General features: G+C 36.5%; 3 protein-coding genes across 3 annotated transcripts; 1 reads left to right on the top strand and 2 right to left on the bottom strand.

Annotated features, from left to right (window-relative positions):
* Positions 1 to 97,122: 97,122 nt before the first annotated feature.
* Positions 97,123 to 98,062, top strand: OR13F1 (olfactory receptor family 13 subfamily F member 1; the record flags this gene model as incomplete). The annotated part of the gene is given in 4 exon segments (XM_082842327.1): positions 97,123 to 97,326; positions 97,328 to 97,402; positions 97,404 to 97,641; positions 97,644 to 98,062. Coding segments are annotated over 4 exon segments (936 nt in total).
* A 19,893-nt stretch (positions 98,063 to 117,955) lies between these two features.
* Positions 117,956 to 118,910, bottom strand: LOC309964438 (olfactory receptor 13C4-like; the record flags this gene model as incomplete). Its single annotated transcript, XM_082843441.1, is given in 4 exon segments — positions 117,956 to 118,007; positions 118,009 to 118,265; positions 118,267 to 118,511; positions 118,514 to 118,910. Coding segments are annotated over 4 exon segments (951 nt in total).
* Positions 118,911 to 130,195: 11,285 nt separating this feature from the next.
* Positions 130,196 to 131,109, bottom strand: LOC309964439 (olfactory receptor 13C3-like; the record flags this gene model as incomplete). The annotated part of the gene is given in 3 exon segments (XM_082843442.1): positions 130,196 to 130,654; positions 130,658 to 130,812; positions 130,815 to 131,109. Coding segments are annotated over 3 exon segments (909 nt in total).
* Between the last annotated feature and the right edge of the window lie 13,070 nt (positions 131,110 to 144,179).

The raw sequence follows: 144,179 nt of genomic DNA, 5'->3' as shown, positions 1-144,179 counted from the left end.
TCAATTGACCCAGGAAATTCGGCCAGCTCCACGTAGGAAATATGGAAGAGCCAACTAATCATTTCACATTTGGGTTACTCGTAGATCTTAAGACTAGCAAGTTCAGAATGACCTCTTGATATTTCTTTGATACTTCCCACTCTTCAAACCTGTTTGCTCATTTCCCAATATTTCTCATTTGAGTAAATAGTATCACACTTACCCTGTTGCTCAAAATGAGATTCTGGGAGTCATCTATATTGGTTTCCCAGGGCTGCTCTAACACATTACCACAAACATGGTGGCTTTAAAAAAACACAGATTAATTTTCTTATCATTCTAGAAGTCAGAAGTCCAAAATGGATTTCGCTGGGCCACAGTCAAGGTGTCAGCAGGGCTGCATTTCCTCCAGAGGCTTTAGGGAGAATTTGTTGCCTTGCCTTTTCCAGCTTCTAAACGCTGCCTTTATTCTCTGGCTTGTGACCCATCCTCCATCTTTAACGCCAGTGTATAGCATCTTCTCCCTGACTCTTCCTCCCCGTGCTTTGGTCACATGGTTTCCTTCTCTGCCCTATCAAATCTCCTTCTGATAAGGACACATATGATTCCATTTAGGACCCATCCAGGTAATTCAGGCTAATCCTCTCCATCTCAAGATGCTAAACTTAATCACACCTGCACTCTCTTTTGTCAAATGAAGTTATATTCACAGGTTCCAAGGATTAGAACCTGAGTATGTTTGGGGTCTGTTATTCAGCCTACCACATCATCTCTTATTGCTCTTCTCTTACCCCAATTTTTAATTTTTTCATGAACAATTCTTTTTCATTTTATTTGAAAATACATCTTGAATCCACCCACTTCACCTCCAATGCCACCCCTCTAATCCAAACTACCACTAATTATCATCCAAAGAAGGTCCCCTCTGGCTGAAACACACTTCCTTCAGATCTCCTTACTATTATCTCCTTCTCATACTTTAGACTGTAACTCATATATTCACTTTTAAGAAGGCTTTGATAACAATATCTAAAGAATACCTAATTCTACCCTTTAACTCCTTTTAAGACCTTGATGCATTTCAAAATCAACATATTGATTTGTTTCCTCTATCAATTAGGTTCAATCAGGAAAACAGAAACCTTTTGGGAGCTTTGAACGAAGGAATTGGTTACCCTAGCACTGGAAAGTTGGAAGAGCAAAAATGAGTAGGAGTCCTGGAAGAGTAAAGTAGGAGAAGGAATGTTGTCCAGAAATTAATACCTGCGAAACCAGATACCTCCCCAAAGGTTAGAGGACAAAAGGGAAGAAGTGTTACCAGAATCGAAGAGCATCTGGGGATGCTGTACCACTGATAGAGGTAACAGAGAGGAAGAAAAGAGCATCTTGCCTCCTCATTTTCTATTTCTCTATAGAACACTAATGCAAGTTTCCTCCATTGCCAAGAAAGTACATTTTGTGGGCCATATATCCTGAATGAATTGGGAACTGTTTAAATGTAGTCTGGCAATAATAGTGGGTAAACACTGATTGTTCAAAAGCTCTTAATCCCCAACAGTAAGTATTTTGGGAAAATCTCCTTTTAAAAGCATCAGATGTTCTCTGTTTTTTACTAAATGAATCTATCTACAACAATTGACCCTGCTGTCCAAAAAGCTGTTTTAGAGTTACATTTCCTGAGAACTTTAAAAACAAGTGTGGAGGTTTAAACAGCATGAGCACATACTTGGGGGAAATTATCTTGTTTCCCAAGAAACAAAAATTACAAATGGCAAAATAACTTTGTAATACTGTAGGAAGAGATCAAAATGTATTCTTTCCCACCACCGGAAGCCATGCTCATTATAGCAGGAGCCCTGTGTATGATCTCCACTGGGATCTTGGCCTTTAGAACAAGATGTTAAATAATTAGCATTACCATAGCAATGGGAGCTGAAAATAAGCTGCCTTAACAGATCTACTTCCTGCACAAAGAAAGCAGCTAGCACAAGTAGAGGGCAGGGACTTGTAAAGTCAACATTTATGGAACACCTACTATTCCATAAATAGTAGTGCCAGGAATTTTAAAAAATGTATTTATTTATTTGAAAGAACATAGGATTAAGAATTAGAACACCTGTGCCTAGATCCCAACTCTGCCTTATTAAAATGATGTGATACTGAGAAATATATTTAGCCTCTCAACTTCAGTTTTCTTAGGCATAAAATAAGTGTAAAAATAACAATGTCATAAAGAAATTGTGAAGATGGCCTAAGGAAACATGTGAAGTTGTTTGTAAAGTTGTTATATAAATATTTCTGTTGAAGACTATAAATTGCTACATAAATATTTCTGTATTTATGATTGTAAGTATATAAGACGTACTTAAGAAATGCCAACCACTTTAGACATTTGTTTGCAAAAACAAGATGGCAGTTGTTAGAAATTAAGATGGAATTTTGAAGGTGTTTATGAAAATGTAGGAATGCCTGAATCCTGTTCTGCAAATCATAACTCATCCCTGAAAATTCTACAGGGAGATAGACACAGGGAACAAAGCCAATGGGAAACAAATATTAGTTCATTATTATTGGGTAAGTACCTAATTACTCCTAATGCAAAATGTTGGCAAAGCTGAGTTAGAGGTCTGCAGCTTTTTGCCTGCAACCAGCCTAAATTCAAATTTTGGAGTATTACCACCTAATGACCAACCACATGGTACAAGGGACCCGACACACTGACCAGGACTCTCAGGAGGTTCTGTGGAAAAAATTAGAGGTAACAGAGTTCCTCCCAAGAGCACCATGAAAGAGAAAAAGTGAAAGAGAAAAAATATAATGTGGGTTCCTGATATTTTTGGCACAGTATTCTTGCCCATTAGCAAATATGGATGAATCTATGGCCTAGAATTTGATGAATAAGATTAGCAGTTTCTTCTTCAGGGGAAGGTGAAGGAGCTAGGATTGATGTGGAGAGAAAGAAACTCAAGTCTCCTCCCCTGCCTGTTGCAGTCAGTATCCCTAGATGGCCCTTCCCTAGCCAGCCTGTCTCTGGCCATTCACACTCACTGAGTCCTCTGAATAAATTCAGGGAATGATTCCACACTGATGCACCCCGAAGAGGAAACTAGGTTAGCCAGTGTGCCTTCATCATTTTATTGCCTCTCAACTACAAATCTACTCTTTATTGCCTGATCTGTGGAATGAAGTTGGGCTCTTTATTTCTTCTTTGATATAAGGGACAATGCTAAGGTTTGTCAATAGAGAGTCCTGGGGAGATAATCAATGGTGGAGGAAGGGGGTCTTTTTTCTGGTTTCAGAGAACTCCACTAATAGGCTCCTGCAGTGTGTGTAGCTTCTTCAGTGCCTGATTCCTTCACTGCACACAACTCCAGTCCCGGCTCCTGCAGCATTGTGGTTTCTCCGGCAACAGGAATCTTCAGCCCAGATGTCTCCTCCAACACCAGCTCCCACAGTGCACGGTGGTGAGCAGCACCTATGACCAACAGCTTCCTCCAGCACCCTCTCTGGTGGTTTGGCAGTGGAATGCCTCTGGCAAGATAATTCCCTGTGCATAATTTTCTCAGCACTGTAGAGTACGGACTTCCAGTGGCTTCCACAGGTGCATCGCCACAGTTACTTTTCTGCCATCCAGTGGGTCATGGCCATGCGCTCTTCAACAAGATCTGGATCTCAGCCATGGGGGGAGGGGTGGAAGGGGGGCTCTAATATATTGGATGCTCTGTCATACCCCTGCGTGGTAGTAACTACTCCTTATATCTACCTTTCCTATGTTCTTTAGAGTTCTCTTTACTTCTTTATTAGCTCCTCCCTTGTTACTCAAATCTCCTGTTATTGTTAATATTCTTTTTATTAAACTTGTACAAATCGCTGTGTAGTTTCTGTCTCCTGATTGGAACCTGACTGATGCAGCCAGGTTGGTGTAGGCTAGGCACTGCTCTAGAGAAAGGAGGGAACTTCTATTTACTGAGCACTTGCTCTACACTAGAACCTGTGCTGGGTGTTTCATCATTATCTCATCTGATCGTCACAGCAGTTCTTTGTTGCAGGATACTGTTATCAGCACCATTTTACAAGTAAGAACACTGAGGCTCATTAAAATAAGTGACTTAAGGTACCCCAGCTATTAAATGGCAGAGTTTTGGAATTAAACTCATTTATCTGGGTTAAAGCCTATGGAACTCAAAGCTAGGAATTTTCCAAAATTCACTTGATATATTCTTTAGCTTTACTTCCCTAGTTAGCACTACATAATATCCTAGATACTTATTTATGGAATAATGCCCTTTCTACTTCTCTCTGAAATGGAAGTTAGATTCCTTCGTGATGAGATGAAACTTGTCTTTCTTAGAGTTTAAGCACTCTTTGCCACCAACATTTACCACCTCTCTTGGTGTGTCTGTAAGGACCCATTAAGAACAGCACGGATTGTGCTATCAATACCTAACCTTCAGAGCTACCGCTACTGTTTCCTTTCTTGACTGATCTTTTTTTTTTTTTTTTTTTTGCGGTACGCGGGCCTCTCACTGTTGTGGCCTCTCCCGTTGCGGAACACAGGCTTCGGACACGCAGGCCATGGCTCACGGGCCCAGCCGCTCTGCGGCATGTGGGATCTTCCCAGACCGGGGCACGAACCCGTGTCCCCTACATCGGCAGGCGGACTCTCAACCACTGCGCCACCAGGGAAGCCCTCTTGACTGATCTTTTAACTCCAATTGATTTTTTCAAGATTTTCAGTTTCCACTTGATTCCCTGTTTTCTTGCACTCCTATCTTCCTTTACAACATCACAAACTTTATTTTATTTGCTTTGGCTCAGTGGGTGATTTCTCAGATGAAATAACTTGTTTTCTTTCTCTGATTCTAAAATCATCAGAGGAACCTAGTAGCATGAAAGGGAACTGTGCAATGTATTTTGAGGATCACAAATTACTCACTGGAAAGAAAATGATGGATATGTTTTTCTATTCTCTGCATGTATTATACCAAGACGATAGTTTTTCTCAAGACCAAGTTCAAATGTTTTCTCCTATAAACCCCATGCACTTTTCCCAGGGATGAGGCCCAATTCTGGCCAAAGAGATGTGAGGAAAGTGAGCTATGAGATACCTGGAAAGATTATCCTCCCTGGGGGAAAAAAAAAAAAAAAGGCACACTAGAAGAAGACCCCTTTGCCGTTTTCTTCCTTCTAGCTCTAGACAGTTATGTGAGAACACAATATTTGGAAACTCTGTGTGAGCCTGTTGAATGAATGAATGAATGTTGTTTTGAGACACCACATTGGTCAATTGGTTGTAGGCAGTCAAAAGAAGATTCAGCCCCAGAACAATCCTTTGGTATTCTCTCTGGAAGAAATCCATGAGAACTAGATTGAGATGGAATTTAAGTTAAATAAATGCAAAAAGACTGAGAGAGATTAGTCACTTGTGTTATATTCCATATAAACAGCCAAATGTGGTCTTAGATAAATTACAGAAAACTGTGGCTTTTTGTTTCTTTCTCACCAATACTTACTTAATTAAAAAAATTAATATTCAGGGTGTCTGCATTTTAGTGCTCTCTCACTCTCTTTTTATTGCCATCAGAAAGCTTTAAAAATTGGAAGAGGACAGGAGGCAGTTTTCAGGGCAGAGAAAGATGCTAAAACAAAATCGCATTTCTGAAACTGTCAGAGCTAAAAGTATTTGAGAAATAAAAAGATACAAATTCAAAGGTCAAGAGGTGTTTTAAAAATTTAATTCCACCTGTTTCTTTTCCCAATTTTTGAGTCATTTAGAACTAATAGTTGATAAAGTCATAGAAAACAAAAAAATCTTAAAAGATCTCATATGTCTCATCTGTGGGGGCTTTAGTTCAAACTAGTTAGTGATTACACCAACTCCAGGACTCTGAGTATGGTTTCTTTCCACCACCCCACTATGGCTACATGAGTAAACTCAAACAAAACAGCCCCACGAAATGTTAATTTACATTTTGTTCCTATTTCAATATAAAATTACACAGTATCAGTTTCCTCAAGGTATTGAGCCAAAGAGCGTTCCATGCTGCCCAGTCATTACTCTGTCTCCAATTCTGTCATTTTTTCTGTCCAAAACCTCATGCATTTTGCAGGTGCTCCTTGTAGATCCATATTCCATGGAAGAGGAACTGGACAGCTCTCAGTCACAGTTAGGTGGCTTATTTGTGAATACACAGCAATAGCCAGGAAGAGAAGCAAGAGCGAACTCTCACCTTTGCCACCTTTATCTGTATTTGTAGCTGTGCATGAGCATGAGTCTTATTCAGTAATTCCAAAGCCATGAGGTTAGGTTAGCATACATAAAAGCACTGCAATTATCTTAAACTTTCCATATGCAGACCTTTATGGACTCCTATGTCTTAAAATAAATTCTTTATTGATTTTGCTATAATAATTTACAGCTCCAGGATAATCAAATTGGTGGATAACTTGCAGTAGCCATAGATATATGCAACAAGATACAAGCACAGAAATGCACTTGCGTTAATAATATCAATCTCAGAGTTCCTAAAGCAGATATGCCTTTTCTTGGCAAATATCTGCAGAGACAATATTTATTCCAAATGCCAATTCCAAGACCACTAGGAGCCCTAGGAAGTGAGGTTGAGAGTAATGTAGAACTATTGCCATCTAGTGGTTCACAATAGAAACATCAGGCTCCTTTCCTCAGGTCTAACAGAAATAGAAAATTTTTTATAAAGGCAAATATTTTGCAATTTTATTTCACTGCTCTGTGTATACGTGGTTGGATTAAAACATTTTTGAAAGAACTCATGGATGCTTATTATTATCTGAGGACAATTCAAACCTCTAGCCATACTGGAATTTTCATTCATCAAACACATTGTTAGAAGCCGAGCTTTGAGTTTAAAACTAGGGTTATAGAAATGTGCCATCCTCAGAGTCCCTATTTCAAGCTGTCGTTCAAAAGCTACAGCCAGATATTCTGGATTTCATGTGTGTGACCCAGGGGCATTCTTGCATATTTTTTGGCTCTCTCTCCCTCTTTCTTTATACATGTGTGTACGTATGTGTGTGTGTATACATATATGTAATATAGTACTAGGTATTATGCACACTACAAACCATTTAACAAAACAGACATTATACAAAGAATACAATCAAGTGAATATGCATATTTAAATATTTAAATTATATGTATTAATTAAACAAGAATCTGTATTCACGGGCTAACTAAATTATTAATAACACTGAGCATTGTGATATGATGGGAGTATACTTCATTAATTAAATAAAATTTGGGTTTAATGCCTTATGTTGCAGAAATTAAAGGTCTAGTTGTGTTTATTTTATTTTGATACTTGGTTTTGATGACCATCAAAACATTGCTGCAAAGTATTTCTCAAAAGATCTGTGGATCCAACAGGAGGTGCATCATTGGCTACACTTTCTAAATCACGGTATTAATTTCTGAGTTTCATTCAAAAAATTTCTTGTTCACTTGCACTGTAAATATTTAATAAGTTCTCCCTTTTCCTGATGTCAAAATCAGATTCTTTTTGGAATGAATCAGAAGGGATTTTATTTTAATATTTTCATCAAATGGTTTTTAAAAAACCACTGAAACTCTTATTTGGAAGATCTTAAAATAGGTTAGAGAGTTCTGATTCAATTTTTATTAAGTGGAAGATATGAGTTTATGTCTGAGACATATCATGTTTGACAACAATAATATAAACACTTCCAAACATCCATTTTTCAACATTCTTTTCCCATACCAGAATTAAAAATAAAAGAAAACAAAGCAAAAACAATCACTTTCTCACTCGTTTTTAGAATGTCACCTCTACCTTGAAAGAAGACAGTAAGTGTCTTTATCTTTTTTGAGGATCTCTGTTAGGTGGCATTCTATCGACAGCTACTTGTCATCACAAAAAAGGTCAGCAAATTTGGAACACTGGTAATTTAGTGAAAGAAAACTGTTACTCATTTAGGTTCTTTGCCAAAAGATAATAAGGGAACTATGTTGCACAAAAACCAAAAATAAAAACAACACATAAAACAGATTTATACGGTCGCACCTTATGTCATTATAATTTAAGCATTATACAAAGTCTACTCTTCATGATATCAAATTCATAAACACACATAGCCAAGCATATGTGAGCCACACTAGGGTGCAATGTGCTTGAATGGATGTGTGAGGGTGCAGCTGTCAACCCCTTTGAGGTGTGTAATTTATATTCTCCCCTCAGGATACAGCTTATACCTTAAGCAACAGACACATGGACCAAGTGGGGATGTCACTGTCAAACTTTCTTTTTAGCCCATTAGTGAATATAAATAAAAGTTGTAATATTTTCTTCCTGCACATCATTTTTTAGACCCTTGGGGAAGTCTTTGAAACCTTTTCAGGTTTTGATACTCCACCTTCAGCCCTGAGAAACAAGGAACTCTCAGGGGCCTGAATGTGGGTGAGCAGTTCCAAAGCAGTGGTTTCTCTGGGGAAGTAGCTGTGTTTGGGCCAGTCCTAAGTGTGGTTGGACATTCCCCAGAGACCTAGACGTGGACAGCTGGTTAGTAGTACATGCTCCTCAGGAGCTGATGTCAAATCTTGAGCTATTGGAAGCTTTCACTCATGATAGGTTCACAGGAACATAGCTCCTCCCTGGAGCGGCCTGGGCTTAAAGAGCAGGCAGTCCTTGGAGGTCTGTTCCAGGCCTCTCGGGTGGTGCTCTGACTTCCCTCTGCTAGGCTCGTCTCATCTTGTGTATCCTGGTGTTAATAATACAGTCTGGAAGAAGGAGCTCTTCTGGCTCAGGCTCATGGGGCTGAGCTGCAGGTCCTACGGCAGAATTTGAGAGAGGCTGGCGACTCGGGGGCCTCACTGAGCCTGACAGCTCTAGGGCTCTAGGAAGAGCAAGAATCTGAGCCCTGGTGCCCTAGATGGTTGATTGTGTCATCCCAGAGCACCCACGGAGCTGGGAGAGAAGGTTTGGGGCATCACAGCTGGTAGTGGGGGAGGAGCTGGGTACCAGAACTTTTTTCTGAGTTTGGAAATGAAATCCAGCCCCCGAACTCTGGTGAGGATACAGGCTGGGTTTTATTTCATCATCTTCTAGTCTGGTGGACCAAAACCAGCAAGGGTATCTGGATCTAGCAGCTTAAGTGGATCAGGGACTCTAGTTAAATCCCATCTCTGTTCCTAGTAGAGCTTCCCTTGTAACTAAAGCAAGCAGAAACATTTCATTCAGGTTTTGGTTTAAAAGGCTATCAAATCAGTACAGCCACTATGGAGAACAGTATGGAGGTTCCTTAAAAAACTAAAAATAGAACTACCATATGACCCAGAAATCCCACTCCTGGGCAAATACCCAGAGAAAACCATAATTCAAAAAGATACACGCACTCCAATGTTCATTGCAGCACTATTTACAATAGCCAGGACATGGAAGCAACCTAAATGTCCATCAACAGAGGAATGGTTAAAGAAGATGTGGTACATATATACAATGGAATATTACTCAGCCATAAAAAGGAACAAAATTGTGTCATTTGCAGAGACATGGATGGACCTAGAGACTGTCATACAGAGTGAAATAAGTCAGAAAGAGAAAAACAAATATTGTATATTAACGCATATACGTGGAATCTAGAAAAATGGTATCAATGATCTTATTTGCAAAGCAGAAATAGAGACACAGACATAGAGAACAAATGTGTGGATATCAAGGGGGAAAGGGGGGTGGTGTGGGATGAACTGGGAGATTAGGATTGACATATATACACTACAATGCATAAAACAGATAACTAGTGAGAATCTACTGTATAGCTCAGGGGACTCTATTCGGTGCTCTGTGGTGACGTAAATGGGAAGGAAATCCAAAAAAGAGGGGATATGTGTATACATATGGCTGATTCACTTTGCTGTACAGCAGGAACTGACACAGCAGTGTAAAGCAACTATACTTCAATTTAAAAAAAGGCTACAGAATCAAATATTGGGCAATAACCTTATTTATAATAAAAGACATGGCTATTGATTCAAATTATTAAGCTATCTCCACTAAAGCATGACATATTTGTTCTATTTCTGTGTGAAGATGACTAAAATAGAATATTTTGATTTCTGATGACTCTGTATAAAACATAGAAGTTGGAGAATCTTAATCAAGGATGGAAAATACAGGTCATGTATATTGCCACTTCTCCATTCTAAACGCATGGCAGGCATTGCTACTGAGCTACTCACTCCCTTTATTTTGTACTTCATAGGTTCTTTCCAGCATGGCCAGGATGAATCTTTTTCTACAAAATAGGAGTGCAAGAATTGTTACATGATTGACTTCTTAAAAATGTTTTATTATAAAAATTTTTTTAACATATACAAAAAGAGGATGGTATCATGAGACCCCCATATACCCATCACTCAATGTCAAAAATGATGCACGTTTGCCAAGCTCACTTCAACTATCCATCTCCACCTCACACATATGCATGTATATACTTTATTGTTTTTAAATAAAATTAAATCTGTCTTCCAGTTTCTAGCTAGTAGGTGTCTAGAAAAGCAATCTTTTGGTGAATCCTTTCTTTCCCTGCCTTCATACAAAGATGATAATGGAGGCTTCCGTAAAACTGTATGTCCACAGAGGCCTCACCTGCCTTTGAGACATTCTGGAAGAGCTGATACACCTAACATTCATCCTATACTGAACTTCGAAGTCCTGTAGCTCTGGAGCTTCTGTAGCAGTCAGGCACCTGAACGTTTGCCTATGTTCCAGCCATAGTGTCTAGGGTCCAGCCTTCTGAGCTTTATCAAGCAGTCATTCCTTTGAAATAGCCCGTTTCCGTGGATATTTTAATGGATCAGACTTCACATTCCAAATACACCACAAATTAGCAGATTTCCATCCCTTTTAAATGTTGTAGTATACCTCAGTTCTTTCATTGCTTTTATCTACTTCTCATCCTGGAAGAGACTGGTTTCTCTTTCCTCTTTTTCATGGTACCTGCCAGGAATTTAAGCTTTCAAAAAGTCCATAAAAAGTGATTTTTCTACCAGAAATTTTGTCGTCTTAGAAATTATACCCAAGGGAAGGGAATACAAAGTCCTGGTTGCCTTCTTGGAATAAGGGGAGAAAAATACAAAGTATAAAACATAAATACTGGGCTTCCCTGGTGGCACGGTGGTTGAGAGTCCGCCTGCCAATGCAGGGGACACGGGTTTGTGCCCAGGTCCGGGAGGATCCCACGTGCCGCGGAGCGGCTGGGCCCGTGAGCCATGGCCGCTGAGCCTGCACGCCCGGAGCCTGTGCTCCACGATGGGAGAGGCCACAGGGGTGAGAGGCCCGCGTACCGCAAAAAAAAAAAAACAAAAAAAACCCATAAATACTGCTCATTCTTTTTTTAAATTTTTTTATAGGTAGAAAAGCAAAACACAATTTAATATTTCAAAATTACCTGTCATACCAGCTTTTCATGATTAAAAACAATGCGTCTATAAATGTGTTTGTGCTTTACCACAGTGTCTGATATATGTTTTATTTCTAGCCAGCCAATCATCAGCTCTTGCAGTCACACTGGCAACTTTCTGAAGATATCCATCATTCTGGAGGAGCTAGCCGAGGAAAAGCTAGAGTGACTGCTGGCAGTATCTGAGGCACTGAGGTCGAGCCGAAAGGTTTCAATCAGAAGAGAACCCAGACAGCTGCTAACTGTTACTTGGCAAGCCACTTTACAACTCTTGAGACTTAGGTTCCTTATGATATAATAATAATTATAGTGTTGATAATAATAACAATGATAACATATTCCATAACATCAGTATAAGTATCAAATGAGTGGATGTATAAAAATCACTTAAATGAAATCAGAATATGAATGTTATTTTTGTGAAATTGAATATTATATTTCTTTAAATATGTAACAAAGTACAGTAAAAATAAATCGTTTGAAATCTCAGAAATTGTGAGATTTTCTGATTCTGAATAGTTTTCTAATGTTTCAGAATATGTTAAAAATGCATTGGGTTTTGGTGAGCATACACACATGATCAGTATACACAAGTGGAGAGTGACTAAACCAGTTGGGTACTAGAGATGAACTTCAAGATTCATGCAGATACGTGCACTTATACCCAGGACATTATTACAGACTAAATTTTTGTGCTCCCCCCAAATTCATATGTTGAAATCTAATCCTAAATGTGATGGTATTTGGGGGTGGGGCCTTGGTGAGGTAATTAGGTCACGAGGGTAGAGGCCTCATGAATGAGACTAGTGCCCTTATAAGAAGAGGCCAGACAACTAGCTCACTCTCTTTCCTCCATGTGAGAATACAAGAAGTAATCAGTCATTTGCAACCTGGACCAAGATTCTGCACCAGAACCTGACCATGCTGGCATCCTGATCTCAGACCTCCAGCCTCCAAAACTGTGAGAAATCAATGTCTGCTGTTAATAAGTCACCCAGTGTATGGTACTTAGTTACAGCAGCCTGAACTGACCAAGACAGTCACTCTGTCATTGCCAAGTAATGACACTGGCATCTGAAGAAAGACCTTCTATCATAATATTTACTACATCAAAACACTTGATAGAAGTAAGGTTTTTCTTACTATGCTATCCTGAAATGAAGACTGCATGTCTTTCTCTGTTAAACTCCAAGCTTCTAAAAGCCAGAGTAAGGCCTTAAGAAGGATTAAGAAGTTGAAATCAGACCTGGGTTCAGATTCAAGCTCTGACTCTTCCTAACCTGGGGCAAGTTATCTGAACTGTACATTTTGTTTACTTACCTATTTCCCTAATTAAACTAAAAATCTGAAGGCAGAGGCCATGTCCTAGGCCTTCTCCATTTCATTCTATATTTTCCCCAATAGATTAGTATTTCTCAGTATGGTGGTCTGTAGATCTCTGAGATTTTCCTTCCGTCTAATAAAAAACACTTTTCCTACCTAGATTCTGAAAAATGTGAGAAATAAAACAATAAAATCAGAGGCCAAAATATCACCTATATTATTGATGAAGCTAAGTTGAAAAATGCACTTTATGGAAGAGCCACACACACCTACCAAGACAAATCAAAAATGAGAAAAATTTATCTAGTCAAGGCAGCACCAGGGCAGCAGGAAAGCCTGACAAGATAAGTTCAGGGTAAAAGGATAACTCATGCTGCCTATAGTCAGGCTCATTCCCAAGCCCAGCAAAAAGAGCTGCAACAGAAGTGTCCTGGACTTCCAGAGTCTGGGGGCAAGATGTGAGGCATGGAAGAACCAGATATGGACCCTGTGGAAGACGGTTGGACTTGCATGTTTTAAAGGATTCCCAATCAAGAGCACCACCTGAAGTGGTGAGTAGACTCTCCAGAGCGACTCTTAGAATGCCTTTCAGAACCTAGAAACTGAAGTAAGTTAGCCAGGAGAGACTTCTGTGAGCATCAGGGAACTGCCAGTAAGAGGTTCCCAGCAAGTCCCCAAGAAACCCACAAAGGGGCTAAATTAGAGGAAGAGTAAGCCTTTGGACATCTGCCACCCTCGGAGGCACCAGCGCCAGATTATGACTGCATATGAGTAAACCTTTTCTGTCCTTTCTTCCCCTTATTCCCCTATTCCAAGACTAGAGGATGCAAAAGAGGCATAGTGAGTGGGAGAGGAGTAGAGGAATGAGAACAGAAAAAGGTGAGGAAACCAACACCACCTGTGTGTTCCCACTGCAGAATTTCCAGTCTGAAGAAGGGCTAAGCTGGGGAATGAAAGAAGCTTTAAAGTGGATTAAACACTGAAGCTTTAATATCAGCCTGGGTTTTTTAACATTGAGAAAGAAAACTATTTGTCATTAACTAAAAGATATGGAACAAGCCTGAGATTTTATCCAGGGATAAGGAGAAATGCTTCTAGAGAGAAGGTGCAAGGGGCAATTAAATAGAGACTGATTTTCCCATAAGCCATTTTTATATATTTATTTTACATGGGGATTCACAAGGATGTTGTGAGAAAGTCTTTTTTGAGATTGTGATAGTTAAGAACTATAAGCACAGGGTGGCTGAAAGCCACTTCTTTCTTGAGAGTAAAGCAAAATTGCAGAAAGCAGAACCAAGCGATCGAAGAGAGAGAGAAAAAGATTGATTTATTATTGATAACACTGTCTGATGTAATTCAGCCAAGCTTAATGAGAAATCTCCTCTAGATTTCCCAGTTTATGTAAGCCAATGTATTCCTTTTTTCCATTCAAGCCAGGTTCAACATTTTCTTCTTTCAACTCATGACAGAAAGAGTTCTGACTAACAAAGCATAATCACTTAGAAAAGTAACGAAAACCACATGTACTGCATATACTACAAGGAGATAAAATCTATGATATTTGCATAAATTCTTATTTTTTCTGCTATTCATATATAATAACAAATAACATGTACTCAGTACTTATTATATATCAATCACTGCTCTAAAACCTCTAGATGAATTAGCTCATTTAATGACCACTATGACCTATGAGGTTGTCACTACCTAGTATGATCCTCAGTTTATCAATGAAGAAACTGAGAGGTTAAGTAAGTTGTTCATGGTCACACAACTAGTAAGTAGTGGAGCTGGGATTCCAACCCAGGCATTCCAGCTCTAGAGCCCACTCCTGATCTCAATTCAGGGTCAAAAAGAAAAGAGGATAATTGTGAATATGATCAAATCGAGCAGTATTCTTAACATGCTATGCAACAAAATGCCTTTACACACATAAGAATGCAGATTGTTATAAAGGTATGCAAATGAGTGAAATGAGACATTAGATGAAACATTTCTGATAATGTCAGATCATTTACAAGATTTTAAGTATTTCCTTAAATTGTGTTTCGCATTGAAATGGGCAGAATCTTGAACAGTTTGAATCTATGACACCATGCTAAAATACTACAATTTTTCAAGTTAAGGATAAAATATTGAGGTTTCAAAAGAAAACTAAACCATGTTGCAGATTGCTTGATTGCTGAGTTTCACTCTTTCACAACACCTGGTAACTTTTTCACCTGCTGGAGAATGAAACTGTAGGTATATAATGTGGGCATATGTAATAAAAACCTGAAGGAATGCTCTACAGAGATGAATGAAACAAAGCGTGGATAAAGACCCATTCACCATTATCTTTCATGTTGAGACATTTAACTTTTCAGCTTTTGAACTGATATTACAGTGTATGTAGTCACTGAAAAAATCTGTCTATAAATTTTAAGTCCATTTTGAATCTGAATCTCCAGAACCATTAAACAGATACACTGAACACTGTTGTGCATTCCTGGTGACTAAAATAGAAGTTAGAACTGTCTAATAGAAAAAGGGATTAAAAAGAATGTATCAACTGAACATGGCCCCAGTTGTCAACTACAGCCATTCGTTATTAAACCAGATATAGAAAGCTTGTTGAAAGATTTCAGATAATTTCATCTCTCTCACTGATCTGAAATCATCATCATAATTGTCAATTTTAAAATATTCTGTTTTATTTGTACTATTGTTTTAAACTTTGATAAGTCTTTTTAAAATATACTTTCTAATGGAGACCTAAAATTGCCAAAATTTTTAGAAACACTGTTCCACGTAATTGTAGAAATTCCCGTGACTTTAAAGGATGTACATGATGGTGTCTCCCTGTTGTTTTAGTGGAAGTTGTGGCCAAAAATCAGTAGAGACACTTTCTCCCTCTCAAGGGTCTAATTATATAGTAGGTTCTTTTTATAATCAGAGAGTGAAATGTTCAGAACTTAGAGACAGACATCAGTCTGAGAAGTTTTCCAACAAAACCCCATTTCCCGCTAGACAGTAAGTAGCAATCAGCTATCACCCACTCTAATTTCTCTGCATTATGATGATGAAGGTTTTCTGCCTCAAGTTTCAAAAGTCTGAGCAGCACTGGAGAACACACTTCCTGATCAATCATCCAGCCCCCAGATATATCTTGCAAGGGGGTGGATAAACAAGGTTCATTGGCAATTAAGCTACATAGACACAGCCTTTCATTCCTTTCTTCTATGTGTGACCTTCCTTCATTTACACCCACTGATGACAGTGACATCATTTGGGATGTAGAGGTGGCTGATTCTTTCTCTATTGGAGCTATTATAAAGTAGCAATCATGCAAAAATATTCATGACATAATGAAAAATATATAAGGAAACTGACATGCTTTCATTTTATTTCTTGTTATGACTTAAATAAATTATCTCCGTGGAATGAAATAAACTAAGCCTGGCTATGCAATGTACTCCGCATAATAGTTTAATCAGATGTATCTGTTCTCAGGTGAAAGATGCACTGTCACATGGCAAATGACCAAAACCTGCCGAGGCAGGTTTCAACAAGAGTCCTGTGCCCCAAGGCACCTAAATCCTTGTGCCTACTTTATGGCTTGGAAGTTTCATGGTACATGTCAAACTAAATATGTCCCAAACAGAACACCTGATATACATTATGGCAAGTTGGTAGTGATATACCATGTTTCATTCTTCATATTGGTGATTTGAGTCTTCTCTCTCTTTTTTTTTTTTCCTTTGTCAGTCTTAGTGGAGGTTTGCCAATAATATTGAACTCTTCAAAGAACCAGCTCTTTGTTTGTTAAATATCTCTATTTTTTTCTTTTTTCAATTTCATTGATTCCTGCTTTTATCTTTATTACTTCCCTTCCTCTGCTTGCTCTGGGTTTATTTTGCTCTTCTTTTTCTAGATTACTGACTGAGGCAGAATCTTACATTAATGATTTGAGACATTTCCTCCTTTCTAATGTGTGCAATTAGTGCTATAAATTTTCCTCTCAGCACTGCTTTAGCTATGCCCCACATTTTTTAGTTTTGATGAAATATACATATCATAAAATTTATCACTTTAACCATTTTTAGGAGTGCAATTCCATGGCATTATTCACATTGTTCTGCAACCATCACCACCATCTATCTCCAGAAATTTTTTTTTCCCCAAACTGAAACTTTGTACCCATTAAACAATAACTCCATTCCTCATTCCCTGCAGTCCCTAAAAATCACCATTCTACTTTCTGTCTCCATGAATTTGACTATTCTGGATTCCTCGTATAAGTGGAATCGTACAATATTTGTCCTTTTCTGACTGACTTATTTCACTTAGCATAATGTCTTCAAGGTTCATCCATGTTGTAGCAAGTGTCAGAATTTTCTTCCCTTTTAAGGCTGAATAACATTCCGTTGTATGTATATACCACAATTTATCCATTCATCTGTCAATGGACACCTGGATTGCTTCCACCTTTTGGCTATGGGGAATAATGCAGCTATGAACATGGGTATACAAATATCTGTTGGAGTCCCTACTTTTACTTCTTTTGGGTATGTACCCAAAAGTAGAATTGCTGGATTATACAGTAATTCTACGTTTAATTACTTGAGGAACAACCATACCGCTTTATACAGCAGCTGCACCATTTTACATTCCCGCCAGCAATGCACAGGCATTCCAATTTCTTTACAAGCTTGCCAGGAATTGTTATTTTCTATTTGTTTGATAATAGCCATCTTAATGAGTGTGAAGCAGTATCTTATGGTGCTTTTTGATTTGCATTTCCCTAATGGTTGGTGATACTGAGCATCTTTTCATGTGCTTGTTGGCTATTTATATACCTTCTTTGAGAAATGGCTATCCAAGTCATTTGCTGATTTTTAAATTGGGTTGTTTAGGGTTTTTTGCTGTCATTGAGTTTGTTCCACAAATTTTAAGCTATTATATTTTCATTTTAAGTCCATTTAATGTAATTTTTAAATTTACCTTCAGATTTCCTCTTCGGCCCATGGATTATTTAGAAATATATTGTTTGGTTTCCAACTGTTTGGAGATTTTCCTGTTATCCTCTATAATGGATTTCAGTTTGCTTCCATGTAGTCCGTGAATATACTCTGTATTTTTAATTTTTTAAAAATTTGGTGAAAAAGAATGCATATTCAGCTTTGTTGAATGGAGTATCCTATCAGTGTCAATTACATACTGTTGGTTAATTTTGTTATTTGGTTCTTCTATATCCTTCTTGATTTCCTCTTTATATGTTCTATCAATTGTTGATAGAGGGATGTTGAAATCTCCAACTATAATTGTGGGTTTGCTGATTTTTCCTTTCTGTTCTATCAATTATTTCTTGACATATTTTGCACCTCTGTTGTTTGATGCATTTAGGGTTGCTAAATCTTCTTAGTGGATTAATCTTTTTATTATACAATATCCCTCTCTGTCTCTGGTAATTTTCTTTGCTCTGAAGTTAGTTAACACAGACATTCCTGCTTTCCTTTGTTTGATGTTTGCATGATACATCTTTTTCCATCCTTTTATTTTCAACCTACCTATGATGTTATATTTGAAGTGAATGCCTTGTAGAGAGCATATTGTTGGGACATGTTACTTAATTCACTCTGCCAATCTCAGTCTTTTAATTGGTGTATTTAGACCATTTGCATTTAATGTACTTACTGATATGTTGAGGCTTAAGTTGGCCATTTTACTTTTGTTTGTTTTAAATTTCTGTTTCTTTTATCCTGCCTTTCTGTAGGATAATTGAATGATTTTTTGAATTTAAATTGAACAATTTTCCATTTTTATTTATCTGTAGTGTTGTATAGTGTGTCTCTTTGTATAGCTATTTTGGTTATTGCTCTAGATATTATATTACATATACAATTTATCACAGTCTACTAGTATCATCATTTCACCTCTCAAGTAATATATAAAAATCTTACCTCCTTTTACATCTCTTTATCTTCTTCTGCTTATGATATAATTGTCTTAAATATTTCCTCTACATACATTTAGAATCACATAAGACATGATACTGTCTACTTCTCTGGTCAAACATAACTTAGAAAACTCAAGAGAAGGAAAGTCTAGAGCATTTACCCGTATTTTTGCTTACTCTGTTCTTTTTCCTTTTCCTGATGCTCCAAGGGTCCCTTTTATCATTTCTTTCTGTTCATAGAACAGAATTTTTTTTAGTCATTCTTTAAGATGGGTCTGCTGGTGATAAGTTCTCTTAGTTTTCCTTTATCTGAGAATGTCTTGATTTCCTCTTCATTTCTGTAAGATTTTTCATTGGATATAATATAATGGGTTGACAATTCTTTTCTTTCAGAACTTGGTGTCTTTCCTTTCTCACTGCTTTTAAGCTTTTTCTTTTTCTTTAGTTTTCAGATGACTGACTATGATGCATTTAGTGCAAATTGTTTGAGTTTATTCTATTTGGAGTTCATTCAGCTCTTGAATCTATAGGTTATGTCTTTTGCCAAATTGGAAAGTTTAAAGCCATTATTCCTCTGAGTACTTTTCCTACCCTGCCCTCTTTCTCATCTCCTTTTTGGACTCTGATGATACACCTGTTAGAGTTTTGATTAAAGAGCCACAGGTCCCTCAGCCTCTGTTCTTTTTATACCCCCAGTCTATTTTCTCTCTGTTAGTCAGACTGGGTAATTTCTATTGTTATATCACTCAGTTCATTGATTTTTTTCCCCCTCGTTCCCCTCCACAGTGCTGTTAAACTCATCCACTGAGTTTTTATATTGCAATGTTAAAATTTTCAGTTTTAAAATCTCCATTTGGTCTTCTTTATATCTCTTATCACTTTGCAGAGATTTTCTATTTCTTTTCTGGTACTTTCTATTATTTTGTTTCAATCATGCTCATAATTGCTTTTTTTTTTTGCCTTGTTTCTATCTTTAGTATTTTTAGATTTAGGGTGGGTTTAAGTTTTCTAGTGATAGCTCCAACTCACTCTCAGTATCTAACACTTTTCTTGGTCTATCTTTGCTTTCCTTAAAGCCCTATCATAGGCAGGGGTGAGGCAGACACCAGTGAGACCAAGGTGCTAGTATATGTTGATTTTTTTCATTTCCTCACAGTTATCTAGAAATTTCAGCTTCCACTGTCTTTAAATACTGATTAGGGAATAACCTTGTGTAATGTGAAGCTACTTTAAATATTTGGGGGAAGAGATCTTGGAAGGTTGTTTAATACACTGACTTCATTGTCTATGGCTACCTGGAAGACTAGTTTATTTCTTAACTAATTTGATTTCCTCAAACTATTATATTCTTCTAGATTCCATGGATGATCACATATTTACTCACTTAGGAATACTTGTGTCATTCAAATTTTGAAATGAAGTTTGCAAGTAATTTTGGGTTTGCCTTTTTGGATTTTGCTGAGGTCTCCTAATGAATAGGAATATTGGCTGTGACATGACCATTCTTGTCTGTGACAATAATGGGGTATACTTAATTCAAACTAAAATTAGCAATAGGAATCTTGTAACTTATAGAAGGAAGTGGTCACAAAGCCTTTGTCTTTAGATTTGAGTCATATCATTACCTAATTTTCAAGCCATTAGAATTTTAGCTCCTACTCAGGTAAAGGCACTATTTGATTGAATCATCTCGTTTATTAATCAATTCTCTATTCTATTCCAAATTCTCACCATGGTTTTCTAATTTAAATGCTAATACATTTCCTCCATAGTAACAATACCAGCTTGATAATTACAAAGAAATAAAATATTTTATATACAATTAAAAATAAATAAGCACGAAATGTATAGTAATTCTGTGTAAGGAATGTCAAAATTCTCATTAAAGTTATAAAGTATTTCAGGGAGTCCCTATACATGAAGAATGAATTTCATAAAGGTCACAATTCTTCCGTAAGTAATTTCTGTTTTATCACAGTATCAATATCCAAAATTGCATACAGATATATTTGAGAATAGCTAAAATAATTCTGAGAGGAAAAGCAGACTTGAATAGGCAAGTCAACATTTCTGAGAGACTAATAAGTGAGACTTGCACTACCAAATACTTTAAAACGTTATAAATATGTAATCCTAAAAAATTAGCTGCCAAAACAAAAACCAACAGTCAGAAAAATAGAAGTGAATTGAAAAAGGATAAATAAAATAAATTAAAAATTATATAGAGAAAATAATGGAAATAAAAATAAATATTATAAATATCAGGTAGTGTGAAGAATTAAAGAGTTAAAAGCCCATTAAATTGACAAAAACTGAATTGATCTTGATATAAATGAAGACTGTCTCAATTTCGGTACATCAACAAATAAATATGAGATAAAAATGTGTCTGTGGGGACTTCCCTGGTGGCGCAGTGGTTGAGCATCCTCCTGCCGATGCAGGGGACACGGGTTCGTGCCCCGGTCCGGGAAGACCCCACATGCTGTGGAGCGGCTGGGCCCGTGAACCATGGCCGCTGAGCCTGCGCGTCCGGAGCCTGTGCTCCACAACGGGAGAGGCCACAACAGTGAGAGGCCCGCATACCGCAAAAAAAAAAAAAAAAAAAAAAAAAAAATGTGTCTGTGGCTCTTTTCCCATTTGAGTACATAAAAGCCTACAATCTTCCGCATTATTTACCTCAATATTATGCTTGTCTCTGTGCATACATCACTGAATATAAGTGAAAAAACACATGAAGAAATATTGATACAATACACTATTAGTCTTTTCCTTTTTCTACCTGCTATATTATACCCTGAGAGTTTGTTTCTTTGAATGGATGCAAAAGGAGAGATATTGATGAGGGATAGAGGAGGGTGGCATGTGGCCCTGGTCCTAGCTGTAAAGAAAGCATACCCATGGGTAAATCTGTAGTTGTTCAGGTTGTTTTAATCCAAAGTCTCCAACTTAAGTTGGAAGGAATAAAACTGTATTTTATACTGATTTCCTCTTCTCCTCAATCCCCGCTTCCTCCCACCAGGAATCAATACATAGGTTATACCTGTATTTCTCAATCCAGTTTTATCAACTTCTGGTGGTTCATGCAAACTCCTCTGGGTGGGTCCCTTTCCAATTGTTGATACATATCCTTAGTTCTCAGAATGATTTGTATGTGTTATCTTTGTCTCCGTGAACATTTTAATGAAAAAGGTACTGACATCTTTAAGATACAAACTACAATTTAACTTCTGTTTTGTTTTTTTTTTTTTTGGCTGTGTTGGGTCTTAGTTGCAGCACGTGGGATCTTCATTGTGTCACACAGGATTCTCTCCAGTTGTGGAGTGGAGTGCAGTTTTCTCTCTCTAGTTGTGGTGCACGGGCTCCAGGGCACGTGGGCTCTGTAGTTAGCGGCACGCAGGTTCTCTTGTTGAGGTGCACGAGCTCAGTAGTTGTGGCGCGTGGGCCTAGCTGCATTGGAAGGTGGATTCTTTACCACTGGACCACCAGAGAAGTCCCTAATTTCTGTTTAAAACTCTTATTAGAGCTCTTAAATAAAAGAAAAATTCTCACATGACCTAACCTTGCTTATTCATTATTCCTATCCAAGTCATCCAAGTCAAACCAATACTGCCTCTTAATTTGCATTGCTACATTGTTCATTTTTGATCTGTATTATCGTGTCAGTCATTATGCAATGGTTCTCATGCTATTAAGTTCACAGAACAGAACAAAAGAATGACCTCATGGCCACTTCTTATTTTTCTCACACTATTAGTCTCCTCTGATAGCCTTCACAACTATATGTCCTTGACACACTTTAATACCAAGGTAAATTTTAATGATAAATTAATCATTTTTGCTCAGCTACTCGTTTGCCCTGCACATTAATTTTATGTCAAGAATTTGTCCATAGTATATACACTTAAAACCTCATTTTTCTTCTTTCATTGTTTTTCAGACTTGATCAAAATCTAAAGTTACACAATAGTCAAATACTTGAGATAAGCAGTTGTAGAAAAATTTTAAAACACACAAGCTAAAAACCTTAATTCAGCAGCTTGGCTTGTCTGACATCATGCAGCTAGCAATAAACTTTTCCTTCTACATGATTTGTTTTTACATCCTAAACTAAATTCAACAAACCAGAGAGATTGACTAGCATTGTAGCATAGTAGCAAAAAAAAACCAAAATGCATTGGAGCCAGATAGATATAAGTTGAAATCTTGCCTCTGTCACTTCATTTAAACCTCTATTATCAGAGAGAGGGGGAAGATGGCGGAAGAGTACGACGCGGCGATCACCTTCCTCCCCACAGATACATCAGAAATACATCTACACGTGGAACACCTCCTACAGAACACCTACTGAACGCTGGCAGAAGACCTCAGACCTCCCAAAAGGCAAGAAACTCCCCACGTACCTGGGTAGGGCAAAAGAAAAAAGAATAAACAGAGACAAAAGAATAGGGACGGGACCTGCACCAGTGGGAGGGAGCTGTGAAGGAAGAAAGGTTTCCACACACTAGGAAGCCCCTTCGCGGGCAGAGACTGCGGGTGGCGGAGGGGGGAAGCTTCAGAGTCGCGGAGGAGAGTGCAGCAACAGGGGTGCGGAAGGCAAAGCGGAGAGATTCCCGCATGGAGGATCAGTGCTGACTGGCACTCACCAGCCCGAGAGGCTTGTCCGCTCACCCGCCGGGGCGGGTGGGACTGGGAGCTGAGGTTCGGGCTTCAGTCAGAGCGCAGGGAGAGGACTGGGGTTGGAGGTGTGAACACAGCCTGCAGGGGGTTAGTGCACCACGGCTAGCCGGGAGGGAGTCCGGGGAAAAGTCTGGAGCTGTCGAAAAGGCATGAGACTTTTTCTTCCCTCTTTGCTTCCTGGTGCGCGAGGAGAGGGGATTAAGAGCGCTGCTTAAAGGAGCTCCAGAGACGGGCGCGAGCCGCGGCTAACACCGTGGACCCCAGAGACGGGCATGAGACGCTAAGGCTGCTGCTGCCGCCACCAAGAAGCCTGTGTGCGAGCACAGGTCACTCTCCACACCTCCCTTCCGGGGAGCCTGTGCAGCCCGCCACGGCCAGGGTCCCGGGATCCAGGGACAACTTCCCCGGGAGAACGCACGGCACGCCTCAGGCTGGTGCAATGCCACGACGGCCTCTGCCGCCGCAGGCTCGCCCCGCACTCCGTACCCCTCCCTCTCTCCGGCCTGAGGGAGCCAGAACCCCCGAATCAGCGGCTCCTTTAACCCCATCCTGTCTGAGCAAAGAACAGACGCCCTTCTGCAACCTACAGGCAGAGGCAGGGCCAAATCCAAAGCTGAGCCCCGGGAGCTGTGCAAAGAAGAGAAAGGGAAATCTCTCCCAGCAGCCTCAGGAGCAGCGGAATAAATCTCCACAATCAACTTGATGCACCCTGCATCTGTGGAATACCTGAATAGACAATGAATCATCCCAAATTGAGGAGGTGGATTTGGGAGCAACAATATCTATATTTTTTCCACTTTTTCTCTTTTTGTGAGTGTGTATGTGTATGCTTCTGTGTGAGATTCTGTCTGTATAGCTTTGCTTTCACCATTTGTCCTAGAGTTCTATCCGTCCGTTTTTGGTTTTTTTTTTTACTTTTTAAAAAAAGTTTTTCTTAATAATTATTTTTTACTTTAATAACTTTATTTTATTTTATCTTACTTTATTTTACTTTATCTTCTTTTTTCCTTCCTTCCCTCCTTCCTTCCTCCCTCCCTCCTCCCTCTCTTTCTTCCTTCGTTCCTTCCTTCCTTCCTTTCTCTCTCTCTCTTTCCTTCTTTCTTTCCTTCTTTCTTTCTTTCCTTCTTTCTTTCTTTCTTTCTTTCCTTTCTTTCTACTTTTTCTCCCTTTTATGCTGAGCCGTGTGGATGAAAGTCTCTTGGTTCTGCAGCCAGGAGTCAGTGCTGTGCCTCTGAGGTGGGAGAGCCAACTTCAGGACTCTGGTCCACAAGAGACCTCCCAGCTCCACGTAATATCAAATGGCGAAAACACCACAGAGATCTCCATCTCAACACTAACATCCAGCTTCACTCAACGAACAGCAAGCTACAGTGCTGGACACCCTATGCCAAATAACTAGCAAGACAGGAACACAAACCCACCCATTAGCAGAGAGGCTGCCTAAAATCATAATAAGTCCACAGACACCACAAAACACACCACCAGACGTGGACCTCCCCACCAGAAAGACAAGATCCAGCTTCATCCACCAGAACACAGGCACTAGTCCCCTCCACCAGGAAGCCTACACAACCCACTGAAACAACTTAAGCCACTAGGGACAGACACCAAAAACAACGGGAACTACGAACCTGCAGCCTGCAAAAAGGAGACCCCAAACACAGTAAGATAAGCAAAATGAGAAGACACAGAAAAACACACAGCAGATGAAGGAGCAAGTTAAAAACCCACCAGACCTAACAAATGAAGAGGAAATAGGCAGTCTACCTGAAAAAGAATTCAGAATAATGATAGTAAAGATGATCCAAAATCTTGGAAATAGAATAGAGAAAATGCAAGAAACGTTTAACAAGGACCTAGAAGAACTAAAGCTGAAACAAGCAATGATGAACAACACGATAAATGAAATTAAAAATACTCTAGAAGGGATCAAGAGCAGAATAACTGAGGCAGAAGAACGGATAAGTGACCTGGAAGATAAAATAGTGGAAATAACTACCACAGAGCAGAATAAAGAAAAAAAAATGAAAAGAACTGCGACAGTCTCAGAGACCTCTGGGACAACATTAAACGCACCACCATTCGAATTATAGGGGTTCCAGAGAAGAAGAGAAAAAGAAAGGGACTGAGAAAATATTTGAAGAGATTATAGTTGAAAACTCCCCTAATATGGGAAAGGAAATAGTAAATCAAGTCCAGGAAGCACAGAGAGTCCCATACAGGATAAATCCAAAGAGAAACATGCCAAAACACATATTAATCAAACTGTCAAAAATTAAATACAAAGAAAACATATTAAAAGCAGCAAGAGAAAAACAACAAATAACACATAAGGGAATCCCCATAAGGTTAACAGCTGATCTTTCAGCAGAAACTCTGCAAGCCAGAAGGGACTGGCAGGACATATTTAAAGTGATGAAGGAGAAAAACCTACAACCAAGATTACTCTACCCAGCAAGGATCTCATTCAGATTTGATGGAGAAATTAAAACCTTTACAGACAAGCAAAAGCTAAGAGAGTTCAGCACCACCAAACCAGCTTTATAACAAATGCTAAAGGATCTTCTCTAGGCAAGAAACACAAGGCAAGGAAAAGACCTACAATAACAAACCCCAAAAAATTAAGAAAATGGGAATAGGAACATACATATCGATAATTACCTTAAATGTATGGATTAAATGCTTCCACCAAAAGACACAGAATGCCTGAATGGATATAAAACCAAGACCCATATATATGCTGTCTACAAGAGACCCACTTCAGACCTAGAGACACATACAGACTGAAAGTGAGGGGATGGAAAAAGATATTCCATGCAAATGGAAACCAAAAGAAAGCTGGAGCAGCAATTCTCATATCAGACAGAATAGACTTTAAAACACAGACTATTACAAGAGACAAAGAAGGACACTACATAATGATCAAGAGATTGATCCAAGAAGAAGATATAACAATTGTAAATATTTATGAACCCAACAGAGGAGTACCTCAATACATAAGGTAAATACTAACAGCCATAAAAGGGGAAATTGACAGTAACACATTCATAGTAGGGGACTTTAACACCCCACTCTCACCAATGGATAGATAATCCAAAATGAAAATAAATAAGGAAACACAAGCTTTAAATGATACATTAAACAAGATGGACTTAATTTATATTTATAGGACATTCCATCCAAAAACAACAGAATACACATTTTTCTCAAGTGCTCATGGAACATTCTCCAGGATAGATCATATCTTGGGTCACAAATCAAGCCTTGGTAAATTTAAGAAAATTGAAATTGTATCAAGTATCTCTTCCGACCACAATGCTATGAGACTAGATACCAATTACAAGAAAAGATCTGTAAAGAATACAAACACATGGAGGTTAAACAATAAACTACTAAATAGCTAAGAGATCACTGAAGAAATCAAAGAGGAAATAAAAAAATACATAGAAACAAATGACAATGGAGACACGACAACCCAAAACATATGGGATGCAGCAAAAGCAGTTCTAAGAGGGAAGTTTATAGCAATACAATCCTCCCTTAAGAAATAGGAAACATCTCAAATAAACAACTTAACCTTGCACCTAAAGCAATTAGAGAAAGAAGAACAAAAAAACCCCAAAGTTAGTAGAAGAAAAGAAATCATAAAGATCAGATCAGAAATACACGAAAAAGAAATGAAGGAAATGATAGCTAAGATCAATAAAACTAAAAGCTGGTTCTTTGAGAAGATAAACAAAATTGATAAACCATTAGCCAGACTCATCAAGAAAAAAAGGGAGAAGACTCAAGTCAATAGAATTAGAAATGAAAATGGAGAAGTAACAACTGACACTGCAGAAATACAAAAGACCATGAGAGATTACTACAAGAAACTCTATGCCAATAAAATGGGCAACCTGGAAGAAATGGACAACTTCTCAGAAATGCACAACCTGCCAAGACTGAATCAGGAAGAAATAGAAAATATGAACAGACCAATCACAAGCACTGAAATTGAAACTGTGATTTAAAATCGTCCACAAACAAAAGCCCAGGACCAGATGGCTTCACAGGCGAATTCTATCAAACATTTAGAGAAGAGCTTAACACCTATCCTTCTCACACTTCCAAACTATAGCAGAGGCAGGAACACTCCCAAACTCATTCTACGAGGCCACCATCACCCTGATATGAAAACCAGACAAGGATGTCACAAAGAAAGAAAACTACAGGCCAATATCACTGATGAATATAGATGCAAAATTCCTCAACAAAATACTAGCAAACAGAACCCAACAGCACATTAAAAGGATCATACTCCATGATCAAGTGGGGTTTATTCCAGGAATGCAAGGATTCTTCAATATACGCAAATCAATCAATATGATACACCATATTAACAAATTGAAGAAGAAAATCCATATGGTCTTCTCAATAGATGCAGAGAAAGCTTTCGACAAAATTCAACACCAATTTATGATAAAAACCCTGCAGAAAGTAGGCATAGAGGGAAGTTTCCTCAACATAATGAAGGCCATATATGACAAACCCACAGCCAACATCATCCTCGATGATGAAAAACTGAAAGCATTTCCACTAAGATCAGGAAGAAGCCAAGGCTCCCCACTCTCACCAGTCTTATTCAACATAGTTTTGGAAGTTTTAGCCACAGCATTCAGAGAAGAAAAGGAAATAAAAGGAATCCAAATCAGAAAAGAAGAAGTAAAGCTGTGACTGTTTGCAGATGACATGATACTATACATAGAGAATCCTAAAGATGCTCCAGAAAACTACTAGAGGTAATCAATGAATTTGGTAAAGTAGCAGGATACAAAATTAATGCACAGAAATCTCTGACATTCCTATACACTAATGATGAAAAATCTGAAAGTGAAATCAAGAAAACACTCCCATTTATCACTGCAACAAAAAGAATAAAATATCTAGGAATAAACTTACCTAAGGAGACAAAAGACCTGTATGCAGAAAATTATGACACTGATGAAAGAAATTAAAGATGATACAAGTAGATGGAGAGATATACCATGTTCTTGGATTGGAAGAATCAACATTGTGAAAATGACTCTACTACCCAAAGCAAACTACAGATTCAATGCAATCTCTATCAAACTACCACTGTCATTTTTCACAGAACTAGAACAAAAAAGTTCACAATTTGTATGGAAACACAAAAGACCCTGAATAGCCAAAGCAACCTTGAGAACGAAAAACGGAGCTGGAGGAATCAGGCTCCCTGACTTCAGACTATACTACAAAGCTACTATACTACAAAGTATGGTACTGGCACAAAACCAGAAAGATAGATCAATGGAACAGGATAGAAAGCCCAGAGATAAACCCACGCACATATGGTCACCTTATCTTTGATAAAGGAGGCAGGAATGTACCTTGGAGAACGGACAGCTTCTTCAATAAGTAGTGCTGGGAAAACTGGACAGGTACATGTAAAAGAATGAGATTAGAACACTCCCTAACACCATACACAGAAATAAGCTCAAAATGGATTATAGACCTAAATGTAAGGCCAGAAATTATCAAACTCTTAGAGGAAAACATAGGCAGAACACTCTATGACATAAATCACAGCAAGATCCTTTTTGACCCACCTCCTAGAGAAATGGAAATAAAAACAAAAATAAACAAATGGGACCTAATGAAACTTTAAAGCTTTTGCACAGCAAAGGAAACCACAAACAAGACCGAAAGACAACCCTCAGAATGGGAGAAAATATTTGTAAATGAAGCAACTGACAAAGGATTAATCTCCAAAATTTACAAGCAGCTCATGCAGCTCAATAAAAAAAAAAAACCAACCCAATCCAAAAATGGGCAGAAGACCTAAATAGACATTTCTCCAAAGAAGATATACAGACTGCCAACAAACACATGAAAGAATGCTCAACACCATTAATCAGTAGAGGAATGCAAATCAAAACTACAATGAGATATCATCTCACACCGGTCAGAAAGGCCATCATCAAAAAATCTAGAAACAATAAATGCTGGAGAGGGTGTGGAGAAAAGGGAACACACTTGCACTGCTGGTGGGAATGTGAATTGGTACAGCCATTATGGAGAACAGTATGGAGGTTCCTCAAAAAACTAAAAATAGAACTACCATATGACCCATCAATCCCACTACTGGGCATATACCCTGAGAAAACCATAATTCAAAAAGAGTCATGTACCAAAATGTTCATTGCAGCTTTATTTACAATAGCCAGGAGATGGAAACAACCTAAGTGTCCATCATCGGATGAATGGATAAAGAAGATGTGGCACATATATACAATGGAATATTACTCAGCCATAAAAAGAAACGAAATTGAGTTATTTGTAGTGAGGTGGATGGACCTAGAGTCTGTCATACAGAGTGAAGTAAGTCAGAAAGAGAAAGACAAATACAGTATGCTAACACATATATATGGAATCTAAGAAAAAAAAATGTCATGAAGAACCTAGGGGTAAGACAGGAATAAAGACACAAATCTACTAGAGAATGGACTTGAGGATATGGGGAGGGGGAAGGGTAAGCTGGGACAAAGTGACAGAGTGGCATGGATATATATACACTACCAAATGTAAAATAGATAGCTAGTGGGAAGCAGCCACATAGCACATGAAGTTCAGCTCGGTGCTTTGTGACCACCTAGAGGGGTGGGATAGGGAGGGTGGGAGGGAGGGAGACGCAAGAGGGAAGAGATATGGCAACATATGTATAACTCATTCACTTTGTTATAAAGCAGAAACTAACACACCATTGTAAAGCAATTATACTCCAATAAAGATGTAGAAAAAAAAAAAGAAACCTCTATTATCTCCAAACTTCAGTTTCCTCATGTAATATGGAACTATTGTGAAGTAAACTTAATTATGTGTGCCAAGTACTTGACATAGTATTGCATCCTTTTCCTTCTTCTCAATACAGAGTTAGTTTGTATATTATACTTTGGGAAGATAACTATTAATGTGACTGTCTATGTCTACATTAGAAATTACATATATTTTCTAATGTAATCATTACAAATATGATAAGATTGGATATCACTCTTGCTGAAACTTCATCCCCATGGAATGAAAGACGAAACTGGTACCGGAAAGAAGTTGGAGGTGTGGGATATTCGTGAAGCCATAGTGGTTAACTTCTTTAAACTCCAATTCAAGTATCCAACATAGACACGGAGATGGTTAGGGTTAGTGTCAATGTTGATATCTAAAGGTATGCAGACCAACAGATGGAGTGGATAATCCCTAACTTTTGTTGTATACTTTCTAACTATACGCCAGTCACAGTTCTAAGTACAGTAGCCATTTAGGTAGCAAACATTAATTAAATCATAGCAGGCTACAGCCTTATGCTTCCTACTGATAAGTACCTTCAAAGCAGGAAGCAAATGAGTAACTGCCAAGAGAGGCAATTCAGCACACTAGGGAGAGTGCTAGCAAGAATACAGTGGAGGGCTTCCCTGGTGGCGCAGTGGTTGGGAGTCCGCCTGCCGGTGCAGGGGACGCGGGTTCGTGCCCTGGTCCGGGAGGATCCCACGTGCCGTGGAGCGGCTGGGCCCGTGAGCCATGGCTACTGAGCCTGCTCGTCCGGAGCCTGTGCTCCGCAACGGGAGAGGCCGCAGCAGTGAGAGGCCCGCGTACCGCCAAAAAAAAAAAAAAAAAAAAGAATACAGTGGGGCATGATGTGCATTGGGTCATAGATGGGATCTGCTTCAATAGGGTAAAGGAAACCAGGATTGAGGAGGCAGGAGGATAGTCAAGATATAGCAAATGTAGGTTCACCCAAAAATATGGATACTGAATCCATGATAGCAGGCTAAACTCCAATCCTCCACCATTAGAGAACTATCATTTAAGGTCTTCATCAACCAATGAACTTATGAAAACCTATTGTTTGCCCTATTCAATACTGAGAACTGAACAGCAGAAAGTTAGCAAATGGAGCCAGTCTCTTCCCAGGGAGTAGATAGGGAAAATAGAGTCCCACAGACACAGGCAATAAAAAAATGATTAATGTGGGTCGGAACTATGCATATATCATAATATTATACACCGACAGTGTAAAATTTAGTCTATCACATTTTGACTAGGGGTGATACACTCAAGTGCAGTATATTTCATACTGATGGGGCAAACAGCATACCCACATTAGTGGATTTTAATACTGTGGTTATAATCCTTTAAATCACCCCTGATCCTGTCACAGTGCCCCCAACAGCAAACTACTTATGACCTGCCTCAGAATTACTTTGGAATGCTTTTTCTGAAGTCTCTCTTCAGACAAATTAAGTACAAATCTCTTAGGGTGGGCCTGGTAATGTGAATTTTTAAGAAGTATTTTAGATGATTCATTTGCACACTATAGCTTGAGAACCACTATCTGATCACCTCTGTGAATCAAATTGTTTTCATTTTTATTGCTCCTTTCCAGACCTGGCCCCCGAATACATATCATTTTTACAATGTTTTAACCATAGTGTAGATACGCATTTATACTCTGCTTAAAATGATTCATCAGGGCTTCCCTGGTGGCGCAGTGGTTGAGAGTCCACCTGCCGATGCAGGGGACACAGGTTCGTGCCCCGGTGTGGGAAGATCCCACATGCCGCGGAGCGGCTGGCCCCGTGAGCCATGGCCGCCGAGCCTGCGCGTCCGGAGCCTGTGCTCCGCAACGGGAGAGGCCACAGCAGGGAGAGGACCGCGAACCGAAAAAAAAAAGATTCTTCAGAATATTCTTGTTGCTATAGTCTTTATAATAGTCATTTTAATGGCTACATATTATTTTATTGTGATATAGAGCACATTACTCATTAATCATTTATAATTCTCTTGTTGCAGGTATTCTTCTTTATCTGCTTTTGGATTATTTAAGTATGATAAAGTCCCACAAAAGAGCTTTCTAGTCAAAGGATTGACCCAAATTTTTTAACAACTAGAATCAAATATAGGCACCATATCTATAAAAGCCAGCAGTTTTAATTTCACAATCGTAAAATGAAGCATAAAACCTAAAGCACTTTAGCTAGAAAGACATTTGGCTAGATATAGAGAGGGTGGGAGCAGGGGGAGAACATGACACAGATAACTTGAAAACTGTATCATAAAAGAGAAGGTTTTTGTAGATGTCTATATATGTAGAGAACAGAACTACTTTCTAGATATAAATGAAGTACAAATTAAATCTCAGGGATGGCACAATTTCCTAGAAGTCATTTGTAATAGCACCCCTTATTCCACCAAGTGATTATATTCCATTATTTTTATAACCTTTTAAAATAATCTGGTTCCTGCATGATTCTAACCAATATTCTTATTTATGGTCAATGCAGTCTTCCAATATTCATTTGGAGCTATTATTTAAAAGGCTTTATGTTAGTTCTTCCCTCCTGTATACTTAGTCTTTAGCATTATTTAAATTATCTGATTTACCCTTCCAACTTACCCTTGATAAATATGGAATAGCAATCCTTTTTCAAGAATTATATTGCTAATTTTTCCCTCTTCTCATTTGTATTTTTAAGCTAATTATATTATTATCATATATTATTCATCATTTATTTTGGTGTTGAAAAGTTTTTAAATATTCATAGTCAAATCTTTCCATTTTCCCAATTTATTTGTTCCTTTACGTCTTCTGAGATTAGAAAGACATTCCTCAAATAAAAATAAGATAATTTTATCTATATTTTAGTCTATTAAATTTGGTTCTCAGGTTTTCCTCAGTCATTCCTATAATGTGCCAGCACATTTCTTATAGAATCTACTTCTTCTTCTCCATTTAATGGTTTTAAAATGCCATTTCTGTATCCTCCCAGTTGCTAATGGCAAAATTTGAATTTCATTCTAAATTGTTTCCTTTTACCCAGCATCTTTCCCAAAACTCCCACCCAATCCATAACTAAGTACTCTGTTTAAACGTCACTTTGTCTCCTCCAATCCCAGTTGGCCCAAGTAATCATCACTTCTCATCTGACAGTTGCAAAAGCCTCACTAATTGAATTGTTTCCTGTCACTTTCTTGCTATTCTCCAAAGCGTTTCCCATAGATCCATCAAGGTTATCTTTTAAAAACGTAGGTCAAATCATCTTACCCCTCTTCCCCACTTGAAACTCTTCAATAGCTTCAAATTTATCTTGGAATCAAAATTCAAGATTCAGTACCAGGATATAACAGGGACCATGTGTACCATGTCTTAATCCTAACTTCCACAGATATTTTTAAAAATTTACTGATAGAACTGATTTGTTCAACACATTTCAAATACTTACTTTATCCCCAGAAATTCAATAAACATTTTTAGATACATGTCTTTAATCCTTACAAATTCCTATGAGAAGGATATTGGCCTCACTTTACAGATGTAAAAAACAGGTTGGGAGACAAAATTCAGGTTTTATTTTTCTATAAAGTCCAGCCAACTCCCTAGGGTAGGCAAGTAAGGAGAGATTAAGAAGTAATCTCTTCTAGAAGTCATGCATGTGCATCTATCCAGAGCATCTTATTTTACTTCTTTTAGAAGAGGTATATGAGGGCAAGTTCTTCCATTTACTTCCTGTTTACCAAAGCACAGAGCCAAAGAAGCAGAAGTGGTTATAGGGATGGAATGATTTGAGGGTCTCTGGAGACCTTTTTCTTTTCTTCAACTACTGGTTTCTTGCATGTTCTTAAGGTGACTAGAGTTTGGAAATTTTCTGCTGGCTTCTAATGTTCTGATTTTACTCAGTAAGAGGTTTCATGTGTGTCACCATGTCTCAAGAAGCTTATTTCTGTTTCTGCTCATTTGTAATTAGAAAACCTTTTGGTCTGCAAAACATTTAAATCCATGAAAAAAATGGCAGTATTGCCTACAGATGCTATTACAAAGGACTTAGATTACTCTGTGTTTGTGTGTTTAAAATGATCTTCCATAATTAAGTGTTTTGACCTCAGAGCACTATTTAGCCAAGAAGAGGTCAGTTCTAGTCCTGAACTCATCCTTAAAGAGCAAAGCTTAATTGTCTCATAATTGTTTGGGAAACCCAAGCAGAGTTTACAGTTTACTCATGAAGAAACAGCAGGATGATGCTAAGTCTCTGCAGGGTGCACTGCAGATCACAGATTTTCTTCAAACTGCTCAGCAAACTGTGGTGAAGGAAGAGAGACAGACAACTATACTGTGCATTGGAGTTACAAATGTTTATCTTTTTTACTTGTTTTTATAAGTATAAATAAGCACTGTCTTATTTTTCTAATTTTTCATGGGCATTTTAATAGAAGAACATCATTAAAGCAATGCAGCAAAGGAACTTGGGGGTTTTAGAGGAATTTGTCTCTGGGCAAAATCCCAAGGAGGCATGGGAAATGGCCTTTTCTTTAAATTTAGATTTAAAAACATGGTGGAACGCATTATTTTCCCTTTCACTTATTTTTATTTATACCATCCACCAAAACCTCTTGTTGCCTGCCATTAGGTGTCACTATCCTCCAAGTTCCACTTCTCAACCATCTACTATTCAAGCAATATTTACTGAGTGCATAATAAATACTAATGTTCCAAGACATTCCTTTTCTCACTTAATAATTATCAACAATCAGTAGATAATATCCCCATTTTTAAAATGATAAAATTGAGACTCAAAAGCTTAAGACTGTGGGGTCTTACATTTTTTTTTAACTCCAAAGATTCTACCAAAGTTCCATGTCCTTTAACATCTATTTTCAAAAAAAATGGTCGTGCAAATTGTGGTCATAATAAGGCATTTGCCTCATTGGATAGAGAATATTATTACTGGAGGTCCTGAATTGTGAAATCCTTGAGGAAAGGAACTATAACATTTCACACATACACATTCCCTACGACAAATAGTATATGTTTTCATAACACTGATTTTTCTCTATATCACCTATTACATTGCATTATACTTATTTTATTGTAGCTCTCTGTTATCTATCCTATGAATTCCTCAAAAGTAGAAAACGTATTATCTAGCTTTATATCTCCATATTCAAAAGTAGCTCATTTTTCTGTGTAAATTAGCATTTGGATTAGAAATTTAATAAAGAAATTCATAAAGGCACTTTGATCAAGTGAAACTAGATATTCAGAAGTCATCAGAAAAAATAATGTTTAAATTAATTATTCATTAAAATCTCAGAGCAATAAGCTTGGTTGTAACACTTAGCTTTAGAAACTGTCCTCAAATGCAAGTCTGAAACTAACCAAAATGATACCACCGACAATTTTAACCTTTCTAGGCAAAGACTAATCCTAAAAATAAAATAGAGAATGAGTTTGGTGAAAAATCATTCTTTTATAGAATGCAGTAATATGTTTTCCCAGTAGAATAACCCCAATTATTACCAAAAGATTCCAATAGCCAACGGAATAGAAGCCTCTTGGAATACTGTAATACCATTTTAGAAACTAGTTCAAAGAGCTCTGAATTTAGGATGAAAGGGCCTGGACTGGAGTCTTCCTCTTGCAATAGTAAGCTCTTAGTCTTAGAAGACCAATTCTTTTTTCTGAGACTGTTTTACTGTCTATAAAATGAGGCAATTTTCGTATGTTAACTTCTTGACTTATATTTCTATTATTTTAAGCATGGATGTCATAGTCTCTAATCTAGGATTGTATATTAACTTAAAAGAGGAAAGCTACAACATGGTGATTCTTCGAGCCAACCGACTTATTCATGAAATGCCTCCTTAGGATTAATCATTTATTCTGTTTCCTTTCATTGCTTGACTAATTTTATTTTCCACTCTCAATTTTGTTGGGTTTTGTTTGCTTATTTGTTAGGAAGAGATATAAATGTGTGTAAATAATACAGTGTAAAAATGCCTTCTGCATTTTGAGGCCCTAATATTTTTTGCATCTGAAACTATGAAAGACATATAGAAAGAAGGGTTGGTTTTGTTGCCAACATGAGCTACTGAATTTCCTATTTAGTGATAGCAGCCAGTAAGTTTTACTGTAAGGATGTTTTGATCTTTGAGTTCAGTGGCTAATGAGTTCACTGTGACACTGTACTCTGAAATGTTGTTTCTTTGAGTGAAGTGAGAGCCACAAGCACCACTCAAAGCACAGGCATTTTTCTTTCCGGGCTGATTTTTGGCTGTTTATATGATGTAACTCTACCGCTGATTGCGGGGAGGATTCCTAACAAATTTGAGCCAATCAGTAGCTCTCAACCAAGAATTTGGAATGGGTGTAGTGAATGGGAGTCAATAAAGCTGGAGATTTCCTACCCTGAAAGAGGGTTCATGAATACTGACTGCTGGGGCTCCTAGAGCTTCCCTGATTTCTGCCATTTCCTTGTGGACTATTTAACCTTTCTTTAGATTTACTAACACCCCAAAATCTTATTTGAAAATTCTACTTCTTTCAGTAAGCAAATCAGGATTAAATTCTGTTCCTTACAGTCAAAAAACAGAACCACTTTAATTAGTACAAATATAAAAAATTAGTGTAAAGGAACAATGATTGTGAAAGTGAGTTTGCTTTGTCATCAGCTGAATAAAAACCTTGATACTTTTCTTTGATACTTTATATCAAATCAGATCTTAGACATAGTTTAACTTTGCCCTGCTGTCTCTTAAATGAGAGGACCACCCATGATAATTTTATCTTCCTTATTTAGTCTACTATTAACCACAACTAATAATTGTGTCCACTTGGTTCAAGAAAACATATAGGCTCCTTTATTGAGGATCTATAGACAGCAACAGTGAGGTGTTTCCTGTTCCAAGTGACAGATAGAACACACATTTTTTCCACCTCCCAAGATCCTACTGGAATGACTGTAAAAAAAAAGGTTTAAATATATATGCAACTTAAGACTATAAATTTCCACGAATAAAATACATTTTTATGAATTTCTAGAAGATGGAGATTGGGCAGCATCATAGTCATATGTATGAAGAAGACTCGCTCTGAATACACCTTGGGAGAGGCAGTGATGGAGACAGACATGCTCTTCCAGGATAAGCAGTGGAAGGCTTAAAGTGCAGAGTTGGTTGTGGGGCAATGGTCAGGCCAGTCCACCATGACAATCTAAAAGTTCATCTATTATCATACTAAGCGAAGTAAGTCAGACAGAGAAGGCCAAATATCATATGATATCACTCATGTGTGGAATCTAATTTTAAAAATTGATATAAATGAACTTATTTATAAAACAGAAATAGACTCACAGATTTTGAAAACAAACTTATGGTTACCAAAGGGGAAATGTGGGGGGAAGGGATAAATTAGGAGCTTGGGATTAACATACACTCACTACTATACATAAAATAGATACCCAACAAGGACCTACTGTATAGCACAGGGAACTCTCTCAATATTCTATAATAACTTGTATGGGAAAAGAATCTGAAAAAGAATGAATATATGTATATGTATAATTGAATCATTTTGCCGTACACCTGAAACTAACACAACATTGTAAATCAACTAAACTCCAATACATTTTTTAATTAAAAAAAATTTTAAGATATATACAAAAAAAAATAAATAAAAATAAAAGTTCATCCAGCAGAAAACTGATAAAAGAAAAGGAGCATCCATTATGGAAGGTACCTGACTTCTCATCAACAACATTGGATACAAGAAGGTGAAGCAGTTGGGGGAAATGTCTTCAAAAATTGAAAATCAAATGAATTTGGCTCTTAATTCTCTACCTCACCAAACTGGCAAATAAATGTGAAGGCAAATTAAAGATACCATTTCAGACACATAAAGGTTTAGAAATTTATCTTCTCTGCCCCTAAAATTCATTCAGGACACACTCCAGCAGAATAAAAAAGGCATCTAAAAAAAGAAAAAGACATAGAAACCCACCAACAATGAAACTAAACCAGAAATGCAATAAACAGTCTGTTGTACAGCAGGCAAAGAAAACAAATGGTTTAAATTAGAACAGGAAGTCAGAAAGTTTAACAAGAAAGTAGATGCACAAAATTTATAGTAATATATAAATAAGAACTTGGAAAATCTTAATGATAAAATGTAGATAATACATATCTCATCTATCAACAATGGCAAAAAGAAAAATAAGTAGAAATTACAGAGAAGACAAAAAGCTATACAAGAATGAAAACTAAATGTGGCACAATTGTGAATAATTGATGAAGTATGTGAAAAAAGAATTTATTCACTTTGATTCTTCTTCAGCTGACAAGGTGTTAACTTACAATTACATTTCTCTTTCTATAAGTTAGTAACACTATTTGGTTCTACAATGATTCATATTTTTATGGTCATAATAAGCATTATTTTTTTCTCAAATTTTAGAGTAAATCCATAGGCTAAAAAGAAAATGTTTTTATACTTCAGAACTCAATGAAAATGTTATAAATAATGACAATTTTTAAGCTCATCTGATAGAAGATTGACAAAGGAAAGGGTCATCAGAGGTAAAAAGAAATGAAAATGAAAATGCACTTCTCCTAAATCCCTCATCTTGTAAAGTCAATCATTTAAGCTTAAGTACATAATTTCAAGTTAGATTACTGATAGGACAAACACACAAAATTTATTTTTTCTAATGGGAGCAGAATTGGGAAGGAAGATAAGAGGTTGTGCAAGTGCACTAAACTGTTTTAAACAGCAGAGAATTCCTAGATATTGTCTTAAATATTGAAAAGTGGTTACTTCCAGGAAGAAGACCAAGAATGGAGCTGTTGTAGATGAAGGTCTTTGTCTGCTTTTATGTTCTTTAGTGATACTTATTATTTTTTCCCAAGCTTATGAAGTGGTTTTATTATCCAAACACTTTGAATTAAATATAGTAAAATGACTAAAGGTGCAGAAAGAGTCCTAATACTACGAAATGTAGTAAAATTAGTTTAGTAAACATAAGAATATAAGAAATCCTTTAGGGTAGTGTCTTTTCTAATTCCTGGGCTAAGTTTTCTGGTGGGAGGGGGAAATGATTTGTTTCTGAATAGGCAATAGGCAGCTTAACCCAGGAGGCAGCTCTGGAGCAAAGATGGCCTATTAGAGGAGACAAATGTTAGTCAGAAATTCCAAGCCCCTGTGCTCAATCACTGACTGGGAACTTGGTACTCATCAGTAAAACTCTTGAAACATTCTTGCTAAGTTTTCCAACTTATTTCCAATTTTGTATTTCCAATAGGTGATCTCTTTTCATTCCTTACTTTGTGAAAATACTCTGAGATATCTGACAGTAATCGTCACTTCCTGCTGTTAGAAATACTGTCCTTCCTGGGTTTCTATCATGTGACACTATCATAATGCTTTTATTCTCTCTCCTTGTGTTTCTTTTCAGTCTACTCTATTTATCTTTCAACCTGTTGCTGTTCCCTGGGGGTCTATTATTGGCCTTTTTATCTTTTCCATATATACACTCTTTGAAATCATCAATTCACATAAACTCAATTATCATTTCTATTGCCTATATGTTGGTGATTCCTTAAGGGACATTTTATATCTAATCTAACTCGTGAGCTTCAGATTTAAATGTTGAACTCGCTTCCCTAGATTACCTCCAAGCCCTTCAAATTCAACCTATCTAAAAACATAACTATTACTTCCCCTGCCAGAAGTTTCTTTATCCACCTTTATGTCTTACACAAATGAATGATTACACATTTTTTTTTGGTAACTTACAAAGTTTAAAAAACTTGAGAAAGTCTATGAAAAAATTCTGCCCTTCCTCAATTGATACGTCCAACTATTCAAGTCCTTTTGAGTCTAACTAACCATCTAGCTTCTGGATGGTTGTCCCCCCGATCCCAATCCCACCCTGTGAGTAAGTTACCCTATAATAAACTGATCCATTGAGTATATGGAGCTATCTGCCTTGTTTTTTAGTCTCAAGATGCCTTGGAGGGTATTATGCTTAGTGAAATAAGTCAGACAGAGAAAGACAAATACTGTATGATATCACTTATATGTGGAATCTAAAAAATGAAACAAACTACTGAATATAAGAAAAAAATACCAGACTCACAGATATAAAGAACAAATTAGTGGTTACCAATGGGAAGAGGTAAGGGAGAAGGGCAAGACAGGGGCAGCAGATTACGAAGTACAAACTACCGTGTGTAAAGTAAATAAGCTACAGGGATATATTATACAGCACAGGGAATATAGCCAATATTTTATAATAACCATAAATGGAGTATAACCGTTAAAAATTGTGAATCACTATGTTGTACAACTGAAACTTATATAATATTGTAAATCAACTATGCCTCAACAAAAATAAATAACTAAATAACACAATAATAAAAGTTACCACTTTCTCTCCACTTGAAATGATGACTGTGATGGAATAAGCCATTAGTTCTTCCGTAGAATTTGCCTCCTCATTTACATTAGATAGTGAATGTGAAAATGTATTGTAAACTATGAGATACTAAATAAATGTTAAGATATTTTAAAAAAAGATGTCCTCTCAGTTTACTGTGCACTTTTTGTTCCTTCTGTCCTCCAACGGGCCCTGTACAGCTTAGCCTCTGCCTATTTCTCCATCTTCATCTTGTAAGGCACGTCCTCTGATACTGTCTTCTTTGACAACACTGGCCTTCTACTGTTTCATGTTGAAGCTAATTCTCTCCTGTCTCCTTCTATTTAATATCTATTGATCTTTCAGCTCTCAACATAAGGATATTATTTTCAGGGAAGATTTTCCCCTATTACAGATTATAAAGCATCTTGTTACATAAAGCATGTTACAGCACTGTGGCATGTGAAATTTTATACTTATTTTGTGATCATTTTGTTAATTCTCTACCCCACTAGACTACAAGCTAAATAAATAATTTATTGCATGGACAAACAGCCAAGTAAATAACTACTTACTCACCACTGTATTTCCAACATATTGTAAAGTGTCTAGCATATGATAAATGCTTAAAAAAACTATGCTGAATGAAATAATGAAAATTAACAGTAGAGGAATTCCCCCTTTTATTGGTAGCAAATCATGCTACAGTCTAGCAAAATATTTGTCCTCACATGGTCTTCTCTATCCCATCATTCCCTTCTCCTCCTCTGGTCTATTAAATTCTTACTCATCCTTTCAATCTCAGCACAGATACCATTTCTCAGAGAAGCATTTAAAGAAGACCACCACCACTAGATGAAAGGTCCTGCATTATGTCCTCTTAAAGTTCTGAGAATCTTCCTTCATATAGTTTATCACATTTAAAAATTTTTTACATTAGATTATATAATTTTTAAATTGCATAAAAATAAATTGATTAATCTCTTTCTCCCCTCCAGTAGAGTCTACATTCTATGAGACCAGGGATGTAATAAATATTATAGTTGAATGAAGGAAGAAGATTATCTCTTTAGTTAAGAAAGCAACTTTAGGAAGAAACATTTGGATGGTTATAAGATAAAGTGGGCTCCTGCTAGCCAGATAGATCATCTGAATCAATCTTAGGGTAAAAATGGGGTGACAGATATGGCAGTTAGATCACTATTATATTCATAAAGATGAAAAGAGACTAAAGTACATATGAAGAAATAAGTTGTGGCCAACTCTTATACAAAATGTTTCTCAGAATTACAAGGCAAATATTAATCAAGCCCAGGAAAATGAATTTTTACATATTAGATACATAATATGCTAAACAGCCAGCCAGAAACAAGTCCTGTTCCAGTATGACATTTTAAGGAAGACTGGTTTTTGAGCACCAGAGTGTTGACTATGAGTTCAACTTCTTTTTGTATTTCTCTATTATAATACCTTAAGGAGTTATTTTTTAAATTATTTTCCCCAAAATGATAAATAACATACATTGAATGAAATGTATGGAGTACCTACCATGTGTTTGATTCAATAAAAAATGTAACTGATAAGGATGCTTTTTCAGCCTTTCCCCCAAAACAAGTACTTCCCTCACCTTTATCCAGGAGGGAGGGTCTGCGTCACTTCCTGAGCTTGTGGGTATCACTGGAGATTGTATGTACAGGTACTGGGTATCCACATAGCTTAAGTCAGATGGGGACTAGACCAAGTCTCAGGGCATAGTCAAGCATTAAGTCTTTGCTAGGAGGTCTCTAAGCTAGATTCTAGTTGCTGGTTATTATAAGCCACATCAAAAATTGACACAGCGGGCTTCCCTGGTGGCGCAGTGGTTGGGGGTCCGCCTGCCGATGCAGGGGACGCGGGTTCGTGCCCCGGTCCGGGGAGATCCCACATGCCGCGGAGCGGCTGGGCCTGTGAGCCGTGGCTGCTGAGCCTGCGCGTCTGGAGCCTCTTGCTCCGCAACGGGAGAGACCACAACAGTGAGAGGCCCGCGTACCACAAAAAAAAAAAAAAAAAAAAAAATTGACACAGCAAATATCATAGACCCTGGGTCTATTCAGCAAAGACCAGATAGTCAGCTGTGGCTGACTCAGTTCCTATGCAGCTGTTAGGTACTCAAACAATGCTCACACAGGAGCCTTTCACTCTTTTTTTTTTTTTTTTTTTGCTACTTTAGTTTCATGCTAATGACATGGAAACTTGCTACAAGATTATGCATGGTCCATCTGCCTATGTCGGTACATTCATTTCTATCTCAGATCTTGCCACATTCCTAACACTCTTTCAGTTTCCCTCCTTCTAGGATCCTCCAACCTTCTTTGCCTGCTATATTATTCCCCCCAATCTCTAGCATAAGTTAATATATTTTGGGTCTGGGGAAGTATTTATCAAAAGCCCTTGGTATAACCTTTTTAATGAATATAAGTTCCCAGAACTTCCCTTAGAAATGAATGACTTTTGGTGCTGATGGGATTTTTAGATAAATTTAATTATTTTGATTTTGATATTCAAAGGGTAGGGAGTTTTAGGCAATGGCAAATGTTCATGGGGTCTTTATTCCCCATTATCTTGGAGACTTTTAAGACAATTTTTCATTTATTTTCATCTTTGTTTTGCTATCCATAATTTCAAACTACCCTATTTCTCATCATCACACCACATCTTTAACACTGTAAATGTATGTGATCAACAGCACAACCATGAACTAGCCATCTGTCAAGCTAATGGCACCTTTGCCTTGAAAAGAAATGGAAATATTATTCATTCTCTGTTCCCTCACAGACCCCTTGAACTGTCCTAATCCCCTTTTTCTGACCATTAATTCTCTAGGCAACTGATCCAACATGCTGGACCATTCCTTTTGATTTTACCTTTTTTACTACTTTTGCAGTGTGAAAATTGGAACATGACTCTTTAATAACACACACTTCTTAGATGTTGACCTTTGCCTCTTCTGACCTCTAATTTGTACTTCAGAACTAATATTTTACTCTAGATTTCCCTAGGCCTACATTGGTTATGTGGCTCTTTTTTGTTAATGATGAATACATAACAGATTAAGAGACTAAAATGTACATCATAAAACCTCATTAATTCTATGTGGCCCCAGAATACACTCTTGTTTGCTTTCCATAATCAATATTTCCAAATGCAATCAGCAGATATTATAAATAAATTTGGAGTCTGTGGTGGAATAATTGTTAAAATACTGAAGAACCAACCTTCTAGCAATTTAGAATAATTCAATTCATATAAAACATTACAAATTATTTTTTAGTGGAGTCTAGATAAGGAAAGATAGCTACTCTGAGGGACCAGAAAACAAAGCTATATCTCAGAAGGATAGTCTGGGTTGAAGACAAGTTGATGTGTGTTTGTCATCAATTACTGCTGAAGAGAAAGCACTAGGATCCTAACTGTAGGCAAGGCAAGAGTTCAAGAGCTTGATGAACAGAAGAGCCAGGCAAGAATAAGTGCTCTAACAGGGAGCAAAGGAGGAAGACTTCAATTATAAACAGGGCTGCCCTGTCCAGAGCTCTCTACTTCTGTGTGCTGGCTAACTGGCATCTGGACAGCTTAGGCATGTAAAAGGCACAAGCTTGGTTTGAAAACAAAAAAGATTATGAATACTGTCCCATAAAGCCATATACAAACTATAGCTATAATAAATAACTGAACTTTTTTGGCTTGAATTACTATAGTTAAAGGTAATTGAATTGAAATATATAAGTACACACACACATGCTCACACATACATATTTCAGAATTACCTGCATGACATAACACTGTATTAGCAGCATCGTTACAATAACTTCTTTATCTTTTCTTCCCTGCTGGCATTTCCCATGTGGCATTTTTCTTTACCTACCACCCCCTCAATTGCTTCCAGAATCTTGGCTATTGTCTGAGACTGCTCCTTCCCAATCAGGGATTCATTCCTTCACTCTTCAGGGACAGTTCAGAATGAAATGTATTGTGGTCTGACCAGTGGTAGCTAGAGGTAAAAGAGAATGAATGGATGGATAATATTCCAAAGTCTGAATTCCAAGCAGGCAGGCAACCTCAAGTTAGTCTATCTACAGATTTCAAGGTCCCAGGGGCTATGCTCCAGTCCAGGGCAAGAGCACCACTCTCCAGGGGTAAAGGTAGCATGAGGTTTTCTTGACATAAGTTGGTTGAAGGTGGAGCTCAACCCTTCACAAGCATCTATCATGGTACTAATCTCTTCAAGAACCTCACTGCAGAATTCTTAGTTTCAAATTTAGAATCTTGGCAATGACACAGCAGCTGGCATACCTGAAATATTAGTTTAGCACACATCAATACCAACTCTATGCTCCATGGATCAACTCACCACCTTTTCTTCAACAAAGCTGCAGCTTTCTGGTCATTAAATGTTCAGGTACAAGGGAAGGGAGTAATATTAAACATACTTTTGGAAGCAAAAAGTCATGTATATAAGCACAGATTGATGTGAGCATTGTGATTGAATAAATCATTCTAAGCATTTATTTAACTCTTTACTACTTAACCTTAAGTCCTTCCATATGTTGGAAATATAATTAAAAACAAAATTTCCTCCTAATCCAGAAAACTTCTCCATAAAGGTAGAAGAGAAAGGAAACAATTTTATTATTAAGTAAACACTAAACCAGGCAATTTGCTAAGAGACTGCAAAAACAGAAATAAATCTCATCCTTATATATAGCCAAGTACCCATTTACATACATGTTCTCAAAGTAAACAATAATTGGTCCTCAAGTAAGCGGACTTGACAGCACCATTTGTCACATAGTCTATCCTAATTTCATTTGATAATCGGGGTGACCATCTATGTTAGCTAATTGGTTTCATCCAAAGGAATGTAATTTTCTGATATATTTATAACAAAAGGTAGTTTTGCAACTTGGAGCAAGGGACTGGCTGACTGAAGTTAGGCTCTTACTCTCCCTCAGAAAGTGGAAGATAGAGGCACCATGTTCCTTGATGATCATGTTTCAAAGAGAGAGTTCCAGGTCCTTGAAAAAGAGCTTCCTGGACCGTAAAGCTGCAAAAAGGCTTATTTCATTTTTAAAAGACTTATATGCATCTCAAAAAGACAGAGAAAGAACTTAATTACAAATTTTCTGAAGTAAATATATTAAAACATCACTTTGTACACCTTAAATATATACAATTTTTTATTTTAAAAAATTTAAACAACTCACTACTGGGGGGAAAAAAGGAGACTTTTGTTTGGAGAGGGTTTGGAAGAAAAACACAGAATATTTCTAATTTGAATAGGATTAAATCTATTTTCCAGGAAAAAAATAAACAAATAAAGGGAGAGGAAAACCATAAACAAAATGAAAAGAAAACCCACAGAACGGGAGAAAATATTTGCAAACAAAGTGACTAATAAGGGATTAATCCCCAAAATATACAAACAGCTCAAGCAGCTCAATATCAAAAAAAGAAAAAACCAATCAAAAACTGGGCAGAAGATTTAAAACAGACATTTCTACAAAGAAGACATACAGATGGCCAAAAAAGCACATCAAAATATGATCATTACTAATTTTCTGAGAAAATTCCATACTGTCTTCAATAGTGGTTGCACCAATTTACATTCCCACCAACAGTGCAAAAGGGTTCTCTTTTCTCCACAACCTCACTATGACTTATTATTTCTTGTTTTTTTGATAATAGTCATTCTAACAGGTGTGAGGTGATCTTATTGTGGTTTTGATTTGCATTTCCCTGATGATTAACAATGTTGAACATCTTTTCATATACCTGTTGGCCATCTGCATGTCGTTTTTGGAAAAATGTCTATTCAGATATTCTGCCCATTTTTTGATTGGATTGTTGGGTTTTTTACTATTGAGTTTTATGAGTACTTTATATACTTTTGATATTAACCCATTATTAGATATATGATTTGCAAATATTTTCTCTCTTTCAGTAGATTGCCTTTTCATTTTGTTGATGGTTTCCTTTGCTCTGCAGGAGATTTTTAGTTTGATATTGTCCCACTTATTTATTTTTGCTTTTGTTGCTTTTGCTTTTTGTGTCAGATTCAAAAAATCACCAAGATCTATGTCAAGGAGTTTACTGCCTATGTTTTCCTCTAAGAGTTTTATGGTTTCAGGTCTTACATTCAATAATCCATTTGAGTCAATTTTGGGGTATGATATAAGTTAATGTCCCCGTTTCATTCAATTTTCTTAACACCATTTATTGAAGAGACTTTCTTTGGCCAACTGTATATTCTTGATTCCTCTGTCATACATTAATTGACCATATATGCATAGGTTTATTCATGGGCTCTCTCTTCTGTTCCATTGATCTACAATATGTGTCTGTTTTTATGCCAACACCATATTGCTTTAATTACAATAGCTTTGTAATATAGTTTGAAATCAGAAAGCATGATGCCTCTGGCTTTGTTCTTCTTTCTCACTATTGATTTAGCTATTCAGGGTTCTTTTTTGGTTCCATACTTAGCATTGTTTGTTATATTTTTGTGAAAAATACCATTGAAAATGCATTGAATCTGTATATTGCTTTGGGTAGTATGGACATTTAACAATATTAATTCTTCCAATCCATGAGCATGAAATATCTTTCCATTTTTTTGGGTCTTCTTCAGTTTCTTTATCATTGTTTCATAGTTTTTAATATGCAGGTCTTTCACTTCCTTAGTTTATTTCCTAGATATTTTATTCTTTTTGATGTGATTGTAAATGAAATTATTTTATTAATTTCTCTTTATGATAGTTTGTTATTAATGTAAAGAAATGCAACAGATTTAGGGGTATTGATTTTGTATCCTACAACTTTACTGAATTCCTTTATTAGTTCTAATAGTCTTTTGATGGAGTCTTTAGGCTTTTCTATATATAATATGTCATCTACAAATAGTGACAGTTTAACTTCTTCCTTTCCAATTTTGATTCTTTTTATTTCTTTTTCTTGACTAAATGCTCTGGCTAGGACTTTCAATACTATGTTGAATAAAAGTGGTTAAAATAACATCCTTGTCTTGTTCCTGATCTTAGAGGAAAAGCCTCCAGCTTCTCATTTTTGAGTATGATGTTAGCTATAAGCTTGTCATATCTGACTTTTATTACATTGAGGTATGTTCCCTCTGTGCCCACTTTGTTGAAAGTTTTTATCATAAATCAATATTGAATTTTGTCAAAAGCTTTTTCTGCATCTATTAAGGTGATCATATGATTTTTATCCTTTTGTTAATATGGTACATCACATTGACTGATTTGCAGATGATTAGACATCCTTGCATTCCTAGAATAAATCCCACTTGATCATTTTTTATGATTCCTTTAATGTATTGCTGAATTCAATTTGTTAATACTTTGTTGAAGATTTTTACATCCATCTTCATCTGCAATATTGGCCTATAATTTTCCTTTTTTGTGGCATCCTTGTCTGGTTTTGGTATCAAGGTAATGCTGGACTCATAAAATTTGTTTGGATGAGTTTACCCCTCTTCCATTTTTTTGGAAGAGTTTGAGAAGGATTCTTATTAATTCTTCTTTGAATATATGGTAGAATTTACCAGCAAAGCCATTAGGTGCTGGCTTTGGGGAGGTTTTTATTATTGATTCATCTCCTTACTAGTAATTGGTCTGTTCATAGTTTCTATTTCATCATGATTCAGTCTTGGTAGGTGGTATGTTTTTAGGAATTTATCCCTTTCTTCTAGGTTGTCCAATTTACTGGCTTATAATTGTTCATAGCAGTCTCTTATGATATTTTGTATTTCTGTGATATCAGTTGTAACTTCTCTTTCATTTCTGATTTTATTTATTTGAGCCCTCTCTCTTTTTTCATTGGTGACTCTAGCTAAAGATTTGTCAATTTTGTTCATCTCTTCAAAGAACAAGCTCTTCATTTCATTGATCTTTTCTATTGTCTTTTTAGTCTCTATTTCATTTATTTCTGCTGTAACTTTTGTTATTTTCTTTCTTCTACTCATTTAGGGCTTCAACTGTTCTTTTTCTATTCTTTGAGATGTAAAGTTAGGTTGTTTATTTGAGGTAGGCATTTATTGCTATGAACTTCCTTATGAAAACTCCTTTTGCTGCAGCCCATAAGTTTTGTTATGTTACATTTCCATTTTCATCTGTATCAGGAATTTTTTAATTTATCTTTTGATTTCTTCCTTAACCTATTGGTTATTCAGTAGCATTTTGTTTACTCACCACATATTTGTGAATTTTCCAGTTTTCTTCATGTAATTAATTTTTAGTTCTATACCATTGTGGTCAGAAGAAAATGCTTGTTATGATTGCAGTTTTCTTAAATTTATTAAGACTTCTTTTGTGGCCTAACATATGACCTGTCTTGGAAAATGTTCCCTGTGCACTTGAGAAGAATGTTATCTTGCTACTTTTGGATAAAATATTCTGTAATTATCCATTAAGTTTATCTGGTCTAACATGTCATTTAAGTCCAATGATTCCTTATTGATTTTCTGTCTGGATGATCTATCCATTGATGTAAGTGGGGTATTAAAATTCCCTCTATTATTGTATTATTTCCTATATTATTGTATTGTTGCCTGTTTCTCCCTTTAGGCCTGTTAACATTTGCTTCATATATTTAGGTGCTCCTATGTTTGGTGCATAAATATTTATGAATGTTATATCCTCTTGTTGAATTGACTCCTTTATCTTTATGTGATGTCCTTCTTTGTCTCATAGAGTCTTTGCTTTGAAGTCTATTTTCTCTGATCTAAGTATAGCTAGTCCATATTTCTTTTGGTTTCCATTTGCATGGAATATCCTTTTCTATCCCTTCACTTTCAGTCTGTGTGTGTCCTTACATCTAAAGTGTGTGCCTTGGAACACTCTATGACATAAATCACAGTAAGATCCTTTTTTGACCCACCTCCTAGAGAAATGGAAATAAAAACAAAAATAAACAAATGGGACCTAATGAAACTTCAAAGCTTTTGCACAGCAAAGGAAACCATAAACAAGACCAAAAGACAACCCTCAGAATGGGAGAAAATATTTGCAAATGAAGCAACTGACAAAGGATTAATTTCCAAAATTTACAAGCAGCTCATGCAGCTCAATAACAAAAAAACAAACAACCCAATCCAAAAATGGGCAGAAGACCTAAATAGACATTTCTCCAAAGAAGATATACAGACTGCCAACAAACACATGAAAGAATGCTCAACATCATTAATCATTAGGGAAATGCAAATCAAAAGTACAATGAGATATCATCTCACACCGGTCAGAATGGCCATCATCAAAAAATCTAGAAACAATAAATGCTGGAGAGGGTGTGGAGAAAAGGGAACACTCCTGCACTGCTGGTGGGAATGTGAATTGGTACAGCCACTATGGAGAACAGTATAGAGGTTCCTTAAAAAACTACAAATAGAACTACCATATGACCCAGCAATTCCACTACTGGGCATATACCCTGAGGAAACCATAGTTCAAAAAGAGTCATGTACCAAAATGTTCATTGCAGCTCTATTTACAATAGCTCGGAGATGGAAACAACCTAAATGCCCATCATCGGATGAATGGATAAAGAAGATGTTGCACATATATACAATGGAATATTACTCAGCGATAAAAAGAAACGAAATTGAGCTATTTGTAATGAGGTGGATAGACCTAGAGTCTGTCATACAGAGTGAAGTAAGTCAGAAAGAGAAAGACAAATACTGTATGCTAACACATATATATGGAATTTAAGAAAAAATAATGTCATGAAGAACCTAGGGGTAAGACAGGAATAAAGACACAGACCTACTGGAGAACAGACTTGAGGATATGGGGATGGGGAAGGGTGAGCTGTGACAAAGTGAGAGAGAGGCATGGACATATATATACACATAAGGTAGATAGCTAGTGGGAAGCAGCCGCATAGCACAGGGATATCAGCTCGGTGCTTTGTGACACCTGGAGGGGTGGGATAGGGAGGGTGGGAGGGAGGGAGACGCAAGAGGGAAGAGATATGGCAACATATGTATATGTATAACTGATTCACTTTGTTATAAAGCAGAAACTAACACACCATTGTAAAGCAATTATACCCCAATAAAGATGTTTAAAAAAAAAAATAAAGTGTGTGCCTTGTAGGCAACAGATAGATGGGTCTCGATTTTTTAATCCATTCAGCCACTTTATGTCTTTTGATGAGAGAATTCAGTCCACTTACATGTAAAGTAAAGATTGATAGGTGTGTGCTATTGCCATTTTATTAATTGTTTTCTAGCTGTTTTTGTAGTTCCTCTCTGATCCTTTCTTCTTTTCTTGCTCTCTTACTTTGTGGTTTGACAGCTGTCTTTAGTGATATGCTTATCTATTCCTCTCTCTTTATCTTTTGTGTATTTACTATAGGTTTTTGCTTTGTGGTTAGCATAAGGCTTATGTATAAAAATGTATATCTATAACAGCCTATTTTAAGTTGATGACAACTTAAGTTTGATACCATTCTGCTCAACATTTTTACTCTCTGCACATTTTATGTTTTTGATATTTTAAATATTTCATCTTGTGTTTACTTTAATTATTGTAAACATAGTTATTTTTACTACTTTCTTCTTTTAACCTTCACATTAAATTTATAAGTAATTAGTCCCCTACCTTTACTATATATTTATTTTTCCAGTAAGATTTATTCTTTCAATTGTGTTCTTATTTACTAATTAGCACTATTTTTTTTCAGCTTAAAGAAGCCCATTTAACATTCCTTATAATGTTGGTTTAGTGGTGAGGAACTCCTTTAGCTTTTGTTTGTCTGGAAAACCCCTTATTTCTCCTTCAATTCTGAATGGTAAATTTGCTGGGTAGAGTATTCTTGGTGGAAGTTTTTTTTTTTTTTTCTTTTGGAACTTTGAATTATATTGTGTCACTTCCTTATGGTCTGCAAATTTTGTGCTTAAAGATCTTCTGAGAGCCTTATGGGGGCTTCCTTATACATAACAAGTTTTTCTCTTGTTGCTTTTAATCTTCTTTCCTTGCCTTTACTTTTGACATTTTAATTATAGTGTAGCTTTTTGTGGGTATTTTGGGGTTCATCTTATTTAGAACTCTCTGGGCTTCCTGGATCTGCATGTCTGTTTCCTTCTCCAGGTTAGGGAAGTTTTCAGCCATTATTTCCTCAAATAAAATTTCTGCTCCTTTCTCTCTCTCTTCTCCTTCTGAGAGCCCTGTAATGTGAATGTTAATTTGTTTTATATTGTCCAATAAGTTCTTTAATCTATCTTCACTTTGTTTTCATTCTCTTTTCTTCCTGCTCCTTTGATTTGGGGTGTTCCACTGCCTTGTCTTCAAGTTGATTGATCCTTTCTTCTGCTTCATCTAGTCTGATGTTGAACACTTTCTAGTGTATTTTTTAGTTCAATTATAATATTCTTCAACTCTGTGACTTCCATTTGGTACTTTCTTATATTTTCTGTCTCTTTGTTGAAGTTCTCACTGTGTTCATCCATTCTTCTCCCCAGTTCAATGGACATCTTTATTACCATTACTTTGAACACTTTATTAGGTAAATTACTTATCTCCATTTCATTAAGGTTTTTCTGAGGTTTTACCTTGAGTTCCAGTTCAAGATGGAGATGTTCAGCTTAAAGAAGCCCCTTTAACATTCCTTATAATGTTGGTTTAGTGGTGAGGAGCTCACCTCCTTTTATGGACACACTGAATCTGAGTCTACACCTACATATGGAACAATATCCTCTTTAAAAAAAACCCTAAAAACTGGCTAAATGGTGACTACACATCAGGCAAATGAGAAGAAAACCACATCAGAGTTGGTAGGAAAGAGTGGGACACAATCTCACCATAAATCCCACCTCTAGAGCAGCAACCCATTCAAAACCTAGGAGGGAACTCAAAACCTGGAGCTTCTCCCTGGGGAGTGGAGGGTTCAAAACTTACATTGGGCACTCTAACTTTTAAGACATGCTCTTGAGAGATGAACCTCTAAAACATCTAATTTTGAAAACCAATGTGTCCTGAGACCCACAAGATGGCAGTGATGTAAGAAACACCTCTCACAGGGCTCTCAAATTCACCAGCCCCAGGGCCCAGCTCAGAACAGTCAGTCGTGCCCAGACTTAAAGTGAAAGAGGCTCACCTGCTTATATTAAAACCTCAACCTGAGGGGCAGGTATCTAATTTAACACATACATCTAGGAGCCTGCTGGAACACTCTCCAGGGAAGGAGACTGGCAGGCGCCATATTTGCATTCTCCCTTTGCTGTGCTCCACAGCACCAGTATCTCCCAGAAGGGACCTTTACACATGTCTGGTGCCTTGATTTTTGTGGCTGCTTCCCAGAAAATATCCGTCTGTAGGAAGGCTAGTGATTTAATGACTTCTCTTGGTCTCATCTAGCTATAAAACATGTTATATAATTTTTAACCTTCTTCCAATCAAAGCCTAGCCTAAGAAGACTCTGTGTGGAGAATCCATGGGTTAATCTATTTGTTCAATAAATATTCATTAATCACCTACCATGTGCCATGCAAGTAAGCACTGGGCAATAAATAGACAACTTTCCTGACTCAATGGAGCAGACACTGTGTTTAGCTGAGAGACAGGCAGACCCCACAGGGACTTTGGGCTGTATAGAGCTTGAGTTTTATTCTAAAAACAACGGGAAATCCTTTAGGAATTTTAAGCAAGAAAAATATCTGATTTATAATTTAAAAATCTACTTGTAGCAGATATGGATATCTAACAATTACTATTGATGAAGAATATGAGACAGCTGTCTTGCTCAAGTGACATAAGAGATACTTGTACTTCTTCACCATCCATGTCTAATCCTGTACTACTTGCTTTATATTTTTAAAATATAACTTCTTGTATTCAACCCCACTGCTGCTGGCTTGGCCCAAGGTCACAGAATCTGTCTCACTAATTTTTTAAATAGGGTCCAAACTTGTTTTACCTCAAAGGGAATTTTTGTCACACCACATCTCTCCTTAAAACCATTCAATGTATCTCTAATATTTAGAGCAATCATAAATCCTGGTTTGCCCATTCTCAGTTTATAACTTTTATCCCAGGGTAATTATTAATAGCATCAACTCTCACTCTCAAAATTTTCCTAGTTTGAATGATAACACATAGCAACTCTAATACTTTTAAAACCACACTCTTCAGCAAGTCATATGAATCACTCTGAGACCTACATTCTTCTACCCTTGATTGCCTCCACCCTCCACCCTATATTTTCCTGGCATGCTTAGAAAATGCAGTAGTATTATGCATTATGTGTTCTGCTTTCAGTGTCTTTGCACATGGTCTGTATACCTCCCTACTTCTTCCCACAGCTAGCTTCTGTATGATCTTCAAATTTCAGAATGGGTTCTATCCTGCCCCCAGCTTAGGTTATGTAATTCTTCTAGTAATACCATAGCTCTCTGTATTCTCAATAACTACCATAAAGCATGAAATGTTTGTTAAAAGTATCTAAGAAGGGAGGAACGCAGGCAGGCAGGCAAGCAAGAAGGAAAGAATGAAAGAAAGAAGGAAGAAAAGAAGAATAACTCATCTCACACATCAGAGGTGCTTAATAAATCTGGGCTATCATTAACATATAGGCTTTCCTCTAACCTAATTACCATATACATTATAAAAATATTTATCAAGCTCTAGTCTAAAAATATGTACTTGATCACTGATATTTTGTCTTATTCTTAGAGACCTGTAATATAATTGATGAGATTGCTTCCTTTCCTTTTATAGATAAAGAAACTGAGACTTCCTCCCAAACCTTCTAATTGCTTTTAAGCAGCACTTTTTCATCATTATGGATTAAAACCAAGGTATACCTAGGATACAGCTATGGATTCTTTTTTATTATTATTATTTTCTGATGAATTATAACTGATTACAAGCTGCAGTTTCTCAATTTGCATTATCACAGATTTTTCACTCATATACTTTTTAGTCAAATCTCATTTCCCAGAGATGGTTGAATTTAATTCATAGGTTTGTACATTCATGTTAAAGTGTGGATATCTGATATTAGAGAAGAGCTACTGACTGCATTATGTCAAAGAGTAACTGAAATGAAGAATGATTAATATGAGGCTAAAGTTTTCTAGGAAGCTGTGCTGATTATTTTGCATTTCCCCTATACCTCTCCAAGATTTATTCTCTGCCTTTCTTTGCCCTTCACTTTCCCTAGAAGGCTGACATATCTGGACGCTATCTACTAGACTCCTCTGCCAAAGGTCTTGGCAGTTGGGTTTGGACACTAGAAGCAGAGGCAGGTATTCTGAAGTCAAGACCGCAGTATTTCTTCACTGCTCCTTTTCTTAGTCTTACCCAGTATATGTAACTTTTTCATTAAAGTCTCTTCATTTGGAATCCTTGGGATGAATTCTGTTTTCCTAATGGGACCCTGATTGAAACAGACACATTGTCTTAATTCATGCTAATAATCAAAATTTAATCATTGAAATTTATGAAATCTCTAACATAGAAAGTATATTAAGTATAATTATATCTGGCAGGAAATAATAAAACACTTGGTTCAAAAGCCTTAAATTAATCAGGTTTTTAAAAAAATTTTTATATAATAAGAAGTTTGGAGCTAAATGGCTACCGATGTTCATTTTAGACTCCACAGTGTACATTCTGATATATCCTTGACTCACTTAACCTTTATTTCAGGATCACATGATGGCTGCTCTAGCTCCATCTGTCACATCTTCAGTCAATCAGAAAAAAAAAAGGGAGAAGAAAGGCAATAGCGGCTTGTGTCCTTCTTGGTCAAAACTTAGTTTACTGGAGGCTGCTCTCAGCAAGACTTATGCTTATAGTGTTTCTTATGGGCTGAATTTTGTCCCTCAAAATTGATATGTTGACGCTCTCACCCCCCCACTATTTCATAATGTGACTATGTTGGAAATGGGATGATTAAAAAGGTAATTAAGTTTAAATGAAGTCATATGGATTGGCCCTAATCAAATCTGATTGGTCTCCTTATAAGAAGAGAAAATTAAGACACACAAAAGAGATACCAGGGATAGGCGTACACAGAGGAAAGACCATGTGAGGACACAGAAATGTTTCTTTCACCACTGCTTTTCAACATTGTACCAGAAGTCCTAGCTAATGAAATAAGATAAGAATAGAAATTAAAAGTATACAAATTGGGATTTAAGAATAAAACTGGCTATTTGGGGGCTGTTTTTTTGTGGGTTTTTTTTTTTGTGGGGGGCGTTTCTTACAAATGACATGATATCTATGTAGAATATCCCAAATAATCAACAACAACAAAAATCCTATAAGCAATTATAGCAACATTTAAGATACAAGGTTAATACACAGAAGTTCATTGCTTTCCTAGATATCAACCATGGAAAACTGGAACTTGAAATGAAAAACACAACACAATGGCCAAAATCCAGAGCACTGGCTGCACTAAATGCTAGCGAGATGTGCAGCAACAGGAGCTCTTACTCATTGTTAGTGGAAACGAAAAATGGTACAGTCACTTTGGAAGACAGATTGGCAGTTTCTTATAAAACTAAACATACTTTTACTATATGATCCCACAATCACGCTCCTTGATATTTAAAAGGAGCTGAAAACTTATGTCTAAACAAAAACCTGCACATAGATGTTTATAGAAGCTTATTCATAATTGCCGAAACTTGGAAGCAACCAGATGTCCTTCAGTAGGTAAACAGATAAACAAACTGTGGTACATTCAGAAAATAAAATATTATCCAGCACTAAAAAGAAACGAGCCATGAAAAGAAATGGAGGAAACTTAAATGCATATTACTAAGTGAAAGAAGCCAATCTGAAAAGGCTGCATACAGTATGATTCCTACTGTATGACATTCTGGGAAAGGCAAAATTGGAGACAAATAGGCAGAGCACAGAGAATTTTTAGGGCAGTGGAACTACTCTGTATGATAGTACAATGGTGTATACATATCATTATATATGTATCTAAACCTACAGAATGTACCATAGCAAGAGTGAACCCCAGCGTAAGCTATGGACTCTGGGTGATAATGATGTGACAGTGTAGCTTCATCAGTTGTAACAAATGTACCACTCTGGTGGGGCATGTTGATAATGAGGGAGGAGGTATATATTTTGGGGCAGGAGGTATATGGGAACTCTCTGTACCCTCCACTCAATTTTGCTGTGAACCTCAAGCTGCTCTAAAAAATTGTCTATTAAAAACTACCATTTATATTGTCATGAAAATGAAGTACTTAGGAACAAATCTAATAAAAATATGTTCAGGATCTATATGTGAAAGACCTAGAAAGTGATATTGAAGAAGAACAAAGTGAAAAGACTGATACTACATGACTTTAAGCCTTAAAATAAAGCTACAATAACCGAAACAGGGTGGTTTTGGTGAAGGAACAGACAAATAGATCATTAGAACAGAACAGAGAGGCAGAAGTAGACCGGCCAAACACAGCCAACTGAATCTTTGACAAAGGAGAAAAGGTAATTCAATGGAAAAAGATAGTCTTTTCAACAAATTGTGCTGCAACAAATGGACATCCACATGCAAAAATGATTATAAACACCACTGTGAATATTGATGAGGCTAGAAAAATAGGCAGTGGCAAGCCCTTTTAATACTGCAAACAACTATTAGCCTTGTGTATGAATACAGTTCTTATTTACATTATCATTATCAATTTCAGAATTAAAGCAGTTCCAGTCCTTGGAAAAATGACATGACATTATGGAATGAACTAGGATTTTGTGATACCTAAATTATGTCATTTATTAAATCTTTGGTACTAGAAATATTACTTAATATCCCTGAGTAATGTTTCCTCATCTATAAAATGGAAATAAAGACAGTGCCTTCCCTTTCTGACATGTTTATAGAGGTATTATTAAATAATGCATGTGAAACAATAACCATGTCATAAACACCTATTTGTATTAGGTGAAGCTAAGGAAACAGTGATACAAATTTAAAACCAGATAGGCTTAGAAAATATTATCAGTGATAATGTATCACTAAGGACCTCCCACAAAAAATAGCACTTGAGAAATATTTACTGGTGTACTAGACTGGTACATCAAGTTTTGTTTTGTTTTGTTTCCCCGTATTAAATAATATTCTTTTAAAATATATTCAGTATTTATGATGTATGATTAGATTATGATTCAGAGTTATTCAGTGCCTCATTGGTGCCACTTACTTGGAAACAGGGTATTTTCCTGCCTCTTGACATTGGATCTGACTTACTTTGGGCAATGGAATCCTAGTGGACATGACAGAGCCAAAGGCTTGGAAAGTGACTTCAATATTGGTCCTGTCTTTTTGATCCCCAAATCTCCCTGAGAACATGATCTGGCTAGCCCACTGGTTCAAGAAAGTTGAGAGACACTGGAGCAGACCCTCATAGCTGCACCTTGAAGCAGAATATATGTCACTGCAATCTAGATCAGCCAATACCCATCTAATCCCCAGCTCTCAGCCCAGCTGAGATCAACAGAATTGTTCAAGTTGACCTGGAGATGCACGATAAATAAATGGTATGGACCGCTGAGATGTTGTGGGTCTTTGTTATCTCTCATTGTTGTGGCAATTTGCTTCCTAATATACCATGTATCTCATTTTACTTATTTCCCTTCTAGGAAGCTCAGAGCCAGGTTTAAAACTCAGTTGTGTCCTTAAGTAGTCTGAATATGTGGACATTTATTTGAAAGGGTTTCAAGTTTTAAATTTTATATGCACTTCCACTTATTTGGATTCTATATTTCTATTTATAATTTATCACTCTTTTTTTTCTGCTTATGTTTTATTCTAAGCTTTCCCATGCTTTTAAGAATAAGACAGAGTATAAGTAATAAAATATTGAACAATTACTATGTGCCAGGAATTGTAAATATGGATAAAATGCCTTCCCTGTTGTTGAGGATGCTATAGTCTTATAAAGGAAATAGATATCCAACAATAGATGTAATAACAATATAATATAATAGGTATAATATAACATAATAGCAATATGTATAATATGTATTGAATATATAAAGTTATATAGAAAATATTCTGACAAGACATAGGAAGGAGCTATTAATAATCATGCCAAGGAGTGGTGAAGTCAGACCAGATAGGTTTCACAGAGTAATATTTGAGCTTGGTATTGAAAGATAAGAATTTCACTAAACATGGAATTGAAAAGGGTTTGTATCGAAATATATGAGGTAACTTGGTGCACCTATAGTGTAAAATGTGAAGCAAAAAGGGACAAAAATTTGTGAAAGTTTGTCTACTATGTGGAAGTGTTTGATGTCATATCTGAAGATGAAAATGGGTAATGCCAAAAGAGAAATGGAAATTATAAGAAAAAAAATTAAAAACAGTAACAGAAATGAAGAATGCCTCCTACAGGCTCATCATTAGACTCAACATAGATGAAGAAAGAATCAGTGAATTTGAAGTTAGGTCAATAGAAATTTTCCAACCTGAAACTCAAAAAGGACAATAATGGAAAAGAAAATAAAAACAGAATAAAACATTCAAGAACTGTGGGACACTATCAAGAGCTGTAACATATCTGAAGGTGATAAGGATTCGCCTTCATTTTTTTAAGAAAAAGAATACAAATGTTTTATGGCTTTATAAGAGTCTTAAAATTCACTCCATAAGAAGATATGGAAGAGACCATCATTCCTACTTCAGTCATTTAATATACATTTATTTATATAGGAACAGATATATAAAGCCAGAATTTTCCTTTAAATTAATAAAAATGAAAATTTAAATAATGAAAATACTAATTGCAATAATAATACATGCAGACTTTATTTTAGTATGCTTTTGCATCACTGACATTTAAGGAATAGACCTGAGAAGGACTTTTTATGTAATTTAGTTTTCCAAGTCAGGCACAACATACTGAATTTTATCCTTGGCATTTGTCCAGAGTTTCATGAAATGCCTGAATCTGAAACTAGTACAGAAACAAGAGAATTAAACAGTGGGCAATCGTATGTTTGGTTTGAATCTTTCTTGGCAGATTCCCTCTCATTTGGTTTTTCACATCCTCAGCAATAACTCATTACTTAACAATAACAAAGACTGATCAGGTTTACTTGTAAAGCAAAATTTACAAATGGGCTAGAATAGGCTTCCTTTTGCCTGCTGTTTTCCTTAGATCACATTGTCAGTAGTAGTGATGAGAATATTAGCCTTGATATTTTACCACTTAATAGCTCTTTGCACATCAGCATCAGGTATGTTGGGAATATCTTCAACACAACTGTAATTGCAATACATTTACCTGAGCCTTTTTGCTCATGAAGGAAGGGAGGACATTACAAAGAGCTAGTTAAAACCTGATGCTAGAGGACAAGTTCTGAGAGATTGTATCAGAGAGGAGCATCTTCCCAGAGCTGAAAATTAATCGCAAGGGATATCAAGTCCTTATCATGCCACAACAAGTTCAAAAGCCAGAAGGAGAAATAGAGAAGCAACTTGAGAGTGATGTTGTGCATCAGACAGAAAGGCAGAGAGTCTGGGGTAATGGCTGAGAAGAATCTAATGGCAGCCACTGCTAACATACTACAGGTGGGTATACAGTAAGTGCATGAGGGTTTTGAACTGCCTTTAGCATGAGAGTGTATCTATCTCAGCATTAATCTAAAACTCATTTTACATATTCTCTATAGATCAGGGGTTCCTAACCCCCAGGCCACAGACTGGTACTGGTCCACGGTCTGTTTAGGAACCAGGCCGCACAGCAGGAGGTGAGCAGCGGGTGAGCGAGGAAAGCTTCATCTGCCGTTCTCCTTCGCTCCCCATCACTCGCACTACCACCTGAACCACCCCCTGCGCCCACCCCTACCCTCCCACTGTGGAAAAACTGTCTTCGACGAAATCAGTCCCTGGTGCCAAAAAGGTTGGGGACCACTGCTATAGATGATGGTGGTCTTGAGCCTATAACATCCTTGATGGTAAAATGTCTTCATTACTTTTTTAAACAAGTTTCTTCTAACATACACACACACGCATATATCTTCTCTACTCCTAGGGTAGTATTCTGTACAGTTCTCTCATAGACGTACTTACAGCTTTGCACAAGAACATCGATGTATCATGCAGTTCTGAGCAAATGAGCTGAGAAAAACTAAGGATTATTTTTACTATTAGAGAATCATTAGAGCAAAGAACTTACTAAACATAGTATTGGGTTCCTAAATGACTCTTACATTTACTTCTTAATAGTTCAGTCTTTTACTCGAGTAGTCCAATAGCAAAACCATTCACAATTTTCAAGACTATATTCTGAACTTTTTTTATTATGTTCTTTAGATTCAGTGCTCTCTTCATAACTGTTTCTATAATCTACAGACTAGTCTCCATCTTTTGATGACCTATATATTATGCAATAAAACTTTTCTTTATTTTTCAATCTATCTACTATTTCTGTATTTTTAAACTCTTCTAGTTTAAATGGAAAGAACACTGAACTTGGAGTAAAAGCATCTGAGTATAGATATTAGTTCTGTTATTTTATATTTATGTGACCTTGGGAAATATCTTGAATGCTTCAATGCCTTAGATTCAGTTTTCTGACATCAAAAATAAAATTACAAACATGTACTTAGCTCATAGAGTTGTTTTGAAATTAAATTAGATAGTATAAGTGAAAGTTCCAGGCATACATTGAGTGCTCAATAAATATTTGTTACCATTTAGTTGTGAGCTCTCATTGCCCTTAACATTGCTTCTGACATATTTAGAGCCATTATAACATTAAAGTCCTTACTCAGACAAGGCTGAACTGAGCTATAAATTCACTGAGGCGTTCATATTTTTCCAAGGAACAAATCCAAAACTCTTCTTCAAAATTGTAACTATTCATGGGTACAAGGACTGCTTAAGATAATGGTGAAATTTAGACAAAATTCCTCCAAAGAACAATGATTTTCTTATAAGGGAAAGACAGAAGGAAAGGTGCTACCCCCGAAACCATACATCTACCCATTATCTATTCACCTGCACTTTCTCTTCTTTCCCATCACACTTACCCTCTCTTCCTTCCTTCTACCCTCTATTCCCCTACTCACATTTTTTTCTATGTCTGCAGCCTCTATATTCACACATAGAGCTCTATGAATTTCAAAATCCAAGGTCTCAGCAAATACTACAACAAATGCTACAGTCCCTTGCTACTCCAGGTGCAGTCCATGAATGATCTGCCTTGTCACAGCCCTGAAGCTTGTTAGAATGCAGAATCTCAGATCCCACCCCAGACACATGGAACCAGATCTGCATTTTAACAGGACTCCCAAGTGATTCTTAGGTACATTAAAGTGTGAGAAGCATTGGTATAGCCAATAGTTCTCTACTCTGGCTGCACATTAGACTTACTTGGAGAACTTGTAAAAATTTAAGTGTCCAATCCTTGCCTTCGCAAAAGATTCTAATCTAGTTAGTATGCTATGCGGTCTGAGCTTTACTATTTTGTAAAAGCTCCCAGGTGATTCTTACGTGCTGCCATGTCTGAGAGTCTTTTTCCCACTCCAGTCATGTTTTAACACAGTAATACTTTTAAAACTTCATCTCTGTAATCAGTAAGCATTTATACATTAAAACAGCTTTACTACTCATTTAGCAACACTAAAAGGCTATACAAAGAGATGCTAAAAAACACTTCCTATGTTATTTCTTGCAATGGCATGCAGACATACAATGATCTCAAAATTAAAAATTTAAATTACAAAAATTTAAATACGTATAGACATACACATTTGGTTTTGTGTCAAAAATGTATAAATAAAATCTTTTATATAAAAAAATCTTCGTCTAAAAACTCAGTCCACATATCTCCCATATACATTTATAATTAATAAATAAAAGTTGCATTATAAGACACAGAGGATTCCAAATGAAATGTGAAAGCTGCTCTTCTCCAACCGATTTATCTTCTCAAAGGTAATACCTATTAGTATTTACTTTTATCTTCTAGAAAAATTTTAATACCACATGGATAGATTCATTTTTATTTCCACAGACCAGAATTACACTGTTACATTGTTGTTTTCCTGTAGTATATATTAGAAATCCTTCCTTTTCAGTATATACCTTATTCTCTTCAATAACATGTTGTTCAGTTCTCTGTTGATTGAGGTTCTGGTTGTATCCAGATCTTTTGGATGTCTTTTTATTTCTCTGTTTGTGCTTATTGATTATTTTTCTATATCACAACATTAAATGAATATTCCTATACATATATCTTGGCACAATTGTGTGAGGGTATCTAGGAGGTATATTTTAGGTGGTATAATTCCCACAACAAAAGGTATGGGCAGTTTTAATTTATATGTGTGTTACCAACTTGATACTAATGAGGTCCATGTCTATCCTCTTAGCACCAATACATGCTTCTGCATAATTCTGTCCTCACCAGCTCAAGATATTATCAAACCTTGTAATTTTTGTCAACATGAAAAAAAATGAGATTCTACAGTTGTTTTAATGTATTGCATTTCTTTTTATATGAAAAGGTCAAACATCTTTTCATATGTTTATTGGTGCCTTCTGTTCTTGTCGACTATACCCTTTTCTGACTTTCATGTTTGACCCAGATGGATTAATTTCAGAAATCAGAAGCTTATGAGCAATTCTTCTTTTACTTTGCTGATGTATTAGAAAAGAACACTAGAGAAAAGAATGAGGGCAGAGAAAGGGGCCAATAGCAGGCACCATGCCAACCTATACAGAAGCATATAGAGTATTTCATGGTTCTCAGAGGTAGATCATTCAGATCTCTGATAATTGGTTGATTGCCAGCAGAGTCTGAAGCAGAAGCTAGAGAAAGTCTGCAAGGGAAGAGAGGAGGGTTATGAGGCTTGCCAAATCCAGCTCTATTGTCTTTGAGACAAGGATTCTGCATCAGTTCCTACACCACACTAGGTATGAAATAGCCTTCCACCAATAGGTCATCCTGCCTGAGAAAATGGCAAGCACGCCTAAGAGAAAACCCAAGGATGGAAAAGGCCTAGTTAGAGGTTGAGATTCCCAAGACAAAGCCAGAGAAAAATGACTAGTGCCAAAATTCGCTGACATAGGTCTAGATTGGGAATTTCATTCACCTTTTAGCAATGGTTGGCAAATCTTCATCTCCAATAGCCTGCCCAAAGGGAAGAGACAGGGTGACTCTACTAAAAATATTTCTATCCCATGCTACATCCCGAATGGATTATTGGATATTAGTAAGGATCTTTTCAAATAATTTTGAGAACTTAACTAAAGAAAAAGTAAGCAGAAGTACCAGTTTAAACCTAATCATCCTTTCTTGAAAGTATATACGCCTGCTGTACAGTAGAAACTAACACAACATTGTAAAGCACTTATACTCCAATAAAGATGTGGAAAAAAAGTATATATGCCCAAAGAGTTATAAAGATTAAAAAAAAAAAACGCACAAGGAGGTTGACTTAATAAAGCCACAGTCACTGAAAAGGCAGAGAGATTCCAAATATAACATTTCCCATTCTAAATGTATTTTCTAGCCCAGTTCCTACTGTAAGTAAATCTAAATTCCATGAGAGAGCAATAAATAAAAGCTGAAAGAGCTAGTTTATAAAAATCCCTGTAAATAATTAGGGCACATGTTACACTTTATGAACTTGAAAATGTACTTTTATGAAAGCTTTTGCTCCTGAAGGGGGAACATCCTCTCTTATTTTGTTGTTGTTGTTTGCTTTTTGGGTTTTTTTTGCTCAGAGTACCCAAAGCTGTTCTGTCACCCTGACCTCACCATAGTAGGAGAATCCCCCAAGAAAAGACCAGCAGTGCAGAAGGCTTGAGGCAGTAATTACAGTGTCCCTCCAGAAGAGGTGGCACATTGTGGAAGTGAGCTCATAGCCAGAAGAAAGAAACAAAAAGTTAGGTGGTACCCAACATTAGTATGGCACCAGAGGGGACACAGCTCACTTGTGAGTACTGGAGGGTGAGAAAAAGCAAACTAGCCTGGCTTAGGGGGCAGAGGCAGGACCGCTGGAGTCCAGGCAGGCAAGGGAACAAGGAAAATGACAGATGCCATGTGACAGCAGGCCAGACTTGGCAATAAGCACATCTGATACATATGTCCAGGAGGTTACAGAAATGATGATGGAACAAAGGGAAGGCGGGATTCTGCACTAGCAGGTGAAGCATGAACCAGTAAAATAAAACCTATTTCTTATTACCATATTGCCAGGGTGTACTAAGAAAATACATATACACGTATATATTTATGTATAACCAGAATGTTTAACAATATTTTTAAAAATATGGCTCATATGATAAAATACCATGCAGTCATTTTGAATACGTTTTTAAATAAATATTTAAAGAGCTTAGGATAAAGTTAAACTGTAAGGAGGAAAAGAAGAATATTAAATTGTCTATATAGTGTGGTTCAAATATTTATTAAAGAAATATACAGAGATATAAAAAATACCAAAATATTAATGCTACTATTTTATCATAGCAGAATTTTGTTTGCTATTGTGTTTGTTAGCATTCTAAAACAATAAATATAATGACACTAAAAGACTAAATGTAAAGAGCTGGGCAGACAAGCGTAAACAGTGCTATGATTAGTGTTCTCACCTAATTCTTATACCTTTTTATGTATTTGTCTCATAATTACTTTATGTAAAATGATAAAAAGTTAAAGCAAAAAACAGCTGCAACAACTGTGCAATATGTACTTTTAAAACAGACTTTAATGTTATTCAGAAAACTGTTAATGAAGCTTATCTCTGGATGGAAGTGTTACAGGTAATTTTTTTTTTTTTTCGGTATGTGGGCCTCTCACTGTTGTGGCCTCTCCTGTTGCAGAGCACAGGCTCCGTATGCGCAGGCTCAACGGCCATGGCTCATGGGCCCAGCCACTCCGCGGCATGTGGGATCCTCCTGGACCAGGGCACGAACCCGTGTCCCCTGCATCGGCAGGCAGACTCTCAACCACTGTGCCACAAAGGAAGCCCCACAGGTAATTTTTTTCAATAGTTTTCTTCTCATTTTCTTTCTTCCTCTTTTTTCTCCTCCTCCTCCTCTTTCTTCTCTTCCCCTTCCTTCCCTCTTCTTCTTACAATTAATCAGAAAAGTAAATGTTATTAATTCCTTTAAGTGTATATACACTTTTACTTCATGAATATGTTTCTGCCTGGTGTCTTTCTGTGCCATTGTGGAAAGCAAAAGTACCATATTTTTTTAAAGCAAATTTGAGTCTCATCCATACCATGAAGTGTCCCAGGTGACTACTCTTCCCTCCATCTCACACAACACTCCTGAAAAGATCTGGCATGTAGACCATGATTTGTTGTGTCCTACATTGACACTACAATATACGCCCTATGAACAGAGTCCTTCACTCAATCTCCTAAGTTCATGGAATACAGTAGCTGCTTAATATTAATTGCGTAATTAATATTTTTGAATGCTCATCACACGTCCTCTCTTGATTCCATTATAATAAGTGATGATTTCCGAATTCCTTTCACCAGCCCAGACTCATTCCCTGAGCTTCAGCACCACCTGTACAACAGCTTGTCCAGTACCTGCAATTGGATGTCCCATGGTCCCCTCAAATCCACGTAGCTGAACGGAGCTCATGATCCTCCCCAAACACCTGTCTCTCTCCACTACTTGAGTTGATGGTGTTGCCATTCATCCACTTACCACCCCAGACTCTCTCCTTTCACTTTACCCCCATCCATGAGCAAACCCTGATGATTCGGACTATTAAATATACCTGAGTCAATTACATCTCAGTAAAACTGGAAAAATTATTTAATTAAACAAAAATATTGTTGAGTGCTCGACAGATGCTGTTGACCCTAGGTTAACCACCTTAACACCAGAATACTTAAAATATTGATTAAGAGAAAACCTATATATCTTTCTCCTATTGATCTAAATTTAGTATTTTTAAAACACTTACCAGGTCATTTTCCAATTAAGAAAATATTAAGAAGACAATAAACAAGACATGTTTATCAAATTCCACAGTTCTTGCCACCCCCATACCTCAGAGGACAGGGCAGTGTTTCTGGATTCCAAGAGCATCAAGTCCACTATAGTTTTCTCTCCAAATCCCACATTTTATGGGGAATGGGTATTTTATTAAAACATTCAGCAGTGAAGTATTTCTGCAGATCAAATGTTGATTTTGCATGCATTTATTTACTCACAATCGACTCACATTAAGTCTGCAAGTCCTGTTTATTGTCTTCTTAATATCTTTCACATCCATTCCCATCTCTATCACTGTCATTTGCCCAGATTACCATAATATTTTCTCAGACCTCAATTGCATTACTGCACCTTTAATCTCCTTCATAATTTGATCAGAACGGCAGAAGGGGCTTTCAAATATGCAAATCTGGTCTTTTCACTTTGGTTTTTAAAAATCCTTCAGTAGTTCTTTGTTTACAGGATAAAATTTAAATTTCTAATTTTACTGAACAAGACTGTCGTGATCTGTTCCTTTCCATTATTTGCACTTCTTCCACAACTATTACTCTGTGTATACTTAATTACTATATTTAATTGGTACTAATTAAGTATATCCACAAGTATACTAAAAAGTGGTATATTAAGTACTTGTGGTTACCCCAGCTGTTTCATGACCTTTTTACCAGATCAATTCTGAATGAAATATGCTCTTATAGACAACTCCAAGTTATCTTAGCTATGTAATCATTTTTCAAGATTTGGCTTAATTTGCTCTGAGAAATTCCCCTCTTCAACTTGGGTTAAAGCTCTCACTCTCTACTGCCATCCTCTGTCTGTGCATATCTATCTTCATGCCCTCTATTGTATTTTCCTGGTTGCTTGTGTGCCTCTACAATTAGAATATGAGTAAATTAAGATAACTTGATTCATCCTTTTATTGCCAAAAGGAATTACATTGGATTATACTTAGCAGGGTCATCAAAAGGCATTTATTGAATGAAAGCACACATAACCAACATCAAATCTTCGAAGAAACCTCACTGCTAAATGTTCTAATAAAATTTTCCACTTTCCATGAGTGCATATGATAGGAGAGAAAACCAAAGGAAACCACTGACCAAACAAAAAGACAACCTACTGAATGGAAGAAATACATGCAAATGATATGACTGATAAGGGGTTAATATCCAACATATATAAACAGCTCATTTGACTTAACATCAAAAAACCAAACAACCCAACTAAAAAATGGGCAGAAGACCTGAGTAGACATTTTTTCAAAGAAGACATACAGATGGCCAACAGACACATGAAAAGATGCTCAACATTGTTAATCATCAGAGAAATGAAAATTAAAACCACAATGATATATGACCTCACACTTGTTGGAATGGTTATCATCAAAAAGAACACAAATAACAATGTTGGAGAGGATGTGGAGAAAAAGGAACCCTCATACAATGTTGGTGGGAATGCAAATTGGGGAAGCCACTGTAGAAAACAGTATGAAGGTTTCTCAAAAAACTAAAAAACAGAACTACCATATGAGCCAGCAATTCCACTCCTGGATATATATCTGAAAAAAACAGAAACACTAATTCAAAAAGATACAGGCCCCCACCACTCCAATGTTCATAGCAGCATTATCTACAATTGCCAAGATATAGAAGCAACCTAAGTATCCATCAACAGATGAATGGATTGAGAAGCAGTGGTATGTCTATACAATGGAATACTATTCAGCCATAAAAAACAATGAAAATTTGCCATTTGCAACAACATATTGCATTGGCCAAAAAGTTCATTTGGTTAGTGAATACACTGCTCAATAAAATTCTTGGTGAAAATGAAAACTGTGTCTTTTGTTTTTACTTAAAACTGAATGAGACTTAATTGATGTTTATAGGACATTCCATCCCAAAATAACAGAATACACTTTCTTCCCAAGTGCTCATGGAACATTCTCCAGGCTAGATCATATCTTGGGTCACAAATCAAGCCTTGGTAAATTTAAGAAAATTGAAATCATATCAAGTGTCTTTTCTGACCACAACACTATGAGACTAGATATCAATTACAGGAAAAAATCTGTAAAAAATACAAACACATGCAGGCTAAACAATAAACTACTAAATAGCTAAGAGATCACTGAAGAAATCAAAGAGGAAATCAAAAAATACCTAGAAACAAATGACAATGAAAACACGACGACCCAAAACCTATGGGATGCAGCAAAAGCAGTTCTAAGAGGGAAGTTTATAGCAATACAATCCTACCTCAAGAAACAAGAAACATCTCAAATGAACAACCTAACCTTACAACTAAAGCAATTAGAGAAATAAGAACAAAAAACCCCCCAAAGTTAGCAGAAGGAAACAAATCATAAAGATCAGATCAGAAATAAATTGAAAAGAAATGAAGGAAACAATAGCAAAGATCAATGAAACTAAAAGCTGGTTCTTTGAGAAGATAAATAAAATTGATAAACCATTAGCCAGACTCATCAAGAAAAAAAGGGAGAAGACTCAAATCAACAGAATTTGAAATGAAAAAGAAGTAACAACCAAAACTGCAGAAATACAGAGGATCATGAGAGATTACTACAAGCAACTATGTGCCAATAAAATGGACAACCTGGAAGAAATGGACAAATTCTTAGAAAAGAACAACCTTCTGCGATGGAATCAAGAAGAAATAGAAAATATAAATAGACCAATCACAAGCACTGAAATTAAAACTGTGATTAAAAATCTTCAACAAACAAAAGTCCAGGACGAATGGCTTCACAGGCGAATTCTATCAAACATTTAGAGAAGAGCTAACACCTATCCTTCTCAAACTCTTCCAAAATATAACAGAGGGAGGAACACTTCCAAGCTCATTCTACGAGGCCACCATCATCCTGATACAGAAACCAGACAAAGATGTCACAAAAAAAGAAAACTACCAGCCAATATGACTGATGAACATAGGTGCAAAAATCCTCAACAAAATACTAGCAAACAGAATCCAACAGCACAATGAAAGGATCATACACCACGATCAAGTGGGGTTTATCTCAGGAATGCAAGGATTCTTCAATATACACATATCAATCAATGTGATACACCATATTAACAAACTGAAGAATAAAAACCATATGATCATCTCAATAGATGCAGAAAAAGCTTTCAACAAAATACAACACCAATTTGTGATAAAAGCCCTCCAGAAAGTAGGCATAGAGGGAACTTACCTCAACATAATAAAGACCATATATGACAAACCCACAGCCAACATCATTCTCAATGGAGTATTACTCAGCCATAAAAAGAAATGAAATTGAGTTATTTGCAGTGAGGTGGATGGACCTAGAGACTGTCATACAGAGTGAATTAAGTCAGAAAGAGAGAAACAAATACCGTATGCTAACACATATATATGGAATCTCAAAAAAAAAAAAAAAGGTTCTGAAGTATCTAGGGGCAGGACAGGAATAAAGACACAGATGTAGAGAATGCACTTGAGGACATGGGGAGGGGGAAGGGTAAGCTGAGAGGAAGTGAGAGAGTGGCATGGACATATATAGAGCACCAAAAGTAAAATAGATAGCTAGTAGGAAGCAGCCACATAGCACAGGGAGATCAGTTATGTGCTTTGTGACCACCTAGAGGGGTGGGTTAGGGAGAATGGGAGGGAGAAGCAAGAGGGAGGAGATATGGGGATATATGTATATGCATAGCTGATTCACTTTGTTATAAAGCAGAAACTAACACACCATTGTAAAGCAATTATACTCCAATAAAGATGTTAAAAAAAAGAAAACTGAATGAACTTCTTGGCCAACCCAGTAGGTAGACTTGGAGGGTATTATGCTAAGTGAAATAAGTCATAAAGTGAAAGACAAATACTGTATGATATCACTTATATGTGGAATCTAAAAAATAAAACAAACTACTGAATGTAACAAAAAAGAAACACTCACAGATATAGAGACCAAACTAGTGGTTACCAGTGGAGAGAAGGAAAGGGGGAGGGGCAAGATAGTGGTAAGGGATTAAGTGGTACCAACTACTATCTATAAAATACATAAGCTACAAGGATATATTGTACAACGTAGGGAATACAGTCAATATTTTATAACAACTATAAATGGAATGTAACCTTTAAAAATTGTGAATCACTGTGCAGTACACCTGAAAATTATACAATATTGTACATCAACTATACCTCATTAAAAAAAAAATAGTGGTGTTTTACTGTCTTAAAATCCAGAGACCTTTCCCTATTGCCTGGTACGTCAGGTGACAAAAAACATGGAGTAACTATTCTTAGACCTTGATTGCATTAGAATCACCTACCTTCTCCCACTGAAAATCTCAGTCATTAGGGTTAGTGTCTGGCTTGGGCATCTGTATTGTAACAGCTGATCCTAATGAACATAGAAATCTGAAAACCAGACCTATGGAGGGTGCTTTGAATATCTTTTTGTTTGTTTTGCAATGTTTAAGAGATCTTAAAAAGAAACAAAATGCTGCTCCATTTTTACTAGCAAATTTTGTTCTATCCTCTGGGACTATTGTCTTGTCTACTTTCTTTGTCTTTGAAGTCAATAAATTCTACTCTTGAAGCTGTTGAAAACATTTCCCCCTTAACACTTCCGTCCATCCATTTTAATTAAACCACAGATCCTAGGTCTTTGAAGACATCTCAAGTCTTACACTGAGCCATCCCTCTAGTGACATCAGCCATGGATCAAAACATCTTTCAGATGACCCTCTGGGACTCTGCTGCTCACTTGCAGAGGCAACTGCATTTGGCATTCCTCAAGAAGCTTTCAGTATAATCTGAGCATTTCAAGTGCCTAAATGGAAGGGAACCTATGAATTTTGGAGCTCTTTCTAACATACAATATCTTAAATGGCATGTTTTCCCCGCAAACAAGATCTTCATTAATTTATAAAACTCACACAAAGTGATGGAAAGGAGTTCTTGGTCTGATACAGCAGCATAATGCCCTATGGGAAAGTACTTTCAGAAATAAAAACCAATAGTGTTCTACTTTGACTATCTTTGTAGATTTAAAAGATGATTAAAAAATACTCCAATAAGTTCTTTGTATTTTAACTTTTGTACCAGTGAATGATTGGAATTTTACTATCACTCTTATTATAGTACTTCAGAGTACTTATAAATCTATTTTGCAGAAAAGCAGCTTTCATGTTTCACTCAGAAGTATTAATGCCTTTCCTTTACTACAGGAGAAAAGATGGTAAGAAATGAAGAGTTAACTATTCTTATTGTCAAAGGACATACAGATGAGATCTGTGTTTTGCTATAAATGTGTTCAGTGTGCTTGTTAATATACAAATGAAAGTATCAATACCAATTCTTTAAAATAGTGCATATGATTTCTTAAAGCCAATAGTTCATATCACATTTTCATTAACAAGGACTTTGGATTGAAGTCTATGTGCTATTTTATAAGAGAAGGGAAAGATGGCACTTGGTATGAACAGAATTAAGAAGAATGTCTCCTTTCTGATGAGTCTCTGTGTCATAAATGGAAAAAAGATCAATGTCACTCCCTTAAGGTATGAACCCCTGATGCCAGGCACAGAGTCCCAAGACACTGGTTTCTCAACTGGGGACACAGGAATCTTAGGGACCTCAGATTCACTCCAATCCTATATGCCAGAAACCCTTTAAAAGTTGCCCAGGCAATAAAAAATTTAAAAACAATAAGCCCACTTACTGAATGTTCATGTACCTAGCACTGTGCTAGGTGTAATTTGTACAAACCAAGTTAATCTGGACTGTATGATGGAGGCATTTTATTATTCTCATTTTATAAACAGAAAACAAATACTCAGACAACTTAAATGACTTGCCTAAAGTCACATAGTTGGAGAATAGGGACACCTGAATTGAATCCTGATCTGTGTCACTCCAGCTTCTAAGGTCCTGACCTCCATGCACAATGATGAGTCCAGGCCTTGTTCTGGAACAGCCTGACCCAGTCCCCTCACTGCAGACCATGACCCTGTCTTTTACTACAATGTGAGTGTAGCCACTGTCCTTGGTGTTTTTCTTATTTAAAGTACCCTTCTATTTAGAGTTTAGTCTATTATCTTTTAGCTAATTTAGTTATTTTTAAAAATATTTTTGCTGCCTAGCTCTGAAATTTCTTAAGACCTTAAGTCTACAGAAACTTTTTAAAGTAATCCATTCTTTCAATAAAAAAAAAGGTAGGCATCTTTTCTTCTCAGATTGCTACCCAGTATTCTTCAGTAATCTATTTTTTTTCCTCAGATGGAGCACTAAAGGAGAACAACAGGGACTGTTGTGAAAATGCAATGCAATACAATGATATGTGTAAAAGGTAAATCATGGTGCTTGGTACAAAGAAAGCATCCTGTTAGTTCCACGGCACACCACACTAAGAGTTCCCTCCTCACAGACTGGTCTAGAACGTCCTTAGCCTCTCCAACTATACAGACTGTCTTGCTTGAGTTATTTCTGGGCGATAAGAACATAGACATTGTGATTCTCCATTTAAAAACAGAGAAATATGCTCTTAGTATGTGCCAGAAAACTCAGGAATTGTCCTTTTGACATCATCTAAACAATCATGCCACCCTTTTCTTTGTCTTGCCAGAATTACTTTGCAATAAATGTGTAAATAAAAAGGTCTCAAAGTCTTGATCATTGGGCATTTTGTTACCTAATATTGAGGTCCATGTAACTATGTTAAAAAATGTTAAATAATATTTAAGTTCAAACAGAATTCTAGTTTTCTAGCACTCTGCACTTAAATCCCAGTATTAACTCATGTCTGGAATGGAGTTATCATTTGTTTGTACTTTCCAAAACGTCATGAAGGTCAGGAAAATGAAATTTTGTAGTTTTTAGTGGTCACTAATAAATGATTCTATAGTATATTTTTGAGAAACAAATACATCTAGTTCATTTAGAATAAAATCCAAATTTCCAAGGAATTCCATGAGATACACATAATTCTTATTTTAAGATAAAAAAGCTGAGACCTTGAGAAGTTAATTTGTCAAAGGGCACAAAGCAAGTACTACTGGGTTTCTCTGCCTGGGTTTCCCAGACAATAAGCAGGCTGAGAAACTGGTGTAGCCTCCCAGTGAAAGGAGCTTATGCAGGCTCAGCATCCCAGGTGTCAGGCTTTCTTCCCACAGAGAACTGCAATATTGTATAGGTCCTAAGATCTTCAGATACTGGGGCATGAGCATCCCAGATGACTCCTATAAATAGCTAGTACCCCAAATGCAACTGGCCAGTTTATTCCTTTCTTGACAAAGCCACTTTCTCATGTTTGCCCTTTAAAAGTGAGACCCTCAACTTCATCAGTGGAAGCCTTGGTTCTGGTATACCATTCTGTGCAGTGGTAAGAGACAGGCAGACATGGGCATCTGTGTCACTGATCTTGCCTTGTGTTATTTCTTTCTATCCAGTAAAGCCTATTTCTTATACCTTGATATAAACTGATGTGGGATTCACCCCAATCCTTTGCCTGACAGGGAGCAGCCTTGATGGATGTCACTCAGCACCATACTGCCTTTCTACCTTGAATGGAGACATTGTTCTAAATTTCTTTCGGTAGAAAAGAGAATTCCTAAATTAATTACAAGCAAAAGAAGAATCCCCCATTTGTTCAGAAATACGGCCACAATAACTATGCCTGGTGTAACACCACTAAAATTAGCCTCTCTTACTTCCTCTACTTCTTTACTCTTTCACCATATAATAAAACTCATATATACATGTTCTAATATTAATTACTTCTTTATCTACTTTAGTCTACTGCAAACAAACTAGTTTATCTTTTAAGACATTTTAAATGTTATCATATTAATTCCATAGGAAAACACCAGAATTTTCCCCTGCTCCATCTCTAATCTTCCTGCTGTTTCATTTTTCCCTGTAAATACTTAACTTTAAGTTACCTTCACAATTCCTTTCCTGCCTGGGTTGCTCAGATCTTCATGGCTCATATACTTCCAGAACTTGGAAATGTATTAACTTTTCAGCCTTTCTTATTTTATGGAGCAAATAGTTATCCAGAATCTACGATTTACCAGCACCATGACAGGTGCCTGGTATATATTTGAAAATAAAACTAACAGTTTCTGCACTCCTAGAACTTACAATCTACTGCAGGAGAGAGATAATAAGCAATTACATAAGTGTTTATAAAACATCAAATTGTAAAGTTTTATGAAAAAAATAGAGGTAACAGAGAGTAAAAAAAATGAACAAAAATCATTACAGCCTGGCACCCCCTCTGTATCCTCTCTCTCTCTCCCTCTTGGAGACCTCTAATAAGATACTTCCCCCTCTCTGTGTCACTTCACACCAGTACCTCTTCCTCCAGCCCTGCTCTCCTTCTCCTTAGGCTCATCTCTATCTCCTAACACCTTCCAAAAAATATGCTTTATATTAATTCACCCAGTTAATTTTAATGGAATTGAAGTTATTTTCAATAAAGTAAATGCTATCATATTGTCAACAACTCACAAAGGAGAGAAATTTAATTTGTGAAACATCACAGTACAATCACTGGACCTCCAAGCTGGTAATGCTCTAGAAATTCACAATCACAGTTCCATCTGGACAGAGAGCTATCAGCCAAACAAGGCCAGATTTATGCATTCTTTTTAAAATTGGTGCTGAAAAAGTAATTTCAAACATTCAAACTCAGCATCACTTTTTAAAACTTGAAGTGGGCAAGTGCAACTGAAGTGTACTAATGACTTTCGGTGTAGCTTTAGCCTACATTAATCAGGAGTGCTCTCATTGTTTGCAGATAGACTTTATAGAAATGGCTTTGCAAGCTTTTGCTTACCCATTCTGGCAGTTGGAAGCAGAATAATTTATTTGTGAAGCATCCTTTATGCAAACTATATCCATTCCCCAAATGTTCCCTTGAATTAAATAAGGCAAGAGTGTAGACAAAATAAATTAAAGAAAATCATAGCATGCAAATATTATAGAAGGAATTAATTAAAACCTGATGGCATTTGACCAGAAAAAGAAAGGGAGAAACTACTAAGTATGTTCAAGAAAAGGAAAAATAACTCGCATGATGTTTGGAGGAAATGGAATGTTGAAAGTGATAGAGAATAGTTGAAACTGGAATTATTATGAAGGGGGCAATAGATTATTTTACCAAAAAGAGAATAAACAGAATTCAGAGTTAAATGCGACTTCTATGTTAGATAAGTCTACAGTTAAATATAGAATAGGATTTTCTTCTAAGAACTTACCACAAATTGCATTCAGCTAAGATGTAGTTGTAGTATATCTGATAGGAAGAATTTTAATAAAGTAGGGTTTTAGGTCTCCTCTGATATATTCGTTTCAGAAGTGTAATAACCATAATGAAATAAGAAAGAATACACTGCACCTACTTGAAGAACTCTGCCCAAACATTTCTGTATAAAGTCAAAATGGTTATGCATTCTTCCAAAATAATGTCACAATGTCTACTACTAAGATAATTAAGCAGTTGGGTCACTGGGATTATTAGATCTTCTGGTTGCCTGTGGGTTTGAAAGGATCCTTTCTATACCAAGCCTAGGTAAAAATTCATTTTAAATGTCAAATACTGAATAAAGTCATGGTTTAGTGGTGATGTTCAACAGTTGATTATAGTATAACATGCTAAGAGGTGCTAGAGAGTTTCACAAAGTTGTTAGAGAGCAGAGGTAGAATTCCTAACCTAGCCTGGGAAGAGTCAGGGAGGACTGCACAACTGGTATGATACTTGCAATGGCTCTTAAAAGAGGACCAAGAATATAAAGTTGACAAGGACATTTTAAACCTCAGGGACAGCATGTGCAAAGACACAGAAGTGTGAAGGTCTCTGACCAACCACCTCCCAATGTTTGGCAATGCTTGAGCAGGAGGAGAACTGGGGAAAGAGCAAGAATGAAACTAGAAGGCATTCAGTAGCCAGATGTGGAGGAGCCTTCTTTCAGGGAGACAAGACTAGTCCTATGGGCCAGGCAAGAGCCCAGGGTGGAAAAGACTGGGTGGGGTATATGGTGAACTACATAGCCTGGATTCTTTCCCAAAGGAGGCATCCCCTAACCAGTTTCAGTTGTTTATTGATTGCATAATGTGAATTCAATATTTTGTATGAAATATTGCTGTGTCTAAATGAGGAGGTTAATTTAAACTTTGAGAAATTAGACTATAGGCCAAAACGAACACTTCCATGAGCAAATTCAGGTTGAACAGGCTTCCATTGTGTAGCCTCTGCTGTAATATACATAAGAATAGTACATAAATTGAATTAATCCTAACTCATGATATACATAATCTTCTAGATCTAGAAGCTGGATTTGTAATTCTATATTAATGTTATCAATATATTGCCTTGTAGTTTCTTTTCTCTTAAAGGGAAGAAAATATTTGAGTTATATGAGAGCTGCCATTAATCAATGTAACTATATCTTTTTGTATTTTATCCTATAGAACAAGGGTACCCACATTTATATACGTAACAGAATCTTGCAGGATGTTTGTTAAAACTTTAGATTCCTGCCATTAACTCAAGCCAAGAATACCAAAATCCCAGGATCCAGGAATCTGCCTTTTCAGCAAGCTTTCCAGATTTTTCTGATACCACGGTCTCATAACCACACACTGACAACCTCTTTAAAGAATGTTCAGTGTGAATGAAAAGATCCATCCCATTTTTCACTGCATACACTGAACATGACCTGAAGCAGAAGCTAATCGAAGTCCAGAAAGCTGAGACAATCAGACTTAAAAATTAGACCCTACCTGATGATGGAGGACCTACGTCTGTCTCGTTGAGTCTCCTCCTTTAGACTTGAAATCATTCACGGAGAAAAAACCTGTAAGCAACAGAGAGGCAAGCACTTTCCCGTGATCTGGCTCTCCCTTACATGCCACCTGTCTTAACCTCTAGCCAACATGCTCATAATTACAAAAACAAACAAATAAAAACCTACCACATTGCATTTCTTACCATTCTATGGTCTTATACAACTTTTTTACATGTTAATGCCTTGTAGAGCCTGGGTTTACTGCCTGCAAAGCACTTTCCCCTATTCAATTCTTCACCCAGCAAACACTCATCTATCCTTTAAGACTAGAGCCAACTGAGAGCTCCTTACTGGTAAAGCTCTCCCATAAGCCCAGGTGATTTATTGCTCTTACCTAAGGTTCCCACAGCAACTGGTCCAGATGGTTGTAACAACACATTTCATTACAATTATATTTATTTGACTATTTCTTTTATTAGACCTTATAGCCTAAATAGTAAATTTGGTAGCCCTTCACAGCACCAAGTGATGGAGTCAAGTTTAAATGTAGTTGTGAAATGACTGCCAATGTGGAGGACGCTGGAGTAATTAAGCCACAGACAATCAACCCAGCCCATCCATGGCTGAGTTGATTAACAGTTTAAAATCTTTTAGTCAAATAGAGGTCTATTAAGAAATTCAAAATCAATTCAATCACTAGGTATTACATTTTATATTCCATTGTCTTAATTGGTGAGATCTATTCCACTGTTAACATCTAGGTTGTTCACAGTGTAGGAGTTTTCTTTACCATGAAGTCGTTGTACTAGTAAAGGACAGGATCTCTATTAAAACCCATTTAATAACTTAGAGAGAGACAGCAGGCAATACCATAAAGATCTTAGAGTCAGATAAGCCTAGGTTCAAACCATAAATATACCACTGTGTGACCAAGTTATTTTATTACCTTGAGCCTCTATTACTTCACCTGTAAATTGGAAATTGTCTCACAAGGCAAAGAGCTAATTAGATAATTAAATATACGAGAACATACTCAGCATATTGGCTAACTCATGGTAATCACTCACAAATTTGTTACTGCTGTTGTTGTATCAAACAGTTGCACCAGGAACAAGTCATGATTAGAACATGCATATGAGAATAAGCCTCAGAGCCTGTTGATCTTACAGAGCCCAGAGTCTGTTCCTTGATTTTTTTTTCTTTTTTTTAAAACATCTTTACTGAGGTATAATTGATACACAAGAAAACTGAACATACTTAAAGTATACAACTTGATGAGTTCTGACATATATATATATACCCATGAAACCATCACCCCTATCCAGGTAATAACTATATCCATCATCTCCAAAAGTTTCCTCCTTTTTAGTCCTAGAAATTTGAATTTGTCAGTGTGCCAAGAGTTAACTGATCTCTGAGGGGCTGGAACTGATCTCTGAGGGGCTGGTTTATAACAACAAAATTCTCAAGAGATAGGTGGTAAAGCAGACACTAGCAGATTTGTTAATTTATCATGGAAGAAGAAATACTTCCAACAAATTCAGGGTGCTCTTTCCCTGGTACTAGACACAGGAGACTTCAGTAGTTTGAAAATGAATGCGTCATCAGAAGGTCGCTCAGTGACAAAGAATCAGAGCAAAGGAACTGGATGCTCTTGAGGAATATTTTAACAGAGATGTAGAAAAGCCAGCAATCTCTCCTTGTCCCCCAATCCTGTTCACTTTTCTAGTGGTCAGACTGTGTCTTTTGGATAACGTTTTTCTATACTGGGCAAAATTCCTACTTTTCTAGACTTAAGTAGGTAAGACTCCTCTTTTGTTCACAGGAACATGTACACTGCAGATGACTCAGTGACACTTTTCCTTGTTTTAGCCTGGTCACTTTAGTAAGGTGTAGACACTGCATATAATTCAGTCAATTATTTTATTTATTTATTTATTTATTTTGGCTGCGTCAGCTCTTAGTTGTGGCATGTGGGATCTTTCACTGTGGTGTGGGCTCTTCATTGTGGCGTGTGGGCTCTTCGTTGTGGCACGCAGGCTCCAGAGCATGTGGGCTCTGTAGTTTGCGGCACCAAAGCACAGTAGTTGTGGCACATGGGCTTAGTTGCCCTGCGCCATGTAGGATCTTAGTTCCCCCATTCTTTACCACTGGACCACCAGGGAAGTCCCTCAGTCAATTATTTTTAAACTGTATGGTTATGTCCACAGATAATTAAACTCTTGGATGTTGTGTGCTAAGTCCTATGAGATACCCTCACAGAGGATGGTTTTATCTACCTACAAGAATTGAAGTCACCTTGCCATGGCTCCTTTAGAAACGGCAGCACCAGTATTCACTGGTCCCACTTAGACTCATGAAACATTTTCATTTTACACTGCAGAAGGACTAGCAACTTTGACTCTGTAATGTGGCTTCACAGTGAATGCTGTGGTCATTTCTCAAGGATACTTGGTATTATGGCTGGTCTTCTCTTCACCTTTAGTAGATGACTTACAGAAAGATTTAAATGTGCTTCAGAAAGTTAAGCATGTCAGCACATGTCAAAACACTTAAATTATAGTGATTTGATGTCAATATCAAAAGACCTCTTGCTATAATTAATGTCCTCCATGAATTGAGTCTCTTTGAAATGACTTTTACCACACTCTTAAACAAGTTGACTGCTGCACATATTTCCTAATTGAAATATTCCTAGCATTAATTTTTATGGAATTAAAGAATTTTAAAGGCTAGAAATTATTTGATCTTTCTCAGAGTGGGAAAATTTTGTCTCCAATAAGCGCTTAATAAAGGAAACTCCTTCTCTCTATTAATAGAGAATGACATACAATTTAATTTGTATCTACATGGTAAGAAAAATTGTTATTGTGAAATAATAAAGTTCAGAAAAGGAAGGTGCGTCATAGGTCTGGATATTGGGTACACAGTAGGGACTCAAGCAACGCCAAATGAGAGCTTTCAACTTGTCATCATGGTGTAAAGCTTTTATTACAAAAGAATTTACATTGCTTTTGACTTGAGATTACTTTTTAGAAATTTCTCCTTCACTTTCAAATTAATAAATGGTTACTGAGCACTGGCTAGGCGAGCAAACACCATGCACTAGTCAGGAGCATAATTTTTCTGGTTTATTGATTTATAGACGTGCAAATTTGCTTTGCTTCGATTTGACTTTATAGGCCATACTTCAGCTATGTTTGTCAATTTCTAAATGATTTATTCTTAAAAATAATAAAATCAATAATAAAAACATCTGGGCTTGTAGTCTCCTGTGACTTGCATACAGCCTCCAATAAAACTACTGAGTTAACTGTTTTCAACCTGTTATACAGTCGGGGAACATGTAAGTTGTGCTCAGTGCTGGGAACACAGTGTGAAGGAAAACAAATGAGGTGCCATCTTTAGTCTGTGTGACTCCTTGAAGGCTTGGACTCTATCTTATACTAACACGTAGACCTCCACTTTGGGCTATGTCCAACCACCAGGGCTCCTTTCGCGATTTTTAGGAATGTACACTTTGCCTGGCAGTCCTCCGCCCAGCTCTTTGGCTGCTGTGGGACAGTGGGGCTCACACTTTTCCCACTGGCAGAGCACTGGACACACGCTGTTCTCTGAAGGAGTATAGCTGACCTGGCACACAAACGAGGAAGATGTTTTCTGCAGAAATAGGACTCTACTGCCTGAATAAATGATATAATTATAACCAGGAATATATTGTTTCACATATTAAAAAGCTGTTGAATAAAGCAAAATTGAGAGCTTTGAAAATAAATTTGAGCCAGTGAAAGAAGAGTTAAGTATTTAAATAACATTATTTGAGAATGCTGATGAACTGAAGAATCAATGAGCACTTTAAGGTTAAGAGAGGATATTCAATAGTCGACCTTCATTGGGGAGGAGGACACTAATCATGACAATCATACTCAGCAAATGTGCTCAAAGTGTATCCAGGACGTGCTCTCCAGAGGTTCTGCCTACCCTCACCTGCCTGACCCATAAACGTGACCAGCAGAACAGTCAGAGAGGTTGGAGAAAAGAGGCAAGGGCAGGAGTACAAGACTTTCCCACGAGCTGGCACGGGATCCTCATCAACCACATGCACGTGCAGAGCTTCTGACACTTGTCCAGGATTTGGGCACTGGGCTCAGCAGATAGGCAAGTGTTCTTCATGCTGCTGTAATGCACACGTGTGTATCTAGGCTGCCGAATGAGCGCAACTGCATGGGGGATTCTCCTGAAAACAAGGATCGTGCCTTATCCAGCTCTGAGTTCTCTGTGCTGAAAATGGAGCCTTCACATAGAAAGAATTCTTTAGAAGTTCGCTGTATGTATGAATGACCACAATAACATTTTTCTAATCATATATAATGTAAATAAGGCACCTTGTAAAGACAAATTTAATTCAACACCAAAACTCCAGTTACAATACAACAAGGTTGACGCATGCACTCACTCAAGTCACTAACATCCTGTTTTTGAGCATTCTTCCTCATGGCCAGTTTGGCTGCTATAGGCCACATCATTCCCCAGTGTGCTTCATCTTGGATAGCAGAGAGAATACAGAATGACGTTTCAAGGAGCCTGCCTTGCCTATGAGGTAAGCAGCTAGTGTCCTTCAAGACTTAAAAAAAAATTAGATTCATTTGGCTAAGTGGTCTTAGAATATGTTGTAGGAAACTTAGTTATTCATAATTTAATGAGGCTCTATGTTGTCATTTTTGTTTAAAACATGAAGTATGACTGCTAATATTTTGATAAATTAGAAACCTCTCCTATCCTTTCCTACTTTTGTGCTCCTCCTGTCTTCTACTGATTCAGTATTTGCTAGTCATGTACCAGATGTAAGTCTAACACCATTGTGTGAAAAATAATAATAATAAAGAAAGAAAAGAGGGAGGGAGGGAGGAAGAAAGAAGAGAAGGAGAGATAACTTATTGCTTTTTAGCATAGAGTCTATGATTTATGCTAAAAATCATAAATTATTATAAATCATAAATTATTATAAATCATAAATTAAATAAAATTTAAAAAAGATTTTATACATTTTATACAGGGGGTCATCTCATGATTTTTAAAAGCCACACACACCTCCAGAAAAGGAAATCAACCAGAGGATACTTATAATACCGACCTGGGAAACAGTTTTAAAGACTTCTGCTATGAGTTGAATTGTGTCCCCCAAATATTCATCTGTTGAAGTCCTAACTCCCCAACTCAGAATGTGACCTTACTTGGAAATAGGGTCATTGCAGATACAATTAGTTAAGATGAGGTCATACTGAGGTAGGGTAAGCCCTTTCTTATAAAAAGGGAAAATTTGGTGGGATTAGGCTGCAGCAGAACTGGACTGGAGCATACAGAATGGCTTCACCCAAATGCCTGTTCTTTCCACATGGTGGCTCCAGCGGAGTGGCCATACTTCTTCCATGGTGGCTCAGGGCTCTGAGACCAAGTGTTCCAAGAGCTAAGAAGCGAAAGCTGCCACTTTCCTAAGGCCTGGACTGAAAAACTGGCGCAATATCACGTCTGCAATATTTTATTAGAGCAAGCACAGGGCTTGCTCACGCTTCAGGGGAGGTGACATAGACCCATGTCTTGTCTTGGAGTGTCTAAGAATGCGCAGCCTTCTTTAATCTGCCACATGACTCTTATCAAAGATCATTCCAGGCGTACTTTGAAAAAACATCACATTAATTATAATTAATAGATCATTTTGATTTTTCCAAATCTTTTTTCAGGCAAGGGTTTATGAATTAAGGGGCTAAACATATCTTCGAATCAGCCCCTACCTTGTCCCCTTCAGTCAGCATTTATGTGTCTCATTATATCCTATGTGTGCATTCAATTTTATAATTATGTTTATAAATGAATTCATAACTGTTCAAAAATTATAATATCCTCAAAGCACCTTATCTTATATAATTTCTCTCAGAAGATAAAAAAGGTGGTGGGGGGTAAGATTTAGATACAGAAATGACCACGGGACCATGCAAAGATGAAGGCAAAGACTGGGGTGATGCTTCTGTAAGCCAAAGAATGCCAAAGATTTCTAGCAGACCATCAGAAGCTAGGCAAGAGGCAGAAGAGATTCTCACAGCCCTCAGAAGGAACCAACCCTGCCAACACCTTGACCTTGGTCTTGCCTCTTTCAGGACTGCTAGATAATATATTTCTGTTATTTAAGCAGCCCAGTTTGTGATACTCTGTTATAACAGCCCTAGCAAATGAATACACCTTCTTTGAAGTCATTGACTGGAAACAATAGTGTCTGTCTTGTCAAGACAGTCTACTACCACACTCCCACCCCCACTGAAATCACACTGTGGGACAACCTTGAGCTCTGCCTTAGCTGAAGCGTTAAAAATCACTTAACATTGAAACAAATGCTTTATCTTATCTGGTGATTACACAAAGCAGAAGCAGCACTAGATCAGAGGTGCTCCTCGTAGAGCTTTCCTATTGTTTACCCTGAGCAAGGTGAGGCCAGGGAGCTGATGACTGATACATCACATTATGTTAATGTAAGAGATATTAGTAAGTTCAAGGGCAGGGATGAAGCCTTCTCCTTATTGCTATTCACCATAGATTCCAGCTCAGTGCTGAGCACAGAACTATTACTTATTATTTAATCTTTGATATAAGACACTACAAGTCTCTTCGAGAGTTCATTTTGTTTTAAAATCTTCTGAATAAAAATATAAGTAAAACAATTTTTCACTATTTGTAAATATCAATAACAATAGGTAGAAAACAAACCAGTGAGTTTGTTTTATTCCTGAGAAAGCTTTTCAGTAGGGCGACCGCAAAGAAAGACAAGCTAGTCTCTGTCGCCATCTAGTGTGCCAAGAGGGTTATAACAGTATAGAGCTTAAATTTAAACTCAATCCTTCCAAGGATAGTTAAAACTATACTAGAAAAATGCAAGAGTGTAGAGCTCACATGTAGAGCTGCTTCCTATTTCGACACAAGGTAGGCCAGTGTAGCTTTTCGTTGCTTGTTATCTTGTGCTGGTTTACAGAGCATGAGCTCTGTGATGAGCTATTTATTCAATTATCAAATCTCTATTCAGCCACTACTATTTTCCAGGCACTGTAATGGTAATCATAAGTGGTATAAGACACTTTATCCACAAAATAGACAATCATGTGATATAAGGGAGTCATACTTAAATGTGTTTAAATAAATTTATTCTGCCCTTGCCACACTACCAGAAATATTCAAAATCTCACCCATTTGAAGTTACTCTGTCCACTTCAGCCCTCCCTCGGTCCATTTGGATCCATTCTTGCTTGCTTTCATTTCCTTGGACTTTCTAAGCCCTTGGCTTTGCCCCCAGGTTCCTAGTTCAGGCTGAAACCACCTTTTGTTTTGATGATTCTTTTGACCACACTTCTTCGACTTTGCTCCGCAGAAATTTTTCTTAAACATGAGTTTTTAAAACTCTAACTTCTATGCCAGCCTTAGAGAACCCGAACAAACCAAATATTATACTAGGAAGCAAAAACGACACTACATTAAATCTTCAGCCCTTGAGGTCCCTGTCCACTGGGAATGAGACAATGTCTTCTTTACTCTCTGTTTAGGAAATGCAGTACAAACACAGTTCTGTGCACCCAGCTGTTAACAATTACCATCACACCACCACCCCCCCCCCACACACACACCTAAAGCATCTGCTTTGCTGGTATCCGAGTTCAAGAAAGGTTCCAGAAAGCTTATCCCTGCCACCACGAAAGAAAACTCACCACTACTTGGAGAGACAATCAGTATGGACTTTGGCAGGCAGATTACTTCACAGGACTCCCCAGTGTTTCCCAGAGCCAGGTACTAGTTTTAATAATAGGCCCTGAGTATGTTCCTGAGGAAGTATGAAATAGCCAGCCATACTCTCTCTTCTGGGCTGAATTGTGTCTCCCACAACTCATAAGATGAAGTCCTAACCTCCAGAACTTCAGCATGGGACCATATTTGGAGATAGGGTTTTTAAAGAGATAATCAAGTTAAAATGAGTTCCTTAGAGTGGGCCCTAATCTAATACTACTGGTGTCCTTGTAACAAGAGGAAATTTGGACACACAGACACCAGGCAGGTGCATTCAGAGAGGCAACCATGTAAACACACACGAAGAAGGCAGCCATCCACAAGCCAAGGAGAGAGGTCTCAGGGGAGGTCTCCTCAGAGGTGAAACCAACCCTGCCAACCCCTTGATCTTGGATTTCCAGGTACCAGCACTGGGAGAAAATAAATTTCTGTTGTTCAAGGCACACAATCTATGGTATTTTGTTAAGGAAGCCTACCAAACTAATACATCCTCCTATGCAATAACCCTAATCTTGGTTTAATGGTCTTTCCCCTCTAGAAAATTTAACTCCATGGAGTCTTTAACTTGAGTAAAAACCTTACTTCTTAGAAGATGAGGTTGTCTTTCCCATAATCTTGACTCTTCTTTGGGCAAGTTAATGATTACTCAGCCAGACTTACGTTCGGTCAGGATGAAAGATTGTCTTCTTTAAGGGAGATCAGTAAAGTATCGAAGACATTCTCTCAGCCCCACATGTTCATTAGGTGACTTCCCTCATGATTTATCTATGCACATAGACCCTCCTAAAATGATTGAAAGTGACACATCTTTCATGTTGCTCCCAGGAGCTTCTAGAATGTGTCAAAATAAGACATTAATTAAGCACCTGCAAAGCCAAATTCTGATCTCCGCTGAGAGCTCATTTTCCTCTTTTCCCAATTTTCTCAAATTACGTTCAACTCTAATGTTCTAACTCCCCGAATCAAGTTATACTGCATGGTGAACACCAGATGGCAATATAACCCAAGTTATACACATCTCAATCTATTCTATCTCAGCACTCCAACTCTTCCCATCCATTTTCATTGTCAGAGCTTTAATTTCAGTTTTATTTTTAATCCCTTCTCCCCACTCTCACCAAAGTGATACTTTTTAAAATTTAAGCAATATTCATATTGCTTTTCTCCTGGTTAAAAAAAAATGTATTTCTTTAGTACCTAAAATGTGAGCTATAAAGCTACTAAATTAGCATAGACAACCTTGTGTGACAATTCCAGCTTTACCACCTGCTACTCTCTCTTCATATACAATGATCATATCACACCAATCTACTTATTTTTTTTCTGAATGCAAAATGACATTTTACAACTCTAAATTTAAATACATGTTATTCTATTTGTCTTGGAACTCTTTTCTTTCACATACTCATTTGGATACCCTTAATAACCTTCTGAATTCAACTCTGGTATCAACTCTTCCAGGAAGTCCTTTGTAATCCATTCCCAAATCACAGCAAAGATTACTCACTCACTGCCATGCCTCATAAATGATTCCACCTTTACACTATATTTCTAGACTGAGAAGATGGTAAGGGAAGTGTTTATACCTTTATCATCTTCTCATCACCAGCACCTAACAAAGTAATTGAAAATTGGTGAGTGTTAATTAAACGATTTACTCAAGATCAGAAGAGAGCAGGAGAAACATGGTGTTTGTTTGCTTGCTTGCTTGTTTTATGTGGGGGAAGAGGGAATGGGAATATTAAAAATGTTGATTTTACAATACCTAGGTTATCCAAGTAAGAAAAGCCCCTCAATCCAGTAGCTCCTATGCCTAAGTGCTGGCAAGAATACAAAGTTGAAACCCTTGTGCGCGGTTGGTGAGAATATAAAATGGTGCAGTCATTATGGAAAACATCATGCAGCCTCCTTAAAAAACTAAAAATGGAACTGCCATATGATCCAGCAATCCCACTTCTGGGTATATACCTAAAAGAACTCAAAGTGATATCTCAGAGAGATACCTGTACACTCATGTTTAATGCAGCATTATCCAGAACAGACAAGAGAAGGAAGCAACCCAAATGTCCATTAACAATTGAAAGGATAAAGGAAATGTCGTGTATACATATAATGGAATATTCTGCAGCATTAAAAGAGAAGGAATTCCTGTCACATGCTACAACGTGAATGAACATCAAGGACATTATGCTAAATAAGCTGGTCACAAGAGAGCAAATGCGGTATGATATCCACTCAGATGAAGTAGTCAGACTCATAAAAACTGAAAATAGAAAGTTGGTTGCCAAGGATGGGGGCAACAGGGATTACTGTATAGTGGGTACAGAGTTTCAGTTTTGCAAGATGAAAAAGTTCTAGAGATCTGATGCACTATAACGTGAATATGCTTAACACAACTGAACTGTACACTTAAAATTGGTTAAGATGGTAAATTTAACCAATTTTGCCATAGTTAAAAATTTAAAAAAGATGATGTATTTCAGTCCCTTCCATTTACAGACTAGAAGAAAAGAGGCAGAATGTAGGGACATGGGCAAGGAGAAATAGCAAGATAAAGTCACTTAAAAGACTTTAAGATCAAGAACAAGACAAGACATTTCTTTACACTTATAATAAAATATCAGAAAGGGAATGTAAAAAAAAATCCCTTTTAAAATTGCATGAAAAAAACACTTAGGAATAAACCTGACCAAGAAGTTGAAAGACATATATATTGAGAACTATAAAACATTAAAAAAGGGATAAAGATGACTCAAAGAAATGGAAAGACAGCTCATGCTCTTGGATTGGAAGAGTTAATATTGTTTAAATGGCCATACTACCAAAGCAGTTTACAGATTTAATGCGATCCCTATCAAATTACCTATGACTTTTTCCACAGAACTAGAACAAAAAAATCCTAAAATTTATATGAAACCATAAAAGATCCAGAATTGCCAAAGCAATCCTGAGGAAAAAGAACAAAGCAGGAGGCATAACCCTCCCAGACTTCAGACAATACTGCAAAGCTACAGTAGTCAAAACAGTGTGGTACTGGCACAAAAACAGACATATAGATCAATGGAACAGAATAGAGAGCCCAAGAATAAGCCCACACACCTATGGCCAATTAATCTTTGACAAAGGAGGCAAGAACATACAATGGAAAAAAGACAGTCTCTTCAGCAAATTGTGTTGGGAAAGCTTGACAGCCACATGTAAATCAATGAAGTTAGATCACACCCTCACACCATATGCAAAAATAAACTCAAAATGGCTTAAAGACTTAAACATAAGATACAACACCATAAAACTCCTAGAAGAGAATACAGGCAAAACATTCTCTGACATAAATCATACCAATGTTTTCTTAGATCAGTCTCCCAAGGCAATAGAAATGAAAGCAAAAATAAGCAAATGGGATCTAATCAAACTTACAAGCTTTTGTACAGCAAAGGAAACCATAAACAAAATGAAAAGGCAACCTATGGACTGGGAGAAAATATTCACAAATGATACAACCAACAAGGGCTCAATTACCAAAATATACAAACAGCTCATACAACTCAACAACAAAAAACACAAACAACCCAATTGAAAAATGGGCAGAAGACCTAAATAAACATTTCTCCAAAGAAGACATACAGATGGCCAGTAGGCACATGAAAAGATGCTCAACACTGCTAATTATTAGAGAAAGGTGAAGCAAGACTACAATGACCTCACACAGTCAGAATGGCCATTATTTAAAAATCTACAAATAACAAATGGTGGAGAGGGTGTGGAGAAAAGAGAACCCTCCTACACTGCTGGTGAGAATGTAAATTGGTGCAGCCACTATGGAAAACAGTATAAAAACTGTTTTCTAAACTAAAAAACTAAAAATAGAGTTGCTAAGTGATCCAGCAATCCCACTCATGGACATCTATGCGGAAGACAAAACTCTAGTTCAAAAAGATACATGCACCTCTATGTTCATAGCAGCACTATTCACAATAGCCAAGACATGGAAACAACCTAAATGTCCACTGACAGATGAATGGATAAAGAAGATGAAGTACATATATATAATGGAATACTACTCAGCCATAAAAAAGAATGAAATAACGCCATTTGCAACAACATGGACAGACCTAGAGATTATCATACTAAGTGAAGTCAGAAAGAGAAAGACAAATACAGTATATGACTTATATGTGGAATCTAAAATATGACACAAATGAACTTATCTATGACAAAAAAACAGACTCACAGACATAGAGAACAGACTCGTCGTTGCCAAGGGGGAGGGAGGGGGGGGGGACTGGGAGTTTGGGATTAGCAGGTACAAACTATTATATGTAGAATGGATAAACAACAAGGTTCTACTGTATAGCACAGGGAACTATATTCAATATCCTGTGATAAACCATAATGGAAAAGAATATGAAAAACAATATATATATATAACTGAACCACTTTCCTGTACAGCAGAAATTAACACAACATTGTAATTCAACTATACTTAAACAAAATAAATTCTTTAAAAATTTTTAAAGAAAAGAACAAGGCAAGAATATCCACGATCACCACTACTGTATAAAGGTATATTGGGTGTCCCAGGCAGTGCAATAAGGCAAGAGAAATAAAAGGCGTTACAATTGGAAAGAAGGAAACTGTCTTTTTCACAAAGATTGTGTATATAAATAACTATAAAAAAATCCCAATGAATCTATAAAATAACTAATAAAATTAATAGGAGAACCTACCAAGCTATCAGGCTGTGTCAGGTCACACAAACCAATTGCATTTCTACTTACCAACAAGAAACAATTGGAAAATATATTTTAAAACATCACTTGTAATCCATTAAAAATACAAAACAACTGAGAGAAAATTAAAAGAAGATGTATAAGACCTTTATAGTGAAAGCTACAAAGCATTGTAGAGAGAAATTGAAGAAGACCTATTATAGAGATAACTTGTCATGGATTAGAAGACTCAATGTTATTTAGATATCATTTCTTCCCAAGTCAGTTTACAGATTAATGTTATCCCATTCAAAATCCAGACAGAAATTTTGGAGAAACTGACAAGAAGATTCTAAGCTGATATGGAAATGTAAAGGAACTGGAAGAGCCAAAACAATCTTGAAAAAGATGAATCAAGTTGGAGGATTTACACTACCTCATCATTAAACTCAATATAAATCTATAATAATCAAGTCATTGCAGTACTGACATAAAGAAAGACAAATAAATCAATGAACAGAATAAAGATGTACAGAAAGAAACACACATATATGATCAATTGATTTTCAACAAAGATGCCAAGGTAATTCAATGGGGAAAGGATAGTTTTTTCAATAAATAATGCTGGAACAAGTATATACAACAATCTATTTGAGGTAAATAATAGAACTAAACATAAATATTCAATCTATAAAACTTCTTGTGGGGCACACAGAATATCATTTTTACCCTGGGGAAGACAAACATTTCTTACATAGGATCCCAAAACATCAACATGTATTAAAAGAAAATTTCAAATATCATGATTTTCAAAATTAAAAATTTCAGCTCTTCTTTCATTATGTTTGGTATTAGCTGAAGTTTTCCATAGATGTCCTTCATTATGCTTTGCAAGTACCCTTTGTTGTTGTTGTTAGGTACTATTTTTATTTGTTTCCAGCTTTATATAGGTAAAATTGACAAATAAAAGGTAAATATATTTATAATGTACAATGTGATGTTTTGAAATGTGTATACATTGTGAAATGATTATCACAATCAAGTTAATTAATATATCCATCTCTCATATAGTTATTTTTGTGTGTATGTGGAGTAAACATTTAAGATCTACTCTCTTAGCAAATTTCAAGTATAAAATATAGTATTTATTAACTATATTCACCATGCTGTAATTAGACCTCCAGAACTTATTCTTCCTGCATAACTGAAACTTTGTACCATTTGACCAACATCTCTGCATTTTTCTCTAATCTTGAGCCCCTGGCATCATTCTATTCAATTATCCTATGAATTCAACAGAAAGTTGAATATCTTTTCGTGATCATTGTTAGTGTATAGAAATGCAACTGATTTTTGTATGTAGATTTTTGTATCTTGCAACTTTAGTGAATTTGTTTATTAATTCTGCTTTTTTGCTGGAGGCTTTAGGGTTTTCTATATATTAGAAAATGTCATCTGCAAACACAGACAATTTTACTTCTTCCTTTCCAATTTGGATGCCTTTTATTTCTTATTCTTGTCTAATCACTTTGGCTAAGACTTCCAGTACTATATTGAATAGAAGTGGCAAGAGTGGGAACCCTTGTCTTGTTTCTGATCTTGGAGGAAAAGCTTTCAGCTTTTCATCTGTGAATATGAAGTTAGTTGTGGGTTTGTCATATATGGCCTTCACTATGTTGAGGTATATTTCTTATAATTTGTCAAAAGTTTATCAGAAAAGTATGTTGAATTTTGTCAAATACATTTTTCTGCATCTATTGAAGTTATTAGCAGGGGCTGGTCTGGATCCTGGGGCTGCAGGTGCCAACCTAACCCTGGTGCAGGCCTGGAAGCTGTGTCACTGAGGCAGGCATTGAGCCTGGGTCCACGGGGGCTGACCTGGACTCTGGGGCCTTCGGGCCTGGACTGGCACTGTGGCAGCCAGGAGCCTAGATATGGAAGGGCAAGCCTGGGATTACAGGTGCTAGCATGGTGCCAGGGTTCACTGGGGTGAGACTGGTGTTGGGGTTCATGACGAAGTAGGGTACACACTACACTCTTCTTCCTCCATGAAGTAGGAGTCTCTCTATGAACTGCACTGCTTGGGCTTGCGAGAAGGATGACATGGGTAATGCAAAACTATTGTTTTACCCTCTTTACTGGGTCTTTTCTTATTTTTGTGCTGAGTTTCAACGAAAACCCAGAAGTCTTTACCCATCTTTAATCTCTCACTTGGAATCCTTAGCTCTTGTGTAGGTATTTTCATTTGTGGATAGTTGTTCAAACTGATGTTTCTGTGAGGCGACAAGCTCTGGAAACTCCTATTTTACTATATTGCTGATGTCCTTATGAAAGTATCCTTCTACTACTAGTTCACAGAGAGTATTTTATCATAAATAGGGTTTGAATTTTCGTAAATTTTTAAATTTGCATTTATAGACATGGTCATAAGAATTTTTTCCCTCTATTCTGTTAATCTGATAAAATTAATTGGTTGATATTCAAATATTAAACTGATCTTTCCTTTCTTGTATAACACCCACTTGTTCATGATATAATACCCTTTTGATATAATGGTGGATATTATTTGCTAAGATTTTATTAATAATTATTGAGTCTATATCCACTAGTGATATTGGTCTATAATTTTCTTTTGTCATAATATTCTTGTCAGGTTTTGCTAGTACCAGATTATGGTGGCCTCATAAGAAAGGTTCATAGGTGTTCTCTCCTGATATATGGAAGTATATCCTCTTTTCTGAGTTCATATAAATGTTTCTGTAAGATTGTTTACTCTTTAAATTGACAAAATTCACTAGCTAAGCTGTCTCTGTTGCAGTAATATTCCTTCTTTCATTCCTGAAATGTTTAGTTTGTGGTTTCACTTTTTTTCTTAATGAGTTAGCTAGAGGTTTACCAATTTCATTATTCTTTTCAAATAGCCAACTTCTGGCTTTGTTCATTTCTCTGTTTTTTTGTGGGTTGTTTTCTAATTCATTTGTTTCTGCTCTTCATTATTTCCTTCTACTTACTTTGAGTTACTTTGGTCTTCTTTTTCCAGCCTTAGTTGAAATCTTAGATAACTGACTAAGAACTTTTCTTCTATCTTACTATAATCATTTAACACTATTCCTTTCTGTCTAAACACTGCTTTACTGCATCCCACAAATTTTGACATATTCTATTTCCATGATCATTCAACTCAAAATATATTTTAGTTTCCCTTGTGATTCCTTCTTTGACACACTGTTTATTTAGGAGTGTACTGCTTAATTTACAAGGATTTTGGAATTTTCTAATTATTATTTTGATATTAGCTTAAAATTTCATTCTGTTGTGGTCAGAGAACATTTTCTGTATGTTTTCGGTGTTTTGAAATTTATTGAGATTTGTTTTATGAACCAGCATATCTCTATCTTGGTGAATGTTCCATACTCACTTGAAAAAACTGTATATTCTGTAATTGTTGAATAGTGTTTACAAATGTCAACAAATCAACTTGTTTGATAGTATTTTTCAACTTTCTGAATCCATACTGAATTCTTCTTTACTTACTCTACCAATTATTGAAGGTGGGTGTTAAAAATTTCCCGATATAATTATAGATTTGTCTATTTTCCCTTTAGTTGTGTCGATTTTTGCTTCATAGATTTGAAGCTATGCTATTAGCTACATAGACATTTAGCTTTTATTTTAATGTCTTCTTGATGCTTTGACCTTCTTACCATTTATCTCTGGCAACATTCTATTTCTTGAAGTGAATTTGCCTGCAATTAATACAGCCATTCCAGCTTTTATTTAGTCTTTGATTGTTATTTCTTTCTCCATCCTTCTACTTTCAACCTCTCTGTATCTTTGTCCAAAGTGTATTTTTTAAAACAACAAAGTTGTATCTTCCTTTTTTATATCCAGTCTGTCAATCTCTTTCAATTGGAGTTTTTAGTATTTATATTTAATGTAATTATCAATACGTTTTGGTTTAAATCCATTATCTATTTGCTTTCTATTTGTCCCCTCCATTTTTCTTACTTGTCTTCTTTTATTTCTGTATTTTTGGATTAATGAAGTCTTAAATTATTATTATTTTATTTCATTGTATCTCCTCTATTAGCTTTTAAGCTAAATTTATTTTTAGGATTTATAGTGGTTGCTCTTGGGTTTACAGTATGGTTCCTCAATTTCTTTCACTCTATGTTGAATATTAAATCACTTAATGTAAAGTGTAAAAACCTTATGACAGGAATTTTCTATCTGCCCAAGGATGAAGGAGTTAAAGCAACTAGCCTGTGATGCATTCACTTTCTTTACCAGGTGGAATCTCTTAGGAGAAAGAGAAAAAAAAGACAGGTTTCCCGGTATAGGCCCTTTACCAACTGGATTTCTGAGCAGAGACTAATGATGTTTGAGGGAGTGAACTGACCATATCTATTCAATGCCCTTTCCAGAGTGTCCCTGGATAAAAATCACTTACAGTAAATAAACCCTTCTATGGTTATAGATTCTTCTATAATACATGACTCCCTGAAGAATATTTCCTATGCTACACAATAGCTGGGGTATAAACTAAGATGCTTCTTAACTTAAATGCTCTGTGTGAGGTAACTGCAAATCTCACTTAAGACCACACCCATTATTTGGGCCAGTATGCCTGTCTAATGCATGGAAAAACAACTTGGGTTTCAATGGAAATCTAGAAGTATTTACCAAGCCCTTCTTTTTGGTGGGACTTGAATGCCAAACTCTGTCTCCCCAGCTGTGAACTTTTTATTAAAATCTCTGTTCAACTCTTTAGCCTTCCAATTGTCACTTTCCCCTGGGTTCTAAGAAGTCTCACTCTCTTCATGCCCAATTCAGTGGTCAGTCAAGGATTTGATGAGAGATTTTACATAGAGTTTAGTTTCCTCCTTTATGGCTCCTTCTTTTCCAGGATGTATCCCTACATTTCCAGCTGCTCTGGCAGCCCCAAATGCTAATCTGATTCCTCAGATCAAGACTGCTACTTTCTGCTTGAGTACCATCTGCTATATGGACTCGGGAATGCCCTGTTGATCTCACTCAGTCTGGTTCACATCTTTCAGGGGTTGGATTCCCTCCTGTTCTGCCTGCTTTTGATCACTCTCCAGTGTCATAAAACAGTTGTTTTTTATATTTTATTCAGAGTTTATAATTGTTAGTAGCAGGAGAGTTAGTCTGATCTAAGCTACTGTACCACAAGATACTCCATCGTTACTAGAAGTTGGAAATCTAAGATGTACTTTTCAGGATGATATGACAGACTTCCTTCTGAGCTAGGTATGGAATAAGAGGGGGGAAAAGGATCAAGGATTACTTCTAGATTACTGGCCTAAGTATGTGAGTAAATGCTACTGCTATTATTGGAGATAGGGAAGAATACAGACTCATAAGCATCAGGAAACTTGTTAAAATTTTGGCTATTTCTTTTTCAGACAGAAAATATCATGGAGGTTCTGAATTTCTCTTCTTTTCAGTGTGCTTCAAGGTAATTCCAAAGCAGAAGTATGGTTTGGTGCTTTATACATAGTAGGGAGTCAGGTCGGCAACCTTCTTCCTCAGTCTTAGTCACTGCCTCCATCTTTTTTTTAATTCATTAATTTATTTTTTATTTTTGGTTGCGTTGGGTCTTTGTTGCTGCATGGGCTTTCTCTAGTTGCCGCGAGCAGGGACTACTCTTTGTTGTGGTGCGCGGACTTCTCATTGCATTGGCTTCTCTAGTTGCAGAGCACGGGCTCTAGGTGCACGCGCTTCAGTAGTTGTGGCTCACAGGCTCTAGAGTGCAGGCTCAGTAGTTGTGGCACACCGGCTTAGGTGCTCTGTGGTATGTGGGATCTTCCCAGACTAGGGCTCAAACCCATGTCCCCTGCATTGGCAGACGAATTCTTAACTACTACGCCACCAAGGAAGTCCCACTGCCTCCATCTTAACTTTGTGAGTGTATCTCTAAAGTACAATTCTCTTCTGACCCTTCCCCCTAGGCATAATCAGGTCAACCTAAATGATTTACTTCCAGCCATATAAGCCTTTGTCTACAGGAATTGAACAAGTGAGTTGGAAATGGGACTCTGGGCCAGATGTCAGTCAACCTCTTTTCTCCCTTTTGGTCAACCATTTGTATTATGGTTGCAATGAATCTTGTCTAAATGAGGAAAGAAAAGCAAGGACATTGCCATAGTCAAACAAAGAGGGAAACAGTGAGAATTAAAAACCAGATTGACTGATTTAATAACACAATTAGGAGAAGAGCAAAGTTCCCTTTCCCAAAGTCAGCACAGACAGGAAAAAGGTAATTTCTTGTTTGAATAACACAAGAATTAGAACAGATCAGCTACTGACTATAATTGGATCTATGGGAGATTGTCCCTGGAGTTTCAGAATTTTTAATACTGTACAAAAGATTTCTAACTTTAATTTGCCGCATGAATTAGAAACTTTTCACAAGCAACAAAAAACTTAAATCACTTTACAGTGTGAATGGCTGGTCATTTGGAGGATGTTTCTGGAGCACATATGTCAGGACAATTCTGGCCATATGAAGGAAATCTCGGCTATAAGTCCCATCACGAGAATATCAGCATTTTCGTGGGTTTGAGATGGAAAGTCTGGGCTTTGTCTAAATTTTCAAGCTTTTCAGTTAATTAATCTGTGGTTGCAGAAATCTGTCTTTTTTTACTAACTGAATCTCCCAAATTATTTTGGACAGAACCCTACAAATGGCGGAAGATACTGAACTTGGAAAGCAGAAAAGTTTCCTAAGTAAGAAGACTGTTACCCAACTAGGGGAAGAAAATCATTCCAATGGTTCAGAGGTAGACAAATGTCTTCACCATAGATCAGTTACAAATGTGCTTTTGGAAAAAGAAAGACCCCATAAGATTGTTTTTTTCCTCAGTCTCTCATGATATTTATGAAATAAAGCTTGCCATTCCCCAACATTGCCTTAAAAAGTCTTGCAGGAAAAATAACGCCTTGAAGATACTTTGTTGACTTCCTGATTGAAATTTTCCTTATTGATGATGACAAATTCCTTCAAAATATATATTACTAATGTTATCACCAAGCTAGAGAAGCATTTAAGCACAGACTACAAGTTGATGTGAAGAAAAAATACCAGAAAATATAAAGGGAGAGGATCTTATGTTTTATATATAATATGTAATGTTAATCATTCTATGCATATATGCAAATGACCATGACATAATAAAATGTTCCAGGCAAATTTGAAATCTGTAACAATTTTTTTCTTCCTGGGATTTTCCTACTACCCCAAAGCTGAGGTCATCATATTTGTGCTGTGCTTGCTGATGTACCTGATCACCTTGCTGGGTAATATAATTCTGATTTCCATCACCATCCTGGATTCCAGCCTATACACACCCATGTACTTCTTCCTCAGCAACCTCTCTTTGTTTAGCTGTCTGGTACACCTCTTCTGCTTTCCCTCCAATGCTGATAAACTTTGTTTCAGGGAAAAACACTACCCTCATTCTCAGGGTGTGCCGCTCAGATGTACTTCTCTCTTGCCATGCGCTCCACTGAGTGTGTGCTCCCGTCCATGATGGCATATGATGGATATGTGGCCATCTGCAACCCCCTGAGATACCCCATCATCATGAACAAGAGGATTTGTGTGCAGATTGCAGCTGGTTCCTGGGTGACAGGCTGCTTCACTGCCCTGGTGGAACCAGTGTCTGTATTGCAGCTGTCTCTGTGTGGTAGCAGTGTCATCATTTTGCTTGTGAAATTCTGGCTGTCTTAAAACTTGTTTGTGTGGACACCTCCATGGTGCAATTAATCATGCTGGTGATCACCGTACTTCTTGTTCCTATGCTGATGCTTTTAATTTGTATCTCTTATGCTTTCATCCTCTCCAACATCTTGAGAATCAGCTCAGTGGATGGTCAAAGAAAAGCCTTTTCAACATGTGCAGCCCATCTGACTGTGGTGGTTTTGTTCCATGGGACAGCTCTCTCCATGTACCTGAAGCCCTCATCTGTAGATTCACAGGAAATAGATAAATTTATGACTTTGGTATATGGTGCGTTAACCCCCATGTTGAATCCTATCATCTATAGTCTACAAAACAAAGAGGTGAAAGCAGCTTTGAAAAACTTGCTGTTTAGAAATTCTTTGGTAATGTTTTAATTTCTATCTTCATATAATATGGGAGCAAGCACATTCATCTGGATAATCTCCAACATTAGCCAGAAAATTGCAAAGTCATTGGAATAAACCAAACCCTGGAAAATACTCATTTTTGACAGGAGTTCAACATTAAGTCCAATATCTTGATTTACCTTGTAAATAAAACTTTTGATATTAATAAATAATTTAGGTAGAATGAATCATGTTTCTGGAGAAGTATTTAGCATTCACTGAATATTAATATAACATTAAAATTAGATGATTGCTTTTCTTTCATATTTAATTTGCTATATCATCTAAGTGTTCAACTCTAGCAGCACCATGACAATAACTAATATACCAAGAGTATAAGATATTAAGCCTAGTATGTTATCTTCATATGATTTGTAATTATGTCTGAAATTATGAAGAAATAGTATTTTTATGTAAGTGTGGATATAGTTCGAGGTATATCAGTTCATAAAACCAAGACACCATTAATTTTAGAAATTTTCCTACTCTAAATGTTAAAATGTGAAATCTGTTAGATTTGATAAACTACCACAAGAATGATTTTGTTTATTTAGGATGTATGTGTGGGGGATGGGTAAATATCTGTGTATGTTCAAAGACATCATGACAAGGATTTGTGAGTTGTAATCCTGTATATAAAGTGGAGTAAAGGAATAGCATTCAGGAGATCTTAAAGTATCCACGGTTATAAGGTCAAAGTACTCTCATATTGTACTCTGAATGTCTAAGTGAATTCATCAACACACACACACAGACACACAACACACACCATGTTACTTATTTTTCTTAGAGCGTGCTGAATTGAGCAATTATGGCTAAGAAACAACAGATTTCTACCCTGTAGAGATTACACTGCAAAAGAAATTATTTATTAATGTACACACATATTGTGTGAAAAGATTGATAGATATATTTGACATATGTGAGCAAAATTACATAAATTATAATTACACCAATATTGCATTTTAACCAGTTTTTCCTTGTCTTTTCCACCCTCACTGGAGCTGGGGAGCTATGAGGCCAATGCATGTACATTAATTCCTCTTTATCAGAGAGATGTTTTTGGGGTATATGTGGATGATGGCTTTATTCTATGGAGAAGGTGACTCTTGCTAGCATTGACATAATCCCCTTAAATTTTAGACTTAGAGAAGGTGAGACAATTATAGATAATTACAACAGAAGGTCCCATTCTGAACAAGACAGAACTTGCAAGGAATGATTCAGTTGAGGGTGAATGGATTGATGAAGGATCCATGTCGGAGGAAAGAATTCAATGTATAGGAACTGTGCTGGTGTTCTTTTTTTTTTTTGCGGTACACGGGCCTCTCACTGTTGTGGCCTCTCCCGCTGCAGAGCACAGGCTCTGGACCCGCAGGCTCCGCAGCATGTGGGATCTTCCCGGACTGGGGCACGAACCCGTGTCCCCTGTATCGGCAGGCGGACTCTCAACCACTGCGCCACCAGGGAAGCCCCCTGTGCTGGTGTTCTTAATCCAAGTACCCTTAGGATACATGAGAAAAGTTTTTCTTTCTCACGTATTAGATGAACAGTTCTATTAATTCAGAATCTCTCCAAAGGCAGAGACTGGGGATTTGTATCACAATAAAAGCAAAACAGTTATTCTGATTTGTGTCCTTACTTCCATTTCACTACCAGACGACAACGACCATGGTGTGATGTTATTTGGTTGAAGAGGATGAAGAACTGTTAACCCTATTACCCACCCAATCTCTATGATCACTTACAACAAAACATTTACCTGATTTCAAGTAATCACAAACATTGAGCCTATAAATATCCATCTTATTTGTTTATGTGGGTGAAAATAAAATCTGTAGTTTTATGCCTCATCAGCTCCAGTGAGCATGTGCTATCATCTTCAACAACTTTGTACGTGTTTTAAAGGGATATGGATGAGCTAGTTATTGCCTGAGAGGCCAACCAGCTGTCCAGAGGCAAAACCCAATAAAATGGCTCTTAACCCGCCTGGCTGAATCATCATAGGCCTAGAGAGGGTCCTCAGATTTCAGGTGCTTCAGCAAGAGTCATTTTGTCTAAACAACTAGATCCAGGATGGCATAAATTTCTGCATCATCCAAATATGTTTTGTTCTGTCTTTCAAGGATAGAACTGTATATGTAATCCTGAACTGTATTTTGATTACTTCTTTATCATGCTGTGTTTCAGTATGAGCAACCTCCATTGTTACAACATTCTTTATCAATAGAGGAAACAGTTCATTGAAAAGCAGTTTACAAAACTGTTTCACATTTCAGTCCTGCTTCTCTGCAGTACCATCCACTTCACACTTTGCAATATTTACATTCAGCATCCTTAGATGGTTCACTCACACAGGTGATTAATTTCAACAGATGAGTAACTTCAACCCCTTGTGGAAAACTTAATATTTTAACTCTAAGAGAGCAACTTTGATTCAAGGTCTTAAGGAACATCTCACTGTGACCCACTCCCAAGTACCATTTTCAAATATAGTCATATGAACTCAAAGGAAACAAATGCTTGCCTTTGCAATCACACAATAAATGAGAACTTGACCATGCCACGAGATTCCTGAATGTCTTATTAAAGTCTTTTTCTAAATATCTCTGCTTTTCTTTTCTTCAGGTGAATAAGATTTTACATGATTTCTGATACAGTCTTTTTTTTCCATTTCACTAATTTCCCACAATCTGAGAACATACTAATATCTGTGCTACTTGACTTGTTTTAAGCTATCCTGAAACTTTCCAAAATCATCATGAAAATAAGGATCGTCTGGAATGCTTGCTAAAAATATCATGCAAATGTTCAACTTAGATCCAAATCAGAATTTCCAGAGGAGATATATGCTAATCTGTATGTTTTATAACACCTGGCAATTCTTATTATGTGAGAATTATGGGAACTCTGACTCAGAGCATTAAATGGAAGAGACTGAACCCTATTACTTAATGCTTATAGAATTGGGGTGGGGGGATATGTTAAGTGTCAAGGAGATGAGAATATCCCAGCTCAGAACTGATCAGAATTTAGGAAAACTATGTGCAGAGCTTTGTTATAAAGTGTTAGGGAAAGGGAGAATCCATTTAATAATGTGAAAAGTTTGAGTACACAACCCTTGGGACTCTGTTCAAAGAAGAACTGGATAAATACAAGGTTTCATTCTGTCTTATTTGCTGCAGCTCTCATTTGTGTAGAGAAAAAAGTAAAAACCAAGTTCATCAATTTAATTTACAAATACACTCTATATATACTAGAAGGAAGAAATATTTAAAGGCCATTTAAATATGCTTAGTTTATTTTTTAATAAATCACTCTAGTGAGACCTCCTATCAGTAAAAGACAAGCACAACAGAATGATCCTAGAAGCTAGAGTGAGAAAAGCAAAGTCTGAGACCTTAATTTGGTATCGATAGCTCTCTTCCTTAAGATGGGAATCATGTTCACATATCATAGTATTATTACAAGTTCTTAAAAATCATCACATGTTGTGCTAAGATCATTTTGTGGGGAATAATTTTAGAGTCAGGAAGATTTTAGAAACCTACTGTAGTAATTTGGAGAAAAGATGTTATTCCAGGCCACAGTGATAGTTGTGGAGATGGTGAGAAATAGTCAAATTCTGGATATACTGAAAAGGTAGGCAACAGGATTTCCAGAAGGATTGGATATGGGTGATAGAGGAAGAGAGGCATCAAGAATGACTTCAGGGTTTTCAGACTGAAAAGTGAGAAGGATACAGCTATGACTCACTGATTCAAGAAAGTCTGTAATTGAAGTAGATCTGTGGGAGAATATCGGGCATTCATTTTAGACATGTTAGGTTCAAACTATCTATTAAATATGACAACTACATGGAAGAATATACAAGTCATGTGTTTAGAGAAGAAATCTGGGCTAGAGATACAAATTTGGGATCCATTAGCATATCGATGATATTTAAAATCAATAAGATCACTAAGGTAGTGAGTATAGACAATAAAAGAGAAGAGATTGATCCCTGGGACATCGTATCCGCAATATGCAGTATTGCAGATTTTTATTTGTCACCATGCAGGAGTGACAGATGATAGTGTGACCTCTTCATCCTCTATGTCTGATTATAGATCTGGGCACACTACTGTCCACCCTTTCCACACAGTTGCCATTCTGTATCTACTTATCATTATATTAGCTACATATTTATTCATATGGATTTGAAAATATATACCCTAATCATTCTTCTATTCAAGATTGTTTCTAATCAGTGCCTATTATAACTAATGCTTAAATGAACACATTCCTATGTTTGATTTTTCACTTATCTTTTATTATATCTTAAAATCAATTCCCAGGAGTGGGTTTACTTCATCAAAGGCAATGAACAATTTTATGGCTCTTGACAGAAAAGTTTTATAGTATCTTCAGTATGGTATTAGTGGGTATTCAGATGAAGTGGGGAATTTGAGAAGAATTGGGCATGCCTCTAAGACTAGAAAATACATATATAATAGGAAATAGAATAACAGAATAATAGCTAGAGCTATTATTATCAAATGTTGAATAAAAGTTGTGAGAGTGTACATTCTTGTCTTGTTCCTGATCTTAGATGAAATGCTTTCAGCTTTTCACTGTTGAGTATGATGTAGATGTAGGTTTGTCATATATGGCCTTTATTATGTTGAGGTTTGTTCCCTGTATACACACTTTGTTAAGAGTTTTTATCATAAATGAATGTTTTATCAGAAGCTTTTTATCAGAATGTTTTATCAGAAGCTTTTTCTGCATCTATTGAGATGATCATGTGATTTTTTTCCTTCAACTTGTTAATGTAGTGTATCACGTTGACTGATTTGTGGATACTGAACCATCCTTGCATCCCTGGGATAAATCCCACTTGATCATATTATATGATCCTTTTAATACACTGCTCAATTCAGTTTTCTAATATTTTGTTGAAATTTTTTGCATCTATGTTAATCAGTTATACTGGCCTGTAATTTTCTATTTTTGTGATATCTTTGTCTGGTTTTAGTATCCGGGTGAAGTTGGCCTCATAGAATGAGCTTGGAAGCATTCTTTCCTTTTCAATTTTTTGGAATAGTTTGAGAAGGATAGGTGTTAACTCTTCTTTAAATGTTTGGTAGAATTCTCCTGTGAAGCCATCTGATCCTGAACTTTTGTTTGTTGGGAGTTTTTAATTACTGATTCAATTTCATTACTGGTAATTGTTCTCTTCATATTTTCTATTTATTCCTGATTCAGTCTTGGAGATTGTACATTTTTAGGAATTTATCCATTTCTTCTAGGTTGTCCATTTTATTGATGTACAATTGTTCACAGGAATCTCTTATGATCCTCTGTATTTCTGTGGTGTCAGCTGTAACTTCTCTTTCATTTCTGATTTTATTGTACTGGTCCCTCTCTCTTTTTTTCTTGATGAGTCTAGCTAAGGGTTTATCAATTTTATTTATCTTTTCAAAAAAGTACCTTTTAGTTTCATTGATATTTCCTTTATTTTAGTCTATTTCATTTATTTCTTTTTTGATATTTATTATTTCTGCTACTAAAGTGGAAATAATAAATATTGAGTTTTGTTTGTTCTTAATTTTCTGTTTCCTTTAGATGAAATAAGAGATTTTTATTTGAGATTTTTCTTGTTTCTTGAGGCAGGCTTGTACCTCTATAAATGTCTCTCTCAGAACTGCTTTTGCCATGTTCCATTTATTTCGGATCACTGTTTCCATTTTCATTTGTCTCCAGGTATTTTGTTTTTAACTTATCTTTGATTTCTTCAGTGATTCATTGGTTGTTTAGTAATATACTGTTTAGACTCCACCTGTTTGTGTTTTTGCAGGTTTTTTTCCTTGTAGTTAGTTTCTAGGTTCATATTGTTGTGGTTGAAAAGATGCTTGATATAATTTCAATCTTTTAAAATTTATCGAAACTTGGTTTTTGGCCTAGTATGTGATCTACCCTGGAGAATGTTTTATGTGCACTTAAAAGGAATGTGTATTCTGCTGCTTTTGTATGGAATGCTCTATATATACCTATTAAGGTTATCTGCTTTAATGTGTCATTAAGTCAGCGTTTCCTTATTGATTTTCTCTCTGAATGGTCTTTCCATTGATGTAAGTGGGGTGTTAATGTCCCCTACTATTATTGTGTTACTGTCAATTTCTTCCTTTATGTTTGTTAATATTTGCTTTATGTATTTAGGTGCTTCTATGTTGCGTGCACATATATTCACAATTGTTTATAACTTCGTGTTGGATTGGTCCCTTGATCATTATATAACGTACTTCTTTACCTCTTGTTACAGTCTTTGTTTAAAGTCTATTTGTCTGACGTGAGTATTGCTACCCCAGCTTTCTTTTTGTTTCCATTTGTATGGAATAACACTTTTCCATCCCCTCACTTTCAATCTGTGTGTGTCTTTAGATCTGAAGTGAGTCTCTTGTAGGCAGTACATATATGTGTGTGTGTGTGTGTGTGTGTGTGTGTGTGTGTATATATATATATATACACACACACATACACATACACATGGGTGTATACATTCTTATACATTCAGCCACTCTATGTCATTTGATTGGAGCATTTAGTTTATTTATATTTAAAGTAATTATTGAGATGTATGTACTTATTTTGTCCTTCTTAGCCCTTATATCAGAAGACATGAAAAATAAAAATTAATCAATTGCTCAAAATGTCTTGAATAAATGCCATTTTAAACAGAAACCTTTAATTTCTTCCACTTTCCTTAGTTATTTTTTCTGTACATTTTTCCTTAAAATAATTAGTTAGATTTTGTGTTTTTATACTTTTTAATTTTAATATTTAAAACTACTGGTACAAGAAGGAGATATCTTCAAGTTCAATTTCAGGACAATCTGGGAGATTATTCCTGAAGATGCTGGTGGGACTGTAAATTGGTATAGCCACTATGGAGAGCAGTACGGAAGCACCTTAAAAAATTAAAAATAGAGCTACCATATGATTCTGTAATCCCATTCCTGGGCATATATCTGGAGAAAACCATAATTCTAAACAATACATGCACCCCAATGTTCATTGCAGCACTATTTACAATAGCCAGGACATGGAAGCAACCTAAATGTCCATTGAAAGATGAATGGATAAAGAAGATGTGGTGTGTATATATACATACACACACACACACACACACATATATATATATAATGGAATATTACTCAGCCATTAAAAAGAATGAAATAATGCTATTTGCAGCAACATGGATGGACATAGAGATTATCATATTAAGTGAAGTAAGCCAGACAAAAGACAAATATCATATGATATCACTTATATGTGGAATCTAAAAACAATTATGCAAATGAACTTATATACAAAGCAGAAATAGACCCACAGACATAGAAAACAAACTTATGGTTACCAAAGGGGAAAGAGGGGAAGGATAAATTAGGAGTTTGGGTTTAACTTATACATACTACTACGTATAAAACAGATAACCAACAAGGACCTACTGTATAGCACAGGGAACTATACTCAATATTTTGTAATAACCTATAAGGGAAAAGAATCTAAAAAAGAATATATATATATATATATATATATATATATATACACACACACACACACACACACACACACATACACATATACATATATATATAAAAAACTGAATCATTTTGCTGTACACCTGAAACTAACACATTATAAATCAACTATAATTCAAGAAAAAATAAAATTAAAAAAAGAGGAGAAATGTTATAAAAATGTTATTAATATTATGAATGCACTAGCTAATTTGAAACTCTTGTTGCAATGGAAGATTTTTTAATAATAAAAAATATATTTTTAGGCCAATAGTCATATCACACTCCATGTTAAAACACATGAATCATTCTTGTGAAAGTCAGAGTCAAGATAAGGGTAGCTTCTAAAACTGTTGTTATTTAGCATTAATTATGAATAATCCAGTTTATGCAAATACATGAAATACAAACTTAGGAGTATAAGTACAGGAGTAGAAGAGAAAGTTATCAGTACTAGTAGCCATTTTTTAAAAAGAAAATAGAATCAACCAAAAAGACTATTATAAGTAGTAAGAATGTTCAGTTAGTTACCTGGCTACTTAATAATAATATATAAGATTAATAGCTTCTCTATAAATAAAAATTGCTTAGAAATTATCACCAAAAAGTCAAATAACATAATAAACATAAAATATTAAAAGCATATTAAAGATATTGAAATATCAAAAACCTGTAACTTATATGAGGTAGTGATAACTTAATATAGAAAGAATTCTTATAAAAATAAAAAGAATTTCCAATTCATTTACTTTGCACAATTTCCAACTGAAACCCAGTTAGAAAATGGATAATCAAATAATAAGGAAAAATCAGAAACTGAGATATAGAATAGAAAATTCATACATGAAAATAAGGTTAGTTTCACTCTTATGCAATTAAACACTAATAAATTCAGAAATGAAATGTTATTTTAATCAATTAAAAATGCATGTAAACTTATGGGTAACTGATGATAATGGCAGTTGCTTAAATCCACATTTCCTTACATATTGTCCAAAAACAATACAGAACAACAGAAGAACAACTAAAGCTATTCAAACCCACAAAACCAGAAGACAGAACATGACCAACTTTGAAGTACCGATAAGCACAAAATTTAACACTAAATCGTAGCATCTCTCATGTTCTCACTGAATCTTTTCACAGAGCAAAGACTAGCATGGAAAAGAGAAGGGGGATACAAGCAGCAAGTTTAAGATTGACCTAAAACGAAAACACAGCCCTGAATACAGGTGGGACACAAAAGTGTGTATGAGTTGAGGTGACTGTCTTCTAAAGTCATGGATTTGGGGTAAAAAGTAAATGAAAAGGAAGAAAGAGTCATCTTTGGAGATTTAGAAGTGAAAGAGCAAAGAAGCAAAAAGGAAAATTGGGGTCATGCTAAATAAAAATGTTTTAAAATAGGGACTTCTGTGGCAGTGCAGTGGTTAAGACTCCATGTTCCCAATGCAGGGGGCCTGGGTTCAATCCCTGGTCAGGGAAGTAGATCCCACATGCTTGCCACAACAAAGAGTTCGCATGCCACAACTAAGGAGCTGCGAGCCACAACTAAACAGCCCACGAGCAGCAACTAAGACCTGGCACAACCAAATAAATAAATAAATAAAATAAATAGTTTTAAAAAGTGTTCTAAAATATCAGAGGGCCTACAATTCCTTCCTACTTAGATAAGATAAAGGAGAAAAAAAGACAAGGAGGGCCAGAGAGCCCTCAGGACAAGGGTAAAGTGGCTTTAGCAAGCTAATGCTGTTATAAGGTTCTCTCTATTTCTGCAGAAGGGGAAGGGGAAGAGGGAGTCAAAGCAATTATTTAAGGAAATACTACTTCAAAACACAGACAGATGAGGACACTCTTGACCTACAGGTCATATAAACGAATCCAAATTAGGAAATAAATAATGAAAGTAGACTATATTCAAAACTATTATAAAATGAAATAGAAAATGAGAAACAAAATGCCTCAGCTGATGGAAACTTCTGCCCTTCATCCTGAAGAAGGAGAAGGAGAGGAAGAGGAAGAGGAAGAAGGAGGAGGAGAAGAAAGAAGAAAGAAGAAAGAAGAAAGAAGAAGAAGAAGAAGAAGAAGAAGAAGAAGAAGAAGAAGAAGAAGAAGAAGAAGAAGGAGGAGGAGGAGGAGAAGGAGAAGAAGAAGAAGAAGAAGAAGAAGAAAAAGAAGGAAGGGGAGGGGGAAGGGGGAGGAGGAGGGGGAGGGGGAAGAGGAGGGGAGGGGGAGGGGGAGGGGAGGGGAGGGGAAGGGGAGGGGAGGGGAGGGGGAGGGGAGGGGAGGAGGAGAAGGAGGAGGAGAAGGAGAAGAAGAAAATTAAAACTGTAAAACAACACTAACAATCAATACCAGTATCCTCAAACAAGCATTTGAGGAAAACACCTGAATCAGAAATTCAAAAATTAAAAAGAAATTGTTCAACTAATGTATCAGGAAAAAATGAAAAGAAAATTGGTTGAACTCAGGAAATAATAAGTAAAAGACAAAGCCATCTTAAAGACTAAACAGAAGACTAAAATAAAGGTAGCCAAGGTAAAATAGATTAGAATGAAATTTAATAAGGGCACTGAAGAAATGGAAGCAATCAACAAAATGAAAATAAGATCAAGAAAATCTATCCAATGAAACAGAGGCAAAGAAGAAATATTGTTACTTTTACAAATAAATAAAATTTGAGTCTCTACAAAAGAAATAAAACCATAAAATATAATTAATATTTAAAACTTAAGTCTAGAAAAACTTTTTGTAAATAAAGCACTGAAAGTGTCTACCAGGTGCTGGGAAAAAATAAGCTCAGCATAATCAACTCCGATAGGTATCTCAGTAAAGCTACTGGAGTTTAAAATACAAAGTATTTAAAACAAAATGGTTAACATCTTATAAGGGCAAATGAATTAGTCCAACATTAGATTTCTCAAAAAGATCAGACAGTGGAGGTGCATTTTCAAAACACTCAAGAAAGAAAATGCATACCAAGTAATTTATATCTAGTTAAGCTGTCCTTCAAATATCCATGACATTGAAAAATGGTTTTAAACACGTAAGACCCAAGGAATGCTGTACGCATAATCCCCTTTTAGAGTTGATGAGAGGATAATCTCCATTCAAACAAAAGATGAATGGGGAAACTTGGGCAAAAGGATAAGCAGTGAGCATTTAAAATATTTAATTGTAAGTCTAAGAATAAAATATAGGTGAGAATGAAGATGCCAGAATAATATATGAATAGTATATGTTCTGAAAAAGTGAAAAATTATACAACCAGAAAAGCTAAGAGGGAACATATGCCTTTGACAATAATAAGTTAACTACAGCCACGCTTGCAGTCTCACCATGAACTTTTAGAAAATTGGACAAAATAGATGAAAAAACGGTTTTTAGATACTGAACAAGCAAGGCAGGACAGTGACCTCTGGAAGAAGAGACTAGAATTAAAGCCAATTTAGTATTATTTTTTAGACTTTGGTTTATGGAGGAGGATCCCAAACAGATCACAGTGGTCTCACTAAATTGAGCAAAGTCAGAAAAGAGTTAAAGGGGCTGAAGCGGCTGCTTTACAGGGCAGAGTTCTGGAGATTAAAAATATAAGCAAAGAAATAGCTCCAGGTACCATCAGAGGGGTTCCATCAAATTGGCTGCTGAACACTAAAGCACACGTGCAGAACAGTGAAATAACATGAGTTCAGGCAAAGAAGAACCAATGGGGGGCTATAAACCAAATCATTCCCAAAGCTCACAAAGGTTTGAGAGACATCTGAGTCCCAAGCAACAAGAGTAAAATATCTTCACTGAACATCCAGAGCATTTAGAGACCTGTGAATTGTTAGCTAGCAGTAGGGCTAAACTAACTCTAGGACAGGGATTCTCAAGTGCAGGACAATTGACACTTTGGGCTGAATAATTCTTTGCTATGGAGGTATGTCCTGTGCATTGTAGGGTGTTTTGCAACATCCCTGGTTTCAACCCAATTAATTTCAGTAGCAGTGCTTCCCCCACCACAGGTTGTGACCACCAAAACTTTATCCAGACATTGCTTAATGTCCCCTCAGAGGCAAAATTATTAACAGCTCCAAAGTAAATCACATCCATTGATCTAGGGTAAACGCAAATCTAGATATACCCTCATAAAGCTTAAAAACTTGTCTCAAAGGTGTCAAGGTAATCTGCAAGTAACTGCCTGCCAGAATACATGCAACACACTTTAATAGGAGACCCCAAAATCCAGCACTCAATGAGATTAAGTTCAAAATGACTAGCATACAAGCCCAAATAACAAAAAAAAAAGCAAAAAGTCAGGACAATCTGGCCCATAACCAGGAAAAAATAAAAGTCATTCATTCAATAGAAACAGTTTGGGAAATGATAGAAATAATGAAATTAGTAGATGAATTATTACAAATTACCCACAATTTAGAGAAAAGGAAGAACATAATGAAGATAAAAGTTATTTTTAAAAAATAACTTCTGGAACTAGAATATGCAATTTGTAAAACAAAAGTGTTACTATATAGGATGAATGGCATATTATAGAGTGCAGATGAAAATATAAGTGAACTTGAAGACATAGCAATGAATTATTCAAAATGAAGCATAAACAGAAAAGAAAACTGAAAAAAAATAATGAACAGAGCTTCTGTGACACATGGGAAATATCAAGCAATTCAACATACATAGAATTGGCATCTCAGGAGCTGAGAAGAGAGAGTAGGAGAACTCAAAGAACGGAAAGAAATAATGGCCAAATTTTTTCCAAATTCAAAGAAACCCACAGATACAAGAAGTTCACAAAACTACAAATAATATAAACACCACACACAGAAAAAACACACACAGGCAAATACACACATACGAATAAATATATCACATCCCAGTTAAATTGGTGAAAATCAGTACTAAAAAGAAAATCTTTAAAATAGCCAAATAAGGGAAACATTATATCTAGAGGATTAAAGATAATATTGATGGCATACATCATGGTAGAAGTAATGCAACCCACAAGAAATGCAACAATGTCCTTAATGTGCTGAAAGAAAACTAAATCTCTTAACGAATTTCTATGTATAGCAAAAATATTCTTTAAAAAATGAAAGTAAAATAAGGAATTTTTTGGACAAAAGCTGAAAGGAATTACCAAAAGTAGAACTACACTTAACAAAATAGTTTTTCCAGTGGACAGAAAATGACATCATATGAAAACATAAATCAGCACAAAAGAATGGAGAGTGTTGAAAATGGTAAATATGTGAGTAAACAAAATAGAATTTTTTTCTCATGGTTTTATATTTCTTTAAAATATATATGGAATCTAAAAAGAAAAAAAATGGTTCTGAAGAACCTAGGGGTAGGACAGGAATAAAGATGCAGACTACAGAATGGACTTGAGGACACAGGGAGGGGGAAGGGTAAGCTGGGAAGAAGTGAGAGAGTAGCATTGACATATATACACTACCAAATGTAAAATAGGTAGCTAGTGGGAATCAGCTGCATCACACAGGGAGATCAGCTCAATGCTTTGTGACCACCTAGAGGAAAAAGATATAACATGCTTACATCTTTTCTGACCACCTAGAGGGAGGGTGGGAGAGAGATGCAAGAGGGAGGAGATAGGGGGATATATATATGTATATATGTGTGTGTATATATATATATACATATATATATATGTATATATGTGTGTGTGTGTATATATATGTGTATATATGTGTGTGTGTGTGTATATATATATATATATATATATATCTGATTCACTTTGTTATACAGCAGAAACTAACACAAATTGTAAAGCAATTATGGTCCAATAAAGATGTTAAAAAAATAAATAAAAATAATTGACTATTTAAAGCAGAAGTGTTGAGTTTAGCTCAGCTACTCCATTGTTTGCTGCCTTGGTTTCCATTTTGCTTGGCCAAGTAGCCTGCAGGGACATTAAACTGACACTAGTCCCCCTTTCATTCAAGTGCATGCCCTAGATAACAGCATGCAGCATCACAAACAAATGTAAGTTCCTGTTATAACTTCCCTAACAGCCCTTGTGATTAACAGTCTCCCCTCTCTCCTAGCGCTTTCCCTTTGAATGACCCTTAGGTAAGACCTTCCTGGGCCTTACCAAAACCCAGCTCTTTGTTTGAATTGACCAATCCAGCCCTAGCCTGGGAACCCCAAAAGACTTCACCCATGGACCCTAATAAACACATGGGCCTGGGTCCTATATCTTTCTCTGCACTCTGCCTTGACCTCCGTATGTGGCTCCTCAAGGCATACTGAGCAAGACCTCCAGGACCTGTGAAGTGGTAAAATTCTCTGTTTCCATTTCTCTTGTGGTCTTCTGTTGAACCATGGCTCACCATCTGGCACTCTGTGTTCCACTTAACAAGTGTTAATTTGACACATTCATAACAAAAGCAATAACTAAGAATTGTGGGGTCTAAATATATAGAGAGAAGTAAAAATATGACAAAAATAGTACCAAAAATGAGAGGGGAAATGACAGTATACCATTTTAACCTTCAAACATTATACATGAAACGGTAAAAAAAAATGATTAGACCATAGAGTGTCATAAATTTAAAATGTAAACTTCAGCCTCTAGAGCAACCAACAAAAACTATAAATTGAGAGGCATAGGTAATAAGGTAACAATAAAAATGAACTGGAATCCTACAAAAATATAAAAATAATCCAAAACAATGTAGGAAAAAGAGCAAAAAGGAAACAAAGAAAATGAGATAGAAATGTGGTAGACTAATTCCAGGTATAACTAAATTATAATAAATAATAAGTACACTTAATTTAAATATTCTAAACATAGCAATTAAATGACAGCGATTGTCATACTGGGGTAAAAAACTGTCCCCCAAAACCCACTTTTACATAGAGATGCAGATAGATTAAAACTATAAAGATGGAAAAAGATATAACATGCTTACATCTTTTCTGAAAAAGTATTTCGGCTTAATTTTGAAAGATGTTTTTACCGAATATTAAATTCTGGTTTACAGACTTTTTTTCCTTTTACCACTCTAAAGATATCATTCTGTTGATTTCTGATTTGCATAAATTATGACAGGACGTCTGCATTATTTTTTTATCTTTATTCCCCTATACTTATTGTGTGTTTTTCCCCCCGGCTGCTCTACATTTTTTTGAGTAACACTGGTTTTCAGCAATGTGGTGACGTTTTTTGTTAAGATTTTCTTCACATATTCCTGCTTTGTCATCCTGAGGTTCTTGGGTCTTTGGATTTATAGTTTCCATAAAGCTTGGAAAATGTTCACTCATTATCTCTTCAAATAGTTTTTCTGTTCTCCTCTTTCTTTCTTCTCCCTCTGAGACTTAAAAATACATGTATGTTAGATTGTCTGATATTTTCCACAGGTTACTGAGTCTCTGTTCACCTTGTATTAAGTCCTTTCAGTTTTTGTGGTTCATTTAGGATATTTTCTATGGCTATGTCTTCAGGCTCACTGATCATTTCTTCTGCAGCTTCTACTCTATTAACTCCACCCAGTAAAAATTTAAGGCACTATTTGTTTTACCTCTTGAAATGGTGCTTGGTCTTTTTTTTTTTCCATTTTCCTCCACATTATATTCCTGTTTTCCTTTAAATCTAGCACATTTATTATATTTATGATAGCCCACTTAAATTCCTTGTCCTCTAATTCCATTATTTCTACCATTTCTTGGTCTCTTTCTATTGATTGAATTTTTTCTAGGTTATGTTAGCTAGCTTCTTTGCATAACTTGAATTTTTTATTGGATGCCAGATATTGTGAAATTGACTTTGTTGAGTGCTGGGTTTTGTCATATTCCTTTAAAGGATGTTAGAATGTTTTACTTTGTTCTGGTAGCCAGTTAAGTTACTTGTAGATTAGCTTCATCTTTTCTAGACTTTTAAAAACAGTTTTAAAGACAAATCTAAAATAGCCCTTATTATAAGGATACTTTAGCCCCACAAGATGTTACCCCTGTGGCACTCCATTGAACATGCCATACCCCAAAGACATGGTCTCTACTCTGACTGGAAAGAAATAAAATGGTCCCCAGGCCTATGTGATCTCTGGTAATTTCTTGGCTTATATTCACTGGTGATTTTTATTTCCTCATTACTCTTTTTCCCTGCAAGTATCTCACTGCTAGAGGTAGAAGATACAGATATAAAAAAGGGAAGACAGAGTCCAACTACTAGTGTTGCATTGAATTTGAGGTATCAGTATGAATTCATGGTTTTATACAGCAATATATAGTAAACACGTTAGGCTTTGGAGGCCATATTGTTCCGGTCACAACTCCTCAACTCTGCCATTGTAGCATGAAAGCAGTGATAGACACTATGTAAATAAATGAGCATGCTATGTTCAATTCAAACTTTATTTATGACTACTGAGAAGGAGAAGAGAAACTTAGCTTTACCAGGGAACAGGCTCAAGTAAGGGTGCAAATATAAAGGGGTATATATTCATCAGGGTTCTGCAGAGAAACAAAACCAAAAGGATGTGGATAGATAGATAGATAGATAGATAGACAGACAGATAGATAGATAGATAAAGAGAGTCAGTGAAAGTAAGAGGGGGCGGTAGGGAGAGGGAGAGATGGATTTTAAGGAATTGGCTCATGTGATTGTCAGGGCTGGCAATTCTAAAATCTACAGGGAAGGCTGGCAGGCTGGAAATTCTGGCAAGAGTCAACCTTGCAGTCTTAAGTCTGAAGACAGTCTGGAGGCAGAATTCCTTCCATTTCTGAGGACTTCAGTCTTCTCTTAAGGCTGTCAACTGACTCTATGAGGTCCACCCACATTACAGAGGGTGATCTGTTCTACTCAAAGTCTACTGATTTATATGTCAATCACATCTAAAAACTACCTTCACAGCAACATCTAGACTGATGTTTGATGTACAATGGGGTACCACAGCCTAGCAAAACTAACACATAAAATTAACCATCACAGGGTAGCAAAAGGGGAGTTTCCTGATAGTTATGAAATAGGTATATATTTCGATTATGGTGGTGGTTACAAGAATCTGTACATAGGATAAAATTGCATAGAACTACACACACACACACACATATGAATACATGGAAAATTGTGAAAACTGAATATGTTTTGTAGTATAGTTAATAGCATTGAACCAATGTCAATTTTGTGGTTTTGATATTGTACTTCTATAATATAAGGTATCAAAATTGGGGGAAGTAGAGTGAAGGGTACATGATACTCTATATACTATTTTTGTAATTTTCTATGAGTCTATAATTATCACCAAATAAAAAGGTCTTTAAAAATTTTATGGACACTCAAGTTTGATATTCCAATAATTTTCAGGTACCATGAAGTATTATTTTTCTTTTAATTTTTTCAACAGTTTAAAAATGTAGATATCATCCCTAGCTCATGGACCACACAAATATAGGTAGCAAGCCAAGGCCCAGGGTCATTTTTTGCTGACTGCTAAATTAAATAGTATTGTTTCTTCATGTCAATAATTATATTCTGTTTATGGTAAAAAAAAAAAAAAGTCTTTGAATGCTTTTAAGAAAGACAGAGTGAAATATTTAGGGGTAAAGAGATATAATATCTGTACCTTACTGTCAAACAGCTCTCTCTCTACATATATATTAATATACTTACATATATATATAAAGAAACGATAAGGCAAATGTGGTAAGATATAATATCTGAAGATTCTGGGTTAAGGCTTAAAGAAAATTCTTTCTATGATTCTTGCAACTTTTCTATAAGTCTGAACTTATTTCAAAATAAAAATTATCTACACACACACATATATATCCAATACTTGCTTAAAAATATGGAAAAAGGGAGTGAGTAGGTATAGATATCGGTGAAACAATGAGCTAGCAATTCTTAAAACTGAGTGATTGGTATATAAGGTTTCATCTATAGCTTTCTTTTTATGGTTATTTGAAATTTTCCAAAATTAAAAGTTTATATATGTATACACACACATGCACACACAAACCAGAGCTGCAAAAGTTTGAGGAAACATGTACAGTGACACTGACAGCAGGTAATATGATTTGGGTGGAGGGACATATAATTTAATAAGAGAAATTAAAAAATCATATCACCTGCTATAGTAAATTCATTTTCTATGTAGTAAATTTATTCTGTGAAACCTAATGAGTTCTACACACATTAAAAAAACTTTCAAAATAGCAACTTCAAATGTACCACAGTGCACCAAAATAAGTCAACATTAAAATGATTAATTTTAAACTCCAAATTAATAAGATAAATAATAAAAATGTTAATGGTGGTCACCTGTAGGAGGTAGCAACCGTGGTAACAATATTTTCTTCTTTATAGCCTTCCACAGTTTTTTGAATTTCTAAAATATCTATTATTTATCACAAAATAATACATGTAACAATCTTTTTGAGATTTCTCAATTTCTTGGGAGGGCAGATTAGTTTTAAAACTTAATTTTCTGGGCATTCATCAACATGAGCAGAACTTGTCAAAATTGAAGCAACATAGTGCCAACTTTTTATATAGCAACAGAAAGAATAATTTTAATCAATTTTTGTAAATAAAGCATTCAGTTTGATATAAACATGCATATGAGATGCTAGCACCCTTTGCTTTGTGGGGGGAAAAAATTAAGGTGTTAATGAATTGGCTGGGACCATGGTTCTAGAAGTAGAACCATGAACATACAGACATGTGCTAAAACCTTGGTAGCATAGGTCAAAGTTTGAAAAGAATCAAACTTGGATCAGACTGAAATGTAGGGCTCATCCCAGTGAGTAAGGAGAAGTTAAAAGCTTCACCTAAAGGGTTTGGTACATGCCTGTCTACATAGAACCAAAAGCAGCACCCGCTGTGATACAAGCCAGAGGAGAGGACCCACAGTTAGAGGTTTGCTGCAGTGACAACACTCCAACCCAGGTGAGACAGAAGACAGGCAGCAGGATTTTAGTGACCAGATCACATAGATCAAAAACATGGATTTACCCAAGGATGTAGATTAGCAAGGAGTACAGTTCTCAGGTAGGAGGTCTGGGGTCATACTATGGCTCCAAAACCAACAGGGAAGAGAAAATTTAGGTAGTACCATAAGGCTGAAATCAGCTGTCACAATGGCTGGTGATATGGACCAATGATATGCTGTGCTCAGCCATGGAAAAATAATCTACACAAAGTGAAAAAAAAAAAAAACCAACCATCCAAAAAGCCTATAATAGGTTTACTGAGGAGTTTCAACTCACTGGAGTATAAAATGAAATGAATTTCTCTCCCCAGTCACAAATTTCAGATTTTCAGAGTCAAAAGAAATATTTCAGGCAAACTAAAAACTTTCTGGTTATTTTCAGCCCTAAGACACCTATCCTCCAGCCCTCTTCTAGAGCAGCTCTTCTGCTAGTCTACAGCCTAGAGAGAAAAAGCTCAGCAAGCCACTATTCATCAAGCCAGATGTCAGTTCTTCCTTGTAGACACCCAAAACCTCAACAGGTTTTGCAGCACTACCTTACTTGTCTTGGATAAGAACAGTCTTCCTACTCTTTCATAGGAACAGTAGTGAAACACTTCCCACCATTCATTGAGCACTTCCCATGATGTATAAATCTCCTTTGATTCTACCTTCCCCCTTCTTGATGTTTACTTTATATAGATATGTGGGGAGAGGAGGCAAGGAAGAGTGGTGGTTGATACCAGTAGGAAGACAAGGGAGAGATGCCTGACTCTAACAATTGGTAGCTTAAAAAATAAAAAGTGCTACTTGGTGTCATTTATCTTTAGTTTGGAGTCTCCACTTCAATACTTAAATTCTGGGTCAACAGAAGAAGTCAAACAACATCCTCTACAAAGGGAATTAATATGAATTGGCACTATGCCAGGTGTTTTGTACAACTTAATCTTTACAATAACACTGAGAGCAGTGTTTAATTACTCTCTTTTTTCAAATAAGCGAACTACATTTTAGAAAAAGTGAATAACTTTCCCAATATTAAGTGGTTTGTGATGGAACAGAATTTATACTCCTGCCTCACTATTTCTGAAGAGTATGTGTGATATTTTCCACTGTGTTGCCAGACAGTACACCAAAAACACTCATTTCAGATATCACCAGGGATAAGATTCTAAAGTGACTGCCTTTGTGAAATATGGATCAGAATCTATTGGAATCTGAGTCTGTAACAGACTACTGTTCTCAGGGATTGTAGCTAAGCTGAGATAGTGGAAACAAAGAATAAAAATCTCTCTATATAACTTTGCTTTCCCCAAAGAAGGTTGTCAATGGTTGCCCAATGATGCCATGTCTAGTCTTTATATACTAAACACCCACATTTCCCTTTGGTCTTATTGGTTCACAGATTTCTGACTCAGCAAATATTTACAGCAGCTTTTACATCCTGTCTCTCAAGCTATAGATTACAGGATTTAGCATTGGGGTCACTACCCCATAAAACATGGAAACAAGTCCTTCTCTAGCTTGCAAATTGTCTTGTCCAAGGAAGTCTTGAGACTTCGGTTTGGCATACATAAAGAAGATGGTACCATAAAACATAATTACCACCGTCAAATGCACTGAACAGGTGGAAAAGGCCTTGCATCTCCCTGTGGCTGAGTTCATTCTCGAGATGGTGTATAGGATGAACATATAGGAGAAAATAAATGGCCAGCAGGGGAAGAACCCGGAAAGCCATATTTGACACTGCTAGGGTAACAATATTGAGGGATATATCAGCATAAGCTAGCTTGAGAACGGCCAGTATCTCACATAAGAAATGACTGATAATATTATTACCACAGAAAGGCAATCTCATGGCAAGAGATGTTTGCACAATTGAGTTGATTCTGCCAGACAACCATGACACAGAAGCCATCAGTACATACACCACCTTGCTCATGATGACGGGTATCTCAGAGGGTTACAGATGGCCACGTAGCGGTCAAAAGCCATCATGCCAAGGAAGAAACACTCTGCTGACCCCATTGCAAATCCTAAGAACATTTGCACTGCACATCCAGAGAAGGAAATGTTCCTTTTCTTTGAGATTAAGCTCACCAAAGTTGAGGGAACAGAGGAGGATGTATAGCAGATATCCAGAAGAGAGAGGTTGTGCAGGAAGAAGAACATGAGAGTGTGAAGACGGGAATCAAAGATGCTTGCTATGATCAGAACACGATTGCCAATTAGAATCAGTAGGTACATAACTAGAATTAGAGCAAAGAAAATAATTTCAAGTTCGGGGTAACCAGAGAGTCCCAGAAGAATGAATTCTTTCACAAATGTCTTATTTACTCTATCCATGTCTCAGCTTTCAGGATGTCAAAGGAATACCAACATGAAACATTTTCACTGCCAAATAACAACAAATGTAACAAATTTCTTGGATAGGCATTATTCTAGAGTGAAGTAGAAAGAATGTTTTCTTTGAAGCTCTGTCATTCAGTTATCTTCAAGAATGTCTGCGCCTAGAATACAATGATACTGGGAAATTGAGATTTCAATGCCCTGTGTCTAATGTTTGAAGATCTACCTAGGATCAGACGCAAATTCAGAAGCAACCTTCCCCACTGTTGAAGACACCCTAAGTTGAGTTTTTTAAAAGCCTTAGAATATTTCAGATGACAAACCTGACTTCATTTAGTCAGGCTCAGTGACAGAGTGGTAGGGAAGGCAAAAGACAACTCAACTAGGACTGGAATTTTGATTCAGTGTTTAACAGAAATTTTGAAAATTTTAAAGCAAGTTCAATTTTATGCATTTTTGTTTGTCTGCCTGACACCCTGGATCTCCATCCAGTCTGTTAAATTGCGTATTTTTATAGGGCAGACATTTTATCATAGTAAACTGAACTACATACACAGCAATTTAACATTTGTTCAAAGGTCTAGTTAGTTGTTGATCTTGTAGTCTTTCCCAGTACAAGACCAGTGTGTAAACTAACTCTGCAAGTATACAGTGGAGATCTTTGAAGAAAAATAGTCTCTCTTCTTTTGTTTTATTCTGTGGCTTCAAAGTTATTCTTCGTAATTTATTTATTTAAGTGAACCTGAGAAAACAGTAATAATGCTTAAATATATATCTGTGTATGTGTGTGTAGCACTTTATACTTTACAAAAAAAATGAATCTTCCCATTATCTCTATTTTTTTTTCAAATGTGAAAGACAGAATATGGCCAAACTAATCTAGCCTATAAAAAGATCGGAGCTTGAAGCTCAGATCTTTGCCAATGAAGTCTAGAGCTCTTTGGGCTACAACACCAAAAGTTATTATACCATGTTTTCCCACCAAGAACTACCCAGAATTTTTTGCCTTGGTGGATTTATGAAGAATCAATTATTTCAGTCTTTCAAATTCTTCATATGTATATAAACTTCCTGGGTATCTTGTTAAGATGTAGATTTTCTTTTACTAAGTCTGGTGCAGGCCCTGTGACTCTGCATTTCTAATAAACTCCCGAAGTATGCTGAATAACATATCACAGCTGTATTTGCTAATAAAAAATTAGTAACTGCACTGCCTCATGCTGTTCATATTTTAAATCCATATTTAATAATAGTTTTAATTATGGAATGAAAAGGTATAGTGTCATGATATTCAAGGCTTACATTATACTGATAAATTATTTCCACCTCCTAGAAGAACCTGTTAATTTCTTCTTAGTATTTATGCCAGCATTCTGAATTAAGGTCAGGTTCAACAATGTCAGATTCCGTAGATGTGAAAGAGTAAATATTTGTTATGCAACAGTTGTAATTGTTCCCCCGTTCCCAAAGCAATTTAAAGTTGGAATGAGAGATCTGTGGAATGGAAAAACTTTTTATGCATCAGGGACAGTGTCCCACATACACAATTAAGAGTGGTGTTGGGAATATAATGTGACTGAACTAAAGCTCAAAAATGAAATAACATTCTCCCACCCATGCAACTTTTGGAAACAGGGGCAAATGTTCACCAAACTAACTTTATGAAATGTGAGACCTTTTTAGTTTAAAATATATTTACAAAGTGAAGTTAATTCAAAGTAAGTTCTTAATTGAAATGATAATTACCAAAATGAAATGCTAGACTTAAAAATGATCTAGATATTATGAATGAAATAAAATAGACATTTTCTGTGAATTAACTGCATTGTCATCTAATTTTTTTTACTTATCTTCATTCTTTTAGATAAGCTAATTTCATACAGATATTAATACCAACCTTTTTTGAAAGGAAAAGACAGACAGATAAGAAATAAAATAAATAAATTTATAGGATAAAAGTGAATTCATATGTGCGAGGCCAGAAGGAAGTTTTAAAAGTCCTGAGTGGATAGTTTGGGGCACAAATTCAGATACACAGATAGCACATTGTTGTACTAAAGTGTTTCAGAAAGTCTATCAAGCTACATTATAGATATTAACACTTAGATTCTGACTTTAACTTTCCAACAGATGTTACATTTCACTGTAAAATATTTGGATTCTGGAGGATTGTTTTTAGAAGGCAGGACCATGCTCAAGTAGGAGACTTGCTGCTGGCGGACTGTGGTGCCAGCTACTGACCCAGAAACAGCCCTGTGCCCTTTTGGACTTGGCTATAGCCTTATTGGTCTTGAACTAGCCACCAGCACCATCTGCCAAGGGACCCAGAAGGAATCACACCACTCCAAGCCCCAGGTAACAGGGCTCGCCCACCTTAATCCCGGCTGTGGACCCTTAGGTGACCCATGACCTGACTCCAGATGCTCTTGGCCAATAGTCCTGGACATCCAGGGACCAGGTAGGAGGCATGCCCATTTGTACCCCACTGCAAGCCCTCCAACTTCCGTCTGACTGCAGATCCTTAACCAGCCCTGTAATTCTGTTCCAGTCTCTTGCAGCTTCAGGCTGGGAACTCCCTGCCCACCCAGAAACCTGCCTGAAGACATGCTCATCTGAGCTCCTGGAGGTACCTGCCAACCTCAGTCTGACTACAGGTCTTGAAGCAGTCCTGTAACCCAGCTCCAACCCTTCACAGTCATAATCAGAGAGTATTCCTGCTCACCCAGGTACCTGCCAAGGGACACATATGTCTGTGTCTCTGGAGGTAGGCACTTGACATTGATCCAACTGCAGATGTTGAAAGGGCACTTATAAACTGGCTTCCACTTCTCACAGCTATGGTCTGGAAGCAGGCCCCCATCCAGGGACTAGCCCAGTGATCTAATGGGAGACCCCCCAAGGACCTACAGAGAACTACATGCATCCATGCACCTTATAATAGGCCAGCTGTCTTCAAACAATGAAGCTAACCCTTGACCTAGCACCAGAAATATTGACAAAGGTCCTGGAGGCAATTACAACCACCCAGAGACATAAAAGTATATGAAATATAACTCTCAGAGCTAAGTTAAATATAAATACTAGCAAAGACTATTGTATACTGTAATGGTGGCATGTAAATCACTTTTAATACTAGTATATAAATTAAAAGACAGAACTAGTAAGAATAAGTAATACCACAGAAATTTGCTAATAAATTGCTAATAAAGTGCTAAGTAAAACCTGACATCAATTACATAAAGTGGGGGAAGGGAGGGTAAAGTGTAAAATTTCTGTATTTGATTGTGGTAAATTAATCTGAACAGACCAACAATGAGTAAGGAGAGTAAAACAATAATCAAAAACCTCCCAACAGTCCGCCTGCTGATGCAGGGGGCGCGGGTTCGTGCCCCGGTCCGGGAGGGTCCCGCGTGCCGCGGAGCAGCTGGGCCCATGGGCCATCGCCGCTGGGCCTGCGTGTCTGGAGCCTGTGCTCTGTGGCGGGAGGGGCCACAGCAGTGGGAGGCCCATGTACTGCAAAAAAAAAAAAAAAAAAAACCTCCCCAACATAGAAGACTCTAGACCAGATGGCTTCAGTAGTGAATTCTACCAAAATTTTAAAAAAGAATTAATGCCAGTCCCTCTCAAACTCTTCTGAAAAATTGAAGAAGAGGAAACATTTCCAAGCTCATTTTAAAAGGATAGCATGACCCTGATACCAAAGCCAGATAAGGACACTATAAGAAAACTACAGGGGCTTCCCTGGTGGCACAGTGGTTCAGAGTCCGCCTGCCGATGCAGGGGACACGGGTTTGTGCCCCGGTCTGGGGAAGATCCCACATGCAGCGGAGTGGCTAGGCCCGTGAGCCATGGCCGATGAGCCTGCACGTCCAGAGCCTGTGCTCCGCAACAGGAGAAGCCACAACAGTGAGAGGCCTGCGTACCACAAAAAAAAGAAAAAAGAAAACTACAGACCAATACCCCTGATGAATATAGATGCAAAAGTCCTCAACAAAATATTAGCAAACTGAATTCAACAGCACATTAAAAGGCTCATACACCATGATCAAGTGGGATTTATCCCTGGGATGCAAGGATGGTTCAACACACACAAATCAATAAATGTGAAACTCCACATTAACAGAATGAAGGATAAAAACTCCACTGTCAACTTAACAGATGCATCAAAAGCATTTGAAAAATTCAGTACCCTTTCATGATTAAAAAATTTCTCAATTAATGAGGTATAAAAAGAAGGAAACTCAATGTAATAAAGGGATATATGATAAACCCATAGCTAACATTATACTCAACAATGAAAAACTAAAAGCTTTTCCTCTAAAATCAGGAATAAGACAAGGGTGCCCACTCTTGTCACTTGTATTCAACATAGTACCAGAAGTCCTAGCCAGACCAATTAGGCAAGAAAAAGAAATAAAATGCTTCTTCTCCAGGGGAGAGGAAGAAGTTAAATTATCCCTGTTTGCAGATAACATGTTCTTATATATAGAAAACCCTAAAGGCTCCACCGAAAACTGTTATAATTAATATATTAATTCAGCCATGTTTCAGGAAAAATCAATTGAATATCTGTACACTTACAAGGAACTATCAGAAACAGAAATTAAGAGTATAGTCTCATATATAATAGCATCAAAAACAATAAAATACTTTGGAATAAATTTAACCAAGGAGGTGAAAGATCTGTACCCTGGAAACTATGAGACATTGATGAAAGGAATTGGAAAAATAAATGGGAAAATATCCCATATTCATGGATCGGAAGAATTAATATTGTTAAAAATGTCCATACTACCCACAGCAATCTACAGATTCAGTGTAACCTCTATAAAAGTTCCAATGGTTTTCTCACAGGAACAGAAAAATCAATCCAAAATTCATAGAAACCTCAAAGGACCGTGAGTAGCCAAAGCAATCTTGAGAAGGAAGAACAAAGCTGGAGGCATCACATTTCCTGATTTCAAACTATATAACAAAGCTTTAGTAATCAAAACAGTATTGTACTGGCATAAAAACAGACACACAGACAACAAAACAGAATAAGTCCAGAAATAAACCCAACTATATACAGTCAACTAATATTTGACAAGGACAACAAGAATACTGCTTGAGGAAAGGATAGTCTCTTCAATAAATGGTGTTGGGAAAACTGAATATCCACATGCAAATAATAAAACTGAGCCATTATCTTACTCCATACATAAAAAATAACTTGAAATGGATTAGAGACTTATATTTAAGATCTGAAACCATAAAACTCCTAAAGGAAAACTTAGGAAAAACTCTTCTTGACAATGGTCTTTGCAATGAGTTTTTGTATGTGAACCAAAAGCACAAGCAACAAAAGCAAAAAATAAATAAATGGGACTAAATCAAACTAAAAATCTCTTCAGAGCAAAGAAAACTATCAATAAAATGAAAAGGCAACCTATGGAAAGGGAGAAAATACTTTCAAGCCATATATCTGGTAAGGGGTTAATATCTAAAATAGATAAGAAATGCATACACTGAATAGCAAAAAAAATTAATTTAAAAAATGGAAAAAGGAACTGAATAGACATTATTCCAAGGAAGATATGCAAGTGTCCAACAAATACATGAAAAGGTGCTCAACATGATTAATCACCAGGGAAATACAAATCAAAACCACAATAGCTCCTCATATCTGTTATAATGCTATTACCAAAAAGACAAGTGATAACAAGTGTTGGAGAGGATGTGGAGAAAAGGGAATCCTTGTACACTGCTAGTAGGAATATAAATTGGTACAGCCGTTAAGGTAAATGATACGTATGTTCCTCAAAAAATTAAAATTAGGACTACCTCATGATTTGGCAATCCCACTTCTGGGTATTTACCCAAAGGAAATAAAATCAGTATTTTGAAGAGATATCTGCACTTCCATATTCATTACAGCATTATTCACCATTGGAAAGATATGGAAAACAATCTAAGTGTCTATTGATTGATGAATGGATGAAGAAATATGATATATATGTACATATATATACATATGTATATATAAAAACACATATACAATGGAATATTATGCATCCATATAAAAGAAGGAAATCATGCCATTTATGATAGCATGGATGAATCTGGAGACGTTACTCTAAGTGAAATAAATCAGTCACAGAAAGACAAACACTGTATGATTTCACCTACATGTGGAATCTTAAAAAAAAAAATAGAACTGATAGGAATCTACAAAAAAAAATAGAACTGATAAGATCAGGGAGTAGAATGTTGGTTGCCAAAGTTTGGGCAGTGGGGTAAATAGGGAGATGTTGGTCGAAGGGTACAAACTTTCAGGTATTAAGTGAATAAGTTATCGGGGTCTTTTACAGAATGCTGATTACAGCTAGGAATACTCTATTGTATACTTGAACTTTTCTAAGAGAGTAGATCTTAAGTGTTCTCACCACATATACACAAAAAGTAACTATGTGAGGTGGTGGATGTTTAAATTTGCTTGACTGTGGTAATCATTTCACAGTGTATACATATATTAACTTCATGTTACACACCATAAAAATCATATTGCACAACCTAAATATATATATACATTTTTACTTGTCAATCATATTTCAATAAAGCTGAAAAAAATTTAATAAAGTATTTGGATTATGAGCAATAAAAATTTACTTAAGAAAAAAAGAGCAGTATTTATGCATGTGTATAGACACAAACACACACAACTCTCCACTCACACACACTCACACCACAAACCATACTATGTGTACATTAAATTCAAATGGAAATATCTTATGGTTTTTTAATAAGATCACAGAAGTTTAGAGCTGGAAAACTCTGTACAATACTGTTTAGTAAGAATTCCCTTTCTATGAATGAGTAAACTGAGGTAAAAGTGATGAAATAATATTCCAAAGCCACTGTTAGTATTTAATTAGGAAGAATTAAAAATAGTCTTCCTTATTCATCAGAGGACCCAGATAGTGACAATGACATAATATGAATTTTTACCTATTTTCAGACAGAAGCTAATGGACTAGCAATATGGTCTGAAAATACAGGCCTTACATGACTGGAAGATAAAGCTCTCCTACATGGGGTTGTATGTTATGGGACACTTTATGGACTTGAGGGATAATTAAAGCAGGGCATATCTATGTCTGTCACATAGACATAGATATGAATTTTCCTTACGAATTCATAAAAGGACTAGAAATAACAAATGGAAGCCTTTATTCTCTTTTCGGAAGCGGCCTTTTGGGGAACAGGATATAAGAGGGCATGGAGGCATTCAAGTAGTGCAGTAATGTGTGCAAAAAATATGCATCTCATTGATTCCCTCGGGAGCTGGATATGTACCTAACAATTTTTATGCTTGTCAGCAGAAAAGGTTGCTTTTAGTCTCAGTTGCAAGTGGATTACATTGGCCCATTACCCTTCCTTCTGGGTAAATAACAATGAGTCTTGACTAAGAGAGACACACATTTTCTTCTTGTTTGTTCTTGGATTTGCATACCTGGCAAATGATGCAAATACCTCAACCACTACTTGAGGCCTACAGCAAGAGGAATTTGGATGTTGGTCATCTAATTAAGGAATTCAAAGTGAAATCCAACAAGTTACAGACCATTGGACATCATCTACATCCTCATCCACAAAATGTGGACTAATGAAAACTGAAATGGATAATTTAAACCCTGCTTTTACAAAACTGGAGCGTGATAGAAGGCTAAAAAGATGGTTTTCAAGGCTGAATCAATGTGTGTTAAAACATGATATATGTGGACTTACAGGAAGATCACTATTGGCCATATTGTTGAGATGTGTTGGGGGGAAAATTGTGGGAATGATACAGGCGCTTTATAGAAACTTCTATATTTCTAAAAATTTTCTTTTTCTTTGCCTGATCCTGTTTTAATGGGACATGGATCAGTTGCTGAACATGATACCATGACAACACATCTAGGTACTACTGCCCACACTGCTAAAATAATACAGATCATTCTTTATTTACCCTTTTAAAAATGGGATTAATAGGTTCTGTTTCTCTCTTACCTGGTTAATGAGGCAAGCCAATATGCTTGTATTTATCCAACCCTGTTCTATATAATACACAAGATAAAGGGGGAAATCATTGACCATATTTAAATTGCTGCTAGCTTTATGGATCAGTCCTCTTGCTGAAGCTAACAGTTCTACCCCAAAGAGGATAATCTGGGTAAAAATTAATGAAAGGTGGAAAGAAGGGAAAGTGATTGCTGATATAAAATGAGCCTATGGGAAGCTCTTTGGCATGCTATAGCTAACGTATATTTGGAGATTACTACTATCTATATGATAGCATCCTGGAGAAATAAAACATTTTGGGTTCAAAATATGTACTCAAACTCAATAAGCAGTTAATGGCAATATGTTGGGTATATAAACCAACATTGACTGAAATATTCTAAGAGACAGTTCCTCAAAATTAGCCTAGCAGGTACGACTGAAGTTTCAGAACTCTCCTTTTTGGCCTGAAATTCCTTCCTCCTGCAGGACCATAGCCTATACTGTTATAGGAAGCATTAGCCTTACATGAGTGTACACTGAATCCTCGTGTGTTCTGTAAAATGTCCAACCCTGGGTAAGTGCTGCAGTGTTTAATTTTAAAAAATGGGCTCCCTTGAAATTTAGAAAGTCAGGTAGTATACAGCCTGTATTATCTCATGGCAACAATCCACTGGATCGAGAAATAATGTATTTTACATGGCTCATGCGCCCTTTTAGTGGCTTACAGTCATCACCAGCACCGTCCTATTGCTAAACTGGAGACAGCATCATTTATCTTATAGTTTATGCGCTCCAGGAGGTGCATTCTTGTAGACTACCATGTGAATAGTGGAACTTGGATTTTTGCCACTTAGTGTATGTCTACACATTACACATATATTATCTATAAATATATACTAGATATATAGATATTTATAGATAGATAAACTGATGTAATTATGCCTAGGATTTGTTTCAAAATAATCTGGATGAGGGCTTCCCTCGTGGCGCAGGGGTTGAGAGTCCGCCTGCCGATGCAGGGGACACGGGTTCATGCCCCGGTCCGGGAGGATCCCACGTGCCGCGGAGCGGCTGGGCCCGTGAGCCATGGCCGCTGAGCCTGCGCGTCCGGAGCCTGTGCTCCGCAACGGGAGAGGCCACGGCAGTGAGAGGCCCGCGTACAGCAAAAAAATAAAAAAATAAAAAAATAAAAAAATAAAAACCCTTTAACCTCAACGGTTCATAGCATATTAAGTGATAAATCAAAATACAAACATGTTGAATGTATGACTCCTAGTTACTAGAAGAAATATTTTAAATGGTAGCTTTAGGAGATGACCATAGTGATAATTTTTTAATACTTTTTGATATTTTAATTAAAAATTTATTTATTAATAAGAAAATAATATACCTAATAATCTATTGGAGATTTCCTGATTTTTTCAGGGAAAGACATTTATTATCACATCTGTCAATTTTCTGATCATTGATTAACATGAGTACGCTTGTTTATATCAAAGCCCTATAGCATCCACTTTTATATACCTATGGAATATTGTAGCAGGTGAAGAGTTCAACTTGATATAAGCCTGCATATTAGATGTTGACACTCTTGGTATTTTTTGCGGGAAAAAATTAAAAATTAAGGTTCTAAGGAGTTGGTTAAAACAATATAAATAATATTTTTATATGTCTAAAACATTGTCATAGAACAAAAGTTAAAGAGAACTAAGTATGGATCAGATACAAATGCAGGGCCTCTACTGAGAGGGTAGAGGAGAAGCACTAGAAGTTCAAAAGCTGTCAGCCACAGGGTCGGGAACATGCCTTTCTGAACCAAAAGCAACACCAATATGATCCAACCCAGAGGAGAGAACAGCATCTGGAGGTTTTTTGCAGTGACAGCACTCATTCTGGTGGGACAGTGGCAGAAGAGCAGAATTTAGTGACCAGATCATCTAGGCAGAAACCTGGGTCAACCTGAAGGAAGTAGACTGGCAAAGAATGAAGCCTCTGAGTAGGAGATATGGGGTCGTGTGGCTCTAAAACAAGTAGGAAAAAGGAAGACTGGGTAGGAAAATGAAGTCAAAACCCAGCTATCATAATGAGCTAAGAGACCATGGGGAAGCTGGATGGTGTGGCCCAAAGACACCCTATGCTCGGCACCGGCCTTCTAGACAAGGACTCTACAGAAAAAGAAAAAAAAATAGATTTACTAAGGAGTTTCAACTCATTAGAGAATGACAAGAACTGATTTAATTTCCCCAGTCATGGATTTTATCACTCCTTCTGAGCCTGTAAGAACATCTCAAGCAGATTTGAAATGCTTTTGTTTATTTTTCGGTTTAGAATACCCACCTTCCTTCCTCCTCTACACTAGCTCCTCTTCTGGTCTGCAGCCTCAAGAGCTCAGCAGGCCTCCACTCATCAAGCCACTCAAGCCAGAAGCCAGACTCTCTTTCTTTGCAAGCACCCGAAACCTTAAGCGCTCTTCTGCAGCACCATCTCACTTGGCTTGGATTAGAACAAAAAACGTTCCCATTCTTCCCCAGGGACTGTAGTGCAACACCTCCCACCAAGCACTGTACACTCCACATAAGGCAGAACACTCCCTTGATTATTTCTTCCCCTGGCCCGAACTTCTCTTTATGTAGATATGGGGGGAGGGGCAAGGAGGGTGTGACTTATATTAACAGAGTGACCTTTAGGGGGAGATATCTAGCTCTCATAAATATTAGCTTGGGGTAAGAGAGGTACTCAGTAGTAACTTTTAGTCCTCAATTTGGAGCCAGCTTTAATTCTGAAATTTTAGGACACTATGAAGTTGGTGCTATGCTAGGTGCTTTCTCCAACTTATTGACACTGGTACCTGGTTTTATCTCTTTCTTTATTACAAGTCTATGATTTACAAAGAATAGACTATCCAATGTCATTTAGGTAGTTTGTGAAATTGAAGATTTTGTACTCTTGCCACTCTATCTCCAAAGTTATGTGTAACTGTTTTCTACTACATTTCTGTACAATACACCAGAAACACTCATTTCAGATACCACCTGGGATGAGACTTTAATGAAATTCATTGTACTTGTGAGATCTGAAAACACTGGAAGCTGAGTTTATAGCAAACTACAGTTCTCAGTAATTCTAGCTGAGTAAGGTTAGTGAATGGAAAAATAAAAATATCTCTGCTTAACCATGGTTTCCTCAAAGCTTCTTACTGATTTAGCTATAAGTCCATCTTTGTGCCTATTACACAAAGATCTGCATTTCTGAAATACTTATTGGATAGGTTTTCGGTTTAGCAAGTATTTTACAGCTGCTTTTAGATCCTTATTCCTCAAGCTATAGATCATAGGATTTAGCATAGGTGTCACTACACCGTAAAACAGGGAAATGAGCTTGTCAGAAGTTTGCAACTTGTTTTCTCCAGGCAGTTCTTGAGACGTGGGTTTGGCATACATAAAGAAGATGGTATCATAAAATATAATTACCACAGTCAGATATGCTGAACAGGTGGAAAAAGCCTTGCATCTTCCTGTGGCTGAGTTCATTCTCAAGATGGTGTAGCGGCTGAACATGTAGGAGAAAAAAATGATCAGCAATGGAAGAATTAGAAATGCCATATCTGATATTGTCATGGTGATAATACTGAGGGATATATCAGCACAAGCAAGCTTGAGAACAGCTAATATTTCACATGGGAAATGATTGATAACATTATTCTCACAGAAAGGCAATCACATGGCAGGAGATGTTTGCACAACTGAGTTGATTCCACCGGACAGCCATGACACAGAAGCCATCAGTACATACACCACCTTGCTCATGATGATGGGGTATCTCAGAGGGTTACAGACGGCCACGTAGCAGTCAAAAGCCATCATGCCAAGAAGCAACATTCTGTTGACCCCATTGCAAATCCTAAGAACATTTGCACTGCACATCCAGAGAAGGAAATGTTCCTTTTTTTGAGATTAAGCTCATCCAGAAAAGAGAGGTTTCCCAGGAAGAAGTACATTGGGGTGTGAAGATGGGAATCAAAGATGCTTGCTATTATCAGAACACCGTTGCCAATTAGAATCACTAGATACATAATTAGAATTAGAACAAAGTCAACTATCTCAATCTTTGGGTATCCAGAAAGACCCAGAAGAAGAAATTCTAGCACAAATGTCTGGTTAATTTTATCCATGTCATCCACTTTCAGTATGTCAAAGGAAGATCTAATATAAAATATATTCACTGCCAAGAAACAAATGTTACATGTTACATATTACCTGAACAATTGATTTTTTAAGAATGAATTATAAGGAGTGTTGGCTTGAAACTCTGACATCCAGCTATCTTCAACAATGTGTAGGACTAGAATACAATAAAACTGGGAAGGATGGAAGCACCTATGCCCATTGCCAATATGTGAAGATCTACCTATGATCAAACAAACATACAGAAGTAACCTTTCTTGCTGTTGAAGCCTTGTTCCTTGGTTGAGGTTTCTGAAACTCCTGAATAATTAGCAACTATAAGCCTGACTTCATCTGCCCCAGAAAGTAAGCAGTGGAGATGGCAAGAGACTACTCAACAAGGACTAGAAATATGATTCTGCAATTCATGATGGTCAAAACTTCACAGCAACTTTGATGTTTTTGGTTCATATTTCTTTCTACGCCTGACACTGCATACTTTATATTAGGCACTTTAATTTTTTAATAGACATTAATAATAATAAATTGAATAGCATAAACTGAACTTTAACATCTGTTTAAATGTAGATAGTTGTTGATCTCATTCCAGCTCCTCTTAGTATCTTGTGTGACTGTTCCTGTGACAAGACCATTGCATAGATCAGATCCACATGAATGTCACACACAGTCTTTGGAGAGTATTACATAGTCTCTTAACTTATTTTCATTCTGTGGCTTCAGCATGTATCTTCATAATTTACTCACTTAAGTCAATCTAAGAAAACAGCAAGAAGGTTTAAGTATTTTATATAAATAGGTATACACATGTGTATATGTACTACTACTTTATGCTTAACAAAATACAATCATTGTTCATATTACTCCCATTTTTTCAAATATTAAAACATGAAATTTTTCCAAGGTTAACCTCATAGTAAACAGTGAAGTAGAGCTCAAGGCTCAGATCAAGTGTGGTTCACAGCGTCACTAATTTTTATATACACATGAATCCCCTGGGTATCTTGAAAAGCTTTAGATTCTGTTTCGGTTTTGGGGGCAGCTCCTGAGAGTCTTCATTTCTCGTAACAGCCCAGGGTTACACTTACGCAACAGGTCTTGAAAGCACTTGAGTAGCAAGTTTTTAATCTACACTGAGCTGGCAGATTATCCAGATATTTCTAATATGAATGGATTTTCTTTTGCCTTATTATGTGGATTGGCATACCAAACTGGAAAATGACAAGAACATATTCCTTTTGTGTTTTAGAGAAAATTCAATATTCATATACTCTTAAGAAAAAAACATATTGAAAGAGTTAAATAGTCTTAAGGAAAAAATATTATTGGAAGCATTTTTTAAAGCAGGTTAAATGTGTGCCAGACTACTACAATAGCTTTTGAATATTACTGACAGCCTATCTTGAACCCAGTCATATTCCAAGCACAGTGAGGATAAATAAAAAATAAAGTGCCTCCCACTACAGAGCTCACAATTCAGCTAGGGATATAGGAAAAGTACATATAAAATATATTATGAATATAATGACATTATGTAGCTTGAGAGAAATTTACAGATTTTCCCATAAGGAAAAAGTTTATGAGAAATAGCTCACGCCAGGGAGAATTCAGGAAGAGTTTCAGAAATGGGCTGGATCTGGAAGCAGGGAAAGAATTAGACAAGTTTGGAAGCAAAGAAGGGGAGTATTCAAAAAGTGAGAAGGTGAGCAAAAGTTAGGAGGAAATGGATTGGCAGCACATCCTTTTTGGACAAGAGTTTCCGTGGTGGAGTGGTGGCAAGCGCATCTCAGAAGGAAAGCATGGCAGGTGCACCGAGAGGCTCTGAAGTCAGAGAATTTGGCACATCTCTTTCTTTTTTTTTAAATAGATCTTTATTGGAATATAATTGCTTCACAATACTGTGTTAGTTTCTGTTGTACAACAAAGCGAATCAGCCATATGAATACGCCATGTCCCCATATCCCCTCCCTCTGGAGCCTCCCTCCCATCCTCCGTATCCCACTCCTCTAGATCATCGCAAAGCACCGAGCTGATCTCTCTGTGCTATGTTGGCAGGTCTTTTGGTGGGGAAGGAGTCTATCATTAGAAAGCACAGAACGTGGGTTGAACGCTTGGATCCTGTGATGTTAGTACCCGCCAAATTTGACATCACACTATAGGATTTTATGAGATTTTTAGCAGAAACATAATACAAGGAATTAAGATATTTAGATTAATGGGTTTGTCACATTACTGATTGTATGTGAAAACTGACCTTTCCATAATCACCACCACATTTGACATTGGTCAAAATCACAAGTTTAGCCCTCACATAGGCTAATAGTGTTAAGAATTTCATTACAGCCAATTTTCCCCCACTCTGCCACTTAGTTTGCCATGTGATAGAAGTTGGGGAAATTACTGTAGAGCAGATATTACTTAGAGTCTGAAGTCCAACTCAAAAGAGGGATTCGCACTACAGGAATAATTTAATTAAGAATACACAAGAGAAATATCACAACTTTGAAGAGAAAGACAATAAGGGAATATAAAATCACAATTTTGGAGATGAAAACTTTAGCCCAAATGAGATTGTAAATTTTTATTTATTCATCTTAAGACCAGAACTTTCTTTAAAGAAAAAAAGAGGGAGGAGAAATCTTCATTTTGGTTGCCAAATCTTACTTTAGGATCTTATGTGCCATATGTTAGGCTTGAAATTAGCTCACTTGGCTGGTGTCACATGACTAATAACAGGAGGAGGAAGTATCCAAAGTCCATTGTCTTTACATTACTACCCTGCCTAACTGGTAGCATTAAAATTTCCATAGAAATCATGTGTCAACAGCAGGGAATGGTTAGTGAGAACTTTAGAGAAGTAAGGGTCACAAAGGCTACATTCATTCAACAGTGCCCAGAGAAAGGAGGCAATGATTCAATACTTACTCTACACTACTTCATACGACAAATCAAAATTCTCCCCAAGAGGGCTCAGAAATTGGTCAGAGGATGTACTGGATAAGGAACATAAGCACCCTTGATCAGACCAGTCAGTAATGCAAATGGAAGAAGACAGCAAGATTTACCAGGACACATGAAGATGTTCTAGCCAGGCCCTTTGGGTCCAGGACTACAGAGCCTGTTGGCTTCCTCTTCCAGACAACTGCAATGACAATGCATCTGAGGCTACCTGAATTGCTTCTCCCTGCCGTCTGCTCCAAGCCTTTCCCTCCTAGGCAGGAATCCCCTCACTAAGTCAAACCCACCTTGACCCAGGCTTGTCTTGCTACCTTTGGTTTACTTCTGCGCCCAGCGCTTTAAACTGTTTATGTTGTTATACTGTGAGGTAACAAGAGACATGGGGGAAGGAGCTTGCCTGTCTTGCTCATCCCTCTACACCTAAGCCTAATACAGTGGTAGCACATAATAGATGGGTTCTGACTGAATAGATGAAGGCTTATTTTCTAAACTCAAGCATTTTCCCTGTGCAGCATTTGTAGATTAATTATCAGTAAAACTTTAATATGTCACATTTGTTCATCTGTAGCAGGCTTTAATTTTTTAAAATATCTTTCAGTTAGTATTAACAAGCTGCCATCTTATACAAATAATTACCAGTTTATGCATTATAAGTACAGAGGATCATCTAACATTTATTGACAGAGGTTTAGCATAGTGGAAAAGTATCTCAGACTAGAATCAAAGTCTTTTGATTGAGGTTCTATGCTTCTAATTTATAGCCTCAGTCTTCTCATTTGTAAGATAGTGATAAAAATACTTGCCTTACTTTCCTTGCAGGGAGATTTTAAAGAAACAATGTGGGGCTTCCCTGGTGGCACAGTGGTTGGGAGTCCGCCTGCTGATGCAGGGGATGCGGGTTCATGCCCTGGTACGGGAGGATCCCACATGCCGTGGAGCGGCTGGGCCCATGAGCCATGGCCACTGAGCCTGTGCATCCGGAGACTGTGCTCCGCAACAGGAGAGGCCACAGCAGTGAGAGGCCCGCGTACCACAAAAAAAAAAAAAAAAAAGAAAGAAACAATGTGATACCATATGGAAATTACTTTAAGGATTAACAGACATTGTACAAATAATAATGAAATAATTATAATGATTCTCAGCTGTATTTTGGTGATAATAAATTGATACCTATATTGCATCAGGTTATTCACATTACAAATTAATACTGAATAATAGCTTTAACTATAGACTGAAAAGGTACAGTTTCATGATATTCAACACTTACCATTACATAGATAAATTATTTCCACCTCCTAAAAGAACCCATTACTTCCTTTTTCGTACTTATGTCAGCATTATGAATTAAGGTCAGGTTCAACAAACAATGCCAGATCCCACAGATGTGGAAGAGTAAATATTTGTTATGCAACAGTTTTAATTGTTCCCCAGTTCCCAAAGCAATTTAAACTTGCAATGAGAGACCTGTGGAATGGAGAAACTTCTGGTACCTTAGGGACAGTGTCCCACAGATACAATTAAGAATGGTGATGGGAACAAATTGTGGCCGAACTGAAGTTCCAAAATGAAATGACATTCTCCTACTCATGTAACATATGAAAACAGGGGCAAACGTTCACCAAAGTAACTATGAAATGTGAGAGCTTTTTTAGTTCAAATTATGATTACCAAAATAAAGTTAATTCAAAGTCAGGAATTACTATTCAAATGATAATTACCAAAATGAAATGTTTGAATTGAAAATAATCTAGATATTATAAATGAAATAAAACAGATATTTGCTGTGAATTAAATGCATTCATTTAACATTTTTGCTTTTTTTATAGTCATCCTTTTATATGAGTTAATTTGGTTCAGGAAGGCATCACCTTTTTTTGGAATGAAGAGAGATACCAATAAGCAATAAAATAAATAAATTCACAGGACAAAAGGGAATTCATATGTTTAAGGCCACAAAAATAAAGAAGAGGAGGTGGAGGAGGGATAGAAGCGAAGGAGAGGAAGAGGGGGAGGGGAAGAAGGCGTGAATTCAGATAGGTAATAATTCATCACCGAATTAAAGTGTTTTAGGACAGTATATTGAGTTATATTGTAGATAGTAACACTGAACTTTGGCAAAGTTATTCTTTAGAAATGAAAAAGAAATAAAGACTTTCCCAGTCAAACAAAGCTGAAGTAGTTCACCACCACTAGACTCACCTTACAAGAAATGTTGAAAGGTGTTCTTCAAGATGAAATGAAAGGATGATAATTAGTAACATGAAAACATATAAAAACAGACAACACATTGGTAAGGGAAATATATAGTCAGTCATAAAATTCTAATTCCATAATAAGGTGGTATGTTAGCCACTTAACTACAGTATAAAGACTAAAGGAAAAGACCATTAAAAATAACTATAGCTACTATAATTTGTTAACGAATACACAATATAAAAATAGGTAAATTGTCATGTTAAAAACATAAAGGGGGGGAATTAAAGGGTAGAGTTTTGTATGCGACTGAAGTTAATTTGCTATTAGCATAAAACAGACTGTTATATGTTTTATGTGACCTGCATGGTAACTACAAAATAAAAACCTATCATCATTCACAAAAGATAAAGAGAAGGGAATCAGAGCATATCATAGGGAAAATCAGCATCCATTTAAGTAGGCAGCAAGAGGGAAAAAAGAAGAGTGGAAATACATAACAGCCATAATGTAATTAATAAGATGGTTATTAGTAAGTCCTTACATATCAAAGATTACTCTAGATAAATGGATTGAAATCTCCAATCAAAAGGCCAGAGTGGCTGGATGAATTAAAAAAAAACAACACCACCCAACAATATGTTGCCCACAAGAGACTCACTTCAGCTTTAAGGACACATATGAACTGAAACTAAAGGGATGGCAAAATATGTTCCATGCAAATACAAACCAAAAAAGGTTAGGGGCATCTATTCTTATATCAGATAAAATAGACTTTAGGACAGAAACTATCATGGGAGACAAAGAAGGTCATTATATAATGAGAAAGGAGTGGACTCATCAAGAAAATATAACAATTATATATATGCACCCTACATCAAAAACACCTAAATATATTAAGTAAATTCTAACAGATCTGATGGGAGAAATAGAGAGTAACACAAAAATAGTTGGGGGCTTCAATATCCCCTTTCAGCAATGCATGGATCATACACATGGAAAATTAATATGGAAAGGTTGGATTTAAATCATACTTTCAACTAAATGGACCTAACAGACATATAGAGAACATTCTATCCAAGAGCAGCAGACTATGCATTCTTCTCAAGTGCACATGGAACATTCTCCAGGATAGATCACAAAACATCTCGATCACAGGCTACAACACAAGTATTGGCATATTTAAAGATACCAAGGTACCAAGTATCTTTTATTCATACCCCAATGGTATGAAATTAGAAATCAACAAGGGGAAACCTGGGTAATTTACAAACATGTGGAAACAAAACAACACACTCATGAGTAAGCAAAGTACCAAAGAAAAAAATCAAAAGGGAAGTAAAAATATATTGAAATAAATGAAAATAGAAACACAATGTACCAAAACCTATAAAGTACTGCAGAAGCAGTTCTTAAAGAGAAGTATATAGTGATAAATGCATATATTAAGGGAAAAAAGAGTTCTCAAATAACCTAACTTTAACTACAAGGAACTAGAAAAAGAACAAATTAAGCCCAAAGTTAGCAGTAGGAAGGAACACATAGAACAGAGTGTAAATAAATGAAATAAAGACCAGAAAAACAAGAGAAAAGATTGACAAACTAAGAGGTGGATTTTTGAAAAGATAAAATTTATAAAACCTTTAGCTAGGCTAACCAAGAAAAAAAGAGAGAAGACTCAAATACATAAAATCAGAAATAAGAGACATTACAAATGATAGCAAAGAAATACATAGAAGTAATTGATGAATTCCTAGAAATAAATATCTTACCAAGACTGAATCATGAAGGATGGGAAATCTGAACAGACCAATAATGAGTAAGAAAATTAAATCAAAATTATAAACCTCACAACAAAGACAGACCCAGGACCAGATGGTTTTACTGGTAAATTCTACCAAACATTTAAAGAATTAATATCAATCCTTCTCAAATTCATCCAAAAAATTAAAGGGGAAGGAGAATTCCCAAACTTATTTTAGAAGGCCAACATTTACCCTCACACCAAAGCCAGATAAGGACACTATAAGAAAAAAAAAAAAACTACCGACCAATATCCCTGGTGAATATAGTGCAAAAATTCTCAACCAGGGCTTCCCTGGTGGCGCAGTGGTTGAGAGTCCGCCTGCCGATGCAGGGGACGCGGGTTCGTGCCGCGGTCTGGGAGGATCCCGCGTGCCGCGGAGCGGCTGGGCCCGTGAGCCATGGCCGCTGGGCCTGCGCGTCCGGAGCCTGTGCTCCGCGACGGGAGAGGCCACAGCGGTGAGAGGCCCGCGTACCGCAAAAAAAAAAAAAAAAAAAAAAAAAAAAAAAAAATTCTCAACCAAATATTAGCAAACCAAGTTCAACAGCACATTAGGATCATATGCCATGATCAAGTGGGATTTATCATTGGGATGTAAAGACGGTTCAACATATACAAATCAATAAATGCAATACACCACATTAACAGAATAAAAGATCAAAATCACATGATAATCTCAATAGAAGCAGAAAAGAGAATTTGACAAGATACAACATCTTCTCATGATAAAAAATTCATCAATAAATTGGGTATAGAGGAACATATCTCAACTTAATAAAGGCCATATATGACAGAACCATAACTGACATCATATTCAATGGTTAAAGGTGGAAAGTGTTTCAACTAGGATCAGGAACAAGTCAAGGGTACCCACTCTTGCCACTCTTATTCAACACAGTACTGGAAGTCCTATCTAGATCAATCAGGCAAGTAAAGAAATAGATGCAAATTGAAAAGGAAGAAGTAAAATTATCTCTATTTGCAGATGATATCATCCTATATACAAAAATATCTTAAAGACTCAACCAAAAAACTGAACTAAGCAATGAATTCAGTAAGATTGTATGATATAAAATCAACATTCAGAAATCAGTTGCATTTCTATACACTAACAATAAAATATCTGAAAAAGAACTAAGTGAAACAATCCCATTTACAGTATCATCAAAAACAATAAAATATTGATACTTAGGAATTAATTTAACCAAGAAAGTGAAACTACAAGACCTTGATGAAATCAAAGAAACTGAAGAAGATACAATTGGAAATATACTCCAAGTTCATGTATCAGAAGAATTAACATTGTTAAAATATCCATACTACCCAAGTCATTTATAGATTCAATGCAATCCCTATAAAAATTCTAATTGCATTTTTCACAGAAGTAGAAAAAAATCATGAAATTTGTTTGAAACTGCAAAAGACCAAACACAGATGAATCCTGAGAAAGAAGAACAAAGCTGAAGGCATCACACTTCCCAATTTCAAACTATACTATAAAACTATAGTAATCAAAAGAGTATGGTACTGGCATAAAAATAGACACATAGACCAATAGTATAGAATAGAGAGCCCAGAAATAAACCCCCACATATACAGTCAAAAAATATTTGACAAGGGATGGGCCTCCCTGGTGGCGCAGTGGTTGAGAGTCCGCCTGCTGATGCAGGGGACACGGGTTCGTGCCCCGGTCTGGGAAGATCCTGCATGCCACGGAGCGGCTAAGCCCGTGAGCCATGGCCGCTGAGCCTGCGCGTCTGGAGCCCGTGCTCCGCAATGGGCGAGGCCACAACAGTGAGAGGCCCACATAACACACACACACACACACACACACACACACACACAAATATTTGACAAGGGAGCCAAGAATACTCAATAAGGAAAGTATACTCTATTCAATAAATTGTGCTGGGAAAACTGGATAACCATATGCAGTAAAATGAAATTGTACCCCAATCTTATACCACTCACAAACTTAACTTGAAATAGATTAAAGACTTAAACATAATACCTGAAATTATAAAACTCCTAGAAGAAAACATAGAGAAAAATTTCTGTGACATTGGTCTTGGCAATGATATTTTGCATATGACACCAAAAGCAACAACAACAAAAATGAACAAGTGGGACTACATCAAACAGAAAAGCTTCCCCACAGCAAAAGAAATAACAAGAAAATAAAATACAACCTACGTAATGGGAGAAAATACATGCAAACAATATCAGATAAGTGGTTATATTCCAAAATATATAACGAAGTCATACAACTCAATAACAAAAAGTAAACAGTCCAATTAAAAAATGGGCAGAATTGAATTGATATTTTCCAAAGAAGACATACAACTGGACAACAGGTACATGAAAAGATGCTCAGCATCATTAATCATCAGGGAAATGCAAATCAAAACCAAGATCAGATAGCACCTCACACTGGTCAGAATGGCTGCCATCAAAAAGACAGAGAGAAAAGTGTTAGATGTGGAGAAAACGAAAGGCCTGTGCACTGCTGGTGGAAATATAAATTGCTTCAGCCACCAGGAAAACAGTATGAAGATCCCTCAAAAAATTAAAAATAAAACTACCATATGATCCAGCAATCCCACTCCTTGGTACACCTCCAAAGAAAATGCAAGCAAGATATTTAAAAGATATCTGTACTTGTATGTTTATTACAGCATTATTCACAATAGCCGAGATATGGTAACAACCTAAGTGTCTGTCAAGGGGTGAATGGATAAAGAAGATGTGGTACATATAGAAAATGGAATAATATCCAGCCACGAGAAAAAAGGAAGTCCTGCCATTTGGGACAATATGGATAGACCTTGAGAGCATTATGGTAAGTGAGATATCGGGCAGAGAAAAACAAATACTGTCTGATATCATTTACATGTGGAATCTAAAAATTCTGAACTCATAGAAACAGAAAGTAGAAAGGTGGTTACCAGAGGCTATGGAATGAGGGAACTGGGGAGATGTTGGTCAAAGCATATAAACTTACAGTTAGAAGATGAATACATTTTGGGAATCTAATACACAGCATTGTGATTATAGTTAACAATATTTTCTTATATACTTGAAAGTTTCTAAAAGACTACATCTTAAATGTCTTACCACCAAAAAAAATAATTATGTGATGTGATGAAGGTGTTAGATAATGCTAAGTGGTATTGCTATTACAATATATGTGTATCAAATCAACATACTCAAGCTTACACAATGTTACATGTCAATTATATGTCAATAAAAATGCAGAATAGCACATAAAATATATAGATTTTGAGTTTTTCAGGTTGAACAGAGAGAAAGATGTTTGGGAAAGAGGACTCAAGTCCTGCCTCCTTTCAACATCCTTTATTCCTGTGGTGGTCTTTTAGTAGAAATTACTACTGCAAGCAATAACTATAAATAGTAAAGCAACATATAACTTCATAATATACAAACTATAGACAGCATTTGAGGAACTAAATGAAAAATTGTCCATCTGCTTACAGGTATATACTCTGAGTGTCCACTATTCTCAAGGCACATCTTCAGATAGTTCTGTGATACAAAAAAGTAAAATAGAAAGTTTTCTGCCCTAAGTATTTTTCAGTCCCTTTAGGGAAACTTGTTGCATAGATATATATGTTATATATATATATATATATATATAAAAAATATATGTATACACACACATACACACACCTCACAGTCAATGATATCTTTTTGTTCCTCACTCAACCGTTAAAATGAAGATAATAATAGCATATATCTCATAAGATTGTAATAAGGATCAGGTAAGTGAAATACATGAAAAGTGCACAGAAAAATGCTCCTTGCCCCCAACTCAATTAGTATTATTTATTATTCTCTGGTATTAAATGCCAGATGCCTGTGCAGCATAAATTATAGCATTTAGAGTGAACTAAATTTAGAAATAATACGTAGGTTAAGAAGAAATTACCAATTTGAAAAAGTAGGCTTATCTGAAAAAGCTTTAACAGAAAGTTATTGAGAAAGGAGGATTCATTTCCGGAGCAAAGATTGAATTTGAATGCAAATCTTTGTTATTAAAGTCAAAGAGGAATTGTTTTTCATAAAAGGTTACATTCTGTTCCATACGCTTCAACTCTGACTTGGACCTAGAGGGAAAATAAAGTTCAGTTTTAATTTTTTATTGACATTTGTCATTTTCAATTATTTACATCGTTCTAACCTAACTTTCCTGCATCCATTACAGGCTGGGGATGCAAAATTCTAACAGCTCATTTCAGGCTCTTATCAGTGCAAGATGGGTCAGTGCTGCAAATAGATTGCAGGGGCAAGAGTCACAAAAGCTGAATTTGAGATCTTTTTTACCTTCTCATTTACTGGCTGGACAAGCTTCAGCAAAATATTTCAACTTTCAAAGTCTGAGGCTCTAAATTTGTGTAATAGGAATAACTGTACTAACTCATGGTAGTATTCTGAGAAACACATTAGATATTTGAAAGCACTATGCAAATGAAGGCAAGTTACACAATTAATTGTGGAAAGTTTTCAGATAATTTCCCCCAAAAAACAGCAATACTTATTAAAGACTTTTTTCTGTTTGGGTCTTAAATCTTCAAATGTTGTGAGAAGGTAGACAGTGATATATGTTTCATGTTTGAGTCATATTACAAAAGGAACATACCAATTATATAATTGGGTCTAACTACATTCCCCCTGGGGTGCTGGGAAGTTTATAATCCTCCATGCTTACATTCCTAATTTTACTTTGTTGCAAATACTGGACCCCTCCCTGGCTTGCCCCAAAATGCATTTAAACTGCCTTGCTATGCTAATGGTTGGTCTTTTGGAGGACATTTCTGGAGCTCAAAATGTAGAGGAGCAGTTAGATAACCCCAAAGGCCCCAAGAATCTCTGGATTATCTTACATATTTCTTTTCTGAGATTGAACTAGAAACTCTGGACCTGAGAGTCAGAATATTTTAAATAGATTCATCTATCAGTTTTACCTGAGGAATAAACTAATGATAAGTCAAAACTTGAAGAAAATAATTACAGCACCTTACTTTTTATCCAATGCTCACTAATATCCCCTCTCTTTATCCTGAAAATTATTACATAAAATGGAAAGCATTTCTTGAGGCTGTAAAGCAAAAGAATACTGATCTCAAATCAAGGAAAGGAAACCATTCCTCAGGCTCAGAGTTACATAAATGTCATAATGTTCCATATTCTTCTGTTGTAAATGTGGTTTTTCAAATTAAGGGTAAGATATCAATTTTAAATGCTTTAACTGGATATATTTATTTTCTCATTTGTCAAGTTTTCATTATTTAGTGTCATAAAGCTTCATGTTATATTTTAGACCCTTACTGGGTCATTTTCACAATAAAGATCTTGGGTAGGAATTGGCTTCATTGAAAGAAGAGAAAAAAAGAAGTTCCAAATCTTTCAGTTTCAAATCTAGGTACTCTAAAATAAAATTCAGTGCTCTTTGCTACATCTGCCTCTTCAGAAACATTTATTCTGCCTCTCTTCCCCTCCCCCCAGCAGATAGAATGAGAGCATTAGATTCCTTTAATTGGTGATCTTAGAGAAATTATTGCAAAACAGATGTGTTATCTGTTATTTTCTTTAGCATCTAAACAATTTGAATGCTATTATTGGACCTATAATCTGCTGCAAAAATTAATTCTGTCCCAAACGTGTGGAACTGCAATGCAATCATTTGACCATCATCAGCAGTTGCTATGACCACTGTAATAAAAAAATATTTTTTAAAACGTTTTTAAACGTAGCTGAGATACCATATCACCTAAATGATTATACTCAAAATAATTGTTGAATTCAAATTAGGACAAACATATGATTCCTATATCTAACCCTCTAAATACGAATAAACACAAACCACCTCTTCCATGAACCCTTTCGGGAAGCTCCTTGGGCCAGGATCATTGTAATCAGTACCTCTTTATCCTAGTGCCCCTGAGTTCCAGAGTAAGCTTTGACTCCAGAGAATAAATTATGTAGAAGCAAAAATCCACCACAGGCCCTTTATCTCTTGCTTTGATTATTTGTGACCTGGATTAATCTACTAAGTTTGTATGACAGAAATGTTCCAGGAAAAAAAGA

This window comes from Leucopleurus acutus (genome assembly GCF_964270905.1).
Source record: "Leucopleurus acutus genome assembly, chromosome: 7".
NCBI lineage: Eukaryota > Metazoa > Chordata > Mammalia > Artiodactyla > Delphinidae > Leucopleurus > Leucopleurus acutus.
This window is presented reverse-complemented; position numbering and strand designations above follow the sequence as displayed.